At 35.3% G+C, this 142,469-nt stretch overlaps 27 protein-coding genes across 27 annotated transcripts; 12 read left to right on the forward strand and 15 right to left on the reverse strand.

Moving 5' to 3' along the window:
- Positions 1-47,401: 47,401 nt before the first annotated feature.
- Positions 47,402-49,209, forward strand: K444DRAFT_584166 (glutamyl-tRNA amidotransferase subunit A; the record flags this gene model as incomplete). Its single annotated transcript, XM_024877853.1, has 3 exons — positions 47,402-48,155; positions 48,224-48,974; positions 49,062-49,209. 3 exons carry the CDS (start codon positions 47,402-47,404, stop codon positions 49,207-49,209), a joined length of 1,653 nt encoding a protein of 550 aa, XP_024740710.1.
- A 3,856-nt stretch (positions 49,210-53,065) lies between these two features.
- On the reverse strand, positions 53,066-54,696 carry K444DRAFT_556036 (uncharacterized protein). The gene is made up of 2 exons (XM_024876729.1): positions 54,054-54,696; positions 53,066-54,003 (listed from the first exon to the last, which is right to left on the reverse strand). The coding sequence occupies exons 1-2, from the start codon at positions 54,631-54,633 to the stop codon at positions 53,153-53,155; spliced, it is 1,431 nt and encodes a 476-aa protein (XP_024740711.1). The 5' UTR covers positions 54,634-54,696; the 3' UTR covers positions 53,066-53,152.
- Positions 54,697-59,594: 4,898 nt separating this feature from the next.
- Positions 59,595-60,478, reverse strand: K444DRAFT_609620 (uncharacterized protein). Its single transcript, XM_024879604.1, has one exon. The coding sequence runs from the start codon at positions 60,378-60,380 to the stop codon at positions 59,847-59,849; it is 534 nt and encodes a 177-aa protein (XP_024740712.1). The 5' UTR covers positions 60,381-60,478; the 3' UTR covers positions 59,595-59,846.
- A 38-nt stretch (positions 60,479-60,516) lies between these two features.
- On the reverse strand, positions 60,517-64,933 carry K444DRAFT_584173 (acetyl-CoA synthetase-like protein). The gene is made up of 9 exons (XM_024877854.1): positions 64,707-64,933; positions 64,386-64,621; positions 64,199-64,327; positions 63,898-64,143; positions 63,566-63,829; positions 63,354-63,516; positions 62,967-63,307; positions 62,585-62,916; positions 60,517-62,161 (listed from the first exon to the last, which is right to left on the reverse strand). The coding sequence occupies exons 1-9, from the start codon at positions 64,744-64,746 to the stop codon at positions 60,607-60,609; spliced, it is 3,306 nt and encodes a 1,101-aa protein (XP_024740713.1). The 5' UTR covers positions 64,747-64,933; the 3' UTR covers positions 60,517-60,606.
- Positions 64,934-65,909: 976 nt separating this feature from the next.
- On the forward strand, positions 65,910-67,159 carry K444DRAFT_626500 (uncharacterized protein; the record flags this gene model as incomplete). Its single annotated transcript, XM_024882657.1, has 2 exons — positions 65,910-67,065; positions 67,104-67,159. 2 exons carry the CDS (start codon positions 65,910-65,912, stop codon positions 67,157-67,159), a joined length of 1,212 nt encoding a protein of 403 aa, XP_024740714.1.
- Positions 67,160-68,336: 1,177 nt separating this feature from the next.
- K444DRAFT_626501 (uncharacterized protein) lies at positions 68,337-71,489 on the forward strand (the record flags this gene model as incomplete). Its single annotated transcript, XM_024882658.1, has 8 exons — positions 68,337-68,450; positions 68,610-68,917; positions 68,963-69,090; positions 69,144-70,034; positions 70,082-70,122; positions 70,172-70,375; positions 70,421-70,639; positions 70,692-71,489. 8 exons carry the CDS (start codon positions 68,337-68,339, stop codon positions 71,487-71,489), a joined length of 2,703 nt encoding a protein of 900 aa, XP_024740715.1.
- A 2,002-nt stretch (positions 71,490-73,491) lies between these two features.
- On the reverse strand, positions 73,492-77,745 carry K444DRAFT_522128 (antiviral helicase; the record flags this gene model as incomplete). Its single annotated transcript, XM_024874179.1, has 4 exons — positions 73,492-74,172; positions 74,311-74,554; positions 74,758-77,472; positions 77,531-77,745. The coding sequence occupies 4 exons, from the start codon at positions 77,743-77,745 to the stop codon at positions 73,492-73,494; spliced, it is 3,855 nt and encodes a 1,284-aa protein (XP_024740716.1).
- Positions 77,746-78,016: 271 nt separating this feature from the next.
- On the reverse strand, positions 78,017-79,072 carry K444DRAFT_626503 (Swi3-domain-containing protein; the record flags this gene model as incomplete). The annotated part of the gene is made up of 3 exons (XM_024882659.1): positions 78,017-78,643; positions 78,690-78,768; positions 78,816-79,072. 3 exons carry the CDS (start codon positions 79,070-79,072, stop codon positions 78,017-78,019), a joined length of 963 nt encoding a protein of 320 aa, XP_024740717.1.
- A 286-nt stretch (positions 79,073-79,358) lies between these two features.
- K444DRAFT_641284 (uncharacterized protein) lies at positions 79,359-80,113 on the forward strand (the record flags this gene model as incomplete). Its single annotated transcript, XM_024884607.1, has 4 exons — positions 79,359-79,418; positions 79,469-79,485; positions 79,551-79,756; positions 79,833-80,113. The coding sequence occupies 4 exons, from the start codon at positions 79,359-79,361 to the stop codon at positions 80,111-80,113; spliced, it is 564 nt and encodes a 187-aa protein (XP_024740718.1).
- A 256-nt stretch (positions 80,114-80,369) lies between these two features.
- K444DRAFT_641285 (cytidine deaminase-like protein) lies at positions 80,370-81,087 on the reverse strand (the record flags this gene model as incomplete). Its single annotated transcript, XM_024884608.1, has 2 exons — positions 80,370-80,963; positions 81,067-81,087. The coding sequence occupies 2 exons, from the start codon at positions 81,085-81,087 to the stop codon at positions 80,370-80,372; spliced, it is 615 nt and encodes a 204-aa protein (XP_024740719.1).
- A 1,915-nt stretch (positions 81,088-83,002) lies between these two features.
- K444DRAFT_319693 (uncharacterized protein) lies at positions 83,003-83,743 on the reverse strand. The gene has a single exon (XM_024871868.1). The coding sequence runs from the start codon at positions 83,617-83,619 to the stop codon at positions 83,137-83,139; it is 483 nt and encodes a 160-aa protein (XP_024740720.1). The 5' UTR covers positions 83,620-83,743; the 3' UTR covers positions 83,003-83,136.
- Positions 83,744-84,179: 436 nt separating this feature from the next.
- On the forward strand, positions 84,180-86,069 carry K444DRAFT_609628 (uncharacterized protein). The gene is made up of 2 exons (XM_024879605.1): positions 84,180-84,711; positions 84,769-86,069. Exons 1-2 carry the CDS (start codon positions 84,425-84,427, stop codon positions 85,967-85,969), a joined length of 1,488 nt encoding a protein of 495 aa, XP_024740721.1. The 5' UTR covers positions 84,180-84,424; the 3' UTR covers positions 85,970-86,069.
- K444DRAFT_609630 (uncharacterized protein) lies at positions 86,043-87,720 on the forward strand. Its single transcript, XM_024879606.1, has 2 exons — positions 86,043-86,912; positions 87,112-87,720. Exons 1-2 carry the CDS (start codon positions 86,401-86,403, stop codon positions 87,404-87,406), a joined length of 807 nt encoding a protein of 268 aa, XP_024740722.1. The 5' UTR covers positions 86,043-86,400; the 3' UTR covers positions 87,407-87,720.
- A 721-nt stretch (positions 87,721-88,441) lies between these two features.
- K444DRAFT_609631 (uncharacterized protein) lies at positions 88,442-89,067 on the reverse strand (the record flags this gene model as incomplete). Its single annotated transcript, XM_024879607.1, has 1 exon — positions 88,442-89,067. A coding segment is annotated over exon 1 (251 nt), but the record flags the coding sequence as incomplete, so codon positions are not given.
- Positions 89,068-90,283: 1,216 nt separating this feature from the next.
- On the reverse strand, positions 90,284-91,652 carry K444DRAFT_522155 (DUF914-domain-containing protein; the record flags this gene model as incomplete). The annotated part of the gene is made up of 3 exons (XM_024874185.1): positions 90,284-91,030; positions 91,088-91,343; positions 91,390-91,652. The coding sequence occupies 3 exons, from the start codon at positions 91,650-91,652 to the stop codon at positions 90,284-90,286; spliced, it is 1,266 nt and encodes a 421-aa protein (XP_024740724.1).
- A 650-nt stretch (positions 91,653-92,302) lies between these two features.
- Positions 92,303-94,214, reverse strand: K444DRAFT_609633 (homoserine acetyltransferase). Its single transcript, XM_024879608.1, has one exon. The coding sequence runs from the start codon at positions 94,114-94,116 to the stop codon at positions 92,542-92,544; it is 1,575 nt and encodes a 524-aa protein (XP_024740725.1). The 5' UTR covers positions 94,117-94,214; the 3' UTR covers positions 92,303-92,541.
- A 295-nt stretch (positions 94,215-94,509) lies between these two features.
- Positions 94,510-95,180, forward strand: K444DRAFT_609634 (uncharacterized protein). Its single transcript, XM_024879609.1, has one exon. The coding sequence runs from the start codon at positions 94,573-94,575 to the stop codon at positions 94,954-94,956; it is 384 nt and encodes a 127-aa protein (XP_024740726.1). The 5' UTR covers positions 94,510-94,572; the 3' UTR covers positions 94,957-95,180.
- A 1,492-nt stretch (positions 95,181-96,672) lies between these two features.
- On the forward strand, positions 96,673-97,796 carry K444DRAFT_626510 (uncharacterized protein; the record flags this gene model as incomplete). The annotated part of the gene is made up of 2 exons (XM_024882660.1): positions 96,673-96,876; positions 96,936-97,796. The coding sequence occupies 2 exons, from the start codon at positions 96,673-96,675 to the stop codon at positions 97,794-97,796; spliced, it is 1,065 nt and encodes a 354-aa protein (XP_024740727.1).
- Positions 97,797-98,106: 310 nt separating this feature from the next.
- Positions 98,107-99,206, reverse strand: K444DRAFT_319837 (uncharacterized protein). The gene is made up of 2 exons (XM_024871870.1): positions 98,769-99,206; positions 98,107-98,716 (listed from the first exon to the last, which is right to left on the reverse strand). Exons 1-2 carry the CDS (start codon positions 99,090-99,092, stop codon positions 98,159-98,161), a joined length of 882 nt encoding a protein of 293 aa, XP_024740728.1. The 5' UTR covers positions 99,093-99,206; the 3' UTR covers positions 98,107-98,158.
- Positions 99,207-99,657: 451 nt separating this feature from the next.
- Positions 99,658-101,709, forward strand: K444DRAFT_609637 (putative carboxypeptidase Y). Its single transcript, XM_024879610.1, has 4 exons — positions 99,658-100,351; positions 100,400-100,760; positions 100,845-101,311; positions 101,371-101,709. Exons 1-4 carry the CDS (start codon positions 99,758-99,760, stop codon positions 101,440-101,442), a joined length of 1,494 nt encoding a protein of 497 aa, XP_024740729.1. The 5' UTR covers positions 99,658-99,757; the 3' UTR covers positions 101,443-101,709.
- A 1,650-nt stretch (positions 101,710-103,359) lies between these two features.
- On the forward strand, positions 103,360-103,815 carry K444DRAFT_626514 (uncharacterized protein; the record flags this gene model as incomplete). The annotated part of the gene is made up of 1 exon (XM_024882661.1): positions 103,360-103,815. One exon carries the CDS (start codon positions 103,360-103,362, stop codon positions 103,813-103,815), a length of 456 nt encoding a protein of 151 aa, XP_024740730.1.
- A 20,926-nt stretch (positions 103,816-124,741) lies between these two features.
- On the forward strand, positions 124,742-125,477 carry K444DRAFT_609640 (uncharacterized protein). The gene is made up of 2 exons (XM_024879611.1): positions 124,742-125,037; positions 125,123-125,477. The coding sequence occupies exons 1-2, from the start codon at positions 125,035-125,037 to the stop codon at positions 125,405-125,407; spliced, it is 288 nt and encodes a 95-aa protein (XP_024740731.1). The 5' UTR covers positions 124,742-125,034; the 3' UTR covers positions 125,408-125,477.
- An 825-nt stretch (positions 125,478-126,302) lies between these two features.
- K444DRAFT_626516 (uncharacterized protein) lies at positions 126,303-127,691 on the forward strand (the record flags this gene model as incomplete). Its single annotated transcript, XM_024882662.1, has 10 exons — positions 126,303-126,316; positions 126,375-126,380; positions 126,463-126,489; positions 126,542-126,739; positions 126,809-126,882; positions 126,948-126,986; positions 127,122-127,154; positions 127,238-127,288; positions 127,407-127,454; positions 127,510-127,691. The coding sequence occupies 10 exons, from the start codon at positions 126,303-126,305 to the stop codon at positions 127,689-127,691; spliced, it is 672 nt and encodes a 223-aa protein (XP_024740732.1).
- A 1,674-nt stretch (positions 127,692-129,365) lies between these two features.
- K444DRAFT_715121 (uncharacterized protein) lies at positions 129,366-130,012 on the reverse strand. Its single transcript, XM_024888344.1, has one exon. It carries the CDS (start codon positions 129,950-129,952, stop codon positions 129,698-129,700), a length of 255 nt encoding a protein of 84 aa, XP_024740733.1. The 5' UTR covers positions 129,953-130,012; the 3' UTR covers positions 129,366-129,697.
- Positions 130,013-132,720: 2,708 nt separating this feature from the next.
- Positions 132,721-133,167, reverse strand: K444DRAFT_499485 (uncharacterized protein; the record flags this gene model as incomplete). The annotated part of the gene is made up of 2 exons (XM_024873328.1): positions 132,721-132,958; positions 133,127-133,167. Coding segments are annotated over 2 exons (279 nt in total), but the record flags the coding sequence as incomplete, so codon positions are not given.
- Positions 133,168-136,473: 3,306 nt separating this feature from the next.
- Positions 136,474-137,178, reverse strand: K444DRAFT_626519 (uncharacterized protein; the record flags this gene model as incomplete). Its single annotated transcript, XM_024882663.1, has 2 exons — positions 136,474-136,966; positions 137,054-137,178. The coding sequence occupies 2 exons, from the start codon at positions 137,176-137,178 to the stop codon at positions 136,474-136,476; spliced, it is 618 nt and encodes a 205-aa protein (XP_024740735.1).
- Positions 137,179-141,777: 4,599 nt separating this feature from the next.
- Positions 141,778-142,053, reverse strand: K444DRAFT_522233 (uncharacterized protein; the record flags this gene model as incomplete). The annotated part of the gene is made up of 1 exon (XM_024874193.1): positions 141,778-142,053. A coding segment is annotated over one exon (276 nt), but the record flags the coding sequence as incomplete, so codon positions are not given.
- Positions 142,054-142,469: the final 416 nt, after the last annotated feature.

A 142,469-nucleotide genomic window follows, 5' to 3' on the forward strand; every position in this document is an offset into this window, starting at 1 on the left:
CCCCTTTCGGCTAATAACAGCGGCAATTGAAATAGCTTTCATCGGGTAAGCGAAGAGCCGGTCTCTCCGACTAACCGGGCCGACTCTTAAGCCACCCTTTGCAGAGCCCAGTGGCGTCGCTGAAGTTTTGCCATCTCTAACATTTGATGGTAATTTTTGCAGTAAGTGGTAAGTAAGTCCAGAAGTGGCAAGTGTGAGTGTTCTTTTTGTGAGGTGTGGTGCGAGCCAACGAGCCAGTTAAGCTATTCGCCACTCATTGTGGCTGAGCTTTACCCCTAACAACCTCTCCAAGCTAGGCAGGCGCCACGACCAAGCTGACGGTACGCAATCGTCTACGCAGATCTGGGGCAAAGCCACAAAAGATTCCTCAGCTTAAGGCTCTTTTTACACTTGCTTTCCAAGAGAGGTTCGTGGGGTTACTGGGTACAAATTGTACCTGGGCCGGGCGTTTCCGCGGGGTGGCGTGGGGTTGTGGCTTTAGCAAGGATTCCGAGAATAATCCGAGATTCGCACCCCTGATTTCATTTGTCGTCTTGTTTTTTGAGCTTAGTTGTGGTTTTGGTGACATTCGCCTTCGAAGGCTGCAATATTCGTACTCATAATAATGCCCTCTTGTTGACTTTCGATTTGTCAGGACAAAATAGCCGTATTCGTTTATGTGGCGTCAATGCCAAATGAAAAGTCGTCACTGGCTCCTTATGCATCGAAAGCCGAAGTTCTGATTTGATCGGAGTTGCGATGCAATTAAAGTTAAGATTTTTAATGTTTTGTGGACACCCACGTGTGGGCGCCATTCTGTATCCCAGGGGCAAGTCCGCCACAGGGTAGGATGAGGGAAGTGCAAGATCTCATATCCAATACCAAGATCCACATCCCAGCCAAACGGGATGAGAAAGTGAAGCGGCCCAACAGCGTGTGGGTGCTCTCCTGGTAACGTCAGGGAGCGCCTCCCATCCTGCCATTCAGAGTCTACAATCCACCTTTGCTTTCGGCGCAGTTCCCGCCTCGCATGAGTTGGGTCATTTCCGTTCACATGATACCTGCCTGTTGGACGACGCGGAGTGTGGCTTGGCGAGTCTTTTGATTACACGAAACGCAATGAGGTTTGATTCGAGGTCTAGCGTCGCCGCCTCATTACTACTCTGGATCCTGTCTCGAGTCGATTCTCTACGATCATGATTCAGGAGCCAGGTAGGTGGGGCAACAAGGGCCGTCTTTACTGCTGCCTTCTCTGCCGAGATCTGTCGACCTATCTCTCCCACTGGAATACTGGGTTTCGCTGCGTCGACGACCTGAAGCTGTCACCGAGTAGTCGGCGGCAGGTACAACGTGTTCGACCTTGAGATGGGCGGTGAGCTGTTGTGGAAGCTCGACAGCGGGCGAAGGGCTTGTGAAGGGAAGGTTTTGACGCAGTTGGGTGCCTCGCCGAAGGTCTGGATTGTCGGTGAGGAAGTTTGGACGCACGTGCAGAGCTGTGAGGCTTTCGAGGAAGCACATGTGGCTCCTGAAGCGGTCAGCAGGCTCAGTTGGCTCAGGAGCTCGAGCCTCAAGGCAGTCAGAGACAGTATGTGTGGGATGTTACTCACCAAAAGGAAGTTAGGGCTTCTGGTACAGGACTGTGGCGGAATACCACTCGCCCGGCAAATAGATAAGCTTCAGCATTACGTGCATCATGGTTTAAGCCTCAGCGGTGGCCTCTCAGAGTGGCAATTTGAGGAATTTGTGTTTAGTACCTGCAGGGTGGCACTTGGAAATAGTCAGCTTTGCATAGTAGCTACAATTTTGCCCAGCAAACATAACCACAAGATGTCAACGGTAGGTGAGCCACTTTTTGCAGTTCGGATGGCGGATTCAGAGGCGCCTCAGTCTTTGTGTTCCAGAAAACATTGAACGCAGCTTTTGATAGCACGGTGAAGCCCGAAGCCGTGTTGCACGTTCGGAACGTCATCTGCTTGTAAAAGCTAGTGTTGTGCTAAGATCCTTGTTGCAAACTTTGCAAGTGACTAGAATGGGTGTGTTGAGGCCCAAAAGCATTCCCATGACGCTCCGCCTTGCCTTGATGCCGAGACAACGCATCATTTGAGAATGGGAGGGTATCACCAGTTGAAGGCTGAGCGAAGAAAAGCCCATTTGAAGCACTTGTGGTTGATCAGCTGGCTATATGGATAACAGCGCTTACTGCCGGCCATTGTTCAATTTCGCCGAGGCTTCTACAACGTGAGGACTGATAGAAGCATTGTTCATCACTTGACGATATCGCCTTGAATTTTCCATCCCTTGAATGGTTGAAAAATGTCTCATATGAAATTTCATTGCAGAGTTGACGTTGAATGAATGGTTGAGGCATCAATGAGGTTGAAGAGGGCCACACCTTGGCTTGATTTCAAGCATTCGTGTTACACCCTTCGATGCTTGTTCTGACGTCGTGGAACCGTACACATCAATCAAATTGGATCGGATTTATACCCGCATCGCACCGCGGCATTTTGCAGCAAAGTCCACCAACCGCTTGGATTCCAAGCTGCGATGATGATATGGTCCCCGAGAGCAATCCTGAGAAAAGACAACCGCTCCCGGGTTTCTAGCAGCCCCAACCGAAAGCGGAAAAGACTTCATGCGGTTATCGTGGAGTTCCCGTATTTGCGTCTCAGTAAGTAGTACGACAGAGGCTTGTATTCCCCAACGTACACGAGATTGGCTCGAATGAGGCTGAAGGAAGGGTCATTCGCCAGCTCAATCGGAGTCGAGCTTGGAAACGTTAAACACATTCGTATCTAATCCTCAGAAGTTGTTGCCGCCGGTTTCCCGAGACCACTACAGTTCCACCTATGTTTCACGGGTTGAGAGTCTTGATGTTGTGTAGCTGTTGGTTGGATGTTTGACCCAGGTGCTTGGGCCCGTGATAGCTATGCAATATGCGGAATTCCGTGTGCCGGACTTATGTCCGTTGCAGAACCACGCAGATCATTTGCGGAGGAACAAAGGCATGGATAACCAACTCCAAAAGGAGCTTTGAACCACGCATATCGTGAAACTGTTGGCATACAGCGCAGCGTTGAATGGAACAGTTCTTCCCACGGTCTGCGAATTTCCTGTCGGCAGCAGATTCATGAATGTATCTCAAAGATAAATTCATCGGGATGACGCCATGGTTTTCGCGGTCCCACCATGCTGAGTGAGGACTCCCTTCCACTCGATTCAGTTACTCAATCGTTAGGCAACTTGTCCTGTGGTACTGCATAGCAAGATAGCAAGATGCGTCAGAAAGGATTGGACTACCGATTGGCGTTACACAAGATAAAGCGATTTTGTCAAAATTGATTCGAATTGCCGAACAGAGTTGTACAGGGACACCCAGAGTAGTACAGACAGGGCGGCTCTTCTGGACCAGTTACAGCTCATGGGTGATTGATTTCGCTTTCAAAACTACGAACCCAATAGTTGCCATGTGAACGCAACTATACCGATGAAGTTCAAGGTGACTTTAACCTTGATCCCCTTTGAGACTTCACGGCGACATTGTCTATTTGCGTTGAGGGAAATGAGGGGTTGAGTAGACTTCGCCCTCTCTTTGCAGATTTGCTCAACAATTTATATCGAGAAACCTGCAATGCAACATCTAACCGACATGTGACGTTGAACAAGCGAGAGAAAAGGACTTTAAGTCTTGAAGCGAGCTGTGAAAATGTCGTCACTGGACTCTTGAAACGTCCCACATCGTGCTTCTCCCCGCGTAAAGTTTAAGGTTTTGGGGAAATGAAGACCAGAGAACAAAAAGATCGACTCAGTTGACATGTTGCGTTGTGTTTGATGAACGTTGATCGTGTTGAAGGTTCGTATTCCAGTTTTCAACGGGAGTTGTTGGGAAGTGGCGCTTGCAGGCTGCAGCAGCATGTGAAACTAGTTCTACTTAACCGAAGCCCCGTACCAAACACACCCCGTACAATACTAGTCGCTTAGTTTCCGTTTTTTACACGAATTGCACCAAAAGTCACCTAATTCACTTCCGAGTTTTACGGTAAAGACGTTAATAGAACATAACGCCTGATTAGAACCTTATTAATTCGAACATTTCTTGTATTTTTGTCTCTTTACGTAGTATTTATAAGTTGGGTTTATAAACTAACTATAGAACAAACTTGAGGAAGTTGGTTAAATTGCGGTTTTAGGCCTAATTTTCGCTTAATCTCGCGACTTGTTTCTTTTTTTTTACCCTCCCTAAACTTTTAATATATTACTATTAAATTTAATATTCCGAAAAAGTAAATTAATTAGAATTATTAAAATAGTCTATTTTCTAATTATTTTATATTATTACTTACTAAAATTAGTTAGTATTTTTATTAACTTTTAATATAATTTATTTAAAACCCGGGAATTTAATAATAATAAATATTAAAATATATTTTTATAATATTTATTTCTTTAATAATTATAAATTCATTTATTATAAAATTAAAATATAATATCTAATTATATAAAAAATTATTTATTATAATAAAATTATTAAAATTATTAAAATTATTAAAATTATTAAAATTATTAAAATTATTAAAATTATTAAAATTATTAAAATTATTAAAATTATTAAAATTATTAAAATTATTAAAATTATTAAAATTATTAAAATTATTAAAATTATTAAAATTATTAAAATTATTAAAATTATTAAAATTATATAATTTTATATATAATATAAAGCATTTATTAATAAGTAATAAAATAATATAAAACTAATCTTTATTTTTTTATAAGATTTAAAAAAGCTTTTTATTAAAAATGGAAAGCCCTAATAATAAATATTAATTAATTAAAAAACTATATATATTATTATAAAACCGGGTTTCTAGGCTTGAAAAGCAAAATAGAGTAGCTCTTAATCCGAGGATTCTAAACTAAGAAAAGAAGCTTTAAATAAAGAAGCTTTAGTATTCTAAATATTAGCTAGCTATATATATTATTATAGTTATATAATACTAAATTTACTAATAAAGTAATAGAGTATAATATTACCTTTCCTTTCTTTAGAAAGCTTATTCCGAGTACTTTTAAATCGAAAATAAGCCCTTTATAGCTTATATAAATTATATAGTCTTATATATCTTATTTCTAGTATTTTCTATTTATATATTCTATTAGTTTCTAATATACTAGTTCTTCTAAATCTGAATCTAAATTAAAATTAGGGCTATAAGATCTAATTAAAGTATTAAAATTATAGTAATTATTAGAATTATTAATTATATAGATTATAATTCTTCTATTATTCTTACTTATTATAACTTTTAATTTTAGCTAAGGTATTTTTTTTCTTATTATTTCCTTATATAATTAAAGATTATGGTTCTTTATCTAATATTTATTATCTCTATAGTATATATAATTGCCCTGCTTTTAATATAGCTAATACTTTATTAGAAATATAGATTATACTCGATTTATAAAAAAAGAAAAGAATTATAGAAGCTCGGTAATTATATTAATAATATTAATAAAAGATATATTTATAGTATTATCTTTACTTAAATAATAAGGCTTCTTTCCAGGGTTATAGTATTAAATCCTTAGTAAAAGGCCGTAATTTTATTAATATTATTCTAGTTTTATTCTTATACTTTATAGAATATATTATAGAAAAAAATTATAATAAAACAAAAACTTATATAAAGTATACTAGAATATAAAACGTGATTTAATAGTAAAATAATAAGATTAAAGGTATAAATAATAAAGTATAAATAGTATATTTATAGTATATAAAAACTTGATTAATTAAATATAAAAAAAGAATTATTATCTAGAACTATAGAAAAGCTAGCTTTCTTATATAATTACTATAAGTTATATATAAAAGGCTCTAGTCTTTATTATATAATTAAAATCTTAAAACTATTAAAATAAGGCAATTTTAATAGAATATAGCTTATTATACTATAATATATTTAAACTTAGTAAAAGTATAAAGCGAATTAGTACCTTATTTAAAAAAGTATAGCTTGTTTTCTGTTTTTTATACTTTATTCAAATTCGAGTAAATATAAGAAAGTTAGTTAAAAATCGAAAAATAAAACTAGATTTAATTGTTTTTTTATATAAAAGAGCTAAAAAAGAACTATAACTTGAATATAAAATTCGAGATTCAGGTAAATATAATAGAACTAAGTAATAGTATTACTAATAGCCTTATTATTAACTTATAGCTTGGTTTTAATTAAAGAGAACCAGGTATTAAACTTATAAACCTAGCTATTAAAATTTTCGGGATATAAAAAAAAGAATTTCGGCTTTATAAAAACAAAAGAAGCGAGTTTATAAAAAAATAAGCTTATTACCTTATTACTAAATAATCTTAACTTGTTTTTATATTTCTGTTTAAAGCTTAGTAATTATATTAGTAATTTGGGTTTATAAAAATTATTTTATTATAATCTTAAAATAAGAAAAAGCCTAATAAACTTTTAATTTCTTTAATAAATAATAGTTTTATAACTATATATATTAATAATACTATTATTAAAATTATTATAAAATTATATTTATATATAAAATATATATAAGAATAGTTTTATTTCTTTTATAAAAATAAGAATAAGTTTAGAATAATATTATGAAACCGGGTTTCTATATTATAGTTTTATAAAGAAAGCCTATAAATAAGGTACTTATAGAAGAACTATTTATTAAAAAAACTAAGCTAAAGAGAAAAGGGAGTTTCAAGTTAAAGTCTTTTAAATATTTATAGTTTCCTGCTTATAGCTTAGTTTAATAGGGTTTAGTATTCTAAATTTCCCAGAATATAGCTTTTTTTAGCTTTATTATATATAACTATTATATAATTCCAGATACTAGATATTTAAATACTAGATACTAAATACTAAGCTAAAATACTAAATACTAGATATTAAGCTAAGCGAAATATAGAATTATAATATTCTGTATTTAGAAAATAAAATAGAATAGCTTTTAATTCAAGAATTTTAAACTAAGAAAAAAAGCTCTAAATATAAGAGTTTTAGTATTCTAAATACTAGCTAGCTATATATATTATTATAATTATATAATACTAAATTTACTAATAAAGTAGTAAAATATAATATATATAATATTTTAAATATTTATATTATTTATAATTTATTAATTATATTTAAATAAATTTAAATTATTATTACTTTTTAAGATATTTATAAAATATAAATTAATAAAAAGCTTATCTTTAATTTATTTATAAATAATATTATAAGATATATAATAGTAAAATAATATATAAATAAAATTTATAAATAAAATTTATAAATATAATTAATTTCTAAAAGTTAATTCTAATAAAAAATTAATTAATATCTTTTCTAAAACTAAAGTATTTTTTTATATATTCTTTAATATTTAATTAAATATATAAAGTTCTTTATTAAATTAGGAAATATAATTCTATATAATTTATATAATTTTAATATAAGCTTTATTTAAAATAAGAAATTAGATTTATAATATTTAATATTTATTTATATATTATTATATATATTTATTATATTAACTTCTTTTTTAGGCCCTTATTTTTAAAAGGCTTTAGAAAACTGCAAATAGCTTTATATATATTTTTTAAAACTTTTCTGGCTTTTAGTTCTTTTTAGAAACTTTATATATTTATTTTATTATTATATTAAATATTAAATCTAGTTAATAAACTCGTAAATTGCTTCTAATAATTCTCTTTTATAAAAATAATAAAAATATAAAGTTTATTTAATCTTTTAATTAATTTATAAATTTTATCTTAGTTTTTATTTATAAATTAATTATTATTTTATTAGTTTAAAAGCTTAAAAAAATTAATCTAATTTTCTGATTTATTTATAAATTTCTTTTTTTGAAATTTTCTAAATTTTTCTAATATAAATTCGGTTTCGAATTTATAATTATTATTTTAAAAAAAAATTATAAAAAAGCTTTTTTTTTTATTAACTAATCTTTCTTTCCTTAATTATAATATTATATTTAATTTTCTCTTATATTTTATCTTTTTCTTTCAAGCCTTTTTAAGTCTTTTTAAGCTTCTTTAAGCCTTTTTTAATATTTATTAAAATAAATTTATAAAATATTTATTAGTAAATAATAAAATAATAAAATAAATTAATAAGTTATAAAACTATAATATTAAATTTAATATAGAACTCATCTTTATTTCTTTTATAAGATATAGAAAAGCTTCTAATAATATATATATATATATTTAGTAATTTATAGGTTTAAAGCCTATAATATAAATAGTATTATAATTATAATATTAAAGGGCTATTAATTTCTTTAATTAATATTTGTAATATTCGAGATTTATTATATAATTTTATATATATTATAACTATATTCTTTTTCTAGGATTTTATTTCTAAGATTTATTAATTTATTCTAGTAAAATATTTAATTAAAGTAAACTTCTAGTATTTTAGGAAATAGTTTTACTAATATAATTTAAATAATAAATATAAAAATAATATAATTAAATTAGAGCTAAATAAGTAAAAAGAAATAATAATTATATTTTAAATATAAAAGCTAGTTAATAATCGCGATTTTATTTAGAAATTGAATATTTTAATTAGCTTAATTTAAAGTACTAAAATACTATTTTATAAAATTAATATTATTTATTAGATTTTATATTAGAATAATCTAAATAGCTTTATAAAAAAAAATTAATAAAATATTTATATAAGAAACCTATATAAATATTTCTGAGATTTCAAAAATTATTTATAGGCTTCTAGAAACATATATTAATTAGTTATATTAATTTCTAATTAGAACTAATATAAAAATTAGTAATTAATTCGAGTAGTTCTTTATTTCTATAAAAGAATCTCTTTATATTACTATATATTCTCTTTTTTTTTCTAATAATTATATATATAATAACTTCTTTTATTATTACTTTTTAGTCTTTTTTCTATTCTTTTCTAAGTTTTCTTTAATTATTTTTAATTATTTTTATAATATCTGGCTTTATTATTTGCTTTTATAATTATAAATATGAAAGTAATTTTATAGCCTCTTTTTTTTTTATTAGTAAATACTTGAGATATTTTAAATATTTATTTATTAATTCCTTTATCTTATATATTATAATATCTAGTAAAAAGAACTATAACTATTATAATAAGAGTTCTAAATCTTATATTTTAATAAGTTCTTTAGTTTTAATATCTATTAAAGTTAATATAATTTTAGATTTCTTATTATTTATTAAAAGCTTACTAGTTTTAGAAAAATATTATTATAATTTTAAGAAATTTCTTAAAATATATTCTAAATAATATTATATTATTAAAAATAAGCCTATTAATTAGGGTTTTAAAAACTAGAAGAAGTTTACTAAGCTTCGAAATTCTGTCTTTTATTTTAATAAAGCTAATAAGAATATTACTTGAATTAGTATTCTAAAGATAAGTTTTTTCTAATATATTTAGGTATTTACTAATTCCTTAAAGAAATATTATAAAGTTTATTTTTAAGGTATTAAGCTTATTATTAAAATTATTATCGAGATTTCTATATAGTTTATTACTAGTATTTTAAGTATTAATAATATAATATTTATAATTATTCGGGATTTAATTTTAGAAATTCGAGTCTTTTATAAAATATATATAGCTATTATAAGTTTCTTATTTACTTTTTTTAATATTTTTAATATTAATATTATTATAGTATAATTATATTTTATTAAAGAATAAATAAATTCCGGAAAATATTATTTAATTCTTTATTAAATCTTAAATAAGACTAGTATTTAGTATTTTTATTTTAGGAATTAGAAATTTATAGAAATTAGAGTTTATTTATTTAAGATATTTATAGCTAGTCTATTTATAATAAATATTTTTTAATTTTAAATATTTTTCTAATAATTTAAATATAATTCTTATAAGCTTTAATAAACCTTTAATAAACCTTTATAAATAAAAAAATCCTAAGAAAAAAATATCTCTATTATTATTTCGGGCTCTTTTTTAGCTATTTAAATTCTTTTTTTTAAATAGCCTTTTTTTAATAGTTCAGAATTCTTTTTAATCTTAAGAAATTATTAAAAGATAATTTCGAATTTTAAACTATAGTTTTAATTATATAATTTTAGAAATTCTTTAAAAATTTAAAAATTAGAAAAAGTAAATAATTAGATATTATAATTTTTAGGCCAGGCTTTTTATTTAATTAAATATTATTATTTCTTATTTTAATTATTTTATTAATAGTTAATAATAGCTTTTATTTTCTATTTTTATTCTTTATTATTATTTATTAATTTCGGAAATTCTTTAAAGAAATATAAATATATTTTCTAATTCTTTTTTATTATATATTTTTTTTAGAAAAGAAATATAAAAAATTAGATATAAATAATTATATATATTTAATAGTTCTAACTTATATATTAAATTACTAATATATTTAAGAATTTTAAATAAACTTATAAATTTTAATTTAAGCTTTTTTATTTTAAATTTAATATTTCTTATTAATAGTATTATTTAGGCTTTTTTAAAATAGTATTTAACTAACTAATACTTATTATAATAGATTTCTCGATTATTTTATATATAATATTATAAATTCTTAAGTTTTCTTTATTTTATTTTAAGAATTTCTAGCCTTTTATATATAGCTAGTATTTTTTTTAGAATTTTATTTTTAGAATTTTATAGAAATTAAAAATAATATTTATAATATATATTATAATAATATTTTAAATTATATTTTAGGGCCTGATTTTGTCTTTTTATCTAATTATTTATCTAAAAATAATAAGCTATATTTAAATACTATTTATATATTAAATAAAAGCAGAAAATAAACTAGAACTAGCTAATAAATATTATTTCTTAATTAGAAATAATTTTATTAAAGAAGTTAAAAATCAAGAAAAATATTTATATATAATTTTAATAAACTTCGAAAAATTAATAGTTCTATAATATATAATATATCTTATTATTTTAAAGTATTAATTAATAATTATAAGAATTATATTAAAATCGGGATCTTTTATTAAATTCTTATATAATTATAAACTTATAATAAAATCTATAAAAATCTTATTTTAGAATTTTTTAGGCTATAATAAATTACTAAATAAATTATATAATAAGTATCTTTTAGCCTTAATTTTTTAGTAAATATTATATTTTTTTTATATTTTTCTAATATTAGAATTTTCTAAAAAAAACTCGAGAGTTTTTTTTATTTTATAATATTTAGCTATTAGGTTATTATAATAAAGCTTTATAACTTCTTAATATAAAGCAAAATTCTTAAATATAATAATTCTTAAATAGTATTTAAATAAGCCCGAATTATTTTTTTAGATTTATTTTTCCTTAATATTTCTTTTATTAAGCCTCTATTTTAAAATATTCTAATATTAAGAATTATTTTTCTAAATTATTTAAATAATATTTAGAAAAGATTTAGATAAAAGAACTAATATTATAGCTCTTTTAGTAGCTATATATATTTATATTATAATAGATATATATAATAGTATATAAATAGATATTAGATATTATAGATTTAGTTTCTTATTTTAGATAAAGCTTATAATTAGAATTATATAAATTATTTGAAATTATATTTTCTAATTAAATAAAGGGCTTTATATACTTAACTAAGTATTAGGAAATATATAAAGAGATATTTCTAGCTTTAGAAAGAAGTATTAATTAGTTTTTTGTTAGAATTAATTCTTGCAATTAGTTATATTTATAAGTATTATTTTATAGCTTATTTATTTTAATTATTTATATATTATTCTATTATTATATATCTTATATTTTAATTAATCTAATCTTTAGAAAGCAGTTTATTATAAGGTAATTAAGCTATTAATAAATAAAACTATTAATAGCTAGAGTATTAACTAGAAAAAGCGCCTTTATTATTACTAGAATAATCTAATTAAATATTTAGAAAAGCGCCTAGTTAGATATTTTTTATATTATTTAATTAAAAAAAAGAAATAGAATTCAGATATTTCTAGAACTAACTAATAGAATAATAATAACAGAAAAATTAATAATAGCTTATTATTATATTATTAAATTAGAAATAGAAATATAATAGAAAAAGAATTTAGAAAAGCTAAAAGTTTAAATCTATTATTTTAAAAATATTCGAATATTTAATATAAAGCCCGTTATATTTCCGGTAGTATTCTTGATTTAAAAGGCTCTAAAAACCCGAGAATTATTAATTTATAAAAAGAAGAATATTAAGGAAATCTAGGACTTTTTTTATTAAATAAAACTAAAATAATATAAAAATAATAGAATTACCTGAATTATAAATATAATAAAAATTATATATTATATTTTCTATTTCGAGAATATAGCCAGAAATATCTAGAAATATAGAAAGTAATTAATAAATATTAATATTATAAATTAAAAGACTTTTATTAAATTTATAAAAAAAAATTATTTTAAATCTAGAAAACTATAATAATAATATCCTTATTAAGTTTAAAAATATAAAATAGCGGCTAGATTAAAATATTTAAAGCTTTATATTTTATTTAAATGGCCTATTAAATAACTTGAAATATATGAATTTACTATAAAAGTGAAATAACTTATTTAATAATTTAAAATAGAAGATTTGAAATAAGATTAATTATTAAGGAAATATTTTATAAAAAAGAAAGAAATATATTTCTATAACTATAAAAAATTAAGAATAACTTGAATTTATTTATTTAATAGAAATATAATAATAAGCTAATAAAATAATAAAAACAAAAATAATAAAAACAAAAATAATAAAAAACAAAAATAATAAAAACAAAAATAATAAAAACAAAAAAAGAAGAAAAAAGAAGAAAAAAGAATAAAAGAAAACGGAAAAGAAATATATTTCTATTATAAGATTTATAGAACCGAAATAGTAAAGATATAATAATAGGATTTAATATAGTATTTATATTAGAATTTATAAAACCAAATATAATTTGCTTTATTTATTAAAAAAAGAATTATTATATTATTATTTATTTAAATTAGAAGAAATCGACTTACTATAACTATAATAAATTTGGCTATAAAGTATATAAGTATTTAGAACTAAAAAAAGCCGAAAAACAAATATATTTTATAATAGTTATATTTATTTATATTATAAAAAATAAAGCTCCTAAAACAAGAATAGTAATTAAAATTACTATTAAAACGAGAAAAAATAGATATAGGATTAGAATATTAGTTAATTTAGATATAAAGGCCAATTATATAAAACGAAAGCTAGCTTTAAATATAGGTATTCTATTAATATTAAAAGTAATTCCTTTAATTTTATTAAAAGAAAAAAGAATCTATTTATATAGAAATTATATTCTTGGGATTATTATTAAAAATATATTAAAAAACTAAAAGAAACTAATATATATTTTATATTATATAATTTTAATCTGAATTATATTAATATAATACTTGAATTTCTATAGCTTTATTAGATTAATTTCCTAATTTCCTTTAGAAAAATAATATAAAAATACTAGATTTAATTATAGAAAATTAAAGTTCCAAATACTAGAAAGTTTACTAAAATAATAAAATATAAAATATATATTTTTCTATTAATTACTTATTCTATAATAAATAGCTAAAGAATTACTATTATTATTATAATTAAAATAGCTATACTTTTTAAGAAATATTAGAATCTTTTTAAAGTATTTTCTATAAAAACTATAAATATACTATTTAATTATTATATAATAAAATATTATATAAATCTGGAACTAGAATTCTAATTACTATATAGATCTATATATATATATATATATATTTAGAAAAAGAGTTTAAAATTCTTTAGAAATATTTTAATATTAGCTTAAAAAAGAAATAGATTTATTATTTTATTAGTTTAGCTAATAATATTTTAATTATATTTATTCTAAAGAAAAGAAATAGCCTATATTTATATATTAATTATTAGAATCTAAATAAAATTATTATTAAAACCCAAATATTATTACTATTTATTAGTAAAATAATAAATAAACTTTATAAAATAAAAATATATATAAAACTAGACTTGAAAAATACTTATTATTAATTATAAATCCGGAAAAGTAATAAATAAAAAATAGTATTTCGAATATATTATAAATATTTTAAATACTATATTATACTTTTTAAACTTTTTAATACTTTAGTAATATTTTAGATATATATTAATTATATACTAATAAACCTTATAAATATTATTTATATAGTTTATTTAAATAATATTTTAATTTATTTTAAGAATTTAAAATAATATATAATAATAGTTTAATATATATTTAAATAATTATAATAATATTAGCTTTTTATAAACTTAGTAAAATATAAATTTAATATAAAGAAAATGAAGTTCTTGGGATTTATAATTAGTTTAAATAATATAGAAATAGAAGCTAGCCGGATTATAGCTATTAGTAAATAGCTAGTCCCGAAAAATAATATCCGGAAAATTCAAATATTTCTGGATTTTACTAATTTCTATTAGAAGTTTATTTATAAATATTTTAAAATAATAAAAGAATTTATTAATTTATTAAAAACTAATAGAAAACCGTAATATTATTTTAATTAAATAAATAAGGCAAATAAAGCTTTTAGAAAACTGAAAATTATATTTATAATAATACTAATTCTTTATTATTTTAATCTAGTTTTAAAGATTTATATAGAAATAAATATTTCCGGATTTATAATTATAGATATAATTTTCTAGTTCTTTAATAAAGAAGTAAAGGCCTAGTAATATTCTATTACTTTTTATTTAAAGAAAATAATTATAATTAAAAATAAAAATAAAATATATAATTTTAAACTTTTAGTTATTATTTTAGTATTTTATATTTAATAATATTATATAATATATATCTAATATATTATTATTATTAAAATAAATTATAATAACTGAAATATTTTATAATTAAGAGAAAATTAAATAGTTAATAAATAAGATAAATAGAAAAGCTAGCTACTTTTAACTTTATTTTAGAATATTATTTGAAATATAATAATTTTACTAATAAACTATTAAAAAGACCAGATTTTATAATAAATATAGAATAAAGAGCTTTATAAGTAATAATAATAGAATACTATACTATTTTTATAATATTATAATATAAAGTTTAAAAAAGAGAAAATAAGTATTTCTTAATTAGTAAGATACTAAGGAATTCCGAAAAGGAAATTCGTTTTAATAATAAAATAATATTAGAAATACTATTATTTGAGCCTATTATTAGTATAACTAGTTATAAATAGTATATATTATAGATTCTAGTTATATAAATAACTAGATTCGAAATAATATATAAGAAAAATAAGGAAATATTACTTGAATTACTATTATAATATTAAAGGCTTAATTCTTTAATATAATACTAGTAATATAAATAGTTCTTAAAAAGAACCTTTATTAGAGCTATTAAAACTTAGGAACTTAATATATCTGAGTTATTAAAATATCGGAATATTATTTATATATTAAATAAACCGGCTTTTAAAAAAGAATTACTATAAATAAACTATAATAATTCTATAAATAAATATTTTAATACTAATAAAATACTAGAAATTCTTTAAAGAAAATACTTTTAATAAAATATAAAAAAGAATATAAGAAATTATATTAGAACTTATTTTATATATTAATAAATTAAAATAAAAAGATATTTATTATATAATATATTTAGTTTATTCTTTATTTCTTTTAAGCTATAATAAGAAATTATTATAGATTTTATTATAAAACTATTCTTTTCTAGATTTTATAATAAAATATATAAAATTAATATAATATATTCTAATTACTAAAGAGATTTCGGCTTCTAAGCTAGTAAAACTATTTATATACTATATTATTAAAGATTTCAATATATTTATAAATATAATTTCTAATGAAAAATCTATTTTTATAAATAAATTCTAATTAAATTTATATTTTTATTTAAAGATTTAATAATAACTAAATATAGTATTTTACTTATAAATAAATAAATAAATAAATAAATAAATAAATAAATAAATAAATAAATAAATAAATAAATAAATAAATAAATAAATAAATAAATAAATAAATAAAGTAAGAGAAATAAATAAATAAATAAATAAATAAATAAATAAATAAATAAATAAATAAATAAATAAATAAATAAATAAATAAATAAATAAATAAATAAATAAATAAATAAAGAATTTAAACCAAATTCTAGAATAGTATTTAAAGTATTATACTAGTTACTAGTAAAATAATTAAATAATAAAGCTTACTTTTATAAAGTTTATATATAATAATTCTATATAGTTAATAATAGAAATATTTTAGTATTAAACTATATATTAAAAATAAGATTCCAGAAAAAAAGTATTATAATAAAAAAAAAATATTAATATGGAATTTAAAATATATAATAGAGTTATATTTCATATAAAGAATATTTAATAGCTCTATTTTAATATAAAGCTAGTAAATAGATATTTTAGTTTTTTTAAAATTCTAGAAATTATAAAAATATATAAATAAATGTATTATTTGAAATTATTACTATTATATTAGATTTATAATATTTTCTATATTTCTTTCTTAGAATTATAGTATTTACGGGCTAGTACTATAATAAAACTAAAACTAGTCGAGATTAAAAATAAAAAGAAATTTAAAATAGAATTTATTATAGCCTATAAAAAAGATAAAAAAAATATATATTTCGTTTATTAAAAGAGCTATTTATTAGTAAATAATATATAGAAACTATTAAATAATTTAGAAAACAGAGCTTAAGAATTATAAGAATATTTAGAAAAGAATAATATTATAATATTATTAGCTAAATAGAAATACAAAAAATAAATGCTTTTATTAGAAAACTATTAAAAACTATATAAAAATTATTAAAAATTCTAATTTCTATATTTTATAAATACTTTATTCTTATAATTAGTTTCTATTATTATTATTTTTATTAGAATTCTTTCGAGAAATAAATAGCAAATTAGCCTAAAAAACTCTTAGTTATTAATAAAAAATTAAAAAATAAGCTTATTTAATATTAAAAAAATATTAATTATATCTTTAAAAATACTTTATATTTATATTAAGCTAATAAGAATTACTTAACTTATATTTTAAATTATTAGAGAAATCTATTAGCTTTAAATAATAGCTTTAATATAAGAAATATATAAAAATTAGTATAGAAAAAAAACAGAAATAGTTTTTTTCTATTTAGGTAAAGAATAAAAAAAATACTTATATATATTTATAGCTTAAAAAAATAGTTTAATTATATTATATATATTTGAGGAACCTTAAATAGTATTAGAATAGGAAATAAAAAAAGAAAATTATAATTTATAGAATTATATTTCTTATTTTTAGAATAGTAATAATTATATATTATATAATTATTATTCTTAATATAAGTAAAATTAGGAAACTTAATAATATTCTTGAAATAGTAAAAATAGTAAAAGCAAATTAAGGCTATAAAAGTATTAGTTAAATAGTTAATAACGGGCTAATAAATATTAAAGAACGAATTTATTTTAATAAATAAAGAAATAAAAGAAAATATTAAAAAAGATTTAAAAAAGCTTAAAAAAAGCTTAAAAAAAGCTAGATATAATATTCTAGTTAAAGGAAAAAAAGATTAATTAATAAGGAAAAAGAAGTCTTTTTATAATACTTTCTTTCTAAATAGTAATTATAAATTTGAAACTGGCTTTATATTACAATTCTATATTTTATTTAGTTTAATATTTAGTATTTAGTATCTTAGTTTAATATCTAATATCTGGAATCATATAATAGTTATATATAATAAAGCTAAAAAAAGCTATATTTTGGGAAATTTAGAATACTAAACCCTATTAAGCTAAGCTATAAGCAAGGAACTATAAATATTTAAGAAACCTTAACTAGAGATTTTTTTCCTTCTTAACTTAGTTTTTTTAATAAATAGTTCTCCTATAAGTGCCTTATTTATAGGCTTTCTTTATAGGGCTATAATATTAAATTAAGCTTTCTTTTTTTACCTAAAAAGATTCTAGAATATTTCTTCTAAAATAATTATTTATTTTTAAAAAATAATTCCATATATATAAATTATATATATCTAATATTTTTAATATAGTTTTTTATATTAATAGCTTTTCTAAGAATCTTTATTTATATTCTATAATCCTATCTCTTATATTTAATACTAAAAATGCTTCTAGAATAGAATTTTTTATTTCAAAAGAATTTTTATTTTATCTAATATTTATTCTAATATACTTATATTATAATAAATTTAAATTAAGATCCAAATAAATATCTAAACTAATTATATAATCCTAAATAGCTTGGTTACTAATCTAGTTTACTTATTTAATATAAAAGAGGTTTCCCGAAAATATTTTATTAATAGAGATTATATTTCAGATAATATATATTTCTAATTTAAATATTATAATATAATATTTAACTTCCTAATTCCTTCTATTAAATAAATATATCCGGCCAAAAAATCCCTAAATATAGCAAGTTCTACTTTATAAAAATTCCGGATTTCTTAAAGTTTAGTAATAATAAAAACCTAATCTATAATTATTAATAAGTTTAGATTATTAGTAAATTCAAAATTAATATAAACTATTATATAAATAAGAATACTTATAAATATTACATTTTTAATTATATAAAAAGTAATATCTAATATTACTAATTCTTTTAAAATAGTTATAGAAATAATTAACTATTTTAATAAATATTTTATTAACTCTTATTATATATTTAAAGCTAAATATAAATATAAAAAGCTATAAATAAACGAGGTTTAGATTTTTTATAAGTTTAAAACCAAGTTTATTTATTTAATAAATAAAGCTTAGATCTATTTATAGAACTATTTTAATAAAGCTATATAATAAGCTAATATTTCCTTTTTAAGAATAACTTATAACCTAGTATTACTCTATTCGTATATTTTATAATTTATATTATATAGCTTTATTAGTTAATTCCGAAATAAAGATATTATAAACTTATAAAAACCTTAGAAAATATATTAAGGCTCGAGCTATAATTACTTTCTAATTTTTATTACTTCTAATATTTTTATATTCGCCGTTTTTAAGTTTTATATAATAATTCCTTATATCTTTATACTAGCCCAAATATCTCTAATTATTAATAAGCTAATTATTAAAAGAAAAAGTATTCTTACTTTAACTTTAATTTACTTTAATTACTCTCGAACTAGTTATATAGCCTATAATTATCTAGTACTAAAATAAATTACTAATATTAAAGAACTAGAAAAAACAATAAGCTTATAAAGGCTAATATAAATAATATATCAGAAAACAAAAATATCTAGAAAAAAACTTTTTTTTAGGTAAACTTAAAATTAATTTTATAGAAATTAACCTAAACTAGTTAATAAAAGAACTATATTTAATTATATCCTATAGCTTATCTTATAATAGATATTTAGTTAATATCTCTTTTCTTACTAATTCCGGAATAAATAGTTTTATATTTATTAATACTTTTTTCATTATAGATATTACTATTTTTTTTAATCTCAAGTTCTAGTATTTACCCAAGCCTATTAATATTAAGGAATATAATAGCAAGCTAGAAACCCGTATTACTTATTTCTTAAGAATATATTTTACTATTAATTAAAGATAATAATATAATATTCTCTTATTAATTCTTAAACTTGGATCTTATAACCTTATTCTCAGCCGCAAATAGCTGGAATACTTTAACCTGCTTTTTAATATCCGAAACTAATATTTAATATAGCCCGAAATTCTCCCTCTATTATTCTCGGTTATATAAGAGATTCTTATATCTCGAGAGGCTTTATTTCTTATCTCAAAATATGCTTTTTATTTCGATTATTAAATAGATATTAAAGCCAGAGATTATATATTTAATAAGGAAGACTAATAATAAATAGCTAGGAAACAAGCCTCTATTAAGAACTATAATATAGAGAATGACTTTACTACCTGTTATAGTTCAGGTTCTGACGTTCTGGTCACCTGATATAGTTACCTAATAGCTAGTATAGGAATGTACATAGAGATATTTAGGACGCTAGGCCCCTTAGAGGCTAGTGTATTACAGGTGCACTTATGTCCTCGCAATCTTCTGTATTCTAGATTTCCCTCCTTAGCTTTGAATTGTCTTTATAAGGGACCTTCTACCTTGCTTTCTAAGCCCTGAATACCGTACTTATAATACTACCGACTTCTTTTTATATACTAGCTCTATTAATAATATTGCCTCTGAATATAATTCTACTAATTCTGAATTAAATCCGGATAAAAAGCCTAAACTAGTACTAATTACTCCTATTTCTTAAAAGCCGAAAATTAAATATTTTATAAATAGAATATTTAAAATACTATTACTAAATAGAAAACTCTCTAGCTAATATTATTTGCCCCGTAAATACCCTATACTAGAAGAGACTATATATAGAAAGAAAGTTAATAGAAGCTTCTACTATTAAAATTACTAGTATTAGCTTTATAGGCATATATTATAATCTCTAATAACTCGAAAATAAAGCCTTTACTACAAGTCTTTACAAAATTAATAGCTTTCTAAAATAATAATAAAAATTCCTTCCGGAAGCTAATATTAAAAACCCTATTATTTCCGAATAATATACTAAATTTAATAATATCTTTTCTAAAAAAAGCCTCTAATATTCTATTTTTCTATTAATTATATAATTATAAGATATAATTAATAAAAAAAGTAAAAAGATATCTAGAATATAGCTTTTTATATAAGATAATAATAGTAGAATTAGAAGCTATAAAGAAAGATTTTTTAGAGATTTTTAATAAGGGCTTTATTACTTTTAGCTAATTACTATTTATAGTCTCTATTCTTTTTATAAAAAAGTTTAATAGAAGCTTATAATTCTATATTACTTACTAAAAATTCAATTGGATTATTTATAAGAATTATTATTCTCTTTTTTTTATTAATAAGACTTTAGCTAAAATTAGTTAAGCTAAAATCTTTATAAAGCTTAATATTTATTAGGCTTTTTATTAAATCCGTATAGATTTTAAATTAAAAGAATTAATAATATTTTATATATATTATAAAATATATAAATATAAGATTTTATTCTTTAAATTAATTAATAAGTAAGTTATTTACTAGTATTATATAAATAATATCCTATTTAATTACCTTAATAACTTTTATATAACTTATTTTAATAATATTCTTATTTATTCTAATAATAAATTAAAATATAAATTTTATATAAATTTTTTTTTGAGTATTTCTAGAATATAAGTTTATAAATAAATATTAAAAAATACAAATTCTATATTATATATATAAAATATCTTAGTTTTATTATTTCTATAAATAGTATTAAAATTAACCCTAAAAAGGTTATTATTATAAAGAATTAGAAAGCTTTTCGAATTATAAAAAAAATACAAGTTTTCCTAAAATTCTATAATTTTTATAAGAAATTTATTTATAATTATAATAAAATTACTAAGCCTTTATTAAATCTTATATATATAAATATTTTCTTTTTATTTAATAAAATTTATTAAAATACTTTTAAAAAGCTTAAAGCCTATTTTATATTATTAGATTTATTTTATTATTATAATTCAAAATAATATTTCGAATAATATTATTATTAGTATTCTTTTCTAATAATACGAGAATAAATAATATCTCGTAATATTTTTCTTAAAGATAATAATATCTATAAAATATAACTATAAAATATATAATAAAGAAATACTTACTATTATATAATTTTTAGATTAATAATACTTGAAACTTTAAGGAATTATTTATTAAATCCAGATTTATATAAACTATTATATATTAAAATATTTTATAATAATAAAAAAGCTTATAAATAAATAAGCTAAATAAGCTAAAGCCTTAGCTAAATACTATTTTATTATCTAATATAAATCCGGTAAATAGAATATAAAAGCTAATATTCTAAAATATTAAAATAATAAAATTATATAATAGAATAAAAAAAAAGAAAAGAAAAATACTATATTAAAGTTTTTCTTTCTTAAAATCAAGTTAATTTAAAGATATTTTAGAATCTTAATATTAAAATTAATTTCCTTTTTCTTTTTTAAAATAATAATAATAACCTTAATAAAATAAAATAATTAATTAAATAAATTCTATAAAATAACTATAAAGCCCCCTTTTTATAAGCCTTTTATAAATAGGCTAAACGAGATAATACCGACTTTATTATAAAGAATAAATTACTATTATATTACGAATAATTTATAATATTAGAGAAATAGTTATATATAAATTTAATTTATAAAGCTTATAACTAAATCTTTATAATATATTCCGGTAAAAACAAAATATATAAGCTATTATAGCTATAGTATTACTAGAAGAATATATAATATAATATTATTTAATATATTTATAATTATTAATTATATAAATAAATAAATATTTCTAGAAATAAAATTCCTGGTTTATTTTATTCTTTACTAGTTTCGAACTATTTATAATAATATATTATAATAAATTTCAAATTAATACCTAATTTAAAGTTCGGCTATAATACTATATATATTATAATTAACTAATTAAGTAAATAAGCTATCTTTATATTTTACTATAAGACAATTATAATAGAGGATATAATAAGGATATATTTCCGAACTATTTATTATTATTATAGTTCTCTAGCCTCTATTATTTCTAATTATAGTCCGTAATTTATATTAGTATTCTAGAAGGAATTTAATAAAATTCTAAATATAAAACTAAAGCTATTAATAGTATATTATTTATAAACTAATAAATAAATAGAAATTATAAACTAATATATTAATTAATAATTATATTTATATATTATATATTACTAAAATAATTAGAATAAATATTTACTAATAATTAATTATATTTAATTTATTCTCTTATATATTTCTATTAATATATCTCTATATAAACTTCTTAATAGCAGGCTTTTATAAATCTTTTTTAACTAGTTAATTCTAATAACTGTATTTTAAAACAAGCTAAATAAAATAAAGGCTTAATAAATTATTAGACAAATAGAGGAAAATATAAAAAGAGGTAAAAAGAATATAAAACAGATATAAAAAAGAATAGAAAAATATACTAATATTAAATATTACTTTATAGACTTTAAAATAGAAAATAAGATATATATATTAATAAAAAAATAAAAAATGCAATACTTTAGCCGCAAGCTAGACTATTAAATAGCCGGGCTTTACCTAATTCTATATTAAGTTAGTAATTCCTATAAGATTAAACTATTCGAAAATATTAAAATTTATAATATATTCTCTTTTAACTATTTATATAAGGCTATTAATAATTTACTACCTGGCTAGAAAAATAAACTATTACTACTAATTCAAGTAATAATAGACCAAGAATATAAAATACAGGATATTCTAATATTAAAAACAGAGTAAAATAAGCTCTTATATAAGGTTAGTTAGATTAAATATAATAAAGACTTTAATTAGTATCTGGCTTCTAATCTAAAGTATTTTTTATAAGCTATAAAACTATTATTTGGCTAATTAATAATAATTAGATCTATTAAAGAAGCCAATTAATTAAATATAAGCCTAGAAAAACGAAATAGAGAACTATAATAATTTAGATAATAATTCTATAATATTTATTTACTTAAAAACAAGCTTTTTCTAAAAAAAAAAAGTAATATTATAATTTTATACTTTATTTAGCTTAGTATTTAAATATCTAGTATCTAGAATTATATAATAGTTATATATAATAAAGCTAAAAAAAGCTATATTCTGGAAAATTTAGAATACTAAGCCTTATTAGGCTAAGCTATAAATAAGGAACTATAAATACTTAAGAGACCTTAATTCGAGACTTCTTTTTCTTTTTAGCTTAGTTTTTTTAATAAATAGTTCTCTTATAAATACCTCGTCTATAGGCTTCCTTTATAGAACTATAATACTTTATATTAGAAATATTTAGAAAATTCCGAAAAAGGAATTTATAAATAAGTTAGAAAATTAGATTAATTTTTTTAAGTTTTTAAACTTATAAAATAATAATTTATTTATAAATAAAAGCTAAACTAGAATTTATAAACTAATTAGAAAATTAAATAAGCTTTATATCTAATAGTATATATTATATTTATATTACTTTTATAAAAAGAAATTACTAAAGAAAATTTATAAATTAATTAAATAGAATTAGTAAATTATATTTTTAAATCTATTATTTAGTATAATAATAGAATAAATATAGAAAGTTATTAGAAAAAACAAATAGCTAGAAAAGTTTCTAAAAATATATATAAAGCTATTTATAGTTTTTCTAGGCCTCTTAAAAATAAGAACTTAGAAAGAGAATTAATATAATAAATATATATAATAGTATATAAATAAATATTAAATATTATAGATCTAGTTTCTTATTTTAGATAAAATTTATAATTAGAATTATATAAATTATATAAAATCGCATTTTCTAATTAAATAAAGGGCTTTATATACTTAACTAAATACTAGAGAATATATAGGGAAATACTTCTAGTTTTAGAAAGAGATATTAATTAGTTTTTTATTAGAATTAATTCTTGGAATTAGTTATATTTATAAGTATTATTTTATAGCTTATTTATCTTAATTATTTATATATTATTTTATTATTACGTGTTTTATATATATATAAGAAATTAGATATTTATAACTATTTAATTTAAAAACTCGAGAAATCGAGAAGTTTTTAGTTTTATTAAATAATATAATTATAAATATTTCTATTATTTTAGCTATAATAATAAAGTCTTTAAAGTATTTTCTTATATTTTATTTCTTAACTAATTCTATAATTAAGGAATTTATAAAATAATTTATTTACTTGTTTTATAATAAATATTTCTTCTTAATTACTATAAATAATACTTATTTTAAAAAAAGAATTCTTTAAATATTTATAAAAATCTCTAAATTATAATTATAAAAGCTTTCTTTAATTTATTCTAAAAAATTAAAAGCCAAGTTATATTAATAGAATATTTTTTATAATTAGGTCTTTTATTAAGTTCATTTACTAGATTTGAGGCATTTTTATAATAAATAATATTAAAATTATATATTATAAAATATATTATCTAATATATTTAATAGCTTTTTAAATACTTTATTTCTATAAAATATTAGAAATTATTATAGTTTATAATAACTTTAATTATAAATCTAAACTCTTTAAAGTAATAATACTAATATTTAAAGGCTTTAATAATTATAAATAGCTTTCTATTATAGGTATTATAGTTATATTTGGCTTTAGAAGTTTCTGGAATTAGAATATTATTAAATACTAGTATTTTTTCGGGCTATTATTAAAATTAACTTATTATAAAATAGTATTAATAATTACGAATTTTAATATATTAGTTTTAATATAAATTTTCTTAAAAGAATTAAAATAAACTAGAATAGATATTCTAATAGAGCTTTTAGCTATTTTATTTATTTATATAAAGAAACCAAATTTCCGGCCTTTTTTTATTTCTTTTAAGAGATCTATTAAGCCTATAATTACCTAAAAATAATAATAAATGAATCTATAATAGAAATTAATAAATCTAAGAAATATTTAAATATTATAAAATAATTCTAATTCTAGTTATTTAATAATATTATAAACCCGTTTAGAATTTACTTAAATATTTTTTATTTTAATAAAGAAATTCAAGAATTTGATTTTCTTAATATTAAACTCATATTTACTAAATTTAATAAATACTTAGTAAATATAATTATAGTATTTATTTTTATTTCGGGAATAAATAAGAATATTATTTAAATAAATAACTATAAAATAATTTAGAAACCCTATAAATATAATATTAATATATATTTGAAATATAGCTAGTATATTAGCTAGTCTAAAAAATATTATAAGATATTTAAAATAGCTATAATAAGTTCTAAAAGCCGTTTTCTATTTATATTTTTTATAAATTCTTATTTAATAATATATATTCTTAAAATCTAATTTTATAAAAATCTTGGCTTTTTAAAACTAATTAAGGATTTTATTAATAAGAGAAAGCAAATGCTAATTCTTAATTATAATTTAATTAAGTTTATAATAATTAATATAAAAATATAGCCCTTTATTCTTTTTAGAAATAAAAAATTTAATTTATAGAACTTTTATTAAGCCTTATCTAATATTTATAAAGAATATTTTATAATTATAAATATAATACTTCTAGTTAAATCTCTAATAAATTATATAAGAATTTATATGGAATTATATTATTTATATTAATAGAGTATTTAATATTACTAAAATTAGGAAACTTTAAAGCTTTATTAGAATTAAAAACCTTTAAGAAATTTTTATATTTATTATTTCGGAAATATATAAGTATTTCTAAGGCCTCTTTCCGAAAAGTATTAATTTACTATATTAAAAACTTCTATTTAGTATTATTAGAATTATATAATAAAGTAAAGATCTAATAATTATTATAAATATATAAAGCCTATTATTTAAAATAGTTGTATTTGCCTTAAATTGAAAATAAAACTTGAAATACTAGTTTAGAATATAAATTAAGCTTTTTATTAAACTCTTTTAATATTAGAATTTTAATATTATTAGGCTATATAAATATATGTATTTATTATTTCTTAATATAGTTTATGTATTATATAAGAGTTATTTTATAAAATTCTATACTAAAAATAAGATTATAAAAGCTAATATTCTTATATTTATAAAACCGGAGCTCAAAAAACCGCATTTTATTATAATTATTTATTATAAATATTTTAAGATTATAGGCTTAATAAATATTAAATTTATTTCTATAAAAAGTTATAAATTCTTAATTATATTTAATTAAAGTAATAAAGCCCTAGCTTTAAATCTAATTATTATTAAGAAAGTCATAAGTTAATTTAATATTATTAAATTTATTATATATTTTTAAGATACTTATTTCTGGCTATATTAATCTTATTTAAAAAAAATATAACTAAAATTATTAATATTTAAGATTTAGTTTTCTCTTTTCCTTATTTTTTAAAAGAATTTTCTTTAAAATACTTTTCTATAATAATAGTATAAATCTGCTTTTATAAATACTTTAACTTTTTTATAGTTATAGCTTTATTAGAATTCTATTAAGCTTATTTATTATATTTAAAATATTTTCTATTTTTTAAAAAGTGTTTTTTCTAATTATAAGTTTAATAAATTATATTTAAAATAGAACTAGTATTCTAATAAGGCCTAAAAGAAGTCAAAGTATTACTTGAAGATTTCTTATATAATTTTCGGAATTTATTCTTTTTTTTAAATAGCTTTATAAATTAGAATTCACTAAATTAGAGTTTTTAGAAATAAAGCTACTTTTATTAGACTTCTTTATTTTTATTTTCTATAATTTAGAATAAGTAATATATTTTGCTTTTTAAGCCTTTTTAAGCTATTTAGAAATAAATACTATATTATTTTCTAAAAGAATAAATATAGGTATTTAATAAGTCTTATAATTAAATAAAGTAATATTAAGAATTTAAATTTAATTTCTTTTAAGATATAAATTCTAGTTAATTTCGAGATTAATTATTCGAATATATAACTCGATAATTATTTTACTATTTTTCTAATAAAGATTTCGAAATTTCTTAAAGACATTTTATTAATAGGTTTAAAATACTTAGAATATATTAGCTAAATAGTTTTTAAATTACTTCTAATAAATCTTATATAATAATAGGCTTTATTTTATTATAGCCTTTTAAATATTATAAGATTTATTTTCAAAAGTACTTATAATAAAATTAATTCTAGAAAAGTATTTATTATAAATTTAAAATTAGATTCTAAAAATTATTTTCTAAAAAAATATAAATATTCTTTATTTCTTAAAAAACTTTTTATAATATAAATTAAATATTTGAATCTTAAAAAGCTTCTTTTAATTCAAATACATTTTCAGGATATTATATAGTAACTTCTAATAAATAGTATTAAAATTACTTTTAAAACTTATTATATTAGAAAAGAAAATGATTTTTATTTTTATTTTAGAAAGTTCTCTAATAGAAATTATTAAGGAAAATAAAATAGACTTATAAATAAAGTTTTTATAAAATATAATAAACCGTAAAATATCCCGAAAAGTACTTTTATATTATTCTAATTATAGAATATATTAATTAATTATATTTATTAATTCTTGCTTTTATTAAAATACTTTAACTTTAGTATATAAGCTTTATTCTATAGCTTAGATAATAGTAACTTAAATATTAATCTTAATATTTTAATTATTACCGGAATTATTTTTATTATTATTACTAGCTTTTAGAAGCTTTTAAAGGGCCTTATTAAAAGTATTACTTATATTAAGATTAATTTAATTAACTTCTTTTATAAAAATAGCTTTAGTAAGAAATTATATATTTTATAGATTTCGAAATATAATTATTTATTAAACTATTTCTTTTAAAAGTAAAAAGATTAGCTTATAAAATATTTATTAGTAAATAATAAAATAATAAAACAAATTAATAAGTTATAAAATTATAATATTAAATTTAGTATAAAACTAATTTCTATTTCTTTTATAAAGTTTAAAGAAGTTTCTTTTAAATAAAAGCTTTTAATAATATATATATAATAATTAATAAGCTTAAAGTCTATAATATAAATAGTAATATAATTATAATATTAAAGAATTATTAATTTTTTTAATTAATACCTGTAATATTCGAGGTTTATTATATATTTTTAAGTTATATATAACCTTATATATTATAAGAAAGCAAATATTAATTCTTAATTAAGTCTATAAAAATTAATATAAAAATATAACTCTTTATTTTTCTTGAAAATAAAAAATAAAAAAAATTCTATAGGGCTTTTATTAAACTTTATCTAATATTTATAAAATATATTCTATTAATATAAATATAATATTTCTAGTTAAATCTCTAATAAATTATATAAAAATCTATATAGATCTATATTATCTATATTAATAAAGTATTTAATATTATTAAAATTAGAAAATTCTAAAGCTTTATTAGAATTAAAATTTTCTATTTAGTATTATTAGAATTATATAATAAAATAAAGATCTAATAATTATTATATATATTACAAATATAGTATTTAGGGCTTAGAAAGTGAAATAAAAGATTTCTTATAAAAATAATTTAAAGCTAGAATATAAAAGGCTATAAAAATATAAATATATCCTATAATATACTAGCCTATAAAAGGCTTAATATCCTAAATTTCCCTAAATATATTTTATATAAATTCTCTTAATAAAGGCATTTAAATATCTAGATATCTAAGTATTTAATAAATTATAATAATACTTTTTTAGTAAAATAGCTATATTATATATATCTAAAAAGTAATAAAATATAAGTAATTATATTAGATAATTATATTAGCTAATAAGATTAAAAGCTAAATTATAATTTTTTTATTTAAAATAAGCTTATTCTCGAGCTTTATAAAAGTTATTAATTTATTTAATTTTATATTATTTTCTTTTCTAAAATAAACTAATATTTCGAATATAAATATTATATATAAAAGGCAAATACTTTTAATATATAACTTAAAAGAGTTTATTATTATTTCTATATAGTTTTAAATAAGTATTATTTTTCGTATAATTTAGCTAATATTATAGGTTTTATAAAGGTTTTAATATATTAATATTATTATTATAAAACTAGAAAGCTATTATTTAATATTAAAACTAGATATTATATTAGATTCTTATTTTAATTAATTTACTAAATTCTATATTTTAGTTTATTTCTTATTAGCTTAATTATAATAACCTATTTAATATTATATTTTTATTTATTATCTTCTAATACTAATGAAAGCAATTCCGTATTTTATAAGGTATTTATTAGTAAATTATAAAACTATAGTATTAAATTTAGTATAGAACTAATCTCTATTTCTCCTATAAGATTAGAGAAGCCTCTACTATATAGAGAGCTCTAATAATATATATATAATTAGAGAATTATAGACCCAAAGCCTATAATATAATTAGTAATAAGATAGTAATATAAAATAATTACTAATTTCTTTAATTAATACCCGAGGTTTATTATATATAATATAATTATATATAACTCTATATATATTATAGATTTACTTAATCTAATAAAGAATTCTAAGAATTCTTTTATAGTTTCTTTATATAAAAGACTAGATATATTTTTATAATTTCCGGTAGTTTTAAAAGAAATAAATAGCTATATTTTTTTAGAATCTCAAATAGATTTACTATTTACTTTCCTAGTTTCTGGCTCAAATAAATAGATTTCTAGTATTTTATAGTAATTTATACTTTATTTCCGACTTTAAAATTAATTAAATAGTAGTATCTATTAGCTTATATTATATATTATTCTTATATTTGCTTTATATAACTTTAGATAAATTACTATAATTTATATAATTAATTTACTAATACTTTAGTTTTATTTTTATTTAGTTTATTTTTAAATAAGCTTACTTTAATAAAAGAGTTCTAATTTAAAGAAGTATAAGACTTATAACTCTTTTTAGTTATAAATAAAAACTAGCTAATAGTTTTATACTAAAAAGAAACTTATTAATAATTATAATAATTTATTTATTCTAGTTATTCTAATAATAATTAATATATAAATATAATTTCTAATTAAAATACTAATTAATAATCTATATTTATTTATTTAGAAGTAATTAATTATTAAAAGCTTATACTTAGTACTAATTCTCGTATAAAATTCATTTTAAAAATCGAATATAAATTAGAGTTTCTAATTTAATATAATTATTTCTAGAATACTTATTTAATATATTATATAAAATAAAAATAGAGGTATTAATTATTTGGCTATAATTCTATTTTATATAAAAATCGTAATTAAATATTTAAATAAGTAATTCACGAATATAGTAATTATATTATAGCCCGATTTATTTTCTAGATAACTCTTAAAATTCACAGTAATATATTACTAGAAGTAATTAGAAACTAAAAAGAAATAAATTAAATTAGGTATTTTATTTCTTAATATATATAATTTCTTATAAGTATAATAATTATTATAGTATTAATTAATATTCTTACTTATAAATAGCTAGTAATATTATTCTTTAAATAACTAATAAAGCTTTATATATTTAGGATATTTAGAAAGAAATTTATTATATATTTTTATAAATTAGGATAATTTATAAAAATAATTCGGAAATTATTTCGTTTTCTATAATATAAAAAAAGGCAGTCTTATAATATCTAGATATTACTTTTAGTTTAGGTTATTATATATAGCTTTTCTAAATTTAATAATATATAATTATTTTAAAAAATCTTATTTACTAATTATAAGCTATTATATTTAATAAAAGCTTCTAATAGTACTTCTATAAAGGCAATTATAATAGAAGCTATTAATAAAACTTTCAAGAAAATATCTTTTTCTAAAGAAATAATACCTTTAATAAAAATATATTTCTTAGAAAAGTTTTTAATATATATTTAGGTTTTAGAATTAAATTCCGAATTAAGTAAACTAATTTTATAAAATATTATTATAAGTTATAAATTATAAATAATCTCTAAATTAATCTTATTTTTAAAAAGAAGTACTTGAATTTATAGCTTTTCCTTAATTTGGTTCTAAATATTTACTTTATTCTATTTTTATAATAAAGTATTTACTTATTTATTTAATTTTCTAAAATAATATATAAGCTTAAAATAATAATAAAATAAGAGCTTAGTCTATCTAACTTATTAAAAAGAAAGCTTTTTAGTAATTATAAAGTATTCTAAAATATAATAATTAGAATAAATCTTAAAGAAAATATTCTAAAAGCCTTTTAACTTAGTTTTTTATTTTTTTTAATACTTATATTATAATAAGTATTTCTTTATTATATATATTATAATTAAGCTTTATTAGAAGTATAGTTTTAGAAAAATAAACTATAAAATATTAAAGGCCCATTTTTAGGTTTTATTAAAAAAATAAGCTAGTAAGTATTTCTTTAGATATATTTATTTTTATTATTATAAGTAAATTTGAATTATAGTATTATAAAACTAGAATAGAAATTATAGCTTCTTTTAGATAATTAAAAGCCTTTTAATATTACTCGAATTATTTAAAGAAAATATTCTTTTTTTATAAATAAAATAAAAGATCTAATAATTTATTTATACTTTTTAATAAAGTATTTATAGAAATTATAAAAACCGAAAAAGAATTATATATTTTTAATTATTTTTAGGAATTACTAATTATATATTATTTCGACTTTATTAGAATTTATTTTAATACTAGATATAGAAATAATAAAGCTCAAATACTTTATATATATAATCTTAAATTCCGATTCCTTAATATTTTTTATATATATTATTTATACTTTATTAAGTTCTTTAAATAAATAAGAATATTATTAAATTATATTATATAAAAGTTATTTAAATATTTAAAAAAAATTATTTATATAATATTAATATATAGTCGAGCTATTTATAAAGCTTTTCTAAAAATAAAAAAATTTATATACTTTATAATAAATATAAAATATTATTAGCTTTTAAGAGTCCGGGTTTATAACTATATAATAAAAAGCTTAATAAATATCTAATTTAGTATAAATCTTAACTTTAGATAATTAATTTAAAGTTTTATTAATAAATAAAAAGAAATATTAATTCTTTTAAATAATAGAAATTAATATAAAAGTATAAATATTTATTTACTTTTTTATAAAAAGAACTAGTAAAATAAAAAGAGCTTAATTAGCTTTAATAAAGCCCTTAGCTAAATTATTCTTTAAGAAATAGTTAATTTTTAAAAGCTTTTAAGTAAATTATTATTAGAGAAATTAGTATCTAATACTTTTAGTTTCTTTTAGGCCTTTAATTTAAATCTTATAATTATATAATTTATAGAAAGAAAAAGTAGTAGATTTCCTTTTAAAGAAAATAAAAGTATATTTCTTGAGTTTTAGAAATAATATTTTCTATAATTACTAAAACTTAGTTTCTTTTAGTTATTAATTCTCTAAACTAGAAATAACTTCTTTTTCCCGAACTTTAAGCTTTTTATTAATCTTATAAATAGAGATTTAACTAATAATATTTTTTTCTTTTAGCTATATAATTAAATACTATAAAAATAAGAATAGCTAGATCTAATATTTATTTCTTATTAAGGATATTTTTTTATTTTTTGGCTTTTATTTAAGTATTATATCTTAATTAGGCTATAAAAACTTATTTTTTATAATTTTATATAATTTCCTCTAATTAGTCTAAAAGAAAAAAAATTATTTAAAATACTAGATTTTTAGAAATAGCTTATAATAGTATTTTATTAATTAGTATTTTTTTTTAATATTTCTAATTAGGTTATTTCTTTAGCTACTATTATAAAATATTAATAATATAACTAAATTATATAGATTTAAACTTATTTTTTAGTTATATAAGCTTATATTTTTTATAATTAACTGAAATATTAATATATATAATTAATTCTTTTATTAAAAATAATATTATAATCTCTAAAATTCCGAATAATTATAAATATATTAATATTTTATTTATTAATTAAAAGCAAAACTTTTATATATTTCTTAGTAAACTTAACTAGTTTTCTATTAAAACTATATATAATATAAAATAAGAAAAGGAATTATAGTTTTATTTCTAAGAATTACTTTATAAATTAAATAAGCTTTATATTAATAAAAATATAACTATTTATTCTAGAATTAATAAAAGAAAAAAACTTAATTTCTAATTTATTTATATTAATAGTATAAGATATTATAAAAGTATTTCCTTTTATTAAATAAATTAAGTTAATTTCTATTAAATTTATATTATAAGCTCCTAAAATAATAACTTTCTTTAAAGTACTTGTTTTATAATTTTATATTAAAATTAGAGCCTGAATTCTCTAAATACTTTACTAGAATATAAACTAAATCCGGTTTAATTCTAAAAAAACTATTTTAGTTTTCTTATTATATTTAATTAAATAATAATAAATATAATAGCTAAACTCGTTATAATTATAATATTTAATAGCCGAGAAATCTTTAATTTTTATAAGATATTACTTATACTTATAAGAAAATATATATTTAATAAAAGTAATAAATATAAGCTTTTTAGATTTCTTTTTAAGAATATATTTCCTAGAAATAAACTTAATTAAAATAACTCTTGTTTTTTTATATATAGCCTTAATTTACTAATTATTAGTAATATAATATTAAATAAAGCAAGTAGTATTAATAAAAAAATTATTATAATATATATATATATACTAATTCCTAAAGCTTTAATAAAAGCTTCTTATTTAGTTTATATTTAATATCTTAAAGACTAATATTACTTTTTATAAATAATTATATAAAAAAAATATAAAACTCCTGAAATATTTAACTAAAATATATTTAAAGCTTATTAAAATTATAACAAGTATTCTATATTTTATTAGAATTAGAATATAGCTTCTTTAGATAAGAATATAACTTTAAGAACTAATAATACTAATTTGAATTATTTTTATTTTATAAAAATTAGTTAAAATAAGAATATTACTTATAAGTTTATTAGAAATATAAATAATTTTGAGATTCTTTAAGAAATATAAATTAGTATTTCCTTATAGCTTATTCTTAATTTGAATTAGCTAGTTATTAAAGATAATATAATCTCTAATAAAAAGAATTAAATTAGAGAGTTTAGTAACTCTAGTATCTCTAATAGAAATATAAGATATAGGAAATCCTAAATAAGAATAAATAAAAAATAGTTCGAAATTCTTTAAAAAAGAACTTAAAGTAATTAAAACTATAAAAATAATAGAAGCAAATAGAGCAAAAATAATTAAAGCTATTATAAATTAATTTACTATAATTATATAATATTTGATATTTTCCTCTAATTTAATATTATAGAGTTTAGTATTCTCGAAAATAACTTTATTATAATTATAGGTATTCTTATATAAAAGGGCCCTTTAGATATTTTTCTAATAACTTTTTATAATAATATTAATATTTGAAAGTAAAATATTAGGCTTTCTAATCTATTTATATAACTCTTTAATAATAATATAATTATTAGTTTTTAGAAGCTTTATAATAAAAGTAGAGAATTTTATTTCTATAAATTTATTTATAAATTCTCTAGAAATACTAATAGAATATTTGGTTTAGAAAAAGCTATTAATAAAATAACTTGAATTAGTAAAAGTTTTAGAAAATTTAATAAAAGTTAATATAATTTCTAGTTATATAATATTCTAAAAAGTTAATTTATTATATTTTTCCTTTATTATATTCTTTCTAGTAGTTTTTATTACTAGTATATATATAGGACTTATAAGGTTATAGGATAAGGCTTGAGAATAGTAATTAGATTATTAGTCTATAGATATCTATTATTCTAAAACTTAATTAAAGAATAGCTTTTATATAAAATTCTTTAATTTTTGAGATTTTTAAAAGAGTTTCTAATATATTACTAATATATATTTATAAAAATATAAATATCTAATTTCTTTAAGGATTCTAAAGCTTTTTACTTTTATTATTCTAAAGTTTATTACTTATATTTCTAAGATTTTAATATTTTAATAGTATTTATATTTCTAATAATTCTAAATTAGTTTATTTGAAATTCTTTATAAAATTAAAGGAAATAAACTTTAAATACTATTATAAATACGGTATTTAGGGTTTAGAAAGTAAGGTAAAAAGTTTCTTATAAAGATAATTCAAAGCTAAAAAAAGGAAAGCTAGAATATAAGAGGTTATAAAAATATAAAAATATTCTATAATATATTAGCTTATAATAAACTTAATATTCTAAATTTCCTCAAATATACTTTATATAAATTTCTTTAATAAAGGAATTTAAGTATCTGGATATTTAAATATTTAATAAATTATAATAATACTTCTCTAATAAAGCAGTTATATTATATATATTTAGAAAATAACGAGATATAAATAACGAAATATAAGTAATTATATTAGCTAATAAGATTAAAAGCTAAATTATAATAATATATATATAAAGCCTATTATCTAAAATAATTATATTTGCTTTTAGTTAAGAATAAAATTTGAGATATTAATTTAAAATATGAATTAAGCTTTTTATTAAGCTTTTTTAATATTAGAATTTTAATATTATTAGGTTATATAAATATATATATCTATTATTTTTTAATATAATTTATATATTATATAAGAATTATTTTATAAAATTTTATACTAAAAATAAAACTATAAGAATTAATATTTTTATATTTATAAAACCGGAACTTAAAAATATATATTTTACTATAATTATTTATAATAAATATTTTAAGGTTATAGGCTTAATAGATTTTAAATTTATTTTTATAAAAGATTATAAATCCTTAATTATATTTAGCTAAAATAATAAAGTTTTAGTTTTAAATCTAATTATTATTAAAAAAGTTATAATATAATCTAATATTATTAAGTTTATTATATATTTTTAAAATATTTATTTTTAGCTATATTAATTTTATTAAAATAATTATATAAAATAATATATCTTTTTTATTATAATTAAAATTATTAATACCTAAAATTTAGTTTTTTCTAAAATACCCTTCTATAATAATAGTATTAATCTGCTTTTATAAATATTTTAATTCTTTTATAGTTTTAGCCTTATTAGAATTCTATTAAGCTTATTTATTATATTTGAAATATTTTATATTTCCTAAAAAAAATATTCTTTTTAATTATAAGTTTAATAAACTATATCTAAAATAGAATTAGTATTTTAATAAAGCCTAAAAGAAACTAAAATATTATTTAAGAATTTCTTATATAATTTTTAGAATTTATTTTTCTTTTTTTAATAGCTTTATAAATTAGAATTTACTAAATTAGAATTCTTAAAAGTAAAATTACTTTTAATAGACTTTCTTGTTTTTATTTTCCTTAATTTAGAATAAGTAATATATTCTGCTTTTTAAGCTTTTTAAATTACTTAAAAATATATTTTATTTTATTTTCTAAAAAAAAATTAAAAAAATTTAATAAGTCTTATAATTAAATAAAGTAATATTAAAAGTCTAGATTCGATTTCTCTTAGAATATAAGTTCTAGTTAATTTTAAAACTAATTATCCAAATATATAATTTAATAACTATTTTATTATTCTTTTAATAAAAATCTCGAAGTTCTTTAGAGGTATTTTACTAATAAATTTAAAATACTTAAAATATATTAGCTAAATAGGCCTCAAATTGCTTTTAATAAATCTTATATAATAATAAACTTTATTTTATTATAGTTTTTTAAATATTATAAAGTTTATTACTAAAAGCATTTATAATAGAATTAATTTTAAAAGAATATTTATTATAAGTTTAAAATTAGATTCTAAAAACTGCTTTCTAGAAAGATATAAATATTTTTTATTTCTTAAAGAACTTTCTATAATATAAATTAAATATCCGGATTTTAAAAAGCTTTTTTTAGTTTAAATATATTTTCAGGATATTATATAATAGCTTCTAATAAATAATATTAAGATTACTCCCAAGACTTATTATATTAGAAAAGAAAATAGATTCTAATTTTATTTTAGGAAGTTTTTTAATAAGAATTACTAAAAAAGATAAAATAAACTTATAAATAAAGTTTTAATAAAATATAATAAACTATAAAATATTCCGGAAAATATTCTTATATTATTCTAATTATAAAATATATTAATTCTTGCTTTTATTAGAATACTTTAATTTTAATATATAAGCCTTATTTTATAGCTTAAATAATAATAACTTAAGTATTAATTTCGATATTTCAATTATTACTAAAATTATTTTTATTATTATTACTAGCTTTTAAAAGCTTCTAAAAAGCCCTATTAAAAGTATTAAATAAGCCTTTATTATTACCTATATTAGAGTTAATTAAATCGATTTCTTTTATAAAAATAGCCTTAATAAAAAGTTATAGATTTTATAGATTTCGAAATATAATTATTTATTAAACTATTTTCTTTAAAAATAGAAAAATTAGCCTATAAAATATTTATTAATAAATAATAAGATAATAGAATAAATTAGTAAATTATAAATTTATAATATTAAATTTAGTATAGAACTAATTTCTATTTCTTTTATAAGATTTAAAAAAGCCTTTTCTAAATAAAAGCTTTTAATAATATATATATATTTAGTAATTTATAAGCCTAAAGCCTATAATATAAATAGTAATATAATTATAATATTAAAAGATTACTAATCTTTCTAATTAATACCTGTAATATTCGAGGTTTATTATATATTTTTAGATTATATATATTTTTATATATATTATAAAATTCTTTTTTTAATTCTTATTAGTTTATTATTAATTATTTAACTAATATTCTTATAATCTTAATTTGCCTTTATTATTTTTAATATTTCAAGAATATTACTAAAATTCTCGATTTTATTTATATTAAAAATAAAAATTACTTAAATATATATATATATTAATATAACTATTTCTTTAGGAATTATATATATAATTACGAGACTCGAGATACGAGATATAAGTAATAAGATATAATTATATAATCTTATATTTTATAAATAACTTAATTAATATAAAAGGAAAACTATAATAAAACAAAAACCTATATAAAGTATATTAGAGTATAAAACGTGACTTAATAGCAAAATAATAAGATTAAAGATATAAATAATAAAGTATAAATAGTATATAGTATATAAAAGCTTAATTAATTAAATATAAAAAAGGAATTATTATCTAGAATTATAAAAAAGCCAGCTTTCTTATATAATTTCTATAAGTTATATATAAAAGGCCCTAGCTTTTATTATATAATTGAAATATTAAAACTATTAAAATAAAGCAATTTTTAATAAAGTATAGCTTGCTATATTATACTAGTAAATTAGACTTTATTAGGCTTAATAGATTTAGGAATTATATATTAATACTATAATATTATAATTCTTATTTCTAAATAATAACTTTACTAACTTAATATAAATAGTATTTTATATCTATATAATAATATTATATATTACTAGTAAACTAATATTAATTATTTTATATATATAGATTAAAGAAGATTTTAAATTAGTTCTAAAAGTATTTAATAGCCTATAAAGAAAATATCTAGCTTTTACTAATTAATAAATAATTATTTATTTAATTATCTATTTATTTAACTTCTACTATTTTTTAAAACTAATTTCTTTTAGTTCCAAAACTACTTTCTTGAAAACTATCTTTTCTATTTATATAATATCTATATTTATAGAATTCTTTTTCCGGAATATATATTCTATATATATTCTTAAAGCTCTTTAATTATAACTTTAATTTTACTATTAAATCGAGCCCTTTAAGCTTTAGATTCTTTCGGAATTATAATATTTTATTTCCGAAATTTCTTATTATAAACGAAATTTTTAAGGGCGAAATATTTACTTTAATATCCTTAATAGATATTTGAATATTTAGATATCTGGATATCTCTATTAGATATCTAAATATCTGGATATCTCTATTAGATATCTAAATATCTAAATATTATAAGAGGGAAACTATAATAAGACAAAAACCCACATAGAGTATACTAGAGTATAAAACGTAACTTAATAGTAAAATAATAAATCAAAAGCGCAAATAGTAAAGTATAAACGGTATATAGTATATAAAAGCTTAATTAATTAAATACTTATAAGGGATTATTCTCTAGGACTATAGAAAAACCAGCTTTCTTATATGATTTCCGCAAGTCATATATAAAAGGCTGCAGCCTTTGCCATATAACCAAAACCTTAAAACCGCCAAAATAATATGATTTTTGGAAAGTACGGCCTGCCATACTATAATATCTAGATATCTAAATACTTTTATTACCAAATTCTTTTTATAAATCTATTACGAACTATTTTACTTTTAAATCCCTTCTACTATAAATCATATATATATACTATAAAGAACTTGAACTCGGTTTAGTATAGATACTAATAAGAGAAAGAAGCTAATTAAGAAATAAAAGAATAGTATTAATCCAGTAATTATAATAAAGAATAATCTTTAGAAATATTTAATTAATAAAATATATTAGTATATTTTATATAAAAAGAATAATAATAATCTATAAAATCTGTTTAGAATAATTTTAAGAACTTTAATACTATAATATTTAGTTAAATTAGTTATATATTATTATAAAGTCTTTAAGTCTAATTTTAATATAATAATATTTATATTAAATAAAACTATAAAAGCTTTACTATTATATAATTTCTTATTAATTTTATTTAAAAGAAAATAAAAAGTATATAAAACGAAGCTAATATTATTAATAATAGTTTAATTAGATTATATCTTTTTTTAGGGATCTATTATATTAATTTATTTTATTTTAGATAAAACTAGATATAAGGAAACCAGATATTCTTAATTAAGAAATTAAGCTATTTATTTATTTATTTTCAAATTAAGGCTATTTATTACTTTTATTTTTATTATTACTATTATTACTATTAAGCCCGAAGTTCTATTAGTTAGTATTTATTATTATTACTAGGAAATTTATTAGAAAAATAATAAAGATATATTTCGAAATATAAAAATATAATAAAACTAATAACAGTTTTAATTATAAACTTATTATTTTTTCTTAATATTTACTAATATATAAAGCTTCTAGAAAAGGTACTAGTAAAAGCTTTTTCTATTATATTAAAGAAACTAATATAAAACTACTTTTATAATAACTAGCTCTCTTAATATATATATATATATATATATATAAAGGCCTATATAAATATCTATAGCTTTTTTAAAGGCCCTGATTTCTATTATTAAAATTTAGATAAATAAAATACTATTACTTTAATAATTATAATAACTAAAAACCCTAAAAAGATAATATTTAAGCTTGTTTAAATACTAATTAAGAACCTATATAAACTATAATATAGCTTTATTCCTGTCTTATAAAATACCGAATTCCTATATAATAAAATTATTATTTCTTATTAAAGCTTACTAATATACTAATATATAATTTCGGATTCTTTTAATAAACTCGACTAGTTTATTAATAAGCTCTAATTATTTATTACTATTTACGAAAAAAAGTAATAAATTAATACCGAAATCTATTTTATTAATTAATAATACTATTTTTAAAATTCTTTAAGCTATTATCTATTCGGAAATTATTAATATAAATCTAGCTATAATTTCGGAATTTATAATAACTATTTCAAGTCCTATAATTATAATAATTATATTTCGAAGTTATATTTTATATATAAGAAATCTAAATATTACTTATAGAAATATATATTAAAGAAATAAAAGACTAAATAGGCCCGATTTAAGAATAGAAATATTTATTAATTTAAATTCCGAAATTCCCGTAACTTTAATAAATACTTTAATAGTACCTATATATAATATATTACTAGAATTAAAGAGAAAAAGAATAATAAAAGTAATAAAAACAAACTAGAGAATAATACTTTTAAAACTTTACTAGTAGAAATAAATAAAAGAAAGAAATATTATTCAGATTTTTATTTTACTTTTATTAAAAGCTTTTTAGCTACTTCTATTACTTCTATTTCTATTATTTTTATACCTAATACCTTTATAAATAATCTTATTTCCCTTTCTTTTATATATTAAATAATAAATAAAAACCATGTCTTAAAACCTATTAAATAAATAAAAGATATTTAGATATTTATAATTAATAATATATTAAAATATAATATTTACTACTTTTATAAAATTATAATTAATACTAGAGTTTCTAGATTTTTAATTACTAGTTCTAACTAATTCCAAGCTTTATAGCAGACTAATAATAGTATTAAATTTAATAAAACTACTAAAAATCAAATTAATATTTAGTTTAGTATTAGATCTATATTTTCTATTAGATCTATAATAGTAAAAATACTAATTAGGTAAATATAATTTTATATTATATCTATAAAAACTTTATTTCTATTTAGCTTAGCTAATATAAATAAGCTAGAAATCTATTTTAATAATTTTATTAATAATTTTATTATTTCTACTAGATATTATATATTTATAATATAATGTTTTAAATATTCTTTCTTACTTTAAAATATTATATTATAAAGCTTTATTTCTGAATTCTTTATTTATAACTCCTGCTTTTTTATAAAGATTAAATTATAATATCTATATTACTACTTTAGTTATTTATTTATTAGTAAACTTCAAAATATACTAGAATAAATAAGTTATAATATTAATATAAAAGCCCTTAAATACTTTATAAAATACTATAAATAATACTAGAAATTCGAATAATTATTAGAATAATTCAAGTTTAATCTAAAAAATAATATTAGCTTTAATTATTCTATTATTAATAATATTTTCTATATTTCTAATAAGCTTATATTTTATATTATTAATAAAGGCATTCGATATTAAGCTAGTTAATAGCTTTAAAATATTATTATCTTATATATTTAAAATACTCTAAAATAATATTAAATTAATATTTATTTAGGCCCTTTTAATTAGATTATAATAGATATTAGAAAGTAGTTTATTAGTAAGAAGTTTATTTAACTTGCAAATATTATAGAAATTAAAATTAAAATTATTTCTATAAAAGCTTATAATTTTATTAGAATTATAAAATATTATTATAGCCCGATTTAATATATTTACCTTATTATTATAACTAAAATTAATAGAATTAATAGAATTAATAAGGATATTATATTCTAAATAGCTTTTAAGGCTATTAATAATTTTATAGAACTTAATAATATTATTCTAATTCTTTTAATTTATAGTACTTTACCCTAAATAACTAAATATAATACCTTATTACTTATTATATTATAGTAATTAGTAGTATTTAGAAAGGTAATAATAGAAATTCAGAAGCTTTAAGCTAGATATTAAATTACAAATGCCCTAAATACCCGAAATAGTTCTAGTATTACTAATATCTATAAACCTTTCCTAAACTCGAATATTCTTATATAATATAAAGAAAATACTAGTTAATCTAGTAATTAGAATAGGCTATATAAGCTAGTAGCCATTAATAGAAAAAACTATATACTAGCCCTATTATATAGTAATACTATTTTTTATTTAACCTTTATAAAGCCCTTTTATATAAGAAATATTAAGGTTGTTATTAATAATTCCGAACCTAAATCTATTCCCGAATTTTATAATAAAGCTAAAAGTAATACAGGTATAATTCCTTCTATTATTCCCGCTATTTTACTAAAGTATAATAGAAAATACTCTTATAAGAACTCGGATATTATAGTATTTCTATAAGATAATAACCTATATAAGAACTCTTATTAAGTTAAAATTACTAGCTTTCTAGAAAAAAAAATATTTAAGATTATTTCTAGATTTTAGATATTAAAGGAAATATATATTTTTAATTCCCGGTTTATTAATAAGATTAAGAATAAAAATATAAAAAGAGAGTTTAAGAAATCGAGACTAGTTATTTAAACTTATAATAATAATAAGAAATATATAATATTAATTTAATTATTTATTATTTAATATATTAGTTAGAGAATTATTCTTATTATTACTATTATAATAATAAATACTACGGAATTATATTTATATAATATCTTATAAACTTATATCTAATTAATAACTTTACTTAATTATAATTTCTGTATTAATCTATTTTATAAGCTTACTAGATAGCTAAATCTAAATAATAATTTAATTCTAAAAGTTATAAAACTATTATATAATATACCGGAAATTAGAAACTATTAGTTTAAAACTTACTATTTCTATTATATTAATAAGCTTTCTATTATGAGACCGGGTCTCTGGGCTTGGAAAGCAAGATAGAGTAACTCTATTCCGAGGATTCTAAACTAAGGAGAGAAGCTCGTAAGTGCGGGAGCTTGGTGTTCTAAATACTACAGCTGCATGCGTCATCGCGTGGTCACGTGACGCTAAATTTACTAGTGAAGCGGCAGAGTGTAACACTTTCTATAAAATAGTTAATTTATAACTCTTGCCTTCTCTATAGTAAATAACTTTTCGGAATTATTAGCTTTTAAACTAATAATACTTTATTTATTAGAACTAATAATTTTATAAAGGCAAAATAGTTAAAGCTCTAAGAAACTAAGTTTTTAGCTAAGAAATATAAATACCTTACTTTTAATTATAATCTCAAGTTTAATAAAGGTATTATTTATACAAATATTACTAGAATTATTTTTATATAGAAATACTAATATAAAAACCTTTAAATTATTTCTATAAAAAATATTATTACTATAAATAATAAAAGTACTATTTATTAAAATCTTTTTATTAAAATCTTTTTATTAAAATCTTTTTATTAAAATCTTTTTATTAAAATCTTTTTATTAAAAACTAATATATTACCTAATATATTAGAAAAACATATATTATATTAGTCTATTAATTAGAAGCTTTATATAATCTATTAATTATTATTTAAGCTATTAAATTCTCGGAAACTAATATAAAGATATTTAATAAGTGCATTTAATAACAAATTAAGAATACTATTAGAGAACTGAAATTTATAAAGCTAGTAAAAAAATTCATATATTTCATTTATAAATAATAGAAATCTCTTTTCCTAAATCGAATATATTCTAGTTCTAGTAAATAAAACTAGATATACTAATATTATTTACTAGTTCTTTACTAAATATAAGAGAATTACTAGAAGTATTTTAGCTTTAGAACTTTATAATATAACTTACGGCTTTAATATAGGCGCTTTAGTTAAATTTACTATTAATAGAATATTAGAAATAGAACTATTACTAGTAATTTATATAAATTCGAAATTATTATATAAATATCTTATTAAATTAGGTACTATTCAAAAGAAATATCTAATAATTAATATAATATACTTTTACTAGATATATAAATAATAAGAGATTATAGAAGTTAAATAAATTAAAAAAGAATTAAATTCTACTAATTCTATAATAAAATCAAAGCTAATAAATACTTTTAAATATCTAATTAATACGAATATAATATAATTAGATATAAAGAAATAGGTTAAATATAAATAGAATAGGAAATAAATATATAAGATAAAAAAATATTATAGAAAGAAAAGTTATATATAAAAGGCTATAGCCTTTAATATATAACTAAAACCTTAAAAAGAAATATAAATATATAGAGTATTTAGGAAATCTGGTACTAGACCGAATTAGGGAATTAATATATAATTAGAAAGAAATATTTTTTTTTCGCGTTTTTAGAGAAGTTCTAGTATTAGTATAGCTATTTCTTCGGGAGTTATATATATAATTACAAAACTCGGAATACGGGATATAGGTAATAAAATATAAATAACGGGATATAAGATACGAGATATAGTTATATAATCTCGTATCTTATAAATAACTCTATTAGTAAATTAGATTCTATTAGATTTAGTAAATTTAGAAATTATATATTAATATTATAATACTATAATTCTTATTTCTAAATAATAACTTTACTAACTTAATATAAATAGTATTTTATACCTATATAATAGTATTATATATTATTAATAAATTAATAATATAATATAATTAAATTACTTTCTTTAAGTTATAAATATATATAAGTATTTTTCTTATCTTTTATTCTAATAATTTAAGTAATTCTTATTAGCTTAATATAAATATAAATACTTTTAAAGATATAATTAATATTTTTTAATATTAAATAAATTTATTTTCTCTTTATTTCTTATTAATTATTAATAGTTTTTTAAGCTAATTTATTTTATATTTTTAAAAGAATTTTAATAATAATAATAATAATTAATAAAACTTTATTTTTAAGTTTATTATTATATTATTATATTATTATATTATTATATTATTATATTATTATATTATTATATTATTATATTATTATATTATTATATTATTATATTATATTATATTATTATATTATTATATTATTATATTATTATATTATTATATTATTATATTATTATATTATTATATTATTATATTATTATATTATTATAAATCTTTTAGGGCTCTTATATATTATATAATTAACTAGTTTTTTATTAGAGAATTAGAAATTAATTAATAAATATAAAGCTTTTATATATAAGAAAGTTTAACTCTAATGCTTTTCAAGTTACGAATTTGAGGCAAGAGTTTATTATAAGCCCTTATAACTTCAGGTAATACTCTTTAAATTCACGTAAAGAGGCGCTATGAGATATTCGCAAGGGATAAGTAAATCTCCTAGGGTTATAGTACTATTAGTAGAGTAATTATGTGCTTAAACGTTAAACGAGTAGCTATTATAAGCCTCTTTAGCAATAACTCCCTTGTAAGTATAGGGGAGAGGCCCTCAAAAAGGCATGGTAGCCCTTGTTAAAGGCGCATAGGCTACTTTTAGGGGAAGAGCCTGAAAATATAGGGCATTATAGCGAGTTTGCTACCTTGATCTGTACGCTAGAGGGTCTACAAGTCTCCTAATGCCCTGTATTGCCGATCTTTATGCCCCGATCTCGTAAGCATGCCACACGAAAAATATCACATGCCATCGATTCACAGTCCTGCTTGCTCTGCAAGATTTGATTACTAGTTTATGGATCCACCGTTATCAAATCAACTGCTCATTGACGAAGTCATCCCACCTTTGATTGCTGGTGTTGCCAGCCAAGGACACCAGCACCTGCCAAATGCTACATAAAGTAACGCATTGACCTCCACTTCGAGTCTTCGACACTCGAGATCAGCAACAAACCACCGGACCACTCTCTCGATCCTAGCTCTTCTCTATATTTATCTCTTCTTCCGCAACCCATATCACGGCTAAATCGAATTTACCCTGCTTTATTTCTACACTTCCCTTATCGTCGCTCTTGATATGTTTTGACTGATGTTCAAATTGGCTTTCGCGGCTTCAGATGTCGTCATTGTTTCTGTCAGCATGAAGAAGTCTTATTAGCGTTGAAGGTATTGGTCCTATAGCTCTTATCATAGTTTTGGCCATGATAGTCAAGCCAGACTGGTGGAGGCAGGGCAGCGGCTACTTCATAAAGCCAGCAAATCCACCCCTTTCAGCCGCGGATTCGAATTCGAAATATCGTTCTGCGCCAGAACAATTTTCGGGGGGTACAGGATACAGCATCTCCCCATACACTGGGGTCGTTTCAACCAATTGGCTGACTATGACATTGAAAGCTGCAGCTTTCCTCGCCTTGTTGTCCTTCAGCACGCTGGATCTATCGACCGCGCGTCGTACCTTCCATGAAGTTGCGGGATGCTACCCAGACTTACTTGAAGTTGGGGCGGAGGAACTGGTTGCTGGCCTCGAAAGTGGGGCGTGGACGAGCGTGGAATTGACAAAGGCATACATTCTGCGCATTGTCGAGACGAACTCTGTTCTCCGCGCAGTCACTGAGATCAACCCGGATGCACTATCCATTGCTGCAGCTCTTGACGCCGAGAGAGCTAATGGCACAATCCGCAGCGCGCTACATGGGATCCCTATGCTTATCAAGAACAACATCGCCACCAACGATCAAATGAACAACACTGCTGGTTCATACTCCCTCCTCGGGGCAAAGGTTCCACGTGACGCCACAGTGGCTTCCAAGCTGCGGAGGGCCGGTGTGGTTCTTCTTGGAAAGTCTAATCTCTCACAGTGGGCTAATTTTAGGTCATCCAATAGCTCAAATGGGTGGTCGGCTCACGGGGGTCAAGTGACTGGCGCCTACTACCCAAACATGGACCCAAGCGGAAGCTCCTCAGGCAGTGGGGTTGGCAGTTCCATAGGTCTAGCATTTGCAGCACTCGGAACAGAGACAGATGGTAGTATAGTGAGCCCATCGAGTGCTAACAACCTCGTTGGTATCAAGCCAACCGTTGGGTTGACTTCACGTTCTTTGGTGATACCAATCTCAGAACATCAAGATACTGTTGGTATAAATGAGCTCCTCTTCCCCAACTTTGCAACCCCTCTTGAGCGAGACTTTCTAACCAGATATCAGGCCCCATGGCTCGTAGTGTCTCCGATGCGGCCTACGTACTTTCAATAATTGCGGGCAAAGATGAAAATGACAACTATACTCGCGCACAGCCTTGGGATGCTCCACCGGATTACACTCAGGCCCTGAACTTCTCGAGTCTCCGAGGAGCGAGAATTGGTATCCCTAGAAATGGCTTCACGCAAGGTCCCACCGATCAACCTATTTTTGACGCTTTCGACGCAGCAATTCAAATCTTGAAAAATGCAGGAGCAACTATTGTTGACAATGCCAATTTTTCCGCGTGGGATGAGGTCGTAACAGATGACGATGCGATAAGAGGAAATGGTACAACTGTGCTTGAGGCCGACTTTATATCCAATCTTGCTAGTTATCTTTCGCAGCTGACATCCAATCCAAACAACATCAGATCCCTCTCGGACAAGTCCAATTTCACCCATCACACTGCTCCCGAGGAGTATCCAAACCGCAATACAGCCGTATGGGACCAGTCTTTATCTCTGGGATACAACAACTCGGATTCAAGGTTCTGGGAAGCTTACCAATACTCCTTTTCCTTTGGTGGAGAAGGCGGGGTCTTAGGAGCTTTAAAAGCGCACAATCTTGATGCCTTGGTACTTCCTACTGATTACTCTCCCGGAGTACCAGCGAGAGCAGGACTCCCGATTATTACAGTTCCGATGGGATTTTATCCAAGTAATACTACAGTTATGGAGTCACGAAGGGGACTTGTTACTGTTGGACCAAACATCCCGTTAGTCATCTCACTTTTTCTTCGGCTCCTCATTTTACGGACTTTTGGCACCAGCCGTGCATTTTACAGTATTCTGACAGCAGTTAGATTTGGCCTTTCCTTCTTGGGCGCTCAGTGGCCTGAAGAAACTCTTATTGGCTTTGCCTATGCATTCGAGCAGCGTACCCACTCAAGGAGGAAAGTGAAGCCTTTCCTGAAGCCGAGCACTCAGCTTGCAGATGTCATCAGCACTTGACATGTCTAACTGCACGGTCACGATGTTTTACTTCGGCAACCAAGGGACATCGTGGCAGAGAATTCTGCATCACAGCAGGGTTTGCGTGTGTCAACAGCTGCAACTCTCCATGGAAACCAACCTAAGACTCATTTCATATTCCCAGTGCAAGACACGCCAACGAGTCAAGAAACGCTTCTGAATGCAAAGTGCCTATCTACCTTGCTCACTGACTCCATCTTCGAGCATTACTTACATTAAGCTGACCCACCAAGAGTGTTTGATTGTGGCAAGATGCCTCACATTCCTCACCGCTCCTTTGTGAAGTGGTTCTCGCTATCCCTTTTTGCCCGTGCCCCGCACAAACTCCACAAACCTTATCTTACTACTTGACAAGAAATCTAGGTCCTACATGATAGCTCACAAATCGACTTGTCTTATTAGGCAATTCAAAATCTCCCCGCAATTCGAAAGCGCTGGGTCCGTCCGCTACAGCCATTCCCCTGAAGCCATTCCGATTTCATTCACCGAAGAGTTTAGCTGATATCCGTGCGTTGAAGTTACCCCTGATTCAAGCGAACGTGCTAGGCATCCTTGGAAGTTGGGACCGCCTCCTCACGGATGGTTTTGCATTTGTGCCGTCTAATTTGATTTACTGGGGCTGAGTGAAAGGAACCTTCCGAGGAGGCAGCCTCGCGGAAGACCATATCCGAGACTCCGAACAGAACTGGAGGGGTTTCGGCACGCTTTGCCGTCCCGCCTGGAGCTTGCTAGAACGCCACCACCAGTAGGTATGTGGATATAAAAAAGACGGCGTTTTATATTTTTCTCGTAATAAAAAACGTGGTGTTTATAATTTCCGATAGTTTTTTTATTTAATTTGTATGGTAATCACGTGTATATAATTAATTAGGAAGAAAACAATGAGAACGCCAAATTAGGCTAGCAAGTCAAGCTCTACTATTACGTGAAAATATAAAAATCCTGTTTTTTATATATATAAAACCATTGAAATATGATACAAACCTGTATTTTATACAAAAATAGTTCTTTTACGCACCCCACCACCCAGTCTCAATGATTGAAAATCCACAATAATTCCAGGCTCTCATTCTTCGAGACAAGGCAACTACCACTATGGTAGCGCCAAACGAGCAAATAAAAGCCAACTGATAACCATTGCGTCTGAGATCAATTGCATAATTTTACTGAAACCGATTCCGAAGCCGAGTGAGGCTGAGCGGAAGCCATAACCTCACTGCAAGTTCCAATGACCTTGGGGCGTAACGATTAGAGTTACTTTGCAACTTGAAAAGAAGTTCATTTCGGATTGCCAGTATTGGAGATAAGGCAGAGACTATTGAAACGCCCGCATCTGCACTTTGTTCAATTTGGATTCCCAATTCATAGTTGCCCGAGCGTCGGGGAAGATTAATATCAGTAAGGCTGAGAAAAACGGCTGCGAATCATGACACATAGAGTTGCAACCTCATATCGAGATCCGTAGTAATAGAAAAAGGGTTGACCTTAACGTAATGTAATGAGCTTTTATCATTGCACTATAAATAGAATATATATAATAATAGAGGTTTAAGGAGTGTGTCTAGGCTTCCCCGGTACTGTTTCAAGCGGGGGTAATGGAACGATCTATTACGCTGCGGCCAGCTTCATATCTCGCTAAATCCAAGGAACATCAAAAGTGTAATTATTCCAGCTTATATTAACTTGCGAAATCTTTATAGAAGTTATAAAAAAACATGATATTCTAATAGGATATAAGGTTCATCTTTATCCTAAAAATGCACCTAAGCCTTGTATTATTATGAAGCAATTTATTTATGTTCAAAGTTAGTTTTGTAATCTTAAGCGACATGTAAAGCTGGCCGCTGTGGCACGGATAGCTTATCGGGGAGGTCCCGTTCCATTTTGGCTTAGCGCCCTGATTTTCCATACCTAAACAGGTTAGTGTGTTATATAAGCGTATTGTAAGCTATCAAATACTGCTACTCTCATTTACATTATCGTGGCAAGGGTATTAAGCTTTTCTTTTCCTGTAACTTATAACACACCACCCTAATCGCCCGGCTTGATCTGAAAGGAGAGCTTTGCAGGCTTGGCGTTTAACCTCACAAAGCATGAACCAGCCTCGGTGCGTGGGGGGGTCGAGATCAAGTCGCACGACGCCAGTTCAGCCTCTGCAGGTACATCTAGATACATTTTCTTGGCGGCTGACTGCACAATGTGTTGTATCACACTAAAGCGTTCCCTGGTCAATGACATTCGCGAGGCAACAAGGCATTTAGCAAAATCCCTGGTGGTCTGTTGAAGCCTGTTTTCTGATCACCCAGAGCTTGGTTCTTTTACGGACGTGGGTGTGTCTCCAACCCCCATGACTTTGGCCGCAGACTTTCGTTACATTCCGGCTTAGTGCAGGTGGCTATTTAAGTACGGCTCGCCCGATAGCCTTGTACTTTTGAAATACGCGGCTGGAGTCCACAACCCCGTCTCCAGCCACGTGCTGACCGTTGCGCTCGGAGCGCTCGGAGCGCACGATGCACCATTCAGGCTGGCGGGGTAAGCTTGTGACTGAGAGAAGTACCTATTCAAGTGTCAGAGGCTCACTTCAAATTTGAAATAGTGTCTTTCTTTCATCCTATCATGTGTCATCTGATTCGTGGCAGAAACAATCGCCTTAAAAATTAAAATGGTGTGTGATTTGTAATTCTTACTGGTTGAGTGTGGGGGGGGAGAGAAGAGGTTTTATTGGTCCTCAGGAATCGAGTTGGATGCACATGCACCTCTTTTGGCAAAGCCTGCAGAAGGCAGAGGCGTGATAACAAATGGGATGGATAATAGTCGTGTGACTATCCTTTTGGATCAATGGATGTAGTGACCCGAGATGGTTTGAATCATTCTTGCTACGGGGTTCTCCAGTGGTTCTCCGGTCGCCGGAAGTACCAGCATATGACGGTACGCGTCCGAATGCGTCTCTGCGAATAGCTTCAGCAGATGTACGTGGGCAAATTTGTGTCTTAGGCGCTGATCCTCAATCGAATCTGAAAATGTATATTTCTCGGGCGTGATGAGGAGAGCACATGGGCGAGCACGAGAGATTTATGACGCATTCCGTGCTGACATGATGCCGTGAGGCTTTTCGGAACACCGGAGAGCGTAAGACGGAGGCACCGAGAGCCTCAAGCTGAGGCAACCTTCCGCAGTTCGTGCAATTACGAAGCACGGGAAAACGGTACTGCGCAGCTCGCAGTAGCGTTGAAGCCTAACTCTGGAACCTCTGGTAGAAAAGTGAAGAGTCGTTTGCGGCAAAGATACTCAGAAACCAGTCCCAAAGAAGAAGTTCTCAGCAAATGCCTTCAATTTGTCGTCTTAGCGGCTCCCTCACCATGCTGAACCGATATCACTTACACCCACAAATGAGATGAAGTCAATCATGTCCTCAACTTTGGTTGACTTAAGAGGTGTTGAGATTATCGGGTTTCCTTTGTCTAGCTAATATCCTTTATTCTTATTAGTCTACTAAAGGAGAGCTTCTCCCCAGTATTAGATAATAAATTGAGCTTCTACATTCGCTTGGATCATACTCCACTTCTTTATTGGTGCTGTCATCATAAAGCACTCCTTTAATTTTACCCGAATTCAATAAGAAGAATTGCGCTTAAGGTTCTAAGACACCGCATGAGGCCCAAGACTTAATGCTTGATAGTTTGCAGAGCCGTAAAGTCGTTGATATTTTCCCAGATCAATGTTTGACGTCTGATTTACAAGTTGTAAATTTCAACATAACAAGTCTTGAGAAATAATTGAGCCGAATATGTCACACCCTGTTGATATCAAGCACAGTACCATACTTTTCCGTAGCCGGCCCAAGAAAGAAACCGCGATTACCAACTGCCAATTCCCAATGTACTGAAACAAAACTGTGCTTAATTTCACCCCAGCCTATTTTTTAAACGTCACCTCTAAACACCTTCTCCCTTCTAACCCATCTCTTACCCCTTTCTTCTTTCACGGTCCTCCACCATTTCTCCATGCTGCTGGCAAATACCAGCACCGCTAAAACACAAACAGTAATCGGTACAGCAATGGCACCATAGATCCAGTACGTCCTTACGGGGAGCTCTCCACTCATACTAAAAAAAGCTGCCCAGAAGTTCAACGGAACGAAGACGAAAGCTAAGTAGCTTACTCTCGTGATCGTATGAGATTCCTGCGTTGCTTTCTTACTTTCCTCACGAGCTGTGACGGCCATCGAAACACCGTTGATTTTATCTGCTCTGCAGTGCAAGATCTCGAGCCTGTGAAGGATGTCTCTGAAGTTTGTAAGAACGTCCCGCCAGCCCTCGGAAGTTGGGGTAGGCTCTTTAGACTCGTACCGAACTGAGAGCCGAGAAATGGAGCGTTCTACGAAAGAGTGGTAAATGGGGAGCCGCCGTCTCCACATAAGCAGTATCTTCAATGTATGGTCGAAGTCTTGTGCATAAAGGTGCGAAAGGCCAAGCTCGGTTTCCCACTCAATCTGGCCGAGACGAGCATTGACATACTCGCATATGAGAATCCATTGTGCGGCTACCATTGTGAAGAATGCTAATGGGAGGATATCTGGAGCTACTGGTGGTGCGTTTGCCGGCGTGTTTGCGCGGTTAAGTGTCCAGAACAAGAACTCCTGGACCGAGTTGCTGTAAGTGGGGAATGTGATCTCTTCCAAAGGAGTGTTGATGCTAGGAGGCGGATGAAAGTTTCCGTAACCGGACCAGAGTGGAAACCCATGGTCGATTGTTGGGTCGACGATTAAAATTGCTGACGTCCGGTTATCATGTGTACTTGGGTATTTTGAGGGGCGTGCTTACCGAGCCATCCTTGATCGGAACCCCTATTCGGTCTCACCCAGAGCGAGACTTTACTCCTCACTAAACCAACATCACTTCCTGGCATATCGCTCCATTCTTTGAACCTTCCATCATGATCTACTCTTCTTAGGACATTAAAAGACTCAGCTTGAGCTTTCGCTGCGTTGAGTTGTTCCTGATTCTCGAAATATCTAGGCGAGACGTATTGAGCGCTGAAGTAATTTGACTTGACAGAGAAAGATTCAAGATCTGGAATCTCTGCTTGGGGGTCTCTGGTGTTCAACCAAACATAATCACCGATGTGGCTTCTAAAGATTCCAGGCTCGATGTCGAAGGCTGAGCCCAGCTTTTCAATCATGCGAGTGGACAAATCCTGTACCACAAGAAGTCGATGTTTCTGGGCTGCCCCTTCCTCGTTTAAGTTTCCAAGAAACTCATCCAATTCATCCGCAGTTCTCAAATCTTTCGAGCTCATCTCATCTCCATACTCGACAACTGAGATGTTAACACGGTTCAACCTCTCGTGTCGGTCCTCAGGAGTCAATGTCCTGCATCTTAAAGGGACAGTGGAGACTGTCATAAAATCGGCCAAGTATCTCAGGTGGTGCCATCCCTTTGAGATATCTCTCACACGCTCATGATACCGACCGATCGTCTCTCTGCAACTGGTCACCAATGTCAGGAACGCTTCCACATTGTACCAAAAATATCACGTACTCTCTTTCAGCTTGGGTACTCAAGGAGCAGTCAAAAGGCCTATTGATCCTAGCATAGATATCTCCTAGATAGAAATCATGGGGGTCTTCTTCCATATGAAGATTCGCATGAGGAGGGTGCCATGATCCAATTCTCTGACGAGCGCGAAGGACACTTCCGGCCTCCGACACGTGGAAATCACTGCCGCTACTACTCTTGGAGCTGTGTCTGACAGAGGCCTTCTCTCTCATACTGGAGTTGGTCACCACCAGCTTCAATGGAGCTAGATTCGTTGCTGACATTGTGGAGGCGGGTTGAGACGACGCTGTAGTGCTGAATGATGCTGCAGATACTCGGCGAAGGCTGAAACATTTTACAAATATTGTTTGTCCATCAGGATTTAGGCAACAGGGCTGAATGCGAGATGGTTGTGGGCTGTGCAAAAAGTTGCGGATGTTTGGTGGGAAGGATTCGGGAGGACGTCCAGCTTGGGTGAGGGGTATCTTCTCCTGATCGGGAAACTCACTTCGTGAAATCTCCTGCCAGAATGGAAAGTCATTCAGCAACAAGAGAAATGGAGAAACTGAAGGCCATTTTGTTCCATCTTCTGGAGTGACAGTTTTAAGTAACCGAAGGTTGTTAGGGCTCTTGCAGAAGGAGACTTGTAAGAATAATGAAGACAAAGGAAGCGTTCAAACAAAATAAGGTGGAGAACGATTGGCAATGAGCTAAAGTGCAGGCCGTGAAACCCATAATTGATCCGATGTTAGGACAATGAGATTATGAGAGTACTTTCATGAATGATAGTCCACAGCAGCTGAGAATCCTCTTGCACAAAACTTCAAGATACTTTAGCACCTCCTTTCAATTTGCTTCTGCTACAGTCTCAACTCTCAAAATAATATCCTCGCTAAAGGCATGCCGGTTCTTCATATGCCCTCTCCAGTTATCATTCCTTAGAAAATCCTTGAGATCCTGCCTTTGATCTCGAAAATTTGCATCTCCGGAAGGTGCAGAGGAATCTCTTCGTCGTTGCGTGAACGCTATTGATGTGTAGATAATGTCCTTTAAGATTTCAAAACCAACACCACAATGGATACACTTCTTTGGGTAGGTGTGGATTTCTTGTGATGACTGAAAATTAAACTGTTAGCACTCAACTTGTTGTCGAATTTGACGACTCTTGGTGATATTCATGCCTATGCTCGAAAGCCCTCTCGCAATGTGGAACTGGCACATAATGTGAGTCATGGCGGCGGAAGAACATGTTGGAGATGCCTGGGAGGGCTGCAATCCGTATTCGAGAAATATACCTTCATCAAGTCTCTTTGATGAAGCCTGTGTGCATTGTGGGACAGATACAGGTCCAACCTCTGAGGTGTGATCTTGAAAGAATGGTTCTGAGATATCTCGAGGATCGAGGGAGGAAGGGTCAGACTCTCGATTGAGTTCGAATGATTGCGGGATGTTGGGGTCTCAGCGTTTGGAATGGCCCTTGTAAGATTCCAAGTACGCGAGCTATGTAGGTCTGTAGGTCCCCAAAGTTTTCGAGAGTCCTCTTCATCTCTTAGTGGGTTTCTCTGCCTCGGGCGGCAACGGACGCGATTCCAATACCAAACGCGGTGCTCAACAAAGAGCGAAGTTGGTGACGGCAGAAACAACCGTGTAAACGCCGAAAAGGCCTCCTAGGCTGAGGGCGACTCCAACTCCCCTAGATAGAAGCCATGCCGAAGAAACTTCCGATAATTCTCCTCGCATTAGTCGACAGCGTTAATACGTGATTCTATGGCCTTCTGGGAGAGAGGGTATTCTTACGGTTGATGAAATTGAGGTTGCAGAATGCGGACGGAATATAATTCCAGAGTGCGTGACAAACTTCTTAGTAGTACTAGCCAAATCATGGGCCAACGATAATCTCGCCTTGCTGTGTACTGAAACGCTGGTGGGTTTTGGCAAAAAGGACCAATAGATTTCTTCAGATAGTGCCAGCCGGGAGGCCACTCAATGGATCGCGCATGAAAGACATTGAGATTGATTTAGTCTCAGCAACAGAGAGGCTTGTTGTAAGTCCGAGTTGACGATACATAGATAAGCGTTCGATACAATTGTGATAAATTATCCTACGCACCCATGCTCTTTTCATCCGCAGACCTAGGAGCTTGAAACCCCAAAGTTCTTCGTCGCGGTCTCCAACGTGTGCATTCCTGTAACTCCACTCATACCGTACCAACGCTCGTAAAAACTCCAAATTCTCTCTCTCTCTCCAAACTCAATTGTCTGCTTTCAGAAGTTTTGATTGCAAGCATAAGCATTGCATGGAGTGTATTTGTAGCGTCGTTTCCAGCGTTGTGAAGGTCTGGTATGTCGAAAGGCAATTGAGTTCTGTCAAAAGACTCCCGAGAGTGGAGCTCCGCTCAAGTAGACTTTGAGCCATATTATACGTGTCGAGCGTTGCCAGCACTGGGGGAATGACATGTAGATTGACTCGAAGTCGTTGAATAACCTCTACATCGCGGAAGATCGAGTGACCAACGATGACTTTATCCCTGCGGCACTGCGAGTCGGGAGAGCTGTAGGGCTGGTATCTGGAATAGGTAAGCAGTTGGTAATTGTAGCGGCAAGCTACTCTTGCGGAACAAAAGGCGTCTCCGCAAACACACATTCTTTAAAGTCTGTGACATCACAGTCAAGAAAATCTGTCGAACCATTCGAAGTGGAGGATTCAGAGGTGGATATAGCGTTCACGCCAGGAGGTAGGGATGGTCAAGATATTAAGTGCCGTGTATCGAGAGTTGCGATGCCGGATTCTTTGACAAGCGGGACACCTGGTTTGTTAAGTTCGTTTCGTAATACTTCGAGATCGATAGCTATGAAGATAGCGTCCACAGATAGATTGATTGTGTTAGTAGCTTGAAAGCCGAGGAATTGCTTAGCGTTCTGAAATTCTCCATTGCGAAGAATAGAAAATTTGCATTGCCCTTGCCATTTCTTGCTTTGCAAGAAGACATGGGTAATGGGTTGATATTGTTGGTAGACAATTGTGAGATGGTTGAGAAATGCTGGCTAATATTCCCTAATTAATCGTGGGTGTGGTCTGGAAAGGTATGTCTGCTTACGAGTTCAGATATTTGAATATTAAATTGCCATCTGGACTGAGCACCAAGTAGGGCCCGCAAAGGGACCCACCAAACTCTGAAGAGCAGCCGCCAGTTTATGGGCTTCCACAATCTGGTTTATTTGGTAATGCTCTCAAAGACGCGTAAATTGAGCTGAAATGATCAAGTTACCAAGTTTCCCTCGGCAGGCGAGCACAGATAGAATGCAGAACCTGGCTCAGCGGGACATTGATTCATCTGCATGTTCCAAAAGAAAGAAGTATAAATGGTAGAAGTTTTCTCTGCAAGTATTGAAAGCAAAACAGGCAAGATGACGGCCATATTGGGAGAATAGCACTATCCTTCGCAACTGTAAGAGGAAATGCACAACTTCTTGGGTTCCTCCTTGGGCATGGTGCCTGTTGTCAGGGGAAAGGAGTCAATGTTTTAAAAACAGGCAATGTCCTCTTTGGACAAGAAGAGCGAGTAAGGAATAGTTGGCCCCTTTAATACGAAGACTTGGATAGCAAATGCAAGTTCTACTGTAAATGCTCTGGAATTGGTATCGCCAGCTACGTACATTCCTTCAGCTCACACTTGTGCGTCGGCACTGGTAGTCTGAATTACCAACCAATGATTCTAAAACAGAAGAAATTCACCTTGATAGCCACCCTTGACTTCTATTTCCTGGCCCAGCAATACCTAACCTTCCCAATTGCAGGCTGCTTCTATTGCTCAAGACAATACAGAACAATTTCCACCTTCACACGAGTCACAGCCCTTCTCTCGCAATTTTCACGAAAATCTTGGCCTCTGGCTGCACCCCATGCGTCTCCATCACAATGTGATTCATCTTAAGGCCCATCAATCAACTTCCATTTCCACCTCGTCAGAATCTCCTCGTGTAAGCACTTCGCCGAAATAATGCCGCCCCGGCCCCTGAACCCATACCCTTCACAAATGACGTGTGAAATAGCTTACATGAGGCTTGCGTCTTTCCTGCGCCCATCCAATCTGACGCGCTTGGTATTCTCGTGAGTTACACAGTGGCTAAGATATTCACGTGTCAAGGACGAGGCGGACGAGGCAGATGAAATACGAGGGGTTGTATCGTGCAGCTTGCATGATGTTGACACTTTGTGTTGAGGAAGATCTATTTTGGTAACAGTCGGTGAACGAGCTTGACAAGTGTTCTCAATGAAACATCATGAGCAAGTGTCAGTGCGAGTCTCGCGAATCTGTCGGCCCCACAACCCGTGATGTGCAGCATCGCCAGGATTGGCCTTATTGTTTATGGGCCAGTGATAAAGGGCTGTTCCCGAGAAAGTTGCCACTTCCGCCACCACTGAACTTGGGCTCCAATACTGGACCTAAAGCACTCAGCAAGTGTCCAAAAAACAGTCAAGTGGCTTAAGGCCCGACATAACAAAGCGGAGGAAACTCCGTGGCGGAAACACGTGGGCGCTCCATTGTTTTCGGAGATGTAGGGCGGTCCGAGATCTCGCATAATGAAGAGAGATACGGATATTGTCTATAGGCCGAGAAAGGTAGGTCTTTTGAGGAAGTTTTAGAGTAATGTTACCAAAACTACCAGCCAGTCTTGCAGTAATTTCGTGAAGAATTCTCAACTATGATAGATCAGTTCCGGGCATTCGAATTATGTCTGAAACCCGACATCTTCCGAAGATGCTCCTTCCCCTTCACCGCACACGTAGTCCGCTGAGTCGTTTCCCCATCCGTAAATTCTCTCCTGAAAGCATCTCCCTCAATCACCACTCCTGGCCTCTAAAGCCATTCATCCATCCAGCTCCTCACAAAGGAAAGTCCTTCTCGAGCACTTTCAGATCTCTGGCCCAAAGGGAAGCCCCAAGCGCTCAATCTTGCGGCAACTCGAAAGGCGGGTAAGGTTCTCTCCACCGGCTCCTCAACTCAACTCAAATAGAAATACGATTCGAAGCATCTGCACTTCCATTGCATACACCATCACTGTCCACGATTCCTTTCAAAATCCCCCCTTCCCCCATGGCTTCCCATCTCTATCTAGCCCCTTCCTCCAATTACTTCCCGGCTGAAATGGAAAGCCCCTGCATAAAAGAATATATACCTCCGCCGCACCTAATACCGCCACAAAAGCGTCCATCCACGAGATGTCCCATGGCCAGAAGAAGATCAAGATACAATAGGAGCAAATGAATCCAAGCACAGCGAGTATGCTCGCGGACAAGGTGGAGGGGAGTGGGAAAACGGGTTCCCAATCCCAATCATCATCCTCCGGCGTGGATTTGTTTTGGTGCTTTTCCTCAAGAGGCAAGAGTGGCCCGGTGGACATAGTGGTGGTAGAAGGGTTTGATGTTGTGACTTGAGATGATAAGAGGTGCGATGTGCTGCGTGTGCGAGAGTGACAGTGGAAGGGATTAAATTTATGATGAGAATGGTGGTGCCACACTTGAACCAAACGGGAGCGGAAAATGGTTGGGGTTAGGGCAAATTGGAAGAACGGACCCAAGAGAAAAGAACAGACAGGGTTACAGCCCATGGGATACCCGTACTTCCTCAATATCGCATGATCCAACTTCGACTTCTCTGCCTAGAAACAGTGCTACTACTGTTGTACTGCTCAGCTCATATAAAAATACACTTCAATATCAAAAAAACACAAACTACGAGGGCTTGAAGGTTCTTCTTAATGGGTATTGCATTCATATATGAATCGACTGTCTATACATCCCAACTCCATAATGCAAAAGCTTTTCTTTTCCGCATTAAGCAATCGGTGCCTCAAATACTAAACTTATACCATCATCCCCAGCTGTCACAATCCTCGTGCCATCTCCTTCGACGAATCCTAGCACACCACCTCCTTCCCCATCACCTCTGTGTCCTTTCCACTCTCTCACGAAGCCTGAGTTCGCTATCCCGGTTCCGCCCCGTGTATCCCACCTCCGAACCACGCCATCCATGCCGCAACTCGTTAATAGCCACCCTCCTGTCCTCGAGTTCTTGACGAACTCTACTTTCACCACCGAGTAATCTTCATGTGCTTCCTTAATATGCCGTCGGACTGCAAAGCGGTGTGCGGAGTCGAAGAGCGCGATACTGCCATCTACACTTCCTGCAGCCAGGAGGGTGAGAGGCGGAGGAGCGAACGCCAGTGTCTCGATGCCGTCAGTCTGCGCTTGTAAATCTGCAAGTATTTGGCCCGCTTGACCAGCAGACGCCGCGCTTCCTGCCGCCTTCCCACCAGCTTGCTTCCCACCTTTGCCTTTCGACGACGCGCCAGCTCCAGCTCTTCCAACCGGAGCAGAGCCAGAAGCATCAGTGCCTAATCGAGGTAATCCAACGACTTTGATCGCGCCTCCCGCTCCACCAACAACCACGAACGCTCCGGTAGGTGCAACCGCAACACTGAATAATCCTCCTTCGACTGCGAATCGCTGATCCAGAGCTGTAAGACCAACCACATACGCACCGCCTTCACCTTGAGTTAAACCAGCAGCAGCCCCCTCCCCAAAAACATCCCAAACGTACAAACTCCCATCCTCACTAACCGTCGCCAGCAATTTCCCATCCGCGCTCCAAGCCCCCGCCGTACAAGCCTCCGTATGCAAAAAGTAGCTCTGCACGATCTGCAACGGGGCGTCCTTGCTGTCCTTATCCACAGTATAAACCCACACAGACCCATCATTCGCACCCAGCGCCACCGTATTCGCAACCCCTGGATTCGGACACGCAGCAAGCCAATTGATTTCCTCAACTTCCTGCGCTTCAGCTACAAATGCCCATTTCTTGCCATCTTTCGATTGCTGAGCAAAGGCTCGTAGCCGTCCATCCAAGCCTCCTGAGAGCAGGAACTCCCCGTTCGGAAGCGTAAAAGTTAAAGCATTAATCGAATCGCTATGCCCTTCCAAAGTGAAAATCTTCTCCAACCCCTTCCTCTCTACTCTCTCGCCAGGCTCACTCCTCCACCCTTCGGGTAGCACAGGACTCGCGTCTTCAGCAGGCGTGGAGTCGAAGATATACCCAATCCCACCCAGATCTTCGCCTTCTGAGCCGCCGGTGGCGACTATGATGGGGAGGAGCGGGTGCTGCGCGATGGTGAAGATGCTGTCTTTGTGCAGGTCGAAATGGGCGGAGGAGTCGTTTTGCAGGGCGATTTCTTCCATGATTTCGTCTTCGTTGGGATCTGCGTCGGAGCCGGAATCCATGGCTGCGTCACCGTCTCCATCTGCGTATTCTTCTGCTGCTTCGTCGGCGGAGAGCATGGCAGGTTCTTCCTCCTCCTCTTCATTTTGGTGGGGGTTGTGGGAGGACGACATTCTGGCTTGGGTAGCTGGTGAGGGTTATGGGGAGACAGATGGGTGAGAGGTGGGTGAGGAAGGATCAAGAGGCCCTAGAGAGATGGGAGAGGAGACCAGTGTGGAGGGGGACTTTATTGTGGTGGTGGTTGAGGAGGAAGTTGATTGTTAATCTTTTTCTACAAGGGTCTGCTGAAATCTTGTCCGTGCCGTGCGCCACTTTGTCAGCCTTGCCCCACATTGAGCCCCGCTTTTCAACTGACTCCAGCGAAGACTGCATTTGGTTTCTCCAGCTCGTGATGAAAAGGTAAAAGGCGTTTATTCAAGAGATTCGATTAATGCCAGTATGGAAAAACTTTGTAATCTTTTCTGTAAACTTCTTTAGAGTCCTGCGTATACACAGTACCGGTTCTAATTAATCTACCCAAAATCTCTCCAGATCTACAGTTTGGCTCCCTTCTTCCTTCGAGACTCCTTATCCTTATCTCTTAATAAGCGTCTCAAAATCTTCCCACTAGGACTCTTGGGAATCACATCGATAAACTCAACGCCACCCTTCAACCACTTGTGCCTCGCTTTGTGGTCCTGCACATGTTTGGCAATCTCTTTTGCGACCATCCGATCGTTGTCTTCAATTCCAACTGATGAGGATTTCACTACAAAGGCCTTGGGAACTTCACCTGCTGCATCGTCGGGAGCAGAGATAACAGCACAGTCTGCCACCGCAGGGTGAGTGAGGAGATGCGCTTCAAGTTCCGCGGGCGCGACTTGGAGACCCTGAGATACATGTCAGAAAAGAGATTGGAGAAGGGGGACGTGGGATATACCTTGACTTTGATCAACTCCTTAATCCGATCAACAATGAAGACATGCTCATTCCCTGAAGGAGCTTTGCGAATCTCCGCTTCATCACCAGTTCGCATCCATCTCCCGTTACCATCTGTGTCATCGAGGAAGGTTTCCTTATTGGCTTTGGGATTGTTCAGATATCCCAAGACAACAGATGGAGATTGGACAACCAGTTCTCCTGGCTGATTGTAGCCGGTAATCTCAACGCCTTCCAGTGACATGATCTTTGCTTTGTAGCCGGGGAGGAGAGACCCACTGCTCCCAAACCAGATGTCGGTCTCCGGGCTGGAACAGACGACAGTGCAGGTCTCTGTCAAGCCTGGGATTGTTAGTTGAGGGTTTCTGAGACTTCAAAAAATCCTTACCGTAACCTTGACGAATCTTCCAGGAGGGATACAGTTTCTGAAGTTCTTCAGCAGTCTCTGCACCGAGTGGTGCAGCTCCCGTGAAGATCCCATTCACACTGCTCAGATCGTATTTTGAGCAAGCTTGATTGCTTTTAGCCATCAGGATAATAATCGGAGGAACCTAAATTATGTTTAGCAAAACATTTCATGGATAGGAGCAAATAACAAACCAGGTACAAAGTTTGGATCTTATGAGTTTGGATGGCATTCAAATATGATTGCAGCTCAAACTTTGGAAGGATGATGCAAGCATCACCTCGATAACTGCTAGCTTGGGCAATCACAACCAGTCCATATATATGGCTTAGGGGTAAGAGGGCCAGTGCTACTTCAGTCTTCTTCTCTGGTGGTCGAGCATCTCGCATAGGTTGTTCGAAAGTTTTGATCTGCACCACGTTTGAGATGACATTGTGATGGCTTATCATAACTCCTTTCTGTATTGAAGTTGTCAGCATTCTATTCTCCCTCATCGTATTTGTTTCAAGAAAACTGCGGTACTCACCGGTAACCCAGACGTCCCACTCGAGTAGCAGAGATATGCAGTTTGTCGCGCTCCCTGTCCCTTCTCCCATTTCTGCTTCGCAAGCTGAGGAAGCTTCTCGCCCTCCGCAATCAATTGCCCAACCGTTTTAAACGGAACCGACTTATCCCCGGAAAACTCTTTGGGCATCTCCAGGATGTAAATTCGATTGTTCGGGATTCCTGCACCTTTTGCAGCTTGCAGCGAAGTTTCGAGGAGGGGCATACACTGTTTGGCAAGCATTAGCTGGTTTGTAGGCGCTATTGAGGATTGCTTGCCGCACTGTAAAAAGGGCCTTGGCTCCAGAATTTTTCAATTGAAACTCAAGCTCCGAAGCTGAATACGCAGCATTTGCCGGACTCACGAGGCCATCCAGACGGTGGACGGCATATGCCAGAGTCATAGAATCGACCTGCAGGATTGGCCTGTTAGCGGAAGTGCCAGAATCAAGCTTGAGCAGCTTTGCCTACAGTGTTCAGGGCAAAGATCCCCGCTACTTTATCCCATTCTGTTCCTTGGTTTGGCTGCCATCCGAATTCCTTCGACAGAGCTCGTGCCAGACGATCAGTCCGCTCGACCATCTCCACCGCAGTGAAAGTCCTCCCTGATATGCCGCAGGTAAAGGGATTCCGCGAGGATTTCAGGGGATGGCGCCCGTAGGCGTCGTCCAGCATGAACTGCCATACTGGCACCGAGTCTGGAGGGCCTGCGATTGGGAGGCATTAGCTATGTATTGTTGACGAGATGGCGAAGCTGCAGAGGATTATTAAACAAAAGAATTAAATTCTTACTGGGAAGCTTTGGGACCCAGGACGGCGGAAAGAAGACCATGCTGACGGTTGCAGGGATGCAGCGTAAATCACCTCGGTTCAGCGTCGCCAAAGCCCCTGCAGAAGCTTAAATCACAGGCGGAAGCACAGTCCTTGTGAGATATAATTCTGCCAGACACAATGTTCTAGACACAAAGAAAGGGACACGGGAACAGTTGGATGCGGAAGAAGAACTGAGGAAGAGGAAGAGGGAGAGGGAGAGGGAGAGGGAATGCATCTGGACACTCCCCCTCCCCTTGGCCAGGTAACGGGTAGTTTACCCCATGTTCGGTAGCACAGTGTGCCGCGCCCCGGTGCCGCCATCTTTTCTGCTCGACCCGCGGTCTCTCCACAAATCGTCACTCTTCCCCGGATCGAACCTCGGCCTTGCCTCTTTCGAGCATCCACGGCACCTTGGTGCCTCGGCGGTTCGGGGTTGGAGCAGCTTTGCGAGCATGACTCGTGCAATCCGCAGGGAACGCGAGTCAAACCAGGGGAATTCTGGAGAGTGTGACGGTTCGTTGCTCTCCAAAGATGGAGCTGGTGGGGTCGAGAATCACACCCAAGACCGTGGTCTGTTTGATGTGCTTTAGGGTTCAGTGCCGCAATGCTGCCGTTCCAGAGGCTTCGGGCAAAGGGAAAATGCGCCCATTTCAATTCAATGTCCGAATTGCCGCAATATATTCAGAACCGCGTCTTCATAAGCCGTTCAGTGAGGGACGTGGGAAATTGGAATATCCTCATCAATTTTATTGTCTCATTCGAAATCGCCCACCATTCTGCGTCCTGCAAGCGTTCTTTTCGTCTGTTGGCTGGGTTTCACTTCTCCGTTCCAGTGTCCTCACTCCGCCTCTCGACGGGAAATCCTCACCTTTTGCTTTCCGCTTTTTCCTAATCAATTTGACTTTCGTTCCAGACCTCCTCTCTTCTCCAATGAAGATGATTCCAGCCCCTGAAGCCTAGCGAGGAACCCACAGACCTTAGAACAAGGGTTCGACGGCTTCTTGCTTTAGCGAGGGAGCCATCCTCGGTCCGAGTCTGACTCAACGTCGTCGAGATCTCGATGATGTTGGACTTCAATGCTTCGCTGAGAGAGCTCAATGTAACCTTTGAGCTCACCCATTTTTATATTCTATTGTATATATTCACCTTCTGAACTGTAACTGCCAAAGAAAGGGGCTTTATATGGCAAGAGAACGTAGATTGCAGGCCACTGAGCACGCCGGCCGGACCAGGCCATGGGAACGGCCACGCTTCTCTGGTATTGAGGAAAGCAACATTCTGGGCACAAAATGTCGGAGAACGAGTATAGAAATAAAACGAAAACCAAAGAGAAGGGAGATACAGACTGCTGTGAAGATGACTGTGGAGGTGTCAGAGGAAGTGAGCCCTCATGGAAGTTGTAATCGAAGTCACCAATATCCAATTCATTCGCAAGCTGAAAGACGTCAAACAAGGTCCAGGCTGAAATTGAGTAATGGGATGAAAGAAATCAGGGGTAACGACGAGGCGGATGGGCTTACATCCCTTCTCGTAAGGCTGAAGCTCAAGAAGGGAAAGCACAACCAAGAACTTGCTCCTTCCACAACTCATGTCACGAGCGAGAATCAAACGAAGGAAGAAACTATTTTTACCCTTTCTGACGCCCTTTCAAACGAAGCCAACAACAACTCTTCATCAACTCCAAACCTCTCCACTTCTTCTCAGCCAACTCCTAGTTCCCTCAGCATCGACTCTTCTCGACCATCTCCTGACCTCTCTAACAACACAAAACCGAGTCCAGATAACTCCATCGATAGTTCTCGCCTCACTCCCCTCCAAATCTCCGACAAGCCTTCTCAGCCACCCCCTCAGCCTCTCTGCGACGACATTTCTCAGCTCTCTACCAGCATTTCTCAACCCTCTCTTGATCACATCCCCGACAACCGATTGCAACTGAGTTGCAACCACTTCTCCAACAAAATTCAAGCCATTCCCGAAGGTTTCTTCAAACAAAGCTCTCACTTGACTTCTGACTACACCTCCAACGACAACTTTCATCCGAAGTCAGCTCCCGACCCTGGCCCCTTTTCTACAGACACTCAACCGAATCCCGATCCGGACCCCTTTCCTACCAGGAACTCGCAAGCGAATTTCTACCCCTACCCCCTTTTCACCAAGAGCTCTCAACCGAGCCTCAAGCTCAGCCCCTTTCCACAGGGGTCTCAACCAAATCACGATCCTGACCCCTTTTCCACCAACGGCTTTCAAAAGCCAACCAAAACTATTCTTGAAGAAGGGGAAAAACATTCGGAAGTCGAGATCGAGAACGACGAGTCTGGTGATTTATTTTCGAGTCCCTGTACGTAAGCCTAGCTTTCCCCCTACTTTTTCCTTCAGTCCTCAGGAACTCTGAGAGGGCGCCGGCTGCATTCATCTTCCCTACCAGCCGATAACTTATGATCGTTGTCCTATCAGTTGCGGGACAGTGATTTCTGAAGGTTCGGGGGAAGCGAGCCGGCAAAGTTTATCTCCTTTGGTGACAGACACGTCCTTGACCCTTTTCCCGTCAAGGCTTGGGAAATCAAACCTAAAGGATTTAAGGAAGTCAGCCCCTTTTTCTTCTTTGTTTGAATATTGAGAGGAAGTTGAGTTGGCGACATTTTTCTTCATCCGAAGTCGTGCGGGGTAAGCAACAATTTACTGTGCTGCATCGAAGGAGCGAGGGGGAGCTAGTGCCTTTTCGCCTCGCTTAAGTTCCTTCCACAACAGGACTGTTGACTTTGCCCTTCCGATTTCTCCGCACCACTTCTTCAATAAATTTCCTTCATTAACCTCGCCAACAACAACCTCTTCTTCCATCGACACCTCCATTCAATAACAACTTCTTTATCAACTGGTCAGCAACAACCTCTTCTTCCGTCCACGCCTCCCTCCAACAACCACCTCTTCTTCCATCAAAGCCTCCCTTCAACAACAACCTCCTCTTCCATCGACGCCGGCCTTCAACAACAACAACCTCCTCATCAACTCGTCAACAACAGTCTCTGCTTCCATCTACGTTTTCCTTCAAGAACACTACTTCCTTCATCAACACATTCTTTCAACAGCAAATTCTTTCTTCAAACACAACTTCATCCAAATCCAACGCCTTTCGCACTGAAGGTGCGCCGGTAGTGACAACTCTCTGAAAGTGCGCCGGTAGTGACACTTCACTGAAAGTACGCCGGAAACGACACCTCCGCAAAGGTGCGCCGGTAGTGACACCTCACTGAAAGTACGCCGGCAACGACACCGGCTCACTCTGCTTTTCCTACAGCCACGCCTTCCTTCATTAACACTATCTGCCATCCTTTATCAACACCCTCCCTTTATCAACAACACTCCTTCACCACCAAGAAGCTCTTCCTCAACCACAAGGCCTTCTTTCTCTCTATCAACAACAACCACGCTACATTTTAGTTACTTCTCGACACAACTGTCTCCTCTGCTTACTATTCCTTTCAGAATATCTCCTTACTCAAGATCTTCTCTTACCAAGAATTTCTTTCTGCTTCCGAACAATATTATTTATTCATTATCACCATTCATGCATTCTAATACAAGACAACAGGTTTATCTCCCGACAGTACAATGGCAGACCATGTCGGTCAGGGGTTGGGTTCCGCTAAAGGTTACTCTTCACCGCTAAGCTCACCACCTTCGTCTCCAACATCTACTCCAGAGTCTTTGAAACAAAATCTCCCAGTGAGTCTCCTTTCGCCCGATCTTTTTCGATTTTTTTCTTCGCTTTCGTCGGATGTTTTTACCTTTCATCGGATGTTTGGGACCGAAATGTGTAGTCATGTCTCGATTTCTTTCATTGGGAGTTTCTTTGGAGGAGACTAATGAATGTGAATGTACCAGGAGATTGAGAACAATGTCACTTCCCCACCAGCCACAAACAAACGCAAGAGAGAGTCCACTAGCCCCAAAGCAACGGCCAAGAAGCCCAAGACGGTGTACTACGGCAACAAGCAAGAGGGCAAGCCCATGCCTCACGGTCAACCCGTTGTCTGGTCCGACAAGAGACAAGGTCTTTGCGAGGCTCTGCCATACTATAGGGCCTATCAGTCGGGAGCCTACACACATGGTGGCAAGGTTTTGGGTTTTATGTGCGACGGAGAAGTTGGTGACCGAGATGTTTTCGAGGATCAGATTATGATTGCCCGAGTGTGAGTAAAGTCCTTCACATCCGGAATTGTTGCTAATTTCTTTAGCGGTGGTGGCAAGACTATCAACGAGGAGACAGGACAACGGGAACAGACAAAGTCACAGGACGACTGCGCGCTTGCCATATCTTTTATCGAAAGCCAGAATACACGTCAGCCAATCGTTGTTATTGCTGGTAAGTTTCCCCTTGCAATCTCTCAGTAGTGCATTTGCTAATATACTCCATAGGCCAAGGCAATACGGGCAGCCCCAGCAAGCTCCCTCACTACTATAATGTGCTTGATCACTTCCACGTCACTGACGTATGGTGCGAGAAGTACAACAGTGTTGTCCGCTGGATGGTTCGACTTGAGAAGATCGACCTTGCCCACAAATCCTGGTGGTCAGCGGGAACTACTTCACATTCGCATCCGAACTTCGTCTCACCAAAGGCTCTGGGCCAGGTCTGTTCTATTTGCAAGGTCCACAGCAAAAACATTTACAAGCAAGGGTGGGTGTGCCTAAATGCGGATCCTGTGAAGGCAGTCGTTGGAAAGCACGAGAAGACGACTTGCCCGGCTTTCTTCGATTTTGGTCGAGACGTCGATGACAAGACCCTCAAGTTCACTGAAGAATTCCTTCTGGAGCGGACACGATTTCCAGGCCATCTCACTGAGCCCTTGGTTCCTCAAATGCCTAACGCTGCCGATAAAGATGTGATAGGAGCACTCGCTTTCGAGGAAAGTTGTAGGAAGGGAATCGTCTGCACTCAATGTGGCTGCTGCAGCCGTCGCATCCACTGGGAGAAGTGGGTCTGTGAAAACCCCCTTTGCGGCTTCACAAGTGCTCTGACTCCACGAGCTGTACCCGCCTCTCCGGCAATCTCAGAGGATGAGGATCCGAAAGACCATACATTTGTGTCCAAGAGCATCGCTTCCACAACCGTGGACTTATGCTCGGGAAACTGGGCAGTGACGAAATATGACATCCCTGGAGAAGAAGGCGAAATCGTTGGCAATGTTTTCCATTTCAAATCCAACACGACTATTAATGGTCAGCCAAACGGTCCGGATGATCTATTCGCGGAGCTACAAGTCGCAAAACTTGGATTGAAGAGAAATCCCTCTAAGTGCCGAGGCGGTAAGTCTCTTAATCTCGTTACCCGGCAAGAAACTAATAAGTAATAGCGCGAAATGAGGTCTTGACCGCTCACTGGGCACATAATTGGGTATTTATGCTTCCTCCTCCACCTATAGATCTGTACTAATGTATGCTAGGGTGCTCCATACAAGTACAGCGTCCGTCAAGAATCTACTGAATTTGAGAAGGCTCCAAGAGTCATCATCAAGGCTCTGAAGAGACTGACTTGGGCTGGAAAACAAGCTGTCTCAACTGGCTTTGATAAGGATGATAAGGGCAAAGAGTTCCAACCGTTTAATGAGATGCTGTCCGTCGGATACTTTGAGAAGGGTTATATGGGTGTAAGTGTTCCTTTGAGGCAGACGGGTCTTTATTAACACCAGTAGTACCACGATGATGGCGAGGCCACGCTCGGCCCGACTGTTGCGTCAATTTCCCTTGGTTGCAGCTCCACTATGAAATGGCGACCAAAGAAGAAGAATAGCATTGTGAGCGAAAGAGAGCGTATCAATCAGAAAGGCATTAAGAAGGATGTCCTCAGCATCTTCTTAGAGCATGGCGATATCATGGTTATGCATGGCAGCCGGATCCAACAATTATACGAGGTGAGTGCATTTGTCTCTCCGTCCAGGCACAACTTCTACTGACTTTTGAAAGCACACGGTTATTCCTCATGGCAAGCTTCGGTTTGCGTTGACCTCTCGCTATATTATCCCAGCTACGATTTCGGATCCAATTGGACGACGTATTGCAGAGACAGCTGCTAATCTCCCAGATTTCAGCTCGGAGTATGAATATGATGGCAGTATGACTGCAGGCTCCAAGATACAAGTTCTACCCCGAACAAAGGAGACACATCAGCACAGCGATGCATGGCCAACAACTGGAACCGTTTCATCAGAGGACCTCCAGGAGACCTATTTCTCTGTGCTCGCGAGGATGCAGACTGCCGGTTCTCCCACTCAAGTTGGCACAATGCAGACTGCCCAGTCTTCCCCGCAAGCTGGCACAATGCAGACTGCTCATTCTTTCTCCCAAGTTGGCACAATGCAGACAGCCAGTTATTTTTCGCAAGATGGTACCACGCAACCCGGCTATGAGCAATATCAATACTCCGGTAACACGCCGAGACTATGTTATTTGGCAGAAGCTTCTGCAACACCTCCCCCGGGCTGTGAGCACCACGGATACCTCATGAACCTACCCGTCACCTCTTCTTATGAATACACGGCCACTACCTACCCACCTCCCAGTATGTACCCTACATACAATGGCCCCTACGCACCCGTGGTGGCTCCACCTGCCGGTCCATTGCAACCTCAATTCCAACAACCGCAATACTACGGCTACAACTATACACCGATGATGATGGCACCTGCACAGAACTATGCCTCAATGTGGGAAGACGGACAGGATGAGAGACAGGAGACTTTGGCAAGACAATCTGGTCAATGAACCAAGACACATATGTACATTAGAGATTTACATTTAGCTTTTTGCGATGATTTTGCAAGGACTTTGGAATGGATTTAGCATGGATTTGGCACGGATTTGACATAGAACTGGCATGGGTTTTAGCATGGATTTAGCAGAATAAAAGCATTGCTTTCATTGTACCAAACCTGACTGGAACAATCAAATTGTGACTTATGAAGGCTTCTTAAAGGCATAGCGCGTTTTCAATGTCGCAGAGGAACTTGGTAGATTGAGAATTGTACAAACTTTAATGTCCCAAAGCTTCCGTGGACATTGAAGCTCTGCATCAGATCATTGTACCAGACGTCTTGGAACATTCAAAGCCATAGATCTCCTTGTCCCAAAGGTCCCAGTACATTGAAGCCCTATATTAGATCCATTGTACGAGAAGTTCTAGTAATCTTACATTTAGAATGGTACAGATCTCAATGTCTCAAAGCTTCCGTGGACATTAAAGCTCTATATCAGATTATTATACCAGACGTCTTGAAATATTCAAATTTATAGATCTCCTTGTCCCAGAGTGCCGAGTATATTGAAGCCCTATATTAGACTTATTATACGAGAAGTTCTAGTACATTAAGAATGGTACAGATCTCATTTCCCCAAAGCTTCCATGTACAATTTGAGTTCCGTGTTATAGAATTGCACAAATCTCATTGTTCCAAGACTTCCTTGAACATTCAAGCTTCGTAAATCAGATCATTGTACCAGAGGCTCTAGAACATTCAGCCTCACTCACCCTCACTACTCCCGGATACCCGGTAAAATCTTACATTGAACCTGACTCGATATTTTTAGTCTCGTTTGATATCGGTTCAATATGATCCAACCCCAGCTTCGTGTATCCGAATCAACCCAAGCTGGGCTCATTGTTCTGCAACGCTCTGGGAAAATTAAAATCCACCTCTTACAAAAATCGCGCAAAACCACACAATACGGGCGTCTGGACGTGGCATTGCAGCGAGGCAATGACACTAATGTATCATAAGTATCAGCTGTTTTGAGGACAATTGGAGCCGTCGGGGAGGGAAGGGGAGGAGCGGCGGGGAGGGGCGGAGGGAACTCAGGGAAGGGGCGGAGGGATGGGGGTTTTCCGACGAGGCTCTCTAGATTGTGGAGGTGGCGTGGGCGATTGGGCCGTGATGCATTCTATGCATGGATGCCTCACGCCTCGTTGGTGCCCAACCCCTCCACACTAATCGAGAGCAGTGATGAGGGGACGAGGCTGTGAAGTATACTTTCTGAAATTTTAGCGTCTGCGAAGGGACGAGACGAGGCTGGGCGGGTCTCGATGCTTTGAGTAAGTCAGATTTAGGGTGGGTCCGGGTATCCGTTCCGCTGCGGCCAGGGTTGTACTGCACCTCGCTAAAAATAAGAGAACAAGTAAAGGCCTACTCTTCTAAGCTATATTAATTTACTAAATCTTTATATACTTGTAATATAAAAGGCAAATTAATAGAGTATAAGAGGATATAGATCTTTTATTATCGTATTAAAACTTATTAATGTTTGAAGTTGAGAGAAAAAGTATAGCGGGGTACAACCCTGGCCGCAGCGGAACGGATATCTGTGGATATTTAAGAGCTTGACGGGTATTTACCCTCTAAGAGTTGTCTAGGTACGGGTTAAACCGTTAGATTCCCGGGTAATTTTATACAAGGGTTATGTATAGATTTATACACGTAGAGCATAACTCTCTACTCGATTTTTATCCTTGATTTTATAAGTCTCTTAGTAGAAGGATAGGCTAGTACTTTAATCAGCTCCCAAGCTGATTTACTATTTTCCGCGTCCAGTGCCGGGTTTCCGGATATCTACCCGGTGACCCTTCATTTCCTGGATATCCACCCATCCAGATTTCCATGAGTTGAATAACCGCCATCGTAGGCTCTGGGTACTACCCGGGTTACCCGACGCCCAAGTCTGGAATGAATGTATAGATTGACATTGACATTGACATGAAGCTAGGGCGAGGTATCTACATATACAAACTCGCAACAGCAGTAATATCCCTCTTAATCATCTCCTGACACGTCTGCATCTTCGTAAACAGCTCCGGATCCCCAATAATCCTCGCCGCATTCTTGACTTCTCGACACGTCTCATCTAGCCTCGTAATTACTCTAACAATCGTGCCCTCAAGGACGTCCGTCAAGTCCGTGATGTTCTTGAAGCTCATTCCGCGCGCCCATTCATAGACGACTTCCATGAGTCCGAACCGCGGACGGGAGACAAAGTCGTTGGAATCGTCCGAGGAGAGGATCACTTGGTGGTAGGTCTGGCGCTCGTTTACCTTCTCGGAGATCTCGATGATGGCTTTCATCCCTTTTTCGAGATTCCCGGTGAGGTTGGGTACCATGTCTGTCTTTTCTTGGAAGACGAAGGCGGAGAGGAGGGCCACGATTTCGGCAGGGTCGTAGGCTGCGAGGACGTTGTCGAGGACGAGCTCAGTGAGGACGAGCTCGTCGGCCGAGTGGATCTCGCAGGCTACTTTCCCTTTCAGTTGCACGCGGGAGCTGTCGTCGATGAAGTCGAGGTCTTGGAGGACTTGGAGGCGTTGCTCGTAGTCGGGGAGGAGTTGGAGGTTTTGGTCGGACATGAGTTGGCGGAGTTGAGAGATGTTTTCTTTGATAAGCCATTGATCATGACACATGGCGAACTAGAGATACTCAGTATTGCGTTTCTGGAAGAGGAAAGGGTATTTCTTCAATGTTCCAAGTACTTCTGAACATTGAATTTGATGCTCGACTTAGTTGTACGAGGCACTCTTGGACATCGAGTTGGGATGAGAACTTACATGTTTAACGAACTGTGGGCACTTCAAGCACTCGACTTTCTGTGCCGTTTTCATCTCTTCCAGGCGCCCAGCGATAAGATCTCTTAGCTGAAGATCCTTGACCCGAGACATATCCATTTCATTCCATTCGTCTGATGTCCATGACTGGCAAACCTTCCATAGTTGATCTCGAGCCTTCTGATGCTCTTCCCCTCCAGTGAATATTTCAGGAATTACCCCTTTGAAGACAGTTTGTGTAACGCATCTAAACCAGTCAGCTTTGTACCGAAATTCCAAGGGCATTCGAAAGAGGAGAAATCTTGAGTGTGCCGAGGCCTTAGGAACATTCGAGTGGGCGAGATTTCAAATGTACATAGTCTTTGGGACGTCGGGACTTGTGGAGGGCTTGAACTGAATGTCGCATAATTTGTGGGAGACCCGGAACGAGGAATTAGAGATTGAACTTACACTATGTCGGATACTGGTATGTGGAGTGCCTTCGTGACGATCGATTTCTTATGTTGAAGAGGTAGGCGCGTAAACAAGCCTCTGAACTTCGGCAAGTACGGGAGCAGGTCGGTAGAATCTCTTTGGTCTCTGCGAGTTTTGATCTCCAATACGTGGACAGTAGGAGCAGGCCCGCTGGTGGCACCTTCTCGGAGAAGTATACCAGGAGTCCGGATACCGTCTCTTGTGTAGACGACTAGTCGTTTGGGTGAGAACATGCGTCGTCCGACAGGGGTGGCCAGTAGTCCGAGATGGAGATCCAGAGTCAATTGCTTGTAGTTCTGTGCTGCCTGGTGGCATGCATCGAGGTCGTTATCGCAGGTGTCACAGGCCTCACGTTTGATTTTGGCCAAATCTGCTTCGGAAACCTTGACAGCTTTTTCGTGTTCTGGTAGCAGTTGCTGGGTAGCATGCTCACTGAAACTTCGTTTGATCATCTCTTCGATCTTGAGTGCCTCTACGCGGAGAAGGTTGAGAATCATGTTGTACGTCAATCTGAACTGCGAGCGCAGCTTGGAGGGGTCTCCGAGAATCATCTGCCGCAGTTCAGTCACAGGGGGTGCCTCACCGCCGCCTGGAGCAACGATAATGACTGATCCAACTGTATCTAAACCACGACGACCAGCTCTACCAGCCATCTGGGTGTATTCTCCTGGCAACAGATTTCGGAATGAATGACCGTCGTGCTTTCGATATCCGGAGAAGACAACGGTTCGAGTTGGTAAGTTCAGGCCCATAGCAAAAGTCTCCGTTGCAAAGAGGACCTTCACCAATGTTTGGGCGAAGAGCATCTCGACAACTTCCTTCACAATTGGAAGCAGGCCGCCGTGATGAACGGCAATACCTCGGCCAAGAAGATCTCGGAGGCGTACAATCTGCGGAAGTACGCGATCTTCTGGCTTCAGTCTTGCAATCGACTTTTCGATGATCATGTGGATTGCACTCTTCTCCGTGGCGGTGCAGAAGTCCTGGTTGCTGAGTGCATCTGCATTCTCCTCGCACCGCTTCTTGGAGAAGACGAAGATACAAGCAGGAAGTAAACTCTCCTTCTTGAGATACTGCACGAGATGGACCCAGAGAGTCTTGTCCTGAGCTGCAGAAGTTCGACCACCCGGTCTACCTCCCCTCCCCATATGGCCAGGATTATGGCTGGCTCTGGGAGGTCCTCCGCGCCCTCGCTGTTGTGCCCCACCTCGTTGTTGACCGCCTCCCCTTTGGTTTCCGCCACGTTGGTTGTTACCTCTTCCACCTCTAGCATTGCCACCTCCGCGAGCATTGGCCTCTGGCGCTGGCAGTGTCTTTTGCTTATCCCGGCCAGAGAGTATGTCATTTGCATCCTTCCAGCCTTTTTCGATAAACCTCTTTTCCGAATCCACAATCTTGTGAATTCCCTTGTCCGCCCACAAATAATGCTCCAAGGGCACAGGTCGTTTCGGTGTTGATATAACATAGATATCTTTCCTCTTCGTTCGTCCAACCCAGGAAGCAAACTCGTAGGTATTGGGGACTGTGGCAGAGAGGAGAATTAAAGTAACATGCTCTGGTAACATGATGATCACCTCTTCCCAGACCACTCCCCGCTCCAGATCATTAACGTAATGAACTTCGTCGAATATGACGAATTCTACGTCCCGAATAAGATCTGCTCCTCTGTAAAGCATACTTCGAAGAATTTCCGTTGTCATAATCAGACAGCTTGCTTCTGGGTTGATCTGTACATCACCAGTGAGAATACCAACTTCGTCGAAGACTTGTCTGAAGTCCCGGAACTTCTGATTGCTCAATGCCTTGATCGGTGAAGTGTATATGGCCTTCGTCATATGCTTGGCTGCTAGAGCAATTGCATATTCAGCCACGACCGTCTTTCCAGCCGAAGTGTGTGCTGCAACGAAGACCGAGTCGCCATTCTCAAGATGATAGACTGCTTCTTTCTGAAATGTGTCCAGCTCGAAAGGCCACTCTCTCGCCATATCCGGAACTAATTCCCTGAAATTCGTGATATCCCTCTTAACGTCAACCATGTGAGCCCACTCCCTCCCACCTCTCTTCGCACTCGAAGACGCAAGTACTCCATGAGGTTCCAAAGCGGGGAATTCGACGGGCAGTAACGAGTCAATATCATCCTCCCCATCTTCCTCTGAGGCATCTCCCGAGTCAGCTCCATTAGCACCATTCTCCTTCGCTCCATCCTGCGTCAATTCATCCTCAGGCTCCTCATCCAGCACATTCTCCAGCTCCTCCGCCTCTTTGACATCACTCTCATCCTTTCTCTTCTTCCCAAAATCCAACCCCCTCTCAAACCCCGGCGGAACCTCCAGTAACCCCCCCTCTCCACTAAAATTTATCACCCTCTCCAACCTGCTCTTCCCACCCTGCTCCTTTGCCTCACTTCTTATAGCCTGTTCCTCAAGTGCCGCTGCAGCCTCCACACCCTCCAACCCTCCCGGCGCAAAAGGGAAGAAGCCCGCCGCTCCACGCACGAAGTCCGCTCTGTTGGCTGGTTTGCGCAGGAACGAGGTGCTGTTTTTGGCGGTGGCGCTGTTCGCGGGGACCGTTACCTCTTTGTAACCTGTCACGCGCCCCTCGAGGCCTTCGCGCGTGAAGCGGGTTATGGTTCGGGTTTGGGTTGGGGCAATCTTGAAGAGTGTTGTGTAGTCGGTGGGGGCCTCCCATCTCCTGTGCAACCACGGACAGATTAGCATGCGGGTGTACCAAGAGGGGGTGGAACAATTACTGCTGCAGCTTGTTCAGCCATTCTGGGGAGAAGGAGGTTGAGGGCGTGAGGTATTTCTCTTCTAGCTGGAGCTTGAGAGCTTGCGGGTCTTGCTTGACCCGTTTGCGGGGCCGCTGGGAGTCGAGGATGTTGTCAATCCAGTCATCTGCTGTGTTGTCCGATGCACTGGCAGACAGCCGTATATTCTCGAGAGTAGTGACTAGAGAGTCCGCCATGGCGTGGTGGTTGACAATTTGGCATCAGCCTTGTAGGAAGGCTGATGTGGGTTTTGACATGAATGTTGACTTCATGAAATTACGCGAGGCTGCACTTTTTACCCCACCAGCGCCAAATATCAATTGCCCCAGCATCATTTCGTACAATACAAACAAATGTACGAAGATAGGATGGATCATTGGGAATGCTTTTGCCGTTTAGCATCTGTGCAATTACGCCAATACCCCACCCACTCGATGCAACCAAACAGCAAACGCCAGAACCCCTTGATCACCACATGTCACCCATATCCATCTCTGCCATAGCCTCCATCTCGTCGTCACCAATATCCTGAGTTACTGCGGTAACTGGTTTTTCTACTGCAACCGAACGCTGAGTATCTCGTTGTAAAGCCTCCTCGTCGAAGTCTGCCATCAACGCATCAAGCTCATCCTCATCCGGACCATTTTCGACAACCGTCTTTGCAGGTCCAAAAATGCTCTGCGTACCCCCACCAAACAGAGAATCAGTTTGAGAAACAGGCTCCTCCGCAGGTTGTTGTCTTCTCGGTCTCGGCGTAGCATCATAAATATCATCATCGATATCCGCTCCAGCATTTGCAACTGGTGTCTTTGGCCTCTCACTCGACCTCTTCTCGAATATAGGTGCAACTCTCGGAGCAGTCTTCTCTCGTTCACCATCTTCTCTTGCTGGGAGCACGGGCTCGTCAAATAGGGAACCCTCGTGAACGGACGACTGAGGTTTGCCTTCATTGATCCATTCCATTCTCATCATTTGTAAGCGTTTCTTGTGTCCTGTTTTCTCGACCATTGCTAGAGCGTCCAGGAACCTGGCTTTGGGGAAGAGATCGTCGAGCCAGAGTTGGTAGAAGGAGAGTAGTCTGGAGGCATCGGAGTACTAAAATCGTTAGCAAGAGCTTTGGTGAAGAGTTGTGGAAACACACTTCATGGCCTTTCCCCTTGAACTTCAGATGGTGCTTTGCCTTGGCCCGTAACTTCGGGATACCATTTGCTGAAAGGAGTCTGATTTCTGTCAGTCCAGCCATTGAAAATTAAAACAATGCCCATACCTGTCCTCGTCAAGCTTCACCCGTGGAGCTCTTGGTGCCCGTGTGATTTCAAGTTTCTTGTCGATTCCCAGGTCAGCATCAGCTTTTGCTTTAGCTGCCGCCTCTTTCGCCCTCTCCTTGCTGCCAGGAACCACGTAGTTTTCGCTGAAAGGATCATTGATATCGTCTACGTCGTAATTGAAGAGGTCGTCCAATTCGTCTCCGCCTGCTGTAGGTCCATCGGCGGGGAGAGGTCTCGACGTATCTGACGAAGGCATCTTGAGTTTTCAAAATTTAGGAAACTGCAAATTTTCCAAGCTAGTCCAAGTATTCAAGTCGAAACCCAAACCGCCTGAAAATCGTTGAAAATCGTAGTTAGGAAGTTGCTTGGTCTAGATACACGAGAAGCGCGTCCACCAAACGGGCAACGCGATTGCGGCATTGGCCGCCTCTGCTCTCCGTATCGAAATCACACTAGCGCTAATCGGCTCCGCAACGACATTCGAGACGCAGACCCCAATTGGAATCACGAACTGCAATTGGGACAGCAATTGGAGCGTCAAGATGTCGAACACTGAGCAGCGGCCCTATGTGCCAGCAAAGGCGGTCCCTACTGACTATCCCGTACGCCTCTCCATCTCCCATTCAATTGGTAGCTAACAACCGCCTCATAGCTCATCGACTCTGATCCGTAAGCTCCCTTCGATTCCAGGATGAAAGATGATAGCTTGGAAGGAGGATATTAATATTCTGCAGACATTTCAAGAGAGTCGTTGCCTATGCTCGTCCCGGGGATTACGCCTTTGGAGCTGCGGCGGCGGCAGCTGGACCAGGCCTAATGTTAACGTGGGAGAAATTCGCTCCGTCATATGTGGGCAAGGGTGGATTTGCGCCGATTATGCGACTCACGGGTGTGATTGGGCTTGGCGCTGGGTTTTTGATGTTCTATCAGCGGTCGATTTGTGTGTTTCCCCTTGTCATCTTCGCCATCTTCCCTCCAACGAGTTTGGATCACGGCTGATATGTCGGGGCTTATAGTGCGCTTCTACGGCTTCACAGAAAACAAGAGAGAGGTCGAGATGGACATGAAGGAGATGGTGGCCAAAGTCAAGAAGGGAGAGCCGCTATACGGAACCAGCACAACGACACCATATGTGCAGGGCATGGCGGCCAGAAACTCGAGATATTCGGGTCTGTTTCTGCATGTTATTCCGTGGTTCAATTTTGTGAATCACAATCAGCATGGCGTGGATACGGCGAAGTATTATCAGCAAGCAGAGAGGGAGTTGGACGCTGAGAGGACGGGAAGAAAACTTTAGATGGGAGAGGGGGAAGAAGGGAATGGTGTTTTGTAAATATGAAATGGGATAGGAATTTGCGTGGTTTAAGATGAGCGGTTTGGGACTTGATGTCCTGTCTTCCGTGCTCTTGCCAGCGACCTGTATCTCTGGTTGCGTCCTACTGCCCTGCCTATGAGCCCTCTGCTCTGAGCTCCTCCGGCTCCTCATAACTTGGTCCAGCATGATCTCTAGGATCTCTCCTCACTAAAAGCTTCCTCTCAACTTCTCTCAGCTTTCAACCACCCTTCTTCTTCCCCTCCACCAAAGGCTCAACATCCATCTTCACAACCCTCTCCTCCTTCCCCCTCCTCCTTGGCTCCGGCGCCCTCCCATTCTCCTGCACATAAAACCTCCTCAGCAACAAAATAGCCTCCTCCCTCAACCAGCCCCCACTAACCTCATAATCATCTTCATGCCTTTTCCTCTCTCCTCCCTTTTCCGCACCATCTTCCCCGTCCCCTCCTTCGCCTTGCAGCTCAGTCGCACCATTCGCCACATGGACGTTCAAAACTCCCCCACACCCCCCAAACTTCTCATTCCCCGCCCCAAAAAACACTCTTCGAATACCGAACTGCCGAAGAAGACTGGCACACATAATGCATGGCTCTACCGTAACATATAAATCACATTCCTTCAACACCTTGGATCCATACTTCTTCTTCCCTTCTGGGTCGGTTGAAGAGAAGATGTCAGAGATAGCGATAAACTCCGCATGTCTGGTGCCGTTGTAAGATGCGTTTGTGGCGTTCATCCCGCGGCCTATGATGGTGTTTTGGTGGACGAAGATGCATCCTACGGGTGTTTCGTTGGTTGAGAGGGCGAGCTCGGCCTGCGGTCGTTAGTGAGTTGTGAGAGGAGGTGAGGTGGCGTGGAGAGCGGGGTTTATATAGGGGGGGATGAAAAGGGAGTGGTTGAGGGGGGAGGCGGGTTACCATTGCTAGGGCTTCACGCATGAATGCGAGGTGGGTTTGACGTTCTTCTTCATTCAATTTTGAGGTTTCAGTGTTTGGCAATACAGGTGAGGAGGGTAAAGAGGAGGTTTGCGGAGGGTGGGGATTCATGGTGTTGAGATTTCTGTGGAGTAGTAAAAATTGGAAGATTGACTTGATGTGAAAGGCTGCCAGATGTTATCGAAGATGGAGAAGAAATGGCGTTTTAGAATAGATCAAAGAGCCTTCTTAAGGTGATTGAAAGTGAGGTGTACTTGAAGTTTAGTATGAGCTTTGGAGGGAGGTCTTCCCTTGAGAGTTGAATATGAGGTGTGAGTCACGTGCGTTACACAGCCTTTGCTACTGCTTAAAATAAACTCTTCAGTATGAATTCACAACAAAGCTCTCTTTCTGAAAATGAATCAAGTGTTTTGAAGTGTGTTTTTTGAGGACCGTATGAAAAGCTTTCAGGAGCCAGATATCCCATCAGAATCAGAGGTGACAAACACGTGATTCAGTATCTTCCAATGTCCTCCGCCTCGGGGAGTAACCTCGAGAAGGGGGACAGAAACCTCCATATACTCCCCGGTATCTCCCTGCGAAATGCAACAAAATCTCAACAATTCCCTTCTTACTTCTAGTTTTTCACTTTCTCCTCTGGTTTGTTCCCAATGGAACCGATGCCATCACGTGACGTAAAAAGGAGTTCTTAGAATTCAGACAGCAGAAAGGCAGAGAAGAAGAATTTTGTTGGACTTAGTATGCCATCATTACCCCCAGCAGTCTAATATCTAAGCCCAGACTTTCACAGAGAACCTTGAACAAACTGGGCACGTGATCTCGAATCTTGTGTGGGCCGCAATCTTCGATCCTGGAACTTCATCCGCCCTCCCAGAATCCAGACTCATCCAAGATCACGAATCTCTCTCGATTGTCATTCCCCTCTGCACTTCCGTACTCCGTAACAGATTTAATCCCCCCTCAGGCTTCCCCGCCTCCAATCTCCCACTCCTCCATGAATCCTCCTCTTCCACAATTAAAAAAACTACAAAAATAAAACCAGGTTTCATCTATCCTCTTCACAAACTTTAAGAAATTTCCATTCTCTATTTTAAATTTCGAACATTCTATTCTATTTCAATGCTTCCTTCGCCCCTTTCCCCTCCCCCCTGAGAAGTGTATTTTCTAGGGAGATGGAGGGGAGATTTACCCCTTACCCTTGCATCTGCATCGAGCTTCAATCTGCGCCACCATCTCGGGCCACCGCCTTGATCCACGGTCCGAAACGTGCGACCTAGAAGGCCGTGCGAGTCTCGCCCCCATTGCCAATTCTGATTTTATCCGCAGCCTAATTCGGAAGAAGAGAAAGACTTGCTTTTTAAATAATTCGATGTGGAATGTGTGTGTATCTTCATGTGAGTCTAGATCTGGAGATCGGCTTTGCAGGTGAAAGAAGGGGATTCGGATTTGCATTTGCACGACGAAGGCTGATGATGACTGATGATCCTTCTCCGAGTTTCCTGCCTTGTAAGGTTACGGAGATGTGTGTTGGTTGGAGGCGGAGGGAGCAAACAAATCAATTCAAGTGGCACAACCCAAAATATTACCAAATGCACGTCAGATCCTCATCGTGTCGCCCCAATCCAACATCACTCCAGCCTACCTATCTCGTGTGCTGGATTCGCGCCGTGGAGGCGGAGCGGCTGGAGTGCAACTGCAACTCTTCCTCTTCATGCACAATCCAGCTCCGCCTTTTCCTTTCAGCGCTTCCGCTGCAGACAGAAAAACACATATTAATGTTGTAATTTGTGGTTTGTTGGTCGGCTTCTGGCAACAGCCGAGCCGGTTTGTATATTGGATTTTGATTTTTGGGACGGGGGGAATGCGGAATCTCGGTGTTATTAGGGTTTGAAACACGGTGGAAATCTTCTTCTCTAATCTATTGAAGTTTTCTTTCGGTATGTGATGCATGCAATTCGATGGTTTGTATTGTGATGTGAGGTATGTTCGACTTTACGTGACAGGACGGGAGTTGAGAGTCATGTTCGCGAGGCGGCCGGTTTTCTGACTGTATTACTGTATGAGAAAGACGAGGTGAGGCGACGTGCAAGGTAAGATGAAGATTGCCTCGAACGCAGGAAAAAGTTTATTGCCGTGCCTCGACACAATTATGCCGTAGAAGAGGCAAGGCAAAGGTAATTGTGTTTCTGATCTGATGTGAGGGGAATGTCTTCTGCTTATTTGAATGTCTCGCTGCAAGGAGGCACCAGGAGGAAAGGGATGGAAAAAGGATGTCTTGGTGGCGAGCTGGCTTGAGGCAGCGCTGGTGCTGGTGAAGATGGCTGAAGTCAGGGCTGCAGCTGGCCCGTGGCTGCTGGAGCCAAGATGCAACCCAAGACAAATTGAGCACACGAGGTTACCACCACAATTTCCATCCAGAACTGAAGTTCTAACGCCAATTTCAGCAGGTTGATGAGGTTGTACTGAAGTAGCAGGTTCTGTACGAGTTGCAGTCTCTATGATACGAACGAAGTGCGGGGGGTGCCAAATGAACATCTCCCGATCGAGCCGGCCACGCTGACACTCCGAGATCAACAGGGGCCCCTATTTTTGCGTGAACTGTACTAAGTAGGGAGTACGAAGTATGGACCCAGATGGGTACGTATTCGCAGCTGGTGTAACAAATCAATTGTGGTGCGATGGGCGGGTGAAACACCAAGACGGAGTCGAGTCGTTTGATTCGGTTCTGTGTTCCACGAGTGGTGATCCTGATGGGCCCTCCCTCACACGCCGTCTGAGCATGAATGCCTTTGGCGGCGTTTGACTCGATGGATGAAGCCCCCTCCTCCCCCGTGTGGGTCGGATACAGCAAATGCAGTGCACATACTCCGTACTCCGAACGAAAGGGGGCTGCGGAAGGAGTTGCGTTGCGAACTGACGAGCACGCCGTCAAGCGGCCAAACTCAGGGGCCTGGCTCAGGCTAATAATAATTGCGTGGAACCCTTGCTGCCCTTGCTGTGCTTAGCGTGCCTCCCAAAGCGGCATAGCGCGTCTTTCGTCAGCCCGAAAGCGAAACCGTGTCCTTTTTATAAAGACAGATCATCCTCCCCAATTCCTCGAGTCCATTCACCTTCACAACCACCAACCCCAGAACAAACGCGCCCGCTCATTGGGCACCCGGCACACAGCTGCTGCCTTCCATCCTTCCTGACTCATCCACGAAGAAGGCCAGAGTGTCCTGCCGCCATGGCCGAGGCCGTTGTATACATCTATTGAGTGCAAATTCATCTTCCCCCAATACGCACACTCCACGCCACAACCAGCACCACACATCTTGACTCTCGATACCATCAATCCAAGATGTCGAACACAACACACATCAAGTTCGAGCATTCGCCAACTGACAGCCTGGCTGACAGCTTTGTCTCAACTCCAGGCACCATCTACCCGCCACTCTTCAACGACGCCATGGATCCGGCCGAAGCCATGACCCCTCAGTCACACTATGACGAGGACAGCATGTTCGGAGGCTCTATGAATGGAGAAAGCAGCATGGCTGGCACCCCGGCACCCGAGAAGAAGCCTGTTAAGAAGAGGAAGTCTTGGGGCCAACAACTCCCAGAGCCAAAGACCAACCTTCCACCGAGGTACATACTGGACGCGAGGTTCACGATTGTCGATCAATCAGCTAATCCGCTTTCTAGGAAACGCGCAAAGACTGAAGACGAGAAGGAGCAACGACGCGTGGAACGGGTCCTCCGCAACCGTCGTGCAGCTCAATCATCGCGAGAGCGCAAGCGACAAGAAGTCGAGGCCCTCGAGAGCGAGAAGCGTGCCATCGAACGACGAAACGCTGATCTCGAGATGCGCTTGGCCGACATGCAAGCAAAGAACGAACTCCTCATGCGTGAGCTTGAGCAATTTACCGGTGGCATGACTGTCTTTCGGTCCTCGTCAATCGCTTCTACACCAGCACAAGCAGAACTCCGCTCCGCACCAACCCCAGTCACCTTCTCCCAAGAACTCTTCGGCTCCCGAGACGCCCAAGAACGACCTATCAGCAACCAATCCATCATCAAAGCTGAGCCAGCACAAACCGTAAACCCCGCCTCCCTCTCCCCGGAGATCCGCCCTATTGTCGAGTCCGCCAGCGCCAGTTCTTCCGATATGACACAACATCCTGCCGCGATGTTGTGCGACCTGCAGTGTCAGTCGGAAGAACAACGGCCCTGGATGGATTCAATGACAGCCACAACTTCAGCCATCTCTCAAATCTTGGCAATCAACCTCTTCATCAATATGACTTCGGCGGCTATTTCGACGCTCCTGACCCCACTGCGTCAGATCGTCACTTCTTTGAGAATGGGATCGCCCCTATCGCCGACCAATTCGATCTTAACTACGATCATTTGGTTAGCCACGACGACGGCGGCATTGACGACTTCGACCTCGATGACTTCCTCCACCACGACGACCAGCCTGCGCCCGAGATTCACTCTTCGGATTCGCTTGCTGAGACGACTGCTAACCTGCAGCCCCAACTTGGCGCGTCCTCTTTTGGATGCGACGATGGTGGCAATGCGGTTAGCGTCTGAACAGCAGCTCCAAGACTGTCTTTCTAACGCAGATGCGGGTCATTATGGAGGATCGAATTCACCGAGCGTGGAAGTCCTCATGACGTTACTATGGGCCATCACCGTTATAGAGAAGGAACGAGTAGAGAGACAGGAGACCCCAAAGCTGGACGCAGCTGCGGAAGTCAGACAGTCAGAGCTGGAAGAACTGTTCAGACCTAGAGAGATTAGGGGAGACAGGAGGGGATTTTCTTTTGTACCGCATGGAAGGGAAGCCGGAGCGTTGGGCCAAAAGTCTCTGGAGGGTTGGCGTTTGGGTGATCATCCTTGAAATTAGCGTCGGTCATATATTGCCCTTGTACACCAGATGTAACTTGTGACAATAAAACTTGTTGGAGTAATTGCTATTCCTATGCTGTGCCTCGGAAGTGAATTGAACTGTCTAATCTTGAGTTCCTTACAAATTGTGCCTCGCAAGCTGCCAAGATATACATTACACATCCATAACACCTGATTGTCGCTACAACTCCGGATATCACATCCGTCCTCCTCGTCCTTTTGACCCGCACGAGCACCTCACACCACACCACGATTCATCACGCCTTACTATGGTATGTTCACTCCCTGCCTCATCCTCTCGATCCGAAATCTCCCCACTAACTTTCCTCAGCCTCAAACTTTCCCTCTTACCTCAGCTCATCTATCTTTCTCGTCAACCATACCACACCACGAACTTGTTACCACCACTCCCTACCAGCCAAAATGCCTACCCTGCCACCCCTCCCAAACATCCTCCTCGCTCTCACAATCCTTACCGCAACAACTCTCACAGTCCTGGTCATCACACCGCCGAATTCAGATTCAAAAGCAACTTCCTCCACCACCGCAGGCACCAGGACCACAGAAACGAGCACGAAAGGAACGAAGACCCCCCCTGCTCCCCCTTTTCAACCAAAAACTCCACCGAAAACAAAAACGAAAGACAGCATCGCCGTCTTCACATCCCCACTCTTTGTAAACTCTTGTCGACTTGCGGTCATCGGCCTCGGGATACACCACGCGGCCCTCGCCGTCTTTTACCCCTCACCACCTCAGCACATCTGTCTAAAGCAGGAGCATTTGAACCCTTCTCTCTTTACCTGGTCTTGGCGAACGAGTCTTTGCCTCGGCGGAATTTTGATAGCGGCGCCAGTGAGATTACTGGCATTCAAGCAGCTGGGACCGAACTTCACGTTCCAGCTTGCGGTGCCGGGGAAGTTGGTTACGACAGGCCTGTACGTGTTTCTTCTCTACTTATCCTTGACTCCGCATTCCTGTCCTCTATCGAGGTGGAGGGGAGGAATCATACTCAGTTTCGTTCGATCTGCTTGTTTTTAGCTGGCACTCTTTGATTCTTACTATTTACAGTAAACTTTCTCGCCTTGGCTCTCACTCACATTTTCAAAGTTCGCTGACTCATCCACTATTCGATAGGTACAAATTCGTTCAACACCCCTCTTACACCAGCAACATGATCGTCATCCTCTCCAACCTCTACCTTATTGGCAGAGCTGAAGGCGTGTCATCTTGTTGGCTCGCTTGCTGGGTCGCGCATCCTGAGGTGGTGATGTCGATATGGAGAACGATGTGGAACGTCCTGATCGGCGCCGCACTGATCGCCACGTGGATCAGGGTTGAGGATGAGGAATCGATGTTGAAGAAGAGGTTTGGAGCGGAGTGGGAGGACTGGCATCGGAAGACGAAGAGGTTTATTCCCTGGGTTTTTTGAGAGAAGTGAGGAGCCCCGGAGGGAGAACGGAGGAAGGTTAATTTTAGAATACGATTGAGAGGGGGAGTTGATTGGTTCAAAACACCACTAGTTTGGGGACATGAAAATGAATCCAAAGAAACGTGTGAATGGGCGAATTCGGTAAGAATATGAACCACTTAGCTAATATTTTCCCACAGGCGAGTGAGGGTAGGCTACCCCTAAATCCCAGCCATCCCCCCTAGCAGCCCATCGAGGCAAAAATTACTTGCATCGACCAAGCTGGAAAATGCCGAGGAAGAATAAGAGGAAGAATAAGAATAAACAGAATAGCCTCCTCCACCTTGATTGTCCCTCCTGGAAGTCCCCTTGTCTTTGTCCTTGTCCTCCGCGCCGCTCTCCACCTCCACATATCTCTCTCCGTATTCCTTGCTATAACCTTTGCTATATTCCTTTCTGGAATCTTGCCGCCCTTCTGTCCATATTCCCGTCCGCACCCCTCCCCAAACTCTCCACCGTATTCCTTCTCGTACTCTTTTCGTACTCTTCTCTCTCATCTCTTTCGGCCCATATTGCATATTGATGTTGAAATATGTTGAAGCGGAATAGGTTGTTTGGTTATGAGGTTAGTTAGTGTGATGTGTTGGGTTTTGAAGAGGCGATACTTGGATTCTGGAGACTTGGGATTTTTGCGGGAGGATGTTTTGATTTAGAGAAAGGTGGGTGGGGGAATGCAGGGGCTATGTATGATATACGCATTGTTGGATGGTGGATTTGCTGTGTGAATGGAAAGCTTTTTCGGAAGGATGGGGGGCTTGCATGTTGCCCATACTTGAGGTTGTGATGATGTGGTAGTGAACAATCACTTAATCATTATGTAAGGCCATGAGATTGAGATCTCTGAATCCTTGAGAAGGGGGATGATTCGGGAGAGTATGGATAGCGAAAATCGCTTGTAACAAAATCTTCAGTGGTTGGAAAGAGCTTGCTACGGGGTTCACACAACTACTTGAATAGGCTTCATCTCGAGCACTTGACAGAAAGAATTAAATGGAGGCGGCTCATATCATGGAGAATGGCTAAATTAAAGCATTTCCCTACTCCCTCTAACTCCCCGTATCATCCCTCCCGTCCTTCCCCCATTCAGCTCCTCTCAGATAAACTCATCAGATAAACTCATCAAGTAGGAAACATCACATCCAAACTCTCTCCAGATTGATCCCTTTTTCCATATTTATCCATGACGCATCCTTCTCCTCCATTCCCAGCTCCCTCGCTATCCTCACTATCATCCTCACTTCCCCCACCCTCTCCATCTTTCGGGAATTCGTTCTCATCACCGTGGGAAGAATTATAATGTTTTAGGAGTTCTATGCGATCGAAGTAGAGTTGGAAGCAGATATGGCAGAGGTATAAGGGTTGTGTGAGTGGTGGCATTTCTGTGGAATGATGGGCGCGGTGAACTTTCTTGTTTGAGGATGGATATGGGGAAGGACGTTTGTGAATGCTTGAACTAACTTGGGTTCGTACTGAGGGCGTGTTTTCCGATGCGCTGAGGAGTTTTGCACTTTGTACCGGATGAGGTAATAGTAAGTGATACCCGGGATGAGTCTGATGGCGAGGGGAGAGAGATTTGGAGGAAGGGAAAAGGCGGTGATTAAATACTAAAAATCTGAGGTTGTCTTGTGAAATAAGAATATTCAGAGAGTTAATAGGGTTCGGCAATGTTTGAGTTGTCGATGATTCGATGCAGTGATTCGTTGACAAGGGGAAGGAGGGGTTTTGACATACTTGGTGACTTGGCAAATAAACCCATGCCCTGCCTGGATCCACAGACGCTGCAAGACCGGGTACTAACGAATAAGACAACTGGAATTTAAAGTTTTGTGGAGGCGAACGTGCTAGAAACACACTTCAGGGTAGGGTTTTTTTTACTGTATCCTACTGTGCACGGTACACACGAGTAATGACGAGGGAACCAGGGTGTTGACAAGGGGAAGGAGGGTTTTCGAGAGATTGACAAGGGGAACCGGGGTGTTGACAAGGGCAAGGGGGGTTTTTGACAGATTGACAAGGGGAAGGAAGGTTTTCTCGTGCGGTCCCAGCAAACCCTCAGCTCAGCTCTCGGCACCCTTCTTCCTTTCCTTTACAACCCACTGGAGAGTAATATTCCAGCATCAAGGAAGATTCAATTGGCGTTCTCTGCTCACATTTTGTTGTTTCCCAATCGGTTTTTGAAATTCCCTCCGCGATGCATGCTTTGCTGCTGCCGGTCGGGCGGCAGCAGCCCAAGTTTCGCGAAAGGAGGCCACAAGACCAAGTAGTATGAGATGAGGCTCGTTTATTCTGGTCGGCAAGATTTCAATATTTCTTGGACCTTAGTAGAAAAGATCATTGGTAAATTTCATGTGTCCCATCGAGTTGGGAGTGGGGGCGCATCCTCAATCAGCGCTAAGAGCCCCCTGTAACTATTAATGTTGACAGCGGAACCTCCTCTTGTGACAGTCAAGAACCCTGTAGGGTAGGCCGCATTATTTCTTGACTGCTGCTCCATAACCCTCGATTTGCACTCTAAGTCAAACATTGCGAGTCATGACAGCTTCGCTGATAGGCCGCACTTTGCACTGGATCTCAGGATGGCGAACCAGTGACGTCTTGTGTAACCCGACGATTGTAAATGTATTCAAAAATAGCTCACTAGAGCAAAATTGTGACACGGAGTCGAGGGAAGCAGATTGAAGAGAAATCAGAAGAGTACAGAGTGAAGACGAGAAAGACATCCATTGATTTCCACATAATCAGAAATCAACTCCTCATAAATAGAAGCATTCAGAAATATCCACACCACCTCTCACTCCATTCCTTCCGTCATCCCCACTCACCCACAACAACTACCACCTAAGCCATTCCCTCACCTACCAGCCCCTCCCTCCTCGCCTCATTAATAGCCTTCAACTTCGCGGTCCCCAATCCCGCCACCCCCTCCTCCTGATTCGCACCCAACCAAGGCTTCTTACTATCCCCCAACATGGAGCCCGCCAAGAAGTACACAATCAAACCGAGAATAATCAACACAAAAGCAATCGGATATAGATAATAAATCGTGTACCCAAAGACCTTGATCCCGATAATCACCCCCCAGAAATTGCCGGTTAGGAGAGAGATATCGAAGAACGCTGCAGAAGCCATGCGAAGAATGATGGGGGCTAAGGTGTAGAAGATAGTCAAAGCGAGCGTATACCCCACAATATACCCGCCTACCTGCCCATCCCACGTCGCAGAAGCGAACGACGCGCGGTCGAAGATCGCGGCCGTGATGCCGTTGATGATTATGCCAAATAGGCCCAACATACCGAGCACCTCATACATAGGTCTCTTGCTGACAAACCATTCCTCAAAGACGTTAGAGAGGCCGTAGAACGTGGCGCCGGCGAGCCCGAAGAGGTCGCCTTTCAGCTGAGTGGGAGGATTGCCTCCGTTCGAGCCGGTGATGTGGTCGGAGGCTAGAAGCATGCCCATGCCGCCGCAGCAGATCAGGATCCCGGCTATCTGCGCCCATTTGTAGCGTACGCGGAGGAGGGTGAAGGAGACAATCACGACGCATATTATGGACCAGAAGTTGAGGAGTTGGGCGGAGAGGATGTTCTGGGATTGTTATGTTAGTTTGAGAGGGAAGGATGGCGAGGGGGAGGGGAGACGTACGGTGTAGCGGTAGGCAAGGACGGTGAAGTAGTTTCCTTCTACGTCCATGAAGCTCAGGATGATGTATTTCCACCCGTCGACTAGGAGGAGCTTGAGGTATTTCTTCATGCCGTAGCGGTAGATGGTGTAGGTTGTGTAGATTGCGCAGAGCACGATGTAATTGAAGAGGGTCTGGAAAGCTGGGATTGAAGTTCCCTTGTTGACGAGCAGAGAGGAGAACGTGTTGGTAGCCGTGATGCAGAGGGCAAGTACTTGTCTGAATATTCATTAGTCTTGGATCTTGAACTGGGAGAAGGACATACCCAATAAGCAACACCAACCAGAAGTCCTTGGTAGTCAAGTACGCCCACCACACCGTCTTCTTGTTCTCCAACGCCTGGATGGCGTGCTCCAAGACCTCAGGATCAACCTCCCCAGCATTCGTAACAGCTCTCTGGCCTGTCATCTCCACACTCCCGCTGCCATTCCCCTCCAGCCCGTCGCCAGACTTGCGATAGCCCTCGCCATTGCCCACAGCGTAGGTCTCCACACCGGTCGCCTTGCTGGCGGAATTCTTATTCTCCATTTCTCTTTCTCTTTCCTCGCCAATTGCCTCGTCCTCGGAATCTGAATTATATACAAGAAGAAGCGGTTGATTCTGTTCTGAAGCCGTAGTGGTGCGGTAAACTAAAATAGTATGGGTATCTCTTATCGGGCAAAAAATATTCGAAAAAAAATTGATGATGAAGCCTCGTGAAGTCTTTCTTCGTCCCCAAAGGCAGTAAGCGCAAAGACCTCAAGTCGCTCACTGGTGTCGCTATAAGTCTGCAAGGCACATTGACGTGTAGCCGATGTTGTGGAACAGAAGCTTGTGGAGAGGAAGAGGGTGGAAGTGGGAGATGCGATTTTTCATGGGGGGTGGGAAAGCGGGGCTCGAAAAAGTAAGGTTTGCGCAGAGCTGAGAACAGGGGGCGGAATGGGAGCCGATTGGCGAAAGCTACCCTGGCAGCTGCGCGGCGGGCAACCCAAAAAGGAGACACGCAGTGGCGACGGGAATGCCCGAAGAGTAAATTTTTGGAATGGGAGCGGGATGAAGATGTGGCGTTGATCGGTGTGTGCTGTATGGGCGAGTTTTGAGTATGACAATCTGATTGAAGCAGCGTGGGGAAGATAGCGAGGTTGGAACCGACTCGTCAGTTGGGTGTCATTCATATTCGTATTTTGTGGAACGTTGCTCGAGAGGTCAGGTTGGATGAATGGTGAATATCTTCATGTCATTGATTCTCTTGCAATAGACCCGTGTATGCTCGCGCAGGCTGTAAATGCTACCAAACAACGCCGTCCCGATGCAGAGCTTCAGGTATCCATCTCGCTTTCCCAAGTCAAAGGGTGCATATAGACCGAATCTCTCCCTTTTCGTCTGCTCGCCTGAGCATAATACCAGTCTTCCGTTGTCTTTCTTGTCTTCTCTCCAGTCACCCGAGGAACTGCTTCAAATTTCCCCCAATATGTTCCAAGTCCAGCAAAAAGCTGTCATGACCGAACAAACTCACATCCTCTCCAAGCTCAACATGCGTCACGTTCTTATTCCCCGCTCTCCTCAATGTCTCAGCAATCTCCCTCTGCTGCCACGCAGGGAACAAAATATCGCTCTCGACACCCATCACCAGTGCAGGGTGATCTCTCAGAACCTTCAAGCCAAGTACCAAATCTTCAGGCGGTCCCGATGATTGCGAGACTGGCTTGTTTAAATCCGAAGGAGCATTCGACTCGGGCTGTTCCTCGTAAGGGGAATCGGGCAGGGAGAGACTGCATGCAGCAGCATCTGAATCTTTGGCTTGCCCACTTGCAAATCGTTGAGCGTGAGCAGCTCGCCGTGCCGCGCTCGCAGACTGACTCACTGCACCAAGATCAAAAAGATCCATCGCCTTGCTTACATAGAGTAGACTATTGGCGTCGTACTCCAAGCAGAACTTCTCGCCCGCGTGGTCTAGATATGTCTCGATGAGAAAGTCGGGGCACAACGCTGGCTGCTTACTCGGATCTGCCCTCCGTCTCCCAAATCTCTGCTCCCATTCCGGACCCGACCTGTAAGTAACCGTAGCAATTTCTCTCGCGAGCTTCATCCCAGCATGCGGAGGCACACTATCATAGTAAAACCCGCGATTCCACTTCGGATCCATCATCAACACTTGTCTCTGCGTATGCCGCATGGCAATGCTATAAGGATGACTCCTCGCACAGCCCGAAATACTCGCGATCCTGCCAACTCTCTCCGGGAACAAGACGCCGGCCGCCAAACTCTGCATGCCTCCCATACTCGCGCCCACACTCGCATACAACCTCTCAATGCCCAGCCCATCCAGCAGTCGAAATTGTGCCCTCACCATATCCTCCATGGTCAGTATAGGGAACCGCGTAGCGTACCTGTGTCCATCGGCCGGATCAACACTACTCGGCCCCGTACTCCCATAACACCCTCCTATAACATTCGTACAAATCACAAAATATTTGTCCGTATCTAAACATCCGCCGGGGCCGATGAACTTCTCCCACCAGCCCGGCTTCGGATTCGTCTCCGTGGAATGCGCGTGCGAAGAAGCTGAGAGACCAGTGTGTAGCAGGATGACGTTCGATTTGTCCGCGTTGAGTGTGCCCCATGTTTCATATGCTATATTGAATTCCGGGAGCACGCCGCCCCAGTCCAGGAGTAAAGGTTCGTGGCATTGGTAGTTGAGCGTTACGCCGCTGGTGTAGGAGGGTTCTGGACCGCTGGAGAGGGAGCGCGCTTCGAGGGTTGCGGACTTGGATTCGAGGGCGTCGAGGCAGGGGAAGGCCATTGCGGGGTTGGAGGCTTCTGCTAGGCCGGCAGAGGTGTTTTTCCGTGATCCTTGGGTCTGGAATGATCGGGAGGCATTTTGGGATCGCGGTGCTTGGGATAATGGAGGGGCGGCTTTGTGTGAAGAATGTCGAGTCCAGGATCGGGAGATGCTCTTTGAAGGTTTTGCTGCTGTTCGCGCAGCGGCGACGATGCTTCGAGTTGAATTCATGGCGGCCGATACTTGTTGAAAGGAGACTTGATCGTGAGATCAAGATCTCTTGAGGGCGGACAAAAAAGTAGCATCTAGAGCTTTTGTCAGCGATTTCGGTGATGCAAGCCAGGCCCAGGACGCCGATATTGCGTGCTTGGACGTGACTGCAGCAAGGTTCTTTCAGCCACCCGCGTAGCCGAGAGCCCCTGAACATCTCAACCGAGGTTGCTTCCATCTGACGATTACCACTATGGTGTTGAACTTTTGATAGCACATTTGATCTACCATAGGTCGATGGCATATGAATGGACTGTCCGCTTTCTTTGCGTCAGGGGTTTCCATTCTTTATTTTCACCCCCAATAGCTCGCTTCCTGATGTCTGTTGGCGGCTTCCGTATGCTACGGCCAAGTCGAGAGTCTCACGACCTCATGGTGAGGGACACTTGTAAACTATCTTAAACACACTGAACCATCATGGGACCAAATTTTTTGGCCTCGAAGTCTTCGATTTCTGACTCTGGTGAGATTGACTACCCTCCAATTTCTGGCCTCGAATTGCCCTCTCAGCCAATGGTCGATTGGTCCTCCAAGACCATACAAGAGAAAATTGCCCGTCTCATCGAACTTCAAACTTTCCAAGGTACGTGGTCTGGCTCTGAATCTGAAATCTTCAAATTCGTGGTTAGGATGGGGAGAAGGAAGGTGTCGAGAGACAATATGACTTTGATAAGGGAATCTGTGCTACGCCGCTTGTGGTTAAGTGGCTTGAGATTTGCGCGGGTGAGGAAGAGGGTGTTTGTAGCATGGCTGTCGAGAAGGCGAGAGGTTGGCTCGAGGGAAGTGGGGAGATGGGATTGAAGGGTTTGGAGGGGGATGCGGAGAGTGTGGTTAGGGCTTTGTTGGGGAGTAAGGTGTGATCAGATGAGCGAGGCTGGCGGAAGAATAGAGATGAGATTGACGTTGGTTTGACTCCTTTGTGTGGGTTTGAAAAGTGACTGGTGATGGGTTTGAGTTTATTCGGAATGGGGTGAGAGGATCAAGACGGCACTCAGATGGATTCGGTAATCGGCGAAGACAATGGGAATATGATAGGAATGCATGATTTTTCCTTCACCTGTATTCTCAAAAGTCAAAGCTCAGCGTGATTCTGATACATCCTTTCTCCCCTGGTATCTATCTGGCCCTTACCCGACCCAGGCCATTCAGAGTGCTCATGAACAGTACCCTTTCAAACAACACATGCTCAGCAGACTTAGTATGACCAGCCCCGGTAAAGTTCCTATGATAATGCCGACGAATGCTCCTTTCGACGAATCTCGAGCTTCTAGGGTCGGGATCCTGGTGCTATCTCCTGTTGTGGATAGAGACAAACCCTGTATCGGATATGTGAAATATATACAAAGGAAGACGATAGAGAGAATGATGGTTGTTTGAGGGGATGTGAGAGAATGAGATTTTAGGTTTTTGTAGAGATGTTTTGAGAATGATAATTCTAAGGGAAATTGAAATGTCGTTATTGGCTTTCTAGTAGTATAGAATAATTGACGGACCGGGGTAGTGTGATTAAGGGTTATAGGTTTAGAACCATCACCTAAATAAAAACATGTCCTTGAAGTTGTAAGGGCTGCTCAAACGCCTGCTCTTTAATATGACTTTAAACCTGTCCCTCAGCTTCTTTCGCCATCAAACTTCTAACTACTCGACGCCACTGCTTGGAGAAATCCCCTTTCAAGGAAGGACTTCAATCCCGAGACCGTGAACAGCCTTTCCATCAGCTCCAAATAAGGAGTCTGGAGATTGGTAGGGAGAATCCACTAGTCCGTTGTGTCTTTGAGAAATGACTTTGCAAAGATACCCTAGAGTGTTCTGCTATTAGACTCTAGATTCGATATTCTAGGTTAGTGAATAATTCCTCTTCACAGGGGTCTGGAAAACAGCATGCATCATGTAGTAGAAAGGTGGGCTACTGATCAAGTGAGTTTCGCCTCGAGTTGATGCTGAAATTGATTACACATCTTATCTCAAAACAAGTCTATCGACAACTTAAGTGAAGGTCCCCTTGATAAATTTTGTTGCACATCTGATCCAATGTCCGAGGTCAGCCCGGTACATTGAGTTTAATAGTCCTTCCCCTTCCTAGCCAAATGCACAGAAATTTCGCTCGGACTTTTGCACCTGTTTTGACCATTTCACATGATTCGAATCGACCAATTACTATTAAATACTCGACCTTTAGTGTATTTTTCGAACTTCAGGGACATTCAAGTTCTCCGCATGGTGAAATATGGGAGGCTGATTCGTCCAGGTCCAAAACTGTCAGCCTTGCATTAGTGTTGTGACAGCCTTGCCGAGAAACGTCATTTGCCACCTTTCTCTCTCAGGCATCACTCCACAATAACTTGTAAGTCAACCCCATATTTTGCACGAAACCTTCTTTCCTTCACCACCTTACGCATCAATCACATTGAATAAATCTCATCCAAGAACGAACCCCCAATTAAGGAAACTCAAGTCACCACGCACATGTCCGTCTGGAACCTTTTTACAACACTCTCCACTGCACTGTTAGGAACCATGGCCGGGACATCAAATCAATACATACCGTCCCCTGAGGATGTTCTTGTTGTCAAGCAGATCCTGATAAAGAAGGGTAAGCTACCATTAGAATTGGTTGATGCCATTATCGACTCCGCGGATTACTGGGTCAAGACTACGACTTGCAGAACCAACGGGGAGGTCAGCATCCTTTCAGGCCGAGAACGCGAGAACAAGCTCTTGGTGAGTTGGCAACCTCCTGGTGCTCCTTAATATGGTTCTCACATGCTAATAAATTATAGTTGAGATCATATCCCCTTGGCTACTTCCCTACAAAAGAGAATCCCACTGCGTTACCAATGACAATCGTCGACGAATACCCCTCAATACCCTCAGAACCATGGGCCGAGTCTGGTGATTTTCCAATCAATGCCACGGAGGAAGTGATCGATTACTGGTCTCGAGACGCAGTGCCTCGAGGAGAGTTTCCCTGCCGAAAGATAGTCTTCACAATCAAGAGCCACGACCAAGGATGGGGAGGACCCCCTGGTTGCAGAGGCACATATAGGGGCTCTTCGACTTGGTTTGATGTTGGTCTAGAGACCTTGTCCGCTATACGCGACCGTCAGTTACCTCCATTTCATTTAACAGAATCTCTTGCATGGCAGCACTTTCATTCTCGTTCCGATGTTGAGGAGATTATAGGAGAGTTTCATGCAGCCAATAGAGAGAAGCTGCTTCCCTATTTTTACCTTCCAGATCCGCAATCAGCAAACCCGGACGCAGAACCGATCATCTGTACTACACGCACCATATCTCCACGAACAGAAACGCGAACAACCGCCACAGAGCCCCCAGAAACGAAGGTCGAATTCCGTCACGGACCTGACCCGGGCTTGGATTGCTTGCAGAGAAATCGAACAGGAACAAGAGACACGAAGGAACACGTTATCACTTGGTCCTGTACCGATAATGTTATGGACCCTGACTCGATTGATGGAAAGAAACTTGATGGGGAAGGTCGGGGCAGAGCAACTGGCAATGGAGAATATGTGCGGAATCTGAAAGTCGGAGATGTGGTGACGGTGTGGGGAAAGGCGAGATATGGTGGTTGGGTCAATTATGTTGAAGAGGTGAAGATTGATGTTTATTGGGCTGTTTAGGGGAGTGTTTCGCGGACTCGGAGTTATGGCTAGAGCTTGCACTGGGAGTGGGTCGGTGGCAGAGAGCCCCACCTTTCAAGGCCACATTTGCGCTTCTGCGAAAGATATACCCTCGTTAATGACATACTCAAGACATTCGAGTTTGTTCCCGATTCACGCCTCATTTTCAGATATTTCCAGTAAGTGCTGGGTGTGCCAGTCGTCGTCCCCTTCTCATTTTTGCTTTCTTAGTTTGACTGCTCTTCAAATCCTATATTAGATGTCTGCAATCGACATGTCCGCCTGCCAATGCAGATTTGGCACCGGCGAGGAAAGGGATGCATCCTCAAAGTACTTTTGTAAACTTGATTTGCCTTTTTGTCTCAAGCATGAACTTCATGGTACACTACATTCCCCGAATATGGCGTCTGATGATTTCCCGAACCTAGCTCGGCTCTCTCATAAACCCTAGTGTCCAACTCTGCCTTTGGCGAGACAATTGGACCAACATATCCTTGGGTATTTCCACTTTGGACCGACCCGTATTGCTCTTTTTCTCGTCTGCTTTTCCTTAACAAGAGGTAAGCAGCAATGGCAGTAACAAGTATGCATGCAGCTCCAACTCCGAGGCCAACCCCCAGCTTAACCCTCTCCCCGTTATTGCTTGACGATACCGGTGGTATTGCGCTTGAAGATGTTGAAGTGCCGGTGCTCGTTATTGTCGGGTTGCTAGTGTTGCTCGTAGATATCGTAGCGCTCGTGCTTGTGCTTGTGCTCGTGCTCGTGCTCGTGCTCGATACTCCCACCGTCGCCGCTATCGCAACCCGAACGACATTCGACGCGCAACAGGCAGTTGAATTCAAGTCTCCTCCGCAGCACCACGTCCCGTCTGCAACACAAAGGGATACGGCAGCAGTACCATTAGACGAACCGCCACTCTGCTTTGAATCCTCAGCACTTTGTTCGATTTCACTTCAGGTTCAGGACGCTTACAGCCTTATTCGTGCAAACGTTCTTCAAACAATAGGGGCTGCTCCAAGTCGGGTCCGTACACGACTCACGCCAGTATTGGCCACCTGTCGAGTCACCGCAGAAGCCCGAAGTTGCACACGGATTGTGACATAATCCATTGGGGAGACATTGATCTGGGAGTTGGGCGCGGTTCGTTGCGCAGCACATGGAGAATGTTCCTACCGTCGCGACACAAGGTTGGTACTCATTGCTTGTCTCGATCGTGCCATCGGGATAGTAACATGTCGCTGAGGCGAGAGGGGCGAGATACAATATCAACGATTGAAGGAGGAGGAATGAGGTCATCTTGGATGGAAAGTGTGTCAGGCGTAGCGAGGGCCAAGAGACGACGTGCTAAGAATCGAGAGGGAGTATTTAAAGCATCATGGTACTCTTAAATAAAACGTAGCTCGGCCAGGGTATAATCTACACCAAAATGGCCGTGCCAACCTTGCCACGCTACGTTTTATTTAGGGGGGGGCGTAGTAAAGTAGAAGGATCGAAATTGGGCGCAGCAGGGGCTTGGGCGTCCGGGTCAAATCTTCTCGGCAAGCTGCCAATGCATACAACGGCCGATTGTCGAGAAGAAAGGGGCCGGGGGGCAATCACGTGATGTAAAATTAGGTTTACTGCTAGTGCTGGGTCCGTAATGATCACTAAGTACAATCATCGATCCACCACCATCTTACATTTGATTTCTATTTCTAGTGTTTCATCAAGAGGAAATTCGGCTCTGCCAATGGCGCTGGCTAGATCTGCAGGTACGCTTCCAGCGCTCGTCAGCCCACCTTCCTGTTTCAGATAGCGGGGTTGCGGAGCTACTCAGCTAGATGCCTAATCTCTCGGAGTTCCAACCCCAACCTCCAAAGACCGCAACGCCATATTTTTCTCTGTCTGATTACCACTCTTCCAGCATATAGGAACAGTTCTTCAAGCATCCGTCAACAATTTGATCAATTCTATCTTCCGCGATGAAGTGTCTTTTGTGGCTCCAAGCAGTTGCCCAGTTGGCAACTGCCGGAACATCCACCACTCAGATCCCCTTGAGAGAAGATGAATCCGTCTCTGAATTTGCGATCTTTCAAAGTGATGTATCTCCCGATCACTCAATTCGCGTCAAGCGTCAAAATTCCTCACTCTGCGATACGCCTGTCGATCAGTATACCGGCTGGCTTGACGTCGGTCATAAGCATCTCTTCTTCTGGTACTTCAAGAGCGAGGCTGCTACCAAGAGCAGTGGATCAGAGCCGCTTGCTCTCTGGCTTACCGGAGGCCCTGGTGGCTCAAGCATGCTTGGAATGCTCCAGGAATTGGGTCCATGTCTGATCAATGAGCACGGAAATGGCACCGTTTATAACCCGTACGGGTGGAACAAGGAGACGGCATTGGTATTTGTGGATCAACCTGCTGGCGTTGGTTTCTCATATCTCGATGAGGGAGAGCCAATACCAGGTGATTCTTTCACTAGTGCGGCTGATATGCATCTGTTTTTGCAATTGTTCGTCAGCCAGGTTTTCCCGGAACACTCCGAGGGACCACTGGTCATTACGGGGGAAAGCTATGCTGTATGTTCAAGTTCGTTTGCGTTAAACTTCATTGACCTGATATTATAGGGACATTATCTCCCCGCACTTGGTGCTCAGATTGTCAGCCAGAACAATATCTACCCAAAACGGCCTCAGGTACCGTTAAAGTCAGTGGCCATAGGCAATGGCTATGTATCACCATTGGATACAGCGTTTGGGTACTGGGAAACTCTTTGTACGACCAATCCTGGTGTCAAGGAACCAGTCTTCAACAAAACTCGCTGCGAAATCATGGCCACGAACCTTCCTCGATGCCTCGAGGTAGCGAAAGTATGTTACGACCACCCTGATCCTGCCATCTGTGCAGCTGCGTCTACAGTCTGCATGACTGGCGTGATCAACTTCTATGATGGAGAATCCTACGCCGGGGGTCGCAATCGATTTGACAGTAATACCTCCCTACTTCCTCCACAAAACACCATCTCACAACCCTCTCTTTTCTCATCATGAACAACAGCTCATCACCACATAGTCACCGCTCCTTGCGATATTGACAATTTCTGCTACGCGAATACTCAACTCCTTCAAGACTATCTCAATCTAGAGTCCTCTTTCTCCGCTCTCAGCATCCCTAAAGAGATCAAGAACTTCACCGCTGGTTCCGATACCGTCTCACAAGCATTCGAGCTCACCAACGATCTCGCAATTAGCATGATACCTCAAGTACAATATCTCCTAGCCAGCCAAATCGACGTTCTGATCTACCAAGGGAATCTTGATCTCGCGTGCAATACAGCGGGAGCGAAGCGCTGGACGGCAAATATGCCTTGGAAGGGCCAAGCTGCTTTCACGTCGTTGACTTTGAAGCCGTGGAAGAGTGAGAAGGATGGGAAGGAGGTGGTGGCGGGCATGTTCAAGGAGGTTAATGTTAAGATGGTAGATGGGGATGAGAAGACGACAAGGTTTGCGCTTGTGACGATTGATGGATCGGGACATATGGTATGTTGACCAGATTGGAGGTGAGAAAGTGAAATAGTTGCTAACTGGCTGCGCGATAGGTCCCTCAAGATCAGCCTGAGGTAGCATTGGATATGCTCAATAGGTGGTTGAAAGGCAAGTCGTTTGATTAGAAGGCCTATTGATCTCCACCATTCCAGGCATCCTTCTTAATTGGGGATACTGGCGTCAGATTCCATGGATTAGGTCCTTGAAACGTGGTCAGAGGATGAATGGGACGTTGGAGGTGATTTGAATCAGGAGTTTAAAACGAGACGTTTCGTTGACAATAATCCAAAGGGGCTCATTTGCAATATATACGCATAATTTTAATAGAAGAAAGTTCGGACGGCCGAAAAGTAATTTAATATTGAATATTACGTTGATACACCCCAAGAGGCCCTCAAGACATGACGCGCTTTTTTAGACCAAGCCCGACCTCATCTCCAAAGATTACTGATCCTCGTTCATAGAACTCTCACAGCAATCAACACTTTCTTCGCCGCTATGTCGAAATAATCTCCGTGTAGATTAGGTTGTTGGTATGGAGACGGTCCCCGACAGTCATTCGGCCACTAGCGAAGACGCATATAATGATAATACAAATTCCAATGAACGCAAATAATCTGAAAGTAACGATGGAACATATCAGTCTTGCTTAGGACTTTTCCACCGCGTCGGGAAAAAAAGCCAAAAACGTACAGCGCGCAGGGAATCAACTATTTGATAAGAGTGTGGAATAGGAAAAGTCTTCGAGCCGATGGTTGTGGTGGCAGGTACATTCGAGAAGCCGGATGGAGGATAGGCCACCGCGGTGGATGGTCCCAGGGGGATTGTGGGGCCGTAATGCTCTTCGAGAGCGATCTCAAACTCTTCATCTTCTAGGAAGCTTTCTCTCGCTCCAAAGATTTCGTTTTCTGTTTGTGTTGGGGAGGCTGGCTTGTATTTTCTGCGGCGGGTTAGGAAGGGCATTTTGAGAGACAGGTCGGGTTTGTGAGGGACTAGCAGAGTCTCCTCGTAATTGAACTTCAGATAGCTATAGAGACGGAACATGAATACACTCGCTATTATTGGTGGATGGAATAGCAGGTTTCGGGCAGGTTGGAGCAACAAAGACGCGGCGAATCTTCGAAGACAAAAATATATCTTGAGAACTTGAACATTGGGAAAGCCATCACCGCAGCCATTTTGACAAAGAAAGAACCCTAAATGTGGATTATTCAATGCCGACTTCGGCGCCAAATTTTTGAGCAGAGGCAGGAGCTGCGCTTATGAACTCTGAGAATGGTGTTGTATTCGTTTTGGCACGAAATTGACGGATAGCCTCGCCGAAACAGCACAGCTATTTTATTTGAAAATGTACCAAAGCTGTCTCGGACAATCAACATTTTAACTCAGTAACTTTGATTGATAGTTGATGCAAAAGATATACGTGAAGCTCATGATTGGAATGCCGGAAAGAGAGCATTGGGAGACATGGCGATGTACTGTTTGGTAAGCAACTCGCAGGGCAAGTCTTGGCACAGATTCCATGAGAGCAACCACAATTTTGATCAAGAAAGTCTCCAACTTACCTAAAAGAAAAAATTCCTTCCATGCTAGTTGAGAAGAATCTGAACCAAATCTCCCCCAAACTGCCCAATTGAGCCAACATGACGCGCCATCCACCCGCAAGCCCGCGGAATCCCATGAAAACCCCTACAAAAAATCCTACCTTGACCCCACAGATGCCGCAATCGACGCCCAAGCTTAAAACCTCTGCCCTCTCCTAATTCCATTGGCAAAGGCTCATCCGTCCTAGGTCCCCGCAATCTCTCACCAGAGCAGCAGGATCCAGATATGCTCCAACCACCGTCAACTGATAGTGGGGTAATGAAGAACACGAAGTGGGGTTTTGTGGACTCGCATATGCGGATCGAGGAAGTTGGGTGGGCGCGGGAGACGACGATTAGGGAGTTGCCTACCAGGGCTGAGTTTGGCGGGTGTGAATATGAGGTTGTGAATTCCTCTTAATCTTCGACGATGGCAACTTCAGCGAAGATTCTACCTTCATGCTCTCTGATTTTCTGGCACACGCGCCGACTTCGGTATTGAGCAAGAATTTCCGCCTCGAACCCGAAATCTTCTCACACATTCCTGCATCGGGGAAGTATATCTTCCAGGGCTCAATCCCTATTCCTGCAGACGATGAGATGCCTGATAGACCACATATCAAGGAATCGAAGTGGCGGTTTACGCATAAAATGCTTGATCAGGATCCACTGAAGCTCTCGGAAGAAGTCAGAATCACGGATACGAATACCTTTCCGCTCTCCAAGACTGCTTCAGCTGCTCATGTGATCATCAAGCAGCGAGGGATCAGGGATATGCACTGGCATCCTTTTGCAGACGAATGGTCTTTCTTCATCCGCGGTAGCGCGGGAATCATGTTCTTTGTTTCGAGTAGGACCGCCAGGACGTTCAATTATACGTCGGGTGATGAGGGTATTGTACCAAAGAACATGTGACATTACGTTGAGAATACTGGTGAGATGGAAGAAGTGGAGTTCTTGGAGATCTTCAGGGCGCCAAATTTTGCGGACTTTAATTTGGAGTAGTGGTTGGTGAATGTGCTGGGGCGAGTGGTGGTCGAACACTTGTTTAAGGACCACCCGAGTACGGGGAGGAAGTTTATGGAGGGGCTGAGGGCTGCGAAGGAGCCGACGAAGGAGAATCCGAAGTTTTGAAAAGATGTCAATGAGGTGCTATCAACATCAATAAAACTTGCCGATAAGGTGAGGTGTGCCGAAGGATCACTGTATATTCGAGATTAAGACATCGAACGCCGGAGAGAAAAAGAGAGAGATAGAGAGGAGGAAGCTTGCGCTTCCGATTTTCAGATGTAAATTCTTAGCTCACCTAGATTTCTAGTCCCTCTTCGTTAATACCCTCTCTCCCACCAATCCCGATTTTTCTGGCCGTATGTTGCTTGATCTAATAGTTCCAATGATACTAATGCCCATTCGATCACGTTCAAGTGGAGTGTGACCACTAACATTGACACCGCTGAATTCGACATTTCCAGGGTCGCCATTAGAACCCCAAGTGCCATTGACCCTCCTTCTGCCGTCTGAGAGAGTCATTTAATGCAGGTCTCCTTCTGAGCCCAACCGAATCACGTTCTTCCCCCACTCTCTTTCTCTCCAGCGATAACACATGGTGGGATTTTCGGCAGATGGAATATCTTTAGGAACGAGGAACTCTTCGATATCGTCCTTGCACGGATTTACCATACGGTCCTCCGGTTTGTTTGAAAATGGAAGATACCTTTATATGCCCCTCGCCCGAAATCGAAACCGCCATATATCTGCTCCAACTCGGTATTGACTGGAGAATATCTCAGGTGTGTAAAGGTGCATACTGGCCAGAACATCTTGCCATGCGAGGACACTTGATCTCTTAGTGCTGGTTGTGTGCCATTTCTGTTCTTGTCCCTCCTCTGGTTCTCAGTTCGGCTCGTTATCTCCATCATCACTTTCATTCTCATCTTCAACTTCGCTTGCCTCTTCGCTTGCATCTTCACCTCATCCTCTCCCTCTTCGTGTTCATTGTCGATATCGGGGACATATAGCACCAGAGGCCACCCAGCTGCCAAATCCAACTCCTTCAGCCTCTGCTGTCCCTGAATATTCCTCGCGGACCAATAGCCATGACACTTGTTACCGCCGTCTCATAAAATAGCCCCAACCCATCACAAGCTTGATGCAAATGTGCTCTATCGGCTGAACACTGATTCTTCAGCTCAATAGGCGGATATCCCACATCCTTTCCATCTTCGTCCAAGAAAGCATCCCAGAGAGATTGTTCCCAATGTTCTCGGCCACTCGTCTGGTTTGATGATGTGCTCCTTTCTCGAGGGGCTTCGAAGTCGATGGCCATCTGCTTCGGCCTATTCGCTGGTGCTGATCTTGAGCTCCCCTCGCCGCCATCTCCCTTGCCCACAGCCTCCTTATATCGGCCATATATAAACTCCTTCGCCCGTTTGGACATTTCAGATTGCGCCGTAAATCGATCGTAGATACGTTTCTTCGTGCTCTCGGCCTGCTCCTTTCTCTGCGCAAAGGACGCTTCGTATGCTCCCGACGGTCATCTGTCGAATCGCCGCCTGCCTTCCGCTTCCTCGTTCCACTCGCCGCCGCCCTCTGTGCAGCTATCAACTCCCTCTCCGCCTGCCTCACCTCGTCACCAGGACTATCCATCCCGGCACCCCTCAGCCTCTCCTGTAGAGCCGCGACATCGCTCTCTCTTAGCGAGGACTCTCTAAACGCTAATTAAGCTTTCCAGAACTCAATCGGTCTCTCTACGTTGAATTTCGGGTCTGCGTTCCATTTGTGCCCGAATGTAGTGAACCCCTCTGACGAGGGAAACGAGAAGAGGATATTGTTTCGCGTTGTCTGGAAGGTTTGGCCGACTATTGTTGGCTTGGTTCATTTCGTGCCGGTGCCCTCTGATTTTGGTTCTGGAGGGAGGAAAGAGGATGGAATAGTCGAAGTTGTCTTCGGGAGGGAAATTAATTAAAGGTGGGACGCCTCGATGTTGTCAAGGCGATCACGCTCTCACGTGCACGCCCGAGCCCCCTTTTCACTTCGCCAAGTCAACAAAGGGGTTGAAGATATCGCAGTTCAGATGATTCACCCAGAATGGTATGGAAGATATAGTCTCGCAGCTTGCTAGGGGCGCTGGTGACGCAGTCATGCGTATATTGGGGCTTGCTCGACGTGGGTGATCCTCCACGTAAGTATTTCACTGATGCTTACTGAGGCGGCATTTTCAGCATTTTCGGGGATTTCAACTTTCTATACCAATACCCGCCTACTTTCTTGGGAAAGGACCGTCGATGTGTTCCCACAATCATTTCATGAGTGTTGGCCAATGCGGATCCGTCGATTTGACTCGATTTGACGCAGTGCAGTGAGAAGATCGCCATCTCTACCAAGGAAACTTCGTCATCCTCCTAACAGAGAGGTGTCGAGCAAGTCAATATAGCCCTCAGTTTCCCCACTTCCACTATGGCCTCCCAGAATCAAACCTTATCATATCTAAATATTCTTTGATCCTTCAAAATGCATACCCAGGCAGCAGCACCCCGCTACTGAGGCCATTAGCGGGCTAGCGGACAAATCCGAGAAGCGAAAAGTGATTTTCTGATTTTCTGATTTTCTGATTTTCGCACCCACCCTCCTATACCTTACTAAAAAAAAAAAAGTACAGTATATACGCCTTATTCTCGACTACTCCTAACCCCCCCTTAGCTTATATAGTCCGTAAGGCAAATCCCATAGATTATGAGATATATCTCTATCTCCCTTACTCTCTATATCCTCTATATTACCTATATTACTCGAATTATCTATATTTCCTTTATCTCCTTCTCCTCTAGTATCCTTATTCTCCTCTACTATAACCTCCTTCCCTATTATCTTCTGACCTTATATCTGTTTTTATACTCGCTTTCTATATTTTATAGGCGATTAAGGCTTTAGTATAAAGGGTTTTATAGATACGGAGCAAGGCTTTCCAGACTTGGTAGGATTAGTATTAAATTAATAGAAAGTATAGACTTTACTATTATTATTATATCTATAATTTATATAAGTATTATTAAATTCGCCTTTTATAACTATATAGTATTTAAAAGAATTTCTCGGTCTCTTCTTATTACTATAAGTAATATAAGCTTAAGAGAATTCGGTTCTATAAGTATATACTAAGCTTATCTCTAGATTTACCTTACTTTTCTCTAATTCCTTTAGCTTCTTACCCTAGTATAGCTTTATCTCTCTAACTTTAGCCTTATTATTAATTTGCTTTATTACTTTAGTAATATTATCGGGTAATATAAGAAAATTAAAGTATTATTATAGAGAAAAAAGAAGAAGTTATATATAAAGAGGAGATTAAGAAATAGAGAAGTTTATTAGTTAAATATATTAATAGAAAAGAATATTATAAACTAAGTCTGAATTATTAGAGAATATATTATAAATATTATCTTTCTACTTATTTATAGCTTTATTACTTTTTCTATTACTTTTGCCTTTACTAAAACCACTACCTAAAGCCATATTTAATATGTCTTTAATAAAGGAAAGCTTTAATAATAGTATTATATATTGGAATTAAAGTTATTTTTAGAAGAAGATTAAGGTTAAGATTAAGGCTAAAGTTAAAGCTAGTATAGCTATATCTTTATTATTTACTTTTAAGATATAAAGATATATATTTAATATAATTATTTAAATCCGAATAAATTTATAATAAATAATACCTGAAAATAGAAATATTAGTACTTAATAACCCTAGGTTAAGTATATTTAAATATTAAAAAAATTATAATTTTAGGTATTATAGTTATAAAAATAAAAATATAAATATTCTTTCTCTTACTAATTCGTAAAAGCTAAGATATACTAATAATAATTAAACTATACTCGACCCGTATAGTTAGCTAATTTACTTTACTAATTATAAATAATTTAAGGTAATTTAAATCTCCTTAAATCTCTATATATAGCTTATTATATAAACTTCTATATTTCTATATTTAGTAATACTATAATTATAATTTTTAGATAAGAAAAATTCCCTTATTCTAGTATATATAATTATATTTATTTCTTATTTTTCAAATATATAATTATTAAATTAGAAAAGCTTAAGAATTCTAAGTAATACTTTCTCCTAAGAAATATATATTCTTAATAAATAATAAAAGTAAATATAGAATTATATAATAATATAATTACCTCGTACTAGTAACTTTATTTTCTATAAAACTATAACTCTATTTTATCTTTATTCCAAAACCTCTATTCTTCTTCTATATTTTTTTAATTTTACTATTAATACTAAGAGCTTCTATTCTTTACTAATACCTTCTCTATTAATACCTTTATTAATACCTTTATTAATATTTCTATTAATACCAAGAGCTAGTATCTAACTACCTTATAACCTTTCTTTCCTCTTCCTTACTCCTCCTTATTTCTCCTCCTTACTTCTTTTCCGAACCCCTTTTCCAAACTTCTCTTTCTTTAATACTTCTTCTATTAATATTAAGAGCTAGTATCTGACTACTTTATAACCTTCCTCTTCTCCTCCAAATCTCTCCAAACCCCTCCTCCAAATTCCTCCTCCTTTAATACTTCTACTAATAATACTAAAAGCTAATACCTAACTACTACTTCCGGGTTACTTTTATCCAGAATTCCTATACTATAAGTCTTTAACCTACTTGCTCCTTAGAAAGCTAAATTTTAGATCCCTTCTTTCCTTCTCTAATATCTCCTTCTTTTCTTTTCTAATACCTTTTATACCTTTAGGCCCTTTAGGAATACCTTCTCTTAAACTTCCAAAAAAGAAACTAACTCCTATTTAGATTCCTCCGAACTTTAATACCTCCTCCCTTCTTTTAATACTTATAAAAGCCTTTAGGCCACTACTAAGTACCCTAATTCTTTATCTTAGAATATATACTAACTTATTCTTATAGGAAATAGCCTTTCTCTCTCTAATCTTAACTTTTTTAATATATACTTCTTGCCTTTAGGCTATTTAGATATCTTCCCGTTTACTTTTACGAAATATATACTAACTTACTTTTTAGTTCCCCTTACCTTACCTTTCCTTTAATATTACTATATATATATCTAGTTAGTACTAGTTCTTATAACCCATAATTAGGCTTTTTATTTATTAAATATCCGGGTATTTTATTTTACTTTTACTTTATATATTTTATTTTATATACTTTACTTTTCTTTTATTATAGGTTAGGACTCAAATAGTATTTACTTTAAGTATTTATATTCTCGGGTATATAAAACTCTTATAGATCTTTTGGGATTATAAACCAGCCTATTTTAGTTCGGGAAAGCTTTCTTAAGAGTATTTCAGGAGTTATAATATTTACTATAACCCTTCCTAAAAATTAATATAATATGAGTATTTCTGGTCTATTCTTTTTCTATAGAGTAAACTATTACCCTAAGTTTATATAAAAGTCCTAATTATTTCTCGAGTTAAAATATAGACACTTCTTATTCCTATTAAATTAGGTATAAAGGATAATAGGTGCCTTTGGGCTAGACTATAGTACTAGTTAAGTACTAAGATTCCCTATACCTATCTTATAAACTTATAGTTCGAGATATATTATATTTAATAGGGCTTCTATATCTAATTACTTTATACTATAATAAAATATCTTAGTATTATAATTAGGGAAGTTCTACTTTATAATCTTATCTACTACTTATAGATTTTCTAGCTAATAAGTCTTAGCTAATAGCTAAGAAACTTATTAGCTACTTTATCTAAAGCCTCTAGAAGCGGGAAATTACCTTAATAAAGACTTAGTATTAAAAATAGGTTTAACTAATTAATCTAAATAAGGAGTTTATAGCAAGAGTCTCTATATATAGATAATTCCATATAATAAACTCAAGTCCCTGTCCCTAGTTATATAAATAAGCCATATAAGAAACTCTTTCTGGCCTATTAGAGTAGTTCCTATCCCTAGTTATACGAGTTATAATATATAATAAACTCAAACTTTTCTTAGATTATCTTTAGAAGAATTAATAAGCTTTTCTAGATAAACTTATTAAAGCCTTGGTTTTTAAAGGTATTAGTCTAGCCTTCTTACTCCTTTCTTAGGTAATAGTTCGGCTCTCAGGAATTATATATAAATATCGGAATAAATAAAGAGATATACTATATATACTTTCTAGATAGATTAGGATAGAACCTATAGAATTCCCGTAATATTTTTATTAAATCTATAGTACTAGCTAGCAAAAACTTTAATAACCTTAATAAGACTTAAATTACGAGTCCGGCCCTCAGATTTCCCGCTTAACTTAAAGATTAAATAGTTTATAATAAGTTACCTATTATAGAACATATTATACTCTTTTCCCAAAAAGTACTAGATACTAGTAATAGTCCGGAAGCCCCAAAGCCCTTAAGACTCTTTATAAGTTTCGGGCTTTGGGGCTTTTCTATAACTAGCTAATTATATAAAGTTATATAACTATATAGGTCTAGTATTAATATAAAGTAATTAGTAACTTTATATATAGATATAGTATGGTTTTTAGTATAGCTAGTCTAATATATTATATATCTATATATAAATACCTATAATTTCATTATTATAATATAATATATCCTTAATATATCCTTAATATAAAAATCCCTTTATAACCCTAGACTTTTAGGAGCCTCCTTTATATTAAAGGCAGAATATATAATACTATTTAGATATTAAACTTAAAAGATAAAGAATTATAAAGGCCCTAATAATTATAAGACTTTATAAACTTAGGTAAATTTAAGTATTATAAAAGCATTAAATTTAGTAGCCTAACTTTTAAATTATATAAGAACTAATTAAAGAGTATTACTTTAAAGTATTAATTATAAATTCCAAGTATATATATATCTATAAGGAAATAAGACCTAAAATAGTACTAAGCTAATTATAAGATATAGGAAAAAGCATATTAGATATTAGGCCCATTTTTTCTTAATTATCTTAACCTCGGCAGATATTTATATATAATTTATTAGACCTTATATAATAGGTTTACTTAGGAGAAGTAAGATTAATTAGCCTGGGAAGTTTAATAATAATAGTTAGACTTCCGTCCGGGGTAATAGGCAAAGTACTAGTAATAGTCCGGGTATCTTAGGTTTTACTTATAAAGCTAAAGATATTATATCTATTAATTCTCTATATCTAATAAGAAAGAGAAATAGTATATTTATATTTCTAATATATCCGTTACTATAGAATAATACTTATATAGTCTATAAGATTAACTATAGTTCCCTTTACTAGAGAAAAGAATAGTAAAATTAAAGAAAGATCTAATAGCCTATTACTATTATTATTATTATTACTATTAGAATTAGCTTTAGTAGTACTTTTAGTAGTACTTTCTATATTATCTTATGGCTTCTAGAGATTAGTAAATAGAGAAGAATCCTAATATATATAAGTTAATTAAACCTAAAAACAAAAAAGGGTCTATAGAAGAAATAAAGAATAGGAGCCAGAATTAAAGAAAAGAATTATATATATACCTTTATTTACCTACTAGTTTATTAGATTTCTCCTTATTCTTAAAGTCTTATACCTATACTAGCAGGTAATACTTTTCTGGGCTCTCTAGGCCTCCTTAGTCTATTATTTAATCTCCTCAAGTTATTATACTTTCTAAGTATTTTCTAGCTCTTTATAAGTAACTTTAAAATAAAGATCTTTATATAGAGTCTTCTTCTAAGCATTTTCTAGCTCTTTATAAGTAATTTTAAAACAGATATCTTTATATAAAGTCTTATTCTAGTATAAAATAAGGAAAATTATCCAGATACTTTTAGGGCCCAGATATATATTATAGTAGGAAAGATTAAAGATAGTTTAAATAGAACCTAGTAAGACTATAAGTTCCTGGGCTCTTTTACTATTAGAACTAGTATAAAATACTAGTTTATTTATATTATTAATAAATTAATAATAGCAGATAGGTCTACTAATACGGAGAGAGAAGTAAGGAAGTAGCTACTAAGAAACTATATTAGAAAGAATAGAAAAGACTCGATTATTTATTTTAAATTAAAAGCCACCTATTAAAAAACATCTATTAGAATTTATATAGAGAATCTAGTAAAAGAAATAAGAGAAAACTTATTACTAACTTCTTTAGAAAGTTAGATAGTTCTTTACTTAGCTCTCTAATTCTTTATATTATTAAATACCTATTTATAAAGAACTAGCTATAAAACCACGGTTTATAATTCCATAAGACTAGATCCGGCCATATTTTAATTTATAAGACCTTAAAGGGCTCTAGATAGCCTATTACTAGTATAAGAAGCTATGGCCTAGGTAATAGCCTAAGTAACTCTTGTATTTATAACCTATTAAGCTTATATAGTAATATAAGTATTACTAGAAAAATAGTTAGGTCAAGTAATATAGCTTATAGTAAAAGGAAATATAGAAGGAAGTAATTATAGGGCTATTAGAGCAAGAGGAGCCTGGGATAGAGCAGAACTAGTACCTGGTAGCTATATAGTAATAGTAACTAGAGGAATAGGTATAGTAGATATTCCTAGAAGAAAAGATATAGAATAAGAATATTAAGAAAAGCTAGGGATCTAAAGTATTCCAGGTATAAAGAGAAAGGCAGATATAAACAGAATTCCAGAGCTATAAGGTTTAAGTCTACTAGTATTACTACTTTAGATAAATAAAGTAGTAGCCTCTATATTATATTTATTATTAGTAAATTAATAGAACTCATAATATTAGATATTATTATACTAGTATTTGGCTATAGGATATATAATATTAGAGCAAGTTTTAAGAAATAGTAATACTATTTTAAGAGATAAGAATTTAAAGATATAGAATATTTATATAGTAAATAAACTTAATAATTCTATTAGTATTACTCTTAAAAATAAAAATAAAATTTCGAAAATAATATATTTAATAATAAATAATACCTATTTTAATATACCTAGTTATTTCATAACCGGCTTATTTAATTACCCTATATTATTAGGAGTATTACTAATAAAGGGCTATTCCTGGGTAAAGTCCTAGATTATTAGGAACTATATAGGTATTTTTCCGGCCTATATATTATTTATATATTCTATATTTATTAGGATAACTTATTTAAGGATCCTATTTCGTATAATAATAGTATTATATTTACTAGTTAGCTTCTCGGACTCTCCTAATATTAGCAGCTGCCCTGAGGCTATATATATCCGGACTATATATTAGAGTTAGTAGTAAGCTTAAATATATAATCGGTTACCATTTCTATTAGTATCTCCTATATAAATATTAGCCATATTTATACTATAAGATATAAGCTTCTAATAATACTACTCTAGTATTTCTCTTGGCAGAAACTCATTAATATCTATATTAGTATATAAGTAAACTATCTATATAGAGCTATATAAGGTTATATTACTTATTCCAAACTAAGTAATTATTAAGGATTATATTATAAAGCTCTATATCTATAGGGTAATCCTAGTACTATATCTCGCCTAGGGGCCTTATATATAGTCTAAATAGCTTGCCGGCTACTATATTAGGCCTAGATTTGTCTTTTCTAATCCTATAAATATTTTATAAGTTCGCAAATCTATATATCTTGTTTTGGATCCGCTATATATAAAGTACTAGTAAAGTAATCCGGTTCTATAAGTATTAGTAATTATAATTCCCGGTATAAGCCAGTTTCTAAAAATAGTTCTATATATACTAATTAGAATTAGTTATATAATCTAGTACTATAATACTAGACCTAATAGCCTTAATAAAAAGCAGTATAATTATTAGTACCTAATATTCTCTCTTAATAATAGAAAGAATAAAAGGCAAATATAGAGAAACGGAATTACTTATATATTACTAATATAGCTAGCTCTTCTAAAGCTCTTATTACCAGGATTTAACCTGCTAATTCTCGGTGCTTTTCCTAGAAATAAAGTAGTTCTTTATATATATAACTAATAGATTAGCTATCTATAAGAATATAAAGTATACTTTAATAATAAGGGGGAATTTAGAGCTTTAATTAGCCCTAAAGAAGTAAGAGTAATAGCCTATTTAAATATAAATCTGAAGATATTACTATATAACTAAATAGGTAATCTAATTAGAGATTCTAATATATATCTAGATAATATTATATAAATAAGTATTAATATAAGTATATATCTTAATCCCAAATAATAATAGCTTATTATATCTATTAATTAACTAAATCCAGTCTGGCCCAGATATAATATATTCTCTTTTCTTGAACTATATCTATTATATTTATAGTATAATTACCTCGGGATCCAGGAGTCATAATATTATATATAAGCTCTCTTTATAAATAATAAAATATATTAGTAAATAAGGCCCTAATCTTCTAAGCTAGGGCAAAATAGTAAAGTATAGAAAGACTAACCGGATTACTAGTAAACCTTATTAATAGAAGTATATATATAAATACTACTATTTATAACCTATAATCCGCCTATTATTTAGCTTACTCTATAATATTATAAATAGTTACTTGTCTACTACTTACCTATCTATTATAGTTATATAGTAAATAAGACTAAGCTTCTTATATATATAAATAACTCTAGTAATTAAAGCTATATAACTATAATCCTCAAGATCCTTAAGTATTTCCTTATTTATATCTCCCAGATAATACAGAATTATAATCTATATATAAAGGAAAGATATATTTACTATTTAAATATATATTTAGATATTCTATTCTTATAGTTACTATTAGACTATATATAAATTAACTGAGATTTCATATAAATCTTTTAATCTATTTGTAATTTCTTTTTAATTAATATTTATACAAGCCTATTTAGTAATAGCTTTATAATATAGTAATAGATTTATTAAAAGTTATAGTATTATTTTAATAAAATCCACTAAGTTATTTTAATAGAAATTAAGTTCAGGATATACTTTACTATTATAATATACTTTCTAGTAATATAAATACTAAAAAACTCGAGTAATATTACCCTTATATAATTTTATTAATTAATTACTAAAAAAAAGTAATTAGCCAGCTTCTTAGTTATTTTAATAGTTTAATTTTCTTATTTCTAATCTCGGGAATATTAAGGAAGTTATTAGACCCTATTAATAGCATTATCCTAGAAGGGCTTATAGCCTATAGTTACCTAATTATAGTAATTTATAATAAATACTTAATTTTATATTATATTACCTGGCCCAATTTTAACACGATTTCATATGGTAATATAGGCTCTCACTTTATTAATTAGACAAGCAAGCAGCCTTACTATTATTGTATTATCCAAGCCAAAAGTCACGTATAAGTACTATATCCCTAATTAGGAATTCTGCCTTAGAGAGGAGAGGGAGGGGGGGGGGAAGGGGATATATAAAACACTAATATAAAAATCAGAAAATTAGAAAATTACTTTTTGCTTCTCGGATTTATTCACTAGCTAGCTATAGGCCTTAGTACCCCCCCCCCCCTCCTTCCCAAGGCAGAATTCCTAATTAGGGGTATAGCACCCACACGTGACTTTCGGCTTGGATAATGCAATAATAGTAAGGCTACTTGCTTATCTAATTAATAAAGTAAGAGCCCATACTACTACATGAAATTATACTAAAATTAGACCAGGTAATATAATATAAAATTAAGTATTTATTATAAATTACTATAGTTAGGTAACTATAGGCTATAAGCCCTTCTAGGATAATACTATTAATAGGATCTAATAACTTCCTTAATATTTCCGAGATTAGAAATAAGAAAATTAAATTATTAAAATAACTAAGAAGCTAGCTAATTACTTTTTTTTAGTAATTAATTAATAAAATTATATAGGGGTAATATTACTCGAGTTTTTTAGTACTTATATTACTAGAAAATATATTATAATAGTAAAACGTATCCTGAACTTAATCCCTATTAAAATAACTTAGTAAATTTTATTAAAATAATACTATAACTTTTAATAAATCTATTACTATATTATAAAACTATTACTAAATAGGCTCATATAAATATTAATTAAAAAGAAATTATAAATAGATTAAAAGATTTATATAAAATCTTAGTTAATCCATATATAGTCTAATAGTAACTATAAGAATAGAATATCCAAATATATATTTAAATAGTAAATATATCTTTCCTTTATATATAGATTATAATCCTGTATTATCTGAGAAATATAGATAAGGAAATACTTAAGGATCTTAAGAATTATAGTTATATAGCTTTAATTACTAGAGTTATTCATATATATAAGAAGCTTAGTCTTATTTGCTATATAACTATAATAAATAGGCAAGTAGTAAACAAATAACTATTTATAATACTATAAAGTAAGCTAAATAATAGGCGAGTTATAGGTTATAAATAGCGGTATTTATATATATACTTCCGTTAATAAGGTTTACTAGTAACCCGGTTAGTCTTTTTATACTTTACTATTTCGCCCTAGCTTAGAAGATTAGGGCCTTATTTACTAATATATTTTATTATTTATAGGGAGAGCTTATATATAATATTATAACTCCTGAATCCCGAGGTAATTATACTATAAATATAACGGATATAATCCAAGAAAAAAGAATATATTATACCTGGGCCGAACTAGATTTAGTTAATTAATAGATATAATAAGCTATTACTATTTGGGATCGAGATATATACTTATATTAATACTTATTTATATAATATTATTTGGGTATATATTAGAATCTCTAATCGGATTACCTATTTAGTTATATAGTAATATTTTCAGATTTATATTTAAATAGGCTACTGCCCTTACTTCTTTAGGGCTAATTAAGGCTCTAAACTTTCCCTTATTACTAAAGTATACTTTATATTCTTATAAATAGCTAATCTATTAGTTATATATATAAAGAATTACTTTATTTCTGGGAAAAGTACCGAGAATTAGCAGGTTAAATCCTAGTAATAAGAGTTTTAGAAGAGCTAGCTATACTAGTAATATATAAATAATTCCGTTTCCCTATATCTGCCTCTTATTCTTTCTATTATTAGGAGAGAATATCGGGTACTAATAATTATACCGCTTTTTATTAAGGCTATTAGGTCTAGTATTATAATACCGGATTATATAACTAATTCTAATTAGTATATATAGAACTATTTTTAGGAACTAGCTTATACTAGGGGTTATAATTACTAATACTTATAGGACCGGATTACTCTACTAGTACTTTATATATAGTAGATCCAAAACGAGATATATAAATTTACGGACTTATGAAATATCTATAGAATTAGAAAAGATAGATCTAGGCCTAATATAATAGCTAGTAAGCTATTTAGACTATATATAAGGCCCTTAGGCAAAGTATAATACTAGGGTCACCCTATAAATATAGAGCTTTATAATATAATCCTTAATAATTACTTAGTTTAAAATAAGTAATATAACCTTATATAGCTCTATATAAATAGTTTACTTATATACTAATATAGATATTAATGAGTTTCTATCAAGAGAAATACTAGAATAGTATTATTAGAAGCTTATATCTTATAATATAAATATAGCTAATATTTATATAAGAAATACTAATAGAAACGGCAACCGACTATATATTTAAGCTTACTACTAGCTCTAATATATAGTCCGGGTATATATAGCCTCAGGGTAGCTACCGATATTAGGAAAGTCCGAGAAGCCAACTAGTAAATATAATACCGCTATTATATAGAATAGGATTCTTAAGTAAGTTATTCTAATAAATATAGAATATATAAATAATATATAGGCTAGAAGAATACCCGTATAGTTCCTAATAATCCAGGACTTTACCTAGAAATGGCCCTTTATTAGTAATACTCCTAATAATATAGGGTAATTAAATAAACCGGTTATAGAATAACTAGATATATTAAGATAGGTATTATTTATTATTAAATATATTATTTTCGAAACCTCCTTTTTACTTTTAAGAGTAATACTAATAGAATTATTAAGTTTATTTACTATATAAATATTCTATATCCTTAAATTCTTATCTCTTAAAATAGTACTACCATTTCTTAAAACCTGCCCTAATACTATATATCCTATAGCCAAATACTAGTATAATAATATCTAATATTACGAATTCTATTAATCTACTAATAATAAATATAATATAGAGGCTACTACTTTACTTACCTAAAGTAGTAATACTAGTAGACTTAAACCTTATAGCTCTGGAATTCTGTCTATATTTGCCTCTCTCTTTATACCTGAAATACTTTAGATCCCTAGCTCTTTTTAGTATCCTTATTCCGTATCTTTTTTTCTAGGAATATCTACTATACCTATTCTTCTAGTTACTATTACTATATAGCCGCCAGGTACTAGTTCTGCTCTATCCCAGGCTTCTCCTACTCTAATAGTCCTATAATTACTTCCTTTTATATTCCCTTTTACTATAAGCCATATTACTTGACCTAACTACTTTTCTAATAGTACTTATACTATTATATAAGCTTAATAGGCTATAAATACGAGAGTTACTCAGGCTACTACCCAGGCTATAGCTCCTTATACTAGTAATAGGCTACCTAGAGCCCTTTAAGGTCTTATAAATCAAAATGTGGCCGGATCTAGTCTTATGGAATTACAAACCATAGTTTTATAGCTAGTTCTCTATAAGTAAGCATTTAATAATATAAAGAATTAGAGAGCTAAGTAAAGAACTATCTAACTTTCTAAAGAAGTCAGTAGTAAGTTTTCTCCTATTTCTTTTACTAGATTCTCTATACGAATTCTAATAGATATTTTTTAATAAGTAGCTTTTAATTTAAAATAAATAATCAAGTCTTTTCTATTCTTTCCAATATAGTTTCTTAGTAACTACTTCCTTACTTCTCTCTCCGTATTAGCAGACCTATCTACTATTATTAATTTATTAATAATATAAATAAACTAGTATTCTATACTAGTTCTAATAATAAAAGAGCCCAGGAACTTATGGTCTTACCAGGTTCTATTTAAACTATCTTTAATCTTTCCTGCTATAATATATATCTGGGCCCTAAGGATATCTGGATAATTTTCCTTATTTTATACTAGGATAAGACTTTATATAAAGATATCTGTCTTAAAATTACTTATAAAGAGCTAGAAAATACTCAGAAAAAGACTTTATATAAAGATCTCTATCTTAAAGTTACTTATAAAAAACTAGAAAATACTTAGAAAGTATAGTAATTTAAGGAGATTAAATAATAGACTAAGGAGGCCCAGAGAGCCCAGAAAAGTATTACTCGCTAGTATAGATATGAGACTTTAAGAATAAGAAGGAATCTAATAAACTAGTAGGTAAATAAAGGCATATATATAATTCTTTCCTTTAATTCTGGCTTCTATTCTTTATTTCTTCTATAGACCCTTTTTTATTTTTAGATTTAATTAACTTATATATACCAGGATTCTTCTCTATTTACTAATCTCTAGGAGCTATAAGATAATACGGAAAGTATTACTAAAAGTATTACTAAAGCTAATCCTAATAGTAATAATAATAATAATAATAATAGGCTATTAGATCCTCCTTTAATTTTATTATCCTCTTCTCTAGTAAAGGGAACTATAGTTAATCTCATAGACCATATAAGTATTACTTTATAATAACGAGTATATTAGAGGTATAAATATACTATTTCTTTTTCTTATTAGATATAGAGAATTAATAGGTATAATATCTTTAGCTTTATAAATAAAACCCAAAGTACCCGGGCTACTACTAGTACTTTGCCTATTATTCCGGACGGAAGTTTAACTATTATTATTAAACTTCCCAGGCTAATTAACCTTACTTCTCCTGAGTAAACCTATTATATAAGGTCTAATAAATTATATATAAATATCTGCTAAGGTTAAGATAATTAAGAAAAAATAAGCCTAATATCTAATATGCTTTTTCCTATATTTTATAATTAGCTTAGTACTATTTTAGGTCTTATTTCCTTATAAATATATATATATTTGGAATTTATAATTAATACTTTAAAGTAATACTCTTTAATTAGTTTTTATATAATTTAAAAATTAGGCTACTAAATTTAATACTTTTATAATACTTAAATTTACCCAAGTTTATAAAGTCTTATAATTATTAGGGCCTTTATAATTCTTTACCTTTTGAGTTTAATACCTAAATAGTATTATATACTCTGCCTTTAGTATAAAGGAGGCTCCTAAAAGTCTAGGATTATAAAGAGATTTTTATATTAAGGATATATTAAGGATATATTATATTATAATAATAAAATTATAGGTATTTATATATAAATATATAATATATTAAACTAGCTATACTAAAAACCATACTATATCTATATATAAAGTTACTAATTACTTTATATTAATACCAGACCTATATAGTTATATAACTTTATATAATTAGCTAGCTATAGAAAAGCCCCAAAGCCCGAAACTTATAAAGAGTCTCAAGGGCTTTAGGGCTTCCGGATTATTACTAGTATCCGGTACTCTTTAGGAAAAGAATATAATATATTCTATAATAGGTAACCTATTATAAACTACTTAACCTTTAAGTTAAGCAGGAAATCTAAGAGCCAGGCTCGTAATTTAAGTCTTATTAAGGTTATTAAAGTCTTTACTAGCTAGTACTATAAATTTAATAAAAATATTATAGAAATCCTATAAGTTCTATTCTAATCTATCTAGAAAATATATATAATATATCTCCTTATTTATTCCAATATTTATATATAATTCCTAAGAACTAAACTATTACCTAAGAAAGAAATAAGAAGGCTAGACTAATATCTTTAAAAACTAAGGCCTTAATAAGTCTATCTAGAAAAGCTTACTAATTCTTCCAAAAATAATCTAAGAAAAGTTTGAGTTTATTATATATTATAACTCATATAACCAGAGATAGAAACTACTCTAATAAGCCAGAAAGAGTTTCTTATATAGCTTACTCATATAACTAGGGACAGGGACTTGAGTTTATTATATAAAATTACCCATATATAGAGACTCCTGCTATAAACTCCTTATTTAGATTAATTAGTTAAACCTATTTTTAATACTAAGTCTTTATTAAGATAACTTCCTACTCCCAGAGGCTTTAGACAAAATAGCTAATAAGTTTCTTAGCCATTAGCCAAGACTTATTAGCTAGAAAATCTATAAGTAATAAATAAGATTATAAAGCAGAACTCCCCTAACTATAATACCAAGACATTTTACTATAGTATAAAATAATTAGATATAGAAGCCCTATTAAATATAATATATCTCGAACTATAAGTTTATAAGATAAGTATAGGGAGTTTTAGTACTTAACTAGTACTATAGTCTAGCCCAAAAACACCTGCTATCCTTTATACCTAATTTAATAGGAATAAGAAGTACCTATACTTTAACTCAAAGAATAATTAGGACTTTTATATAGACTTAGAGCAGTGGTTTACTTTATAGAGAAAGAATAGACCAGAAATATCTATACTATATTAATTTTTAGAAAGAGTTATAGTAAATACTATAATTCCTGGAATACTTTTAAGAAAGCTTCCCTAAACCAAAATAGGCTAGTTTATAATCCCAAAAGATTTATAGGAGTCTTATATATCCGAGAATACAAGTACTTAAGATAAATACTATTTGAGTCCTAATCTATAATAAAAGAAAAGTAAAATATATAAAATAAAATATATAAAGTAAAAGTAAAACAAAATACCCGAATATTTAATAAATAGAAAGCCCAATTATAGGTTATAAGAACTAGTACTAACTAGATATATATATAGTAATATTAAAAAAAAGGTAAGGCAAGGGAAACTAAAAAGTAAGTTAGTATATATTTCATAAAAGTAAACGAGAAAATATCTAAATAGCCCGAAAGTAAGAAATATATATTAAAAAAGTCGAGATTAGAGAGAGAAAGGCTATTTCCTATAAAAATAAGTTAGTATATATTCTAAGATAAAGAATTAGGGTATTTAGTAATAGCCTAAAGGCTTTTATAAGTATTAAAAGAAAAGAAGAGGTATTAAAGTTCGGAGAAATCTAAATAGGAATTAGTTTCTTTTTTGGAAGTTTAAGAGAAAATACTCCCAAAGGGCCCAAAGACATAAGAGATATCAGAAAAGGGAAGAAGAAAATATTAGAGAAAGAGAAAAGGGATCTAAAATTTAGCTTTCTAAGGAGCAAATAGGTTAAAGACTTATAGTATGGGAATTCTAAATAAAAGTAACCCGGAAATAGTAGTTAGGTACTAGCTTTTAGTATTATTAGTAGAAGTATTAAAGGAAGAGGGGTTTAGAGGAGGAATTTAGAGAGATTTAGAGAAAAAGAGAAAGGTTATAAGGCAGTTAGATACCAGCTCTTGGTATTAATAGAAAAAGTATTAAAGAAGAAAGGGTTTAGAAGAAGGGTTCGGAAAAAGGGTAAGGAAAAAGGATAAGGAGAAATAAGGAAAAAGAAAAAAAAATTATAAAATAATTAGATACTAGTTCTTGGTATTAATAGAAATATTAATAAAGATATTAATAAAGATATTAATAGAGAAGGTATTAGTAGAGGGCAGAAGCTCTTAGTATTAATAATAAAATCAAAAAAATATAAAAGAAGAATAGAAGTTTTAGAGTAAAGATAAAATAAAATTATAGTTTTATAGAAAATAAAGTTACTAGTATAGGGTAATTATATTATTATATAATTCCATATTTACTTTTACTATTTATTAAGAATATATATCTCTTAGGAAAAAGTATTACTTAGAATTCTTAAGTCTTTCTAATTTAATAATTATATATTTAAAAAATAAGAAATAAATATAATTATATATACTAGAATAAGGGAATTCTTCTTATCCAAAAATTATAATTATAGTATTACTAAATATAGAGATATAGAAATTTATATAATAAGCTATATATAGAGATTTAAGAAGATTTAAATTACCTCAAATTATTTATAATTAGTAAAGTAAATTAGCTAACTATATAGGTCAAATATAGTTTAATTATTATTAGTATATTTTAGCTTTTATAAGTTAGTAAAAGAAAGAATATTTATATTTTTATTTTTATAACTATAATACCTAAAATTATAATTTTTTTAATATTTAAATATACTTAACCTAGGGCTATTAAATACTAATATTTCCATTTTTAGGTATTATTTATTATAAATTTATTCGGATTTAAATAATTATATTAAATATATATCTTTATATCCTAAAAATAAATAATAAAAACATAGCTATACTAGCTTTAATCTTAGCCTTAACCTTAACCTTAATCTCTTTCCGAAAATAACTTTAATTCTAATATATAATACTATTATTAAAGCTCTTTTTTATTAAAGATATATTAAATATGGCTTTAGGTAGCGGCTCTAGTAAAGGCAAAAGTAATAAAAAAGGCAATAAAGCTATAAATAAGCAAAAAGATAATATTTATAATATATCCTTTAATAATCCAGATTTAGTTTATAATATTCTTTCTTATTAATATATTTAACTAATAAACCCCTCTATTCCTTGACTTCCTCCTTATATATGACCTCTTCCTCCTCCTCTATAATAATACTTTAATCTTCTTATACTATCCAATAATACTACTAAAGTAGTAAAGCAAATTAATAATAAGACTAAAGTTAGAGAGATAAAGCTATACTAGGGCAAGAAGCTAAAGGAATTAGAGAAAAGTAAGGCAAATCTAGAGATAAGCTTAGTATATACTTATAGAACCGAATTCTCTTAAGCTTATACTATTTATAGTAATAAGAAGAGACCAAGGGGCCCTTTTAAATACTATATAGTTATAGAAAGCGAATTTAATAGTACTTATATAAATTACAAATATAATAATAATAATAAAGTCTATATTTTCTATTAACTTAATACTAATCCTACTAAGTCTGGAAAGCCTTACTCCATATCTGCAAAACCCTTTATACTAAAGCCTCAATTACCTATAAGATATAGAAAGCAAGTATAAAAACAGATATAAGGTCAGAAGGTAATAGGGAAGGAGGTTATAGTAGAGGAGGGTAAGGATACTAGAAGAGAAGGGAACGAAAGAGATATAGATAATTCAAGTAATATAGATAGTACAGAGGATATAGAGAGTAAGGGAGATAGAGATATACCTCGTAATCTATAGAATTTGCCTTACGGACCATATAAGCTAAGAGGGGGTTAGGAGTAGTCGAGAATAAGGCGTATATACTATACTTTTTTTTTTTTAGTAAGGTATGGGGGGGTGGGCGCGAAAATCAGAAAATCAGAAAATCAGAAAATCACTTTTCGCTTCTCGGATTTGTCCGCTAGCCCGCTAATGGCCTCAGTAGGGGCGCTGCTCTTGAGTCCAACCTCTGCGGGGCGCCAGTGCGAAAATCAGAAAATCAGAAAATCACTTTTCGCTTCTCGGATTTGTCCGCTAGCTAGCTGTGGGCCTCAGTACCCCGCACTAGCTCCAACTCAACATTGACAACCACCCTTTCCTCTCCTACCACAACTTGCGATTTCCCAAAGCTACCATACACACCGCACACCCGCAAACGATCCATCGCCATCACATACTCCGCTCTGATGCTCATAACGTGCATCCAGGTAGAATTCTTCTACTTGCTTCGCCGCTTTGGGACGTCCGTCGGTCTCGGTATCGTCCTCAGTGCCTACTGCCCTCCTTCTGGGGGTTTCGATCCTCGCAATGCTTCTCAGAACATGGCAGCTTGCACGCAGAGGCTCTAATGTAACTCCAGTTAGTAGGAAGTAGCATTTCGTACGTCCCTCAAATCCCCTGTCCCGCCGAGAGTTCTCACATTTGATAGTTCGATTTCTTCAACTGGAACATGATAAATCGGATTCATCATCTTGACAGCGGTCATCTCTCCCGCCACTGCAAAAGATCCTCAGAATATCCGCCAAGCTGCGATGCCGTTGATGGGGGAGGTGGTCAGGAGTTTAGAGAGGCGCTCTTGGCGAGGCATGAGAGGAGAGAAGTATTTGGGGGATTGGTGGAGCAGATGAATTGATTAGTTTTGGGGTTTGGGAGTATGGGTGTGCTGGGTGGAGTGGCAGTCATTGATTTATGCGGTTAAGAATAAAGATTTGGTGTTCGCACATGGTAGGTGTATTCTTGTTCCGGTGAAGGGAGTATGCAGACCAAAGCCACGTTGGGGTCTTCCATGGGTTTTGGCTGACATTAGCAGGATCTGCACGGTGCTGTAGACGGAGAGGATGTTGAAGCTGGAGAGAAATCTCTGGGGCGCTTTGCAGGTAAAAAGGCTCATTCTGTGGTTCGTAGATGTATTAAACGCGGACTTCCTCGCCCTGTTTCATCACTCTCTCAAGTGGCCTTGCTCCTATTTTCTGTGCTCAAGAGCGATCATTACGAGTATTGCAATATTTACCTATTCTTTACATGGGTGGTTGTCTTCGAGGTGTATTTTTCATTACCAGTAGCTGTCGCAGCCTCTGATTACCGTGGTCAATAGTTTGCAAGGGGTACCCCCCTTTTTGAACAAGGCCGGATTTCTAAACCAGTTCAGGAATGCCTTAATATACAATATTGAATTTTGAGAAGCTCTCTACGCATTTTGAGACCTCCATAGTGCTTTGCCTTAAAAGAGAAGAAATTTTGCCTCCAGGAAAGTTTATGCCAGCTTCCAGCTCTGCTTTCCCTCTGTCGAAGCTACCCCTTCGACACTTCAAAGGCACGATCGCCCCACATTCTGGAATCAAATATCATTCAGACAAAGAAGTCTTCAAGTAATTCAAAGCGGGCTTTCGACTATCTTTTCTGCTTCAGCTTTTGTTGATCATTCAGAGCTTTGAAGTGTCGTGGCTGCAGATTCCAAGCGAGCGGCAACAGAACTTCTCAGCTTGCTGCTTCGCCTTATCTCCTCTACCAGCCCTCGAATAACACTCTACTTGGCGTTCCCCCGCAATATTAAAGCTTTATATAGTGGTTTGTAGAGCATAGCATAGCTTGAAATCATGTCCCTTATATCCTGGAGCCTGTCAATAGTAGTTCTGACGCTCCATTGTCCTGCTCGGGGGCCAAAACCGTGTGAATCTAGAAAAGCGGGCCCATTGTTGCCGCATGGCAGCAAAGTGTTTCTGTCCCCGCAGAAAATAGTATATCCCACGGATCTGAATTTCTAAAAAATTCTTTTCTTTCTTTACCAACCACGATTGCGAGACCTGTTTGTGAAATTTCATCCCAACCACGCACTTTCAGCACTAATCAGATGAGAATAGACTTCATTCAAGCTCATTAATCTCTCGTCTCAGCAATCCTGTATGTTCCTTTCATCTCCCCCTTTTCTTTGTGTGATGATTTGGGCCTTTGGACGGTAGCAAACTGACAGAAAGATCTGACAAGACCATATGGCTCCATCAAAGTAAGTACTCTGCCCCCATCTGACCTTCAGACGAAAAATAACTGACATCTATACCTAGGAAAGAGTAAGCAGCCCATAGGTCGAGCCCACGACTGGAGTCTTCAAGCTTCAGGGGTTCGAAATGCTAATTATAGCCTCTTTTACAGCAATATGTCCGCCGCCGAACAGGCAGAGTATGTCCTAATGTGCTCATTGATTTACGACGAAAGCTAATATATTTGATAGATATAATACGTATGAAACACTTAATCGTCTGATTTTTTGGAAGAACGAGCTGATATCAGATGAAAGTCGTCGAAGCAAGGCCTCGGCCGTCAACAAGGCGCGTCGAGATGTAGGTGACCTCGTTGGTTACGACCAGGTCCCAGATGCCGTCCGAGACCAGATGGATGCTGCTCTCGTTGCAGCCATCGAGCCGTATTAGTATGTGACAATAGCTTTCTTTGGATGTTGATAGTTGAAGAGTGAAGCACGTGACTCACCCCTTTGTAGCACCACCACCTCCTCCTCCCGAGTCGAGGGAGCTCGCACTGCGGGCATCAAAGCCGCTGCTGCGGTTGCCGGTCGTAAGTTGAGGTTTCCAGATTCACCCCTTGGAGGCCCGGCTAGTTCTCATCTAACTGCGTTGAAGTTGACCCCAACCAGCGCGTGTCTCGTCCCTCCTCTGCTGGTAAGTCATTTCGACCAATGCTTATTTGAAGCTTCTCACGATGGCGGGGTCTGGTTTCTTTCGTTCGAAGTTTCCCTTTCGTCTCAAGCTGCGGGTTACAAAACAAGCCGAAGTCTTCGGTACTGACATTCTTAGGCCTCGGCGCTGCTCCCGTTGCAGCTGGTCCCTGTAAGTTTTGTCTCTTGTTTCTCTCTTCGATCGATTTTCCTCTTTAAAAATGGCTACGTATGCTAATCGATGATTCCTTCTAGCCTCCGTCGTTCCTCCTCCTCCTCCTCCTCCTCCTCCTCCGGCTGGACCCGGTAAGTTTTTGGTTCCTTTCATCTTCACAACCTTCCTATGAATGGGAGTCGGGTCTTTTGCCTTGCTTCCAATTATCAGACAAAACCGTCAATTCGAATATCATCTGACATTTGATAGCCCCACTCGCCGCCGCACCACCACCACCTCCTCCCACCGGTCCCGTCGGTAAATCATCCCAAGTCCCCCCTTTTCGCCCAATGTGTTCTAATAATAGTGATAGTCGATGTTCCACGTTCTGGCGAAGGTCTCGTCCGAGCCTTCAATATTGCCAGCGGTCCGGGCGGAAACTGGGAAGGATTCGTCGCAGCTTTTGCTACTCATTTTCCTCCGAACACCGACCGCTTCCTGGTCATCCTCCAGCTTCGCGCTGCTTTGGGCTTATTGCCACACCAAACCAGATAATAACTAGATTGTTTAGATAGTTTTCGTTCGGCTTCGGCCTCCTCATCCGAATGAAAAGTTGATTTCGTCATATTGGCTTCAGATGGTAAGTCAACCCTCCTTCCTTAGCGTTGGCTAACATAACATGAGATGAATAGATCCATGAAAATTGGCTTCGTGACGTGATCCTGATTCTGAATGACGTAATATCCGTTCAGACTTCTGTTCAAAGAGATAAGTTTCCCAGCAAGATATCCCAAAGCTCTCGCTAAGGGATCTCTCTGGGTTGCTCTAGGAGATGACATTCGGCAAGACGACGCCTCGAAGTTATTTTCCACTTCCAATAATCGAGCTCCAATGCCTGGTGAAACGATATACAATGACCCAGGGAAGAGGAAGGGAACTTGGACGATCTCGCGAATTGGTATGAAGTCTTGGAGCAAGAATTGGGTACAAGGATAAAAAGAAGACTGGACGGCAGTGTCAGAAATGTGGACAATCTGATGGCCGATGATTCGACGAAGATGAGTGTTGTACTTTTAGGGTATTTTGAAGCGGACTAAAGCAGGGTGGAGGGAGGCTTGGAATCTCGGAAACTGCGTGTTTGGATACTTGTGAATCGTAGGATATCGAAAGAGAATTCGCCTTGAAGTTGGTGTGGGAATTTGTAGTTAACGGCTGCTGAAGGCTGGTTAACCGGGTACCGAGTTTTTGGTGGTGTGTTTGAAGCGGTGGGAGACAATTGCAGTGACGATTGTGTCTGATTGAAATACAAATTTCTGGGACATCTTTCGATCGGAATGCTTCATATATGGACTTTTCTACAACCAAATGGAGAGAATTGATGCCACGATGAGAGATCTGACCTAGATGGACTTCACTACGGTATCCTAGGCTTCAAACTTACGAATGACTTGAATATGAATCCATGAAGTTCGAGAAGTCGTTCGATAGCTCAGATCCAAAGAAACTCTGCGTGGCGTCCAGCTTAAGGTTCATCGATGAAAGATTTCTACATTTAGTTAGATTTAAAATGGAAGCACAACTGTCAGGTAATACCCACTGATCTGTCTCGTTCAGTCCCACGTCAAACCATGGGCCCTGGATAGGAAGCAACGCAAAACCACTCGGGCTTTATCCAAAGCTCGAGCCTTCCGAATTCGCATCGATAATCGCACTCCCCATATTACCAGGCGAGAGTTCTTTTGCTGATTGTGCTACACGTCTCGCTGCAGCGACAACTTCCTCACTCTTCTTTCTCTTCTTCCCCACAGCAAGAGCTGTTGTGAATAATCGATGAACAACTGCGGCAACAGGATAACTGTCCTCCAAAGGTTTGAGGAACAGAAGGCTAAAGCCCAAGTTATGTCTCCCTAGCTTCACCTTGTGCCTCCCTCTCGAACCATCATCAAATTGGTAAACATAGCCGACACAAGCAGAGGAGAGGCACTACCGTCAGAGCCGAATACACTGAAGTCCCGTCGGCCATTTACCGCATTTGTTGCGTCTTGAACTTTGGTGACTTCCTGTCGGTGTCGGGGCGAAACAGCGCTATCTGTGCAGCTAAGATGTGGAGCTGGAGATGGCGGGTTGCGACTGTGAAGGGCATGTTACTTGTGATGGAAGTCGAGGTTGAGTTCAGGCGTCCTTCGAATCGAGGAGCAAGCTCATTCTTCAGGGCCTCGATCTGAGAAGGCGGTACGTTGCCACGATATCGAACCCTCAAAACTTTGTGCAGTCCTTCACTGACCCTAAGAAGCCCTAGCTAAAGATTGGCGAACTCGACCGAATTCTTTGTAGAAACATCCTTCCCGCTGAGCACTACATTCCGGAAATTTACTTAGGAATCTGCAATTATCGGCATCGGGCAGTCACAATCCTCGGTGTTAATCCTCACTGGCCTTCCCATGCCAAAAGCAAGCCAAGCATCTCTCAGGAAACAGCTCCACCAAAGGTCCCTCCACAGCCTTCTCTGCCTCTCACTAATCGCCTCATCCCTTCTCTTCCCTTTCCCATCCAGGTTTCGATCAAGGCCAATGGTCTGCGCGATGTTGGCGGCGATGCCAGGCCAATACCAACTTTGCTTTGCGCCCTCTGCGTCCTGTGACCAGAAACCGAGGAGGAGGGGATGATTGAATGAGGATTATCTTGTCGTTCTCGCTGCTGAGATCAAAGAGAAGTTTTTCTCGCTTGACGATGTCTTCCTTGAACTCTTTGTGGGTCTTGTACTCCGCTCTATTGAGCAGAGGTTCTGAAATGTAACTTGCAGAGACAGAAAACATGGGCCATAGGAGAAGTAGGCTGATTTGTTGAACACAGTTCTTTTTATATCTCCTCAGAAATTACTGGGCATTGGTGGTCTGGAAAAGTGGATGAAAGAACTTGAAGTACTGTAGGCCTCCACGAGTGTAGTGCAAATTTCTTTCTCGGCCTATGAGATGAAATGAGCTTCCAGTTCAATATTCAACCAATGCGGTTCGTACAACCTACGCGTACGCTTTCCTTGTCCTGGCTTCACACGTCTCGCCATTCTCTGAGCACTTCATGCATGGTGATCCCGCAGAGTGCAAGTCGTATTTGATCTTCCGTTGATGACAGTTCTGACATTACCTCCTCAGCTTGTCTCCTTCACTCTGGCGGCATTTCTAATTCCTTGCCTAGAAAGAGCAGTCATGAGTATCGACCAAACAGCACTGATATCGTCGACTTGAAATGGTGAGTAATGAGATGTATACGTTTTTTGATGTGAAATAAGAAGCGGAACCCTCAGCTGATGGTGACGCCGACGCTTCTTGGCACGCTAGAACTGCCAGCTACGAAGATAGTCACATATACAAAATAATTCAAACCACTGGAAAAGTCGTATAAATAGCATAAAAATGTCGAGTATAGGGAAAGGAGGTCACCAGTGTCAAAATTAGCAAGGTCGCCCACACAGTGAAAAAAGTCGCCTATACAAGATCGTTGCTCACCGAGAAGATCAAAAAACAAAAGAGTCCCGTCCCTCCCAAAGCTCGCATAAATGGCTTGAAGTTATCAGTTACAATATAAGGGAGTCATCTATATAAAAATTCTCAAGGTTGCCCATACAAAATGGTAGCACATGCAACTCGCGCGGAGCTTGACTTGAACAATGCATTATATTACTTGGAGCTCATCTAACCAATCTCATATATCCTGTCGATCATGAGATGTCCGCCCAAAGCCCCATCCATTCCATTCCCACCCAAGTCCGAGATCCAACCGACCTTGCATCCTCCCATAATTAACATATCCCCACCCCCGTCATATAGACATAGCAAACCACCTCCTCGACTCAAAGTCAAATCAGCTGATTCTCCACAAACGCCATCTTCGGGAACCTCTCTCCTCCCCCCTGAACATTCACACTCAGCGCCGGACTAACAACCTCCATGATCGTCTCGCCCGCCAACCCACCACCCCCAATACTGCCCGGCCCTAACCTCAACGGCGGCGGCGGCGGCTTCCTCCCCTTCTCAAACTGCTGGTTACCACTCCCCGGAATCAAGAGCCCTGAGCTGCGAAGATTAATCGCATTCGCCTGCGCCGCGACACTCTGTCTCTGCGCCATGATACTCTGTCTATAATACGCATCATAGAATTCTCCAATACTGCCCTGGCTCGCTTCACTCGCGCTTCTATTCCTGCCACTAAACCCCGCAAGGGAGAAGCGATCGGGCCCTGGGGCAAGGTTGAAGATGTTTAAGGTTGGCACTTGCGGGATCGGATCTTCTTGGATTTCGTGGGAGGGTTGCGGGGCTTTGAGTTTTAGGGACGAGGACGAGGAGGTGCTGGAGATGGAGGAGGTGGCCGAGTGCGTGGAGATCGCGTTTGCGTTTGAGAAGGGCGATTCGCGTGGGTGGTCGAAGTCGATGGTTCGGCCTTGGATGGAACCTGCTCGTGTGCGAAGCGCCTGCGTGGGGTCGAAGTGGAGCTGGTCTCGCTGTCGGCTTCGTCGTTTGTCGGAGCGGAGCGTGTCCGTGGATTGCTTTCTGCTATGGCGGCGGAGAGAGTCCTGTGTTCGGGAGAGGGAGTGTGCGGAGGAGGAGCGTTTGTGGGAGGAGCGGCTGCGGTCTCGGCCGGCTGTGTCACGAGATGATGATCGGGTGTGGGATTTGGGGAGGTCGTCTTGGGGTTCGTCGACGATTGAGGTGCGGGTGCTGTATATGCTTGAGGCTGCTACGCTATGTGGTCGATTTCGGGGTTTCGCGGCACTTTGTGGTTCTCCAACTGCGTGGGCAGGACGATAGACAGAGACACGCTGCTTGCTGACGATAGAATCCCGAATGATTGGCGATCCAGGGTTCCATTTCCTGGTGTCCTGGGGAAACTGGTTGGGGTTGATTGTCGCCATTTGAGGAGGAAGATTATCTAACGGCACTGGGGGAACTTGAAAGTCGAACTTGCTCTCCGTGGGACTTCGTCGAGAGGGCGGTCTTTGTGGGTCATCATTTGCTGGGAAGATGGATCTTCCCGATTGCCTTGCAGCCCTGGATGGCATTTGAGGAAATATAGTGAAAGTTGGAGACTGTTTGCGCGGAGATTCGGGAGCCGCAGGGGCTGGAGCTGGAGCTGGAGCTGGAACCGAAACCTCACTGCTGATGATGGAAGCCTGTTCTGATTTTGGTCCAGCGACAGACCCATCAGGTGTTGGTACGAGTAAGGCACTTTTGATAATATCATCTGGAAAGTCCATCTTCGGCAGGTATGATGTTGGTCTGGATGATGATACTGGGGTGGACGGCCTCGTGAAATGAACGTCGAGTGGATTGACCCATCCGTCTGGTTTCCCCGAGTCGGAACAAGGTGTCACGCTTCTGTTAAAGCGTGGTGAGGGCAATGGTGGCAGGTAAGCTCCACCCATTCCTCCAACGCTTGCAGGATCATGATTCCTTCTCCCACTCAACTCGGCATCTGAAGGCTGTAATCGTAGAGGCGAAGGTTTGTGTTTCTGTAGATTGATGCTCATCGGGAGTGAAGAAACACTCCCATTCCGGCTCGAAGGATAATCCACGAGACTGCTTGAGGAGGATCCAGGCTTCGGTGCCTTGCTCCAATCTACCAACGCCGTATTTGGTGCTAATCTGTACGAAGGCGTAGGAGAGCTGGGTCTCGACTGCGCAACACCACCGAAATAGCCATGCTCAAGTGCTCTCACGCCAAACAAATCTCCCTCTCCAAGCTTCTTCTCTCGGCGAACTAATTTTTCCTTATCTGTTGATTTCATCGCAGCCTCCATTTCAGCAATTTTCGTATTCTTCTCCAGCCTAGAAAGCATTCAGCGAAATCCTACCGCAATCCACGAATGACCAACCGTTGTTTTTTTATACATAACTTGATGAGCCCAGCTATAAATGCAAGCCCAACCAGACATCCTAAAACAATCCTTTCGAATTTCAGCACCATACTCGACTGCACAAATGCTTCCAACTCACCCAAATATTGCCGCCGTTCCCATCGAACCGAAAGCCCCCATTATGAATTAAAATTATGCCGATTGATGCCGACACATGCAATGACGATATATATTCCGGGGCCTCGAGCCAGTCGGCAGCCCAGCGCAGCGTTGACAAACGAACGAAAGGTTTATGCAAGCCGCGACACCAGACGATCAAAAAGGACGATCAAAACTCAAATTGGGAAGTTTTGCCAATGTTATATTGTGAGCTGAGGGTGTTTCTAGTCCCGCACGGACGGTGTTCGTGCCCGCTGTCAGTGTCTGTGGTGCTTGTTTCGAATCGTCTGTACGGCGCCTGTACAACCGTTTGATGTTTCGCTACAGAGGAACTTCGTGAATCGTAACCTGTTGCGTCTTGCAGATACAGATTGGGCTCAGAGTAGGCCCCTTTGGTCGCGTTTCAACTGGATCGGACCACGTTCGAGACCGGAAAATCTGAAGTGTTGCAGGGATGGTCGTGATAGCGGGGGTTTGTGCTGAAGAGGTGCCAACATGAAAGACAGGACGTATCAGAAAAGATACAAGGTAATGAGCGACGTTCGCAAGGCAGATTAACAGCGACGGCGAGGTGAAAGGAATGAGGGAAGATAGATCATGATCTGGATATTGAAATGGCTAGCTCCGCCTTGGGGTCAAAGAAAGTGCTCGCCGTTTCCAGACCTAAACGTTGGCGCATGTGGCATCTGGACGAGGGCGTCCGCTCTGGCAGCCGTTTGCTTGAACATGTGGTGAACAGACAAGACTTCCATCCTGAATTGGGAATCAATCCGCACTTGAGGCGTTATATTTAGTGGTGATGACCGCCACCCTCGCGGAACAACATAACGCGGAGGCGCTAAAGGAAGACACCAGAGAGAAAAGAGAAAGAAGCCGCCCCTCTGATCGGAGGATCATCCCTTGTCTCAGATGAGTTAACTCCCAATCCGGACGCGATGTGTGCTGGACCGTTGGTCGGCCCGGGGCTGGGTGAGGATCGTGTGTTGCTGCAGATCCACCAACGCGTCGAGGTAGCATCGCGTGATATGCAACTCTGCTATCACGCGCAGAAGCACCACGAAAAACGGTAACCTCATCTGCAGCTGCTGATCAAAGAGGGACACAGCATCTCAGAACTGTAGGAGGACTTCCTTCTGTTTCCTGCTCCCGAACGGGGTAACTTTCCCATGCTCTCATTCGAAGGATTTCAGCGGCGCGTTGGAGGTGGTCACTGGTTGTCACTGGCCAATTCTCTGAGGTAAGTAGTTTCAAGCGAGGGGTGCTGATACGGTGCCTCCAGAGCGCTAAAACCAATATCTTCAGGAACAGGCTTAGCGCCAATGCACCTGCGATTTGTGCGTCCAAGCTTTCTCTCGTATTTGTGACCCCCTGACCAGATCTTCGGGAGGACATTTAACCGCGGAGAGGGGTTCGACTTCAAACCCTTGGTTCAAAGGCAAAACCTTAAAATACCAGTGTATCCATAAGGCCATGATGTTTAGCTTCCCCATTGGCTTTAGTATCTTGAGATCACATAAGGACGTCTTTCCTGAAAAGCCTGTTGACTCCTGGAAAATGCAGCTTGTCTTGGCTGGTGCCAAGGCATCATTTGCACCAATTTCATATTTCTCCGATGTGAAAGTGGATGTCATTCCCCCTTATGCAAGCCATGAAACTATCTTCAGCTCGATTCATCGGATTTTGGCGCAGAGGTACTCGAGCTCCCGCTTAAATGCACGCCCCGCTTAAATGCACGGCCGAATTGCATAGAAAATCGCGAAAACTTATACTTTTAATACCTTTATAACTTTTATATTAATTAATAAAAAAACTTACTTCTTGAAATATAATATATAAAAATAGTAAGAGCAATATAATATAATCCTAAAAATTATAATATCGTAAATATAAGTACTTTATTTTAAAGATTTATAAAAGATATAATTTTTTTCTTGAAAAAATATTTTTAAAAAATAATTTATATAAGAATAAAATATCTAAAAATATAACTTCAATTTTTTTTAGTTTTATATATTAATATATATAATTATTTATAAAAGATTTATATTTTATATATTATTAAGTAATTGAAATTTTAATTTTTTTAATTTTTAAAAAATTATAAAAAAATTATTAATAATAATAGTTTTAAATAAAAGCTATTAATTAAACTTAAATAGGGTAGCTTATATTACTTATATAAAGTTTAAAAAACTTAAAAATATTTTTATTTAATTTTTAACCTTTTATATATTAAAATATTATAGTTTTTTTTAATAATTTTTAAATTAAATAAGTATTTATTAATAATTTTTAATAATATAAGTTTCTTATAAGGCAAGAACTATATTTAAAAGTTAATATTTGTTTTATTTTTAATTAATATATAACAATTTAAATAATAAATTTAAATTATATATATAATAAGTATTTTTTATACTTTTAAGTTCTTGAACTCCTTTTATAATTATAGTAAGAAAATTTAATTAAAAGATTTCCTTTAAATTAAATTATTCTAAATTATATTAAAAAATAAAAATAAATCTTAAATTTTGAAAATTTTGAAACTTTAAAATTATATTTCTTCTTTCAAAAGGCATTTAAAGATTATATTTAAGCTATGAAATTTAATATAAATTATTTTAAGAATAATTATATAAAGATTTTATAAGATTTATAATTATTATAAAAGTTATTAATTCTTTTAATAAATTACTTATTTCTCAAAAAAGTATAAATATTATTAATAAAATTATAAAATTATTACAAAATTAATATAAAGTACAAAAATAGAGTACCTAGTAATTCTATAATAACTTACTTTCTATAAATATAATTTGTGGTTATTTTATAATTAAATATTTTAGTTTTCTGGTTAGGCGTGCATTTAAGCGGGCCGTGCATTTAAGCGGGAGCTCGAGTAATATCTGACCAAGCCAAGCCGCCGGTAGTGTATTCAATGTTCTGGAACGTTTCTTTTGATGTCAACGTGGGCACGAGACTCTGGGGAAAGTTTCCGAGAGCTTGGAGTTAGGTGTGACACGACTCACGAGTCAGTACAGAAACTATAGTGGATCTTAGATCTGTACAAGGTTGTTCAAATCTTGCGTTGGAATTTCACTCTGTTACCATCCGTTGTACGAGAGTCTGGGGAAGTTTCCAGAAGCTTGGAGTCGAGTCGTCTGCTCTGGGGTATCACATATCACGGATCAATAAAGACAGATAATCGGGTTGTGGCAATCCATTCTGGCGAATGGATACAATTGTGGAATCATTCTTGCCTGTAAAGTTCAGGTTCTGTAAACATATCGTTCCTCCTTCTCCATCTTATGTTGTAGTGCGGAACCATCACTTCAGTGCGGTGGGTTTGTCTACCGATGTTCCAACCCCATTATTAGAATCCTCCGCAGCCTGTTTAGCTTTCTTCAAACGCGAAGCAGCATCCCGAACCGGCACCATTCTTTGGTCAACCCACTCATGAATCTTCCCCATGGAATAGTTATCCACCCAAGCCACCATAATAGCCTCCCCATTTCCCCCAACCATCTGCTCACATATTGGCTTCACTTTCAGTTTCGCAATCTCCATAACTCTCTCAACAAAGGTCAAAAAGCCACCCAACCTAAGCAACGTCCAAGAATTTCCCCATCGATCTGTTGTCGGCCTAGTTTGCGTGTCCAGCATGTGCTTGAGACTATTGAGATGCTCCCAGGAAAGGCGAGAGTGGCCGTTCGCGGCGAGAACGGCAGCCATGAGCTCATACTCGGAGTCTGCCATACGGTATCGGTTAACGTCATTGAGGAACTCCTGGAGGAGGTAGATGGCTTCAAAGTGGCTGTACCTGGTCTTTTAGTCAGCTGGGAGTGAACTCTGAAGATAAATGCACAAGGGTGTGTGGGTCATTTAGAGAAGAAGTACCAGTACATACTCGAACAATCCTTTCCAACGCTGAACTTCTGCGCTATCGGTGCGTGGCGTTTGTGCGTTCGAGGCCATGCGAAGTAGCTCTTCGATGGCGATCCATTCGTCGGTGCTGTAAACACGCGAGGGCATAGTGAGATAGATATGATAGCAGCGATAGCTGCAGTCTAAGTCGATGTTTGGATTGTGGATGTTGTGATTTTTGATAATTGAGATGCTGTAGTGACGGGCCAAGGAACTTGGAATTGAAAGCGAGAGATGGGTGAGTGCATTGGGAGTTTTATTGGGGGATTAAGATGTGGAAGAAGGGAAGCTGCGAGTGTAGTTTATTGTTTTTTGCGTTGAAGGAAGGTGCCGTCAAGTTGGAGAGACTCTTTCGGCATTTTTGACCTTGCGTCACTGAGTGGTGGTGAATGCAAGAGCGACTCGAGTGGCGATTTCCCACATGAATCATTTGGGGGATAATCTTCTCGAGTCGCGGCGGCATTTTTCCATATTTCTTCTTGTCACCAAGGTGGCAATGCGACGAGATGTCTCGACTCAAGCGAGCATCAGCGGTTCACACACCTCGAGACCAGGATTCCAAGAAGCGATTGATTAGATATTTCTCGATCTCAGATTGAGAGGTAAGCTTTCTATATTTTTCTAGACTTTTGTGCCCATCTCATGAATGCAGAGGACGCAGATATACGTCTAAGAGCTAAGAGAAATGCGCCTGGCCATCTTGTTAATGTTACGACGTACGATGCAATGTTACCAAGGATCGACCAGACACTTCAACGCTCTCGGCATTTTTGACCCTTTTGCAATCAATAAAATCATGCTCCAGGGGGACTGTCAAGCTCAAAGGAAGTCCTGAGGATGAGTACAGGAGCCAGGTGTCCAAGAATTGCGTCGCAGCATCACGAAAAAGCCAAAACGGTCTCATGGTTCAATCCATTCTCAATGCAAGGAAGGCGAGAAAATGTTCTTTCATGAGTATCGTCATTAAAAATGCAAGAAACAGGACGAATATTGTCAAGATATGACGGACTATAAACAACCCGTGTTTGATAACGTTTATGGGTTTGATGATTGGATTTGGGCTGGCTTGAGATCATATCCATGGGTTGAATTTGGAAGTCTCGTGGAAAGGAAGCAGGGCTGTATTATTTGTGGTGCTCGTCCACGGAAAATAGGAAGCCGATTGGCCACAGAACTGGACCGCCAACGGCTCACACCAGATCCGGAATTATTGGCATGGCGCTCCCGGATTCTCTAGGGTGGACCATCTTTGGTCAATGCAATGCGGCGAAGCTTTGACTTTCTCGAGTTTTTGGGTGGTCTGCGAGTGAATTAGGGGAGGTGAAATGGAGATACACAACACGCAGCGACGTGGCGGAGTTTGGTTTACTGTAGATTAAACACGAAAGCTTGGAGATATCGGATTTGATTTGATTTGATTTGATAGTTATTTATGTCCGTGGGCGTGAGCCGACCTCCCGTGGGGTATGGGGACGTGCTAAGCATATAGGAATTACAAATAGAGTACTACTTGTAACAGGTATCAAAACCACAAGGGGAAAAAGACCCCCCATTACAAGTAATCCCGGGTCCCTAATCCCGCGGTATTACAGTGCCCCTATAGACCTTTGAAAGCATTTCAAGTTATGTAGTACTATTGCCAGCTCTCATTATAGGACTCTCTACGGCTGGTTAGGAGTCAGCCCTACGCTCGATACCAATTCTAATAGATTCCCGCCCGTCTACTCCCCTCCCGACTTGTACCCTCCCCAAGAAGATATAACGTAGTAGTACTCGCAGCCGGTATCCTCGGGTTATATCTGCAAGGTATCCTCTACTCGTTTGACCCGATCGATTAAGGACGAAGGACCTGTCGCAAGAGGCTATTGCGGGAGCCCGATCGTCTAACTTGAGCGTCTACCTCCCCTCCTCCCCCGAGTACTCAAATGCTATATCCCTTGTACCCTCGTAGTCGTCGTTTGGAAAGTAGCCAGTTGTAAAAGCGTAAAAAGGTTCGAGCTACGGGCAGAAGGCCACGTTACAGTGGCTATTTAACCTCGTAGTTGTGTCGATACAAGGAGGATAACGTATATAGCTTCGCAAGCTATAGCACCTTAACTAGTCACCTCGGTGACTGCGTCCACTCTTCAGCTAAGTCGAATACTTGTTAAAAGTGTCGACAGTTCGTAGCCAGCGCCCCGTACAGGCAGAGAGGTCCGTCTTCGCTGGCCTTGGAGATATCGGAGAATGAGCAAAAATTTGTTAAACTGCGAGCAATTATGGTACTCGTCACTGTGACAGCCGAAGCGCCGCATTGTGGCTTTCTACTCGTGGGCCGTGACTGAGATGCTAGCGGACGGAGCTTCTCTCCAAAATGAAACCTGGTAGCCTGGACTATGGGAAGATTAAGCTGAGGCGTGCTATTGATTCAAATCGAGGCAGGAAAAGGAGAATGTATCAGTTGCTGGACCGATCATTTCAAAGCCCTCGATCTAGAATTTACTAAGAACTTTCCTGATTCAGCGTTTACTAGTGAAACTTCATGCGATACAGCCTCAGTTGGTGGTACACCATCGGTCTCTGTGGTTGTGAAGGAGTTTCGGTTGTCGCATAAATAGGGGTAAGGTCGATATCACGTGAAAAGTCCAAGATTAAGACTAATCGTGCGTCGAGACTAGCACTAAAGCCCCTGCGTCCCTGCGGGTTTAGTGCGTATCAGCGATACGGTCAAAAATCAGCGATACGGTCATTTTTTTAGAATACCAATTTTCCTAATTTTAGTGAAAATCAGAGAAAAATATTTTACAGTTTATATAGAGTTCACACTGTATTTAATAAATCAAATTCTCTTACTTTCACATTGCATATACATATAGTAAAAAATGGTGGAAATATTACACACTTCACCTTACCACGAATTTATTAAAGTTCCCTTAATAAATAAAGTTCTTAAAATTATATCTAAATAGCTTCTAAAGATTATTATTAACTATTTTATAGAGAATATATTAAAATAGCTTAATCGTGCGTCGAGACTAGTACTAAAGCCCCTGCGTCCCTGCGGGTTTAGTGCGTATCAGCGATACGGTCAAAAATCAGCGATACGGTCATTTTTTTAGAATACCAATTTTCCTAATTTTAGTGAAAATCAGAGAAAAATATTTTACAGTTTATATGGAGTTCATACTATATTTAATAAATCAAATTCTCTTACTTTCACATTACATATGCATATAGTAAAAAATGGTGGAAATATTATACACTTCACCTCACCGGCGACCCCCCCCAAAATACTACTAACTTAGAAATCAATTAATTACAGAACAACCACATCCTAAATCGTATACCCAATAATAGTCTCCTCTCCACTAGCTTCCAATCTGACTATATGACCAAAGCCATTATCATAAAATGAAGGGGGAGGGGGTAGTAGTCTAACAAAACCAAGCTTCCTAGCAAGCATTTCTACCCGCATATCACCAAACTCACCAACCCATTTCTCCTAGTATCCGGGAGAAGCTAGCCTAAAATCTATCTTATTCGCATGAAAGAGCTCTATCTTGCAATCGATTTGCCTCTATTCCGCCCATTTTGCTATTAATTTTTGGTAGTAAGCCTTTAGACCAGTTTCACCATATTTAACAAATAGTGGTTTATCCCTATAGCCAAAAGGCTTCCCTAAATCGTACGGAGCTATTTCCCCCCGAGTACGTCTCCTGTATAGAAGCTTACCAGTAATATGCTTTGTAATATAGGTATTAGTCTCCCTGATTCGGCGATTTAGGTAGGTATTAGTATCTATCTCTTCAGGAGTAAAGAGAGACTCTCTGTAATATGCGATTTAATATATAGCCGAACCCTTGGATATAACTCCATACTTTTATACATACTTCCTGCCCTCCTTATCTAGCTTATTATACTATTCCTGGAGTACTGCCTTCTCCCTTGCAAGCTCTCTTTCCATAATTAGCCCAGCCTTAATTAGCTTAGGCTCAGTCAACTTCTAGTATACCCTCCAAGATCTCCAAAAACTTGGTATAAGAGCGTATTCCTCGTTATCCTTTACAAGAATAAAATAATCGTCCAAATATTAATATATATAGGTATTATATACCGTACGATTTGCAGAGGTAGGGGGGTTTTGGAAGGGTTTTAATAATGGAGGGGTTCGCAGGGATAGAGGCTCGATTTGCTTGTCTACTATAAAATTAGCCTATATTACTATATAAATTACTAATTAACAAACCTTCTTTTGGTTCGAATTAAGCTAGCTTCTCGTATGTATACCGTATTATATTAGGTCCTAATAGGCCCGCTTTGGTAAAGGCACTAATAATAGTCCTATACTTGAATATCCTCCTATAAACTATCTGGTATACCCCTAGAAAATCAAGCTTGGTATAAATAATATTACTATACTAAATCTTATCATAAATACTGATTTAATACTAGTACTTGAGAGGTTGAAAGAGGCCAATATCGAGCGGTTAAAGGAGATGTGTACTATATGGTAGTAGTTAAAAGGGGACGATCTTATAGGACTAGTAATAATATAAGAACTTGTCTAAAGTATAGAAGCTATACCCGTCAAAAATCAATATCCTCTATTTGCCTTATATATGTCGATATATCTGATTATGGAAGTACTTGATATATTTCAGGCTTAGAGCATCGTTTATATACCTAGTAGAGCTCGTAGCAAAGACTAATTCGGTATCCAGATCATTATTAAAGTATGCCTCTACTAGGATCTCCCCCTTTAAAATAAGGAATAGTATAATTGCTTCGCCCTCTAGCGGATATAGTTTCGATTACAGTAAGTGATTCTCGATTATCGGGATCTGCCAAATAGATAGCTTTCGTATTAAGGTATATAATAATGATCTTTCTATTCAAAACGCCGATATAAAAGCTCGTTTCATCCATATTCCATACGTCTTCAAAGTAGATCCCATATTTCTCTAATATCCCATAATACTCCGTAAAATGCTCTTCCAGATCCTCCTTTCAATATACCGCCTTCCGCTCTTATACTAGTATCTTTGCGCAAAGGGTTTTAAACCATGATTTATTCCGTTTGAACCATCGTTATACCTATAGGCGGTTTACTTGGTAGGTGGAAGCGCTGTCCCCAAGGATCTTATTAGCCGCCGCCTATACTATCTTGAGATTAGCTCTATGGCCTAAATAGATTATAAAATCGATAAATTGCTTTAGGGCCTCCTCCTGATTAGGATTAAGGACCTTGTTGAGGCCCCCTTTAGTGTTTTGTGGTATGCGGCCAGCCAAATGCGCTTTCCAGAGGCGTAATTTGACCCTGAATTAATACGCAATCGTAGATTTTTTGACGTATAGGTTCCTGGTATAGAAATCGGAGGCCTGGGCCATCCTTTTCTCTTCTTCTGGGTCGAATTTGGCCA

The sequence above is a fragment of the Hyaloscypha bicolor genome (genome assembly GCF_002865645.1).
Source record: "Hyaloscypha bicolor E unplaced genomic scaffold K444scaffold_49, whole genome shotgun sequence".
Classification (NCBI taxonomy): domain Eukaryota; kingdom Fungi; phylum Ascomycota; class Leotiomycetes; order Helotiales; family Hyaloscyphaceae; genus Hyaloscypha; species Hyaloscypha bicolor.

Excerpts from the sequence above, each read along its gene's own strand:
- K444DRAFT_556036 (XM_024876729.1), bottom strand. The coding sequence starts at position 54,633 with ATGACAGTCTCCACTGTCCCTTTAAGATGCAGGACATTGACTCCTGAG. Across the intron at positions 54,004-54,053 it reads TTCCGATCAAGGATGGCTCG|CAATTTTAATCGTCGACCCA; the intron begins GTAAGCACGCCC and ends ACCGGACGTCAG.
- K444DRAFT_609620 (XM_024879604.1), bottom strand. The coding sequence starts at position 60,380 with ATGGGCTGTAACCCTGTCTGTTCTTTTCTCTTGGGTCCGTTCTTCCAA.
- K444DRAFT_584173 (XM_024877854.1), bottom strand. The coding sequence starts at position 64,746 with ATGGTCTTCTTTCCGCCGTCCTGGGTCCCAAAGCTTCCCA. Across the intron at positions 64,328-64,385 it reads GGATCTTTGCCCTGAACACT|GTCGATTCTATGACTCTGGC; the intron begins GTAGGCAAAGCT and ends CCAATCCTGCAG. Across the intron at positions 64,144-64,198 it reads GAGCCAAGGCCCTTTTTACA|TGTATGCCCCTCCTCGAAAC; the intron begins GTGCGGCAAGCA and ends CTTGCCAAACAG.
- K444DRAFT_319693 (XM_024871868.1), bottom strand. The coding sequence starts at position 83,619 with ATGTTCATTTGGCACCCCCCGCACTTCGTTCGTATCATAGAGACTGCA.
- K444DRAFT_609628 (XM_024879605.1), top strand. The coding sequence starts at position 84,425 with ATGTCGAACACAACACACATCAAGTTCGAGCATTCGCCAACTGACAGC. Across the intron at positions 84,712-84,768 it reads AAGACCAACCTTCCACCGAG|GAAACGCGCAAAGACTGAAG; the intron begins GTACATACTGGA and ends TCCGCTTTCTAG.
- K444DRAFT_609630 (XM_024879606.1), top strand. The coding sequence starts at position 86,401 with ATGCCTACCCTGCCACCCCTCCCAAACATCCTCCTCGCTCTCACAATC. Across the intron at positions 86,913-87,111 it reads AAGTTGGTTACGACAGGCCT|GTACAAATTCGTTCAACACC; the intron begins GTACGTGTTTCT and ends ACTATTCGATAG.
- K444DRAFT_609633 (XM_024879608.1), bottom strand. The coding sequence starts at position 94,116 with ATGAATTCAACTCGAAGCATCGTCGCCGCTGCGCGAACAGCAGCAAAA.
- K444DRAFT_609634 (XM_024879609.1), top strand. The coding sequence starts at position 94,573 with ATGGGACCAAATTTTTTGGCCTCGAAGTCTTCGATTTCTGACTCTGGT.
- K444DRAFT_319837 (XM_024871870.1), bottom strand. The coding sequence starts at position 99,092 with ATGACCTCATTCCTCCTCCTTCAATCGTTGATATTGTATCTCGCCCCT. Across the intron at positions 98,717-98,768 it reads ACGTTTGCACGAATAAGGCT|CAGAGTGGCGGTTCGTCTAA; the intron begins GTAAGCGTCCTG and ends GAGGATTCAAAG.
- K444DRAFT_609637 (XM_024879610.1), top strand. The coding sequence starts at position 99,758 with ATGAAGTGTCTTTTGTGGCTCCAAGCAGTTGCCCAGTTGGCAACTGCC. Across the intron at positions 100,352-100,399 it reads TTACGGGGGAAAGCTATGCT|GGACATTATCTCCCCGCACT; the intron begins GTATGTTCAAGT and ends CTGATATTATAG. Across the intron at positions 101,312-101,370 it reads TTGATGGATCGGGACATATG|GTCCCTCAAGATCAGCCTGA; the intron begins GTATGTTGACCA and ends GCTGCGCGATAG.
- K444DRAFT_715121 (XM_024888344.1), bottom strand. The coding sequence starts at position 129,952 with ATGTTTTCTGTCTCTGCAAGTTACATTTCAGAACCTCTGCTCAATAGA.